Here is a 144179-nt window from a genome sequence, read left to right as displayed (position 1 = left end):
TCTCTGGATGAAAGATAGACCAGTTCTAGCGATAAACTTCATGGTGAGTCCCATGTGTCAGGAGCTGAAAGTGGACATGCCAGGCAGGGACATGTTAAGCATTAGGAAAGGATATTTGAGCTTGCTGAAATGGCTTTAAACACTCTTCTTCCATTGCTGTCAACCATTCCTCTGTGGAATGGTTTATCTACCACGAGTCTATGAGTGTTATTAAAACAAAACACTGAAATCATTTAGCTATTCTGTCCAGTTCTTTCCTGTGAGTAGCATTGTCAATCCAATCTAGCATATAAATTACACTTGTTTCATGAAAGCCTTTAAATGCTGATATATTAATATATGTCCTCACGTATATTAGTGTTGGAGCAAACTCCTGGTGTCTGCTCAAAATGTATATGTAGGTGCTCAATGTGGGGACTTGCTGACTCCATAATTTTTGGTTTAGTTATGAGTGTGAAATGACAAAAAGTTATGACTATAATAATGATTATGCTCATTATGTCTATGAACAATTTCAATGAATAATATGCACAGATTTTGTTCTTTTCTTGTGTTCAGATTGTGTTTAGTGATGAATTGATTTATTTATCAATACATAATTTTATACCTGCTGAGTCTAATAATAAAACTTAGACTTATATTTGTATATATAGATTTTCATTTTATTTTTATAGTAATTCATTTTTGTTATGTTTCATAAAACTGAAGTCTGTGATGGATTGGCACATAAAGAAAAAGTGGTTCTTCACCACACGTATGTAAAGAAGCAATTGTATAGTAGTATTTCTCAAAAGTTTATGGGAAGTCTATGGGAACACATATACAAATAACTTTGGGGGGATTTATACAGAATCTTTGGGGACAAGCTGGAAAATCAGCATTTAAAAAAGCAGTGAAGGGTATGCTGAGTCTTACTTAAATTTGAGGAAGACCCAGCTATAACACTAGCATTTACTATATGAAAAGCACTGCATTAGGTACTTTTGTATTTTAGGATTCTTGGAAGGTCTGCATAGAAAGCAAAGTGGAAATATCTCATGAAGTACTACATCCACCCCTCGAACTCTAGACAAGAACAGAATCCATTGTCCCAAACCATAATCCTTCATTTATTTCTGTGACGGTGGACAATTCTAGATGCCCATACAGTGGCCTGTTGTCAGGTGATTGACAAGTAATAGATGAGAATGCACAAGATGATGATTTGTATTTTCATGTTTTGCATGGTAGTTGAGAATGGATGCCATGGTCACATATAAAACAAACTGCCTCTTTCTGGGAGGTCTGGGAGGACCAGGTAATCCAGGCAGAGAGGGTCAGGTTGTGATTGGTGATCTCATTGAAAACTGAATGGACCTAAAAAGCAAGTAAAGCCTTTGTCCCAGAAAGAGCAACAAAGTCCAAATGGGAGCAACTGAAGGTCTTAGACCTACAGTGTTTCCCAAACTTTTGACATATGTGTACCCTTTCTATAATTTTCATAACGCTGAGTACCCCTCGTACTCATGAGAATGTAGAATTAGGCGCAGCTAAGCACAGTGCCGTGCATATCCCCACCAAACTCCGGTGCAACGCGTACCCCCACCAAACTCTTCCCGTACTCCTGGGGGTACGTGTACCACACCTTGGGAAACACTGTTCTAGGAGGTGAGCACTAATCTGGAAATGGGAGGTAAGCCAGCAAGCCAGGAGCCAGGCCGAGCACGGATGGAGCTGGGCAAGGATGGCGGTGATGCATGAGGGAGGGTGTGCTGCCTCCTTGTAGGTGTGTGGTTCTACTAATGGAGAAGAGCCAGGGAGGGGAGCAGGGGACAAGCACCTGATCCAGTGATATCTTTCACATTTTAATTCTGAAAATGGTCTTAACAATATTTGTTCCAAGTTCATGCTTCTAAATGGATAAAAACAAGTGCACAAGCATTGCAGCTTGCACGGTACCTATTGAATGGAACACCTGGAGGTTAGCTGTCTTCTTTAAGGAGTGAAAATAAAGCTGTTTCTGGCAAGGTTGCTTATACCAATTGCTACCCATGGTGTAGTTAGAGCTTAAAATAGTACAAGGCACTATAGGAGGCAGGAGGGAGTGTTGTATTGACATTTATTTTTCTTGGAATTACCTTTAGGGCCACAATAAAACATGGGAGAACGTTTTCCAAAAACCAGGAAGGTATAAAGCATTTTTATTTCCAAACAATTCAGTTGTGCTAAAATGTCAATTAAATCAGCAGATGGTTAGCTGTTCTTCTTTACAAGTTAAGTGTATAATTTCAGAATTAAAAAGACTGACATATCCTCTGTACATTATTTCTGTTTTTTCATTTAAAGATATGAGACATGTCCCTCAAGTTAATTTTATAAACATTTCCTTACGCTCCCTCCCCCAGAAGGCTGGCAATGAAATAGCCATGGGGTGTAGGGCCCTGGTGTGACTTCATATACGAAGTGTCCCTAAAATGTATACACACTGTAACAGCTGATGGCTTAATTTTGAAAACAAACTGTATTTTAATAAGCACTGCCTTTATCATTATTCAAAGTGTGTGTATACATTTTTGGGGACTCCCCTGTAGTTTCTTTTGGTTCATCTGGATTATCATCTCAGCCTTTTCGAACTGACACATGCTGTATTTTTTAAGAGCATTGAAGAGGAAAGATGTGAGAAGCATAAACTTGCCTAAAGACACTCAGGTAGGTATAGGCAGAGCCAGAACTGGGATACAGGCATTCCTGTAGCCACTGAGGGCTTCTTCACGGATAGGGTAGACACGGGGTCTTGCCCCAATACACTTGCTTAGCGCTTAAATCATAAAATCACAGAAAATCATTTAATAGTCACTGGGCAAGTCAGGTAATGACAGGGTGCACAGACAGGAGCCAGTGTGACTTCTTTATTGGTGTTTAGACCTAATCTGGAGATAGTAAGAAAGCAATAGGAACCCTTATCTCTGGCAGAGGCAGGGCAGGGCAGGCCAGGTCAGGCCAATGCATTATGATAGAGATAGAAAGAACCAGGGGCACTGGCCTGTCAGGATCTCTTTGTATTTATTCTTGACAAATGTGATTTATGGGTCCCGCTGCTTTTGTCCCATTAGACAATGAAGCGATTGGCTTTGTGCCTGACACCATAATTTTGTTCTAAGCTGCTCTGTCTATCCATATGCATTTCCTGGCCACACTGGTGCACCTGCTTGTCAGTTCCATAAATCATTATAGATAAGCAAATCCTTCTCTTAACCTTTGGGAAAGATAACGTGACCAATATTTTCTGAACATATTCTTGCCAAGCTTGCTTTGGGGAGATAGATAGCGCGCGCCTTGACAGTGCATCATTGAACATCGCGTGATTTATGAGGGGGCATGGGGCTTGTTGCCTGTAATTTACCCAAAAAGACTTTTCAGATGCCTTCTTCTTGGGAGAACCATGGTGAGTTGTGAAAAGACATAGTAAAGATTTTGGAAAAAACTGATTTCTGCCCCATTTTCTATATATCAAGGCAAAGCCCAGTCACTTGAATTATCTAGAATATTCTAGATATTCTTTTTTGAAGCATGTGGATCTTCCTTACATTTTTTTCTGGATGTGTACACAGATTCCACCAAGAAAGTCTCAACCAAAAAGCTCCCTCTCAGCTCCCTAAGGCACATCTCTGCAGTCTGCCTCTAGAACAAAGGAGATTTACTAGTAAGATACAGAGAGAAACAAAGTCCCGACCTCATTCTGCCAACTCTGAAGTATATAATCCGGGAATTCTGTAGATTCTGGAGATTGAATATAAAAGCCAGCCCTGGGAGCTGAGGCTCAGCCCCCGCTCCAGTCCCCTCTCCCCACCAGCCCAGCTCATGGGCAGTGGGTCAGAGGATTTGAATACTGTGAGGCAGATCCCTCCAATTTTCCTCTCCAGTGGGTGCATGTTAGGAACAGGAATAAGAATTGGAAATGGGCCCTGGCCGGTTTGGCTCAGTGGATAGAGCGTCGGCCTGCGGACTGAAAGATCCCAGGTTCGATTCCGGTCAAGGGCATATATCTTGGTTGTGGGCATGTCCCCAGTTTGAGGTGTGCAGGAGGCAGCTGATGGATGTTTCTCTCTCATCAATGTTTCTAACTCTCTTTCCCTCTCCCTTCCTCTCTGTAAAAAAAAAAAAAAAAAAAAGAAAAAAGATCAATAAAAAAAATTAAAAAAAGAATGGGAAATAAAAGGGATAATAAGTAAAGTAATAAAGAAAAGACATGCAGGAAGTATGGGTAATCATGTTCTAGATGCTGAGGAGTAGGTCTGATCATTCCAATCCTCCATACCAAAGGGGAAACAAAAGCTTCATTGAAAACTTTGTCCGTCCTGTCTCTCTGTGTGTTGTCATCCTGGTCTCCCCCCTCCTTGTCAGGAATTCTTTCCTGTGTATGAACATTTAGCAATTGAAACAAGCAACCTCTCTTCTCTGTGTTACCATGCTTTTCTCCCACTGTAGATGGGGTCAGATCCCATCTGTGAGTCAATAACTGGTGGCCAGGGGAGCCCACAGTTACAAACATGGCAATCCCCAGTGGAATTATGGGGACAGAGTGGTGGGTGGTGGGTGGTGGGAGAGAGGGAGTTTGATGAAGAAGAAGTGGTCCTTGGTTCATCATCCCTTATTGATATTACAGAAGGGATACTTAGGTAGATAAAAGAACACATGCTAGCAAGGTATTATCAGCTTTAGCTGCAGTAATAACCCAGTTCTCAACAGAATAAAGCCAAATGCTTGTTTTCTTCTGACATTAAATGAAGGCTGAGATTGGCTGTGATTCTGGAGGGCTTTCCTGGGTTCAAGGCATCTTCTCATTCCAGGACTCAGGCTGAAGGAAAAGTCCTATTTCCCATACTTTTCTCAGGGAAGAAAGCAAGAGGGCAAGAGACTGCAATGAAGGGAGTGAGCACATTTAAAGTTTCTGCTCACGAGTGGAAAATATGTGTGTCCGCATTCTACTGATTCATTTCAGTCATCTGGTCAGCATGTCAGTGGGGTAGCCTGGGAAACACTCAAAGTCTCACAGCAAAGACTGTTGATGGGTGACTCTCATCACTTACTGTGGGGGAGGGAGCAAGGAAGTGAGTGAATGGGAGTGAGGGCAGGACCACACATGCAGATTTCTCTGTCAAGGAGCTTGGCATTTAAGGAAATGGAGGTGTGGTCAATTGTAAGGATGAGTGGTAGATCATGTTTTTCTTTCTTTCTCCACGTGCCCCCTTCCCACACCCCCCTTCTTCTTTAATGGAGTAGACTTTTCTGTATTGAAGCCAAAAAGAAAATACAGGGAAAATATGATGAAATGATTTAATACTTTAAGCCTACATTCTTTGAGAGATTATTCTGTGTGGCCACTTTACATTTATCATCTTATCAGTCTTCAACAATTAATGAGTCAGGCACTATTAATTATTCTTTCTTTATTTATTAATAAATTTATTTATTTCATTAACCAATGAGGCAGTGAGGCTGATGTTATATAACTTGCTAAGTCACAGGACAAACGGAGTTGCCACTGCAGCCAGGTATAGGGATTACAAAGTGCTGGCTGTTTCTTGTTTAATAAATGGAGATGAAAGAAGCACTAATCCCCCTCCCGCTGGCACCATCCAAGAAATCCGATATGCATGTAGATGGTTCTTCTCGTCTTGGAGCAGATGGCAAATGTGTGAGGTCACTGAGGGGTTCAGAGTGAGATTGTTCTGCTTATATGAACATGTCACTCTTCTAACGGACTCCAGGTGGGCTACATGCATTGGGCAATGTTGCAGTGAAAACACTGGGTCTTTGGTAAGGCTTTCTGTCTCTCTGTGAGATGTGACCAAGACAAGACAGAGCTCTTGGCGATTGTATCCAGATGTTGCCTTTAGCTGGAAAACAGTCTCCCTCAGCCTCCATCTGGATCCAACGGTTTAGTGTCCTTGTTGGTGGATTGGCTAACACATTCCTTTTTCTTTAGGGCCAAATGCTCGGAAAGCAGAGCCTGCATTGTGTTTGCCAAATATGCATATGAACACAAACAACATTCATGTTCACAAGCTCAAGTAAGTGCTTCTTATGCCTTAAGTGCCTTTTGGAAACCATCCAGTACCCCAGTATGTAAGCTCTCTAAACAGTTTTCCAGAATTGTGTATGCAAAGGATGTATATTCACAATTGGGTGAATGTCTTTAATTGCCTTTGATTACATGGCACACTCTGTTCTACCCTCTTGCAATGACGTTTCTTTATATACCAACGGCTTTCTAAATTTGATATAGGTTCCCGTGGAGTGGGATTTTGTACAGTGAAAATTTCTTATTGGAGCTAGGGTGAAAAGAGAGGGAGGAGAAATGGAAGGGGACACCAAATTCTGAACAAATAAAAGAAAAATCGAAGTGTAAATTGTTACATCCCACCGCTTATTTCCCAAAAAAACCTCTGTAGGCAGAATAGCATTGGCACCTTAGCCACGTTCCCTCTGAGTGGTGGGTAGCCATAAACAACATCTGATGCTTCTTAGAGTCTTGTTGGGTAAATGTAAAGTTCAGAAGGGCAAACCATAGGCAAGACAGAAGAATGTGTGGGAGAAGTGTATTTTATACTTCCATTCATGCCCCCATGCTCCCCAATATTCATCTATGCTCAAGATGAAGGTGAAGAAGACTTATGAGGAACCCAGTCACCAGATGGTGATTGTCCACATGGGATTATTTGGAGGGAGGCTGAGAGAATCTCCAGGATCAGACAAGGGTCAGTCTACATTAGATGCCAAGGAGGTGGGTTGGCTGTTGGCAATTTGTGGTCCTTATCTGAAGATAATGAGAAGGACAACTTAGTACCTTTTTGGTTTACTCAAAACTCTTCATTCAATGCTGGCATTACAAGGCTGATTCTCCATTTTACCCTTTCTATTCCATCAGGATTGGCCCCCTTCACTGCTTTCTCCAGTGCTTGGTGTCTTTTATTTTAATATTTAAAAATTTTCAATTACAGTTTAAGTTCATTTCAGGTGTACAATGCAGTAATTAGATATTTATTTAATGTACAGAGTAGTCACCCCGATAAATCTAGTACCTATCTGACACCATACATAGTTATTACAATATTATTGACTATATTCCATTTGCTGTACTTAACATTTCTGTGACGATTCTGTAACTAACAATTTGTACTTCTTACTCCCTTCACCTTTTCTCCCCATTCCCCAACCTTCCTCCTATCTGGCAACCATCAAAATATTCTTTGTATGTATTAGTCTGTTTCTGTTCTGCATGTTCATTTATTTATTTTTGTTTTTAGATTCCACACATAAGTGAAATCATATGACATTTGTCTTTCTCTGTCTGACTTATTTCACTTGGCACAATACCCTCTAGGTTCACTCATATTTTTGCAGATGGCAAAATTTCATTCTTTTTTATGGCTGAGTCATATTCCATTGTATGTATACACCACTTCTTTATCCATTCATCTATTGATGTACACTTAGGTTGCTTCATATCTTGGCTATTGTAAATAACATTGCAATGAACATATGCATATATCTTTTCAAAATGGGGTTTTGGAGGCTAGTTCCAGAGGAGCTGTTTCCAAAGGGTCTTACAAAAGTCTGGAGGTGCTGGAGTAAGGTTTGCCTGCATTGCTAATTACAGAATTTGTTTAGATAAAAATAAGGCTAAGCAGGGCAATACTCTGCAAAAGGACTGTAGCACTCCACCAAGATCCCCTGTATTGGGCTGGTGCGCCCTTCTTCACAGCTTCTGTGAACGTTAGCTGCTACTGTTTCACAGCTGGAAAACTGTCCTGGGCTGAGGGAAGCTAGTTGGCCTGAAGAACTATGGAAGTGACTAATATCCTACATAATAAAGATGTAATATGCAAATGGTCTTTATGCCATGAAGCATAACAACCAACCGTATAATGACTGGATAATGGGTCAGCAGGAGGGTGGGGCAGTGAGCTACAAGTGGGCAGTGGAGAGCTAAAGGAGGGGGCAGGGCAGCAAGCTATGTGGGGGAGAGTGAGCAGAGCTACAGGAGGGCAGGGCAGTGGACAGAGAGCTACTGTAGGGCGGTAGTGAGCTACTGGCACACGGATTCATGTGCAGGGCTACTAGTGGGAATATAAGCTCCTAAGTCTTCCAGGGTGTGGACTTAACTCTATACCATTGGCTCTGCTTCAAGGAACATTGACCTAAATAGGTTGCTTACTTGTTTGGTTCACTCTGAGCACAGAATTTCGAATGCAATACCCCAGCAAGGTCTATCTTAGTCAACTAGCCATCCATAATTGTATCTCAAGGGGTCATTTAATGATTTTTTGAAAATATTATAAAGACTATTTGAGCACAATTGAAACCACTATGGACTAACAACCATATAAACATTTCAAAAAATTCATTTATACTTAAGTCCATACAACAACACTGGATACTTTGTAAAGAGGCTCATATACTAATTTCTTACTCTATTTTCACTTAAAGTTTGGTTAGAATCCTCGACAAGATAGGTTTTTTTCAAAGACAAATAGCATATGACCTCATTTATATGTGGGATCTAAAAAAACAAAAGGGAATATTCTCTCTTGTCATCCAGTCTGGACTTACTTTTCTTCTTTGTCCATGTTCTGCCGAGTGTAGATTGCTCCTCTTAGCCCACACCATTTTTACCTTTTGCAGGTATGTAGGAGATGCAGTTTCTTTGTATATACTTGTTTGGAGTTTACTTTAAATATTGTCAAATGAAGGGAAACATGCTTTAGTGCTACATCTTTATTGTTGGGAAAATGTTTCTTTCTTTGCTTTGGGGGCCTTTGCTCTCTGTCAGGAGCCTGCAGCCAGTTTGTCCTGCATTACACAAGTCTTTCCCCCCTAAAATGATCCTGATTGGAATCTGAGCTGAAAACCATTCCCTTTTGGGTTGAATCAGGGCACCAGGAACATTCCTGTATAACATCACTAAACATCATTCTTGTTGCAGATTAGAGGGTCCAACTGGTGACCTACTTCATGTCTGATATACTTAAATCATCTCATCTGGTGTATATATATTTTTGAAGTTTGAAGGTTTCTGAGAATGTTGTCCTTTTATGTTTTAAGTCATTTTTTCCTTCTGTATGCTTCTTTTGAATTCCTAAAATCCTTAAAGGAGGGGAAGAAAGGAAGATAGGAAATGAACATCTCTATGTTTTCTATCTAACTTTCCTGATATAGGAAAGCAATCACTGAGGTTGGCCATGGGTTGGTAAAGTTTTTCTTCTTAAATATATTTTTATTGATTTCAGAGAGGAAGGGAGAAGGGAGAGAAAGAAACAATAGTGATGATAAAGAATCATTGATCGGCTACTTCCTGCATGCCCCACACAGGGGATTGAGCCTGCAACCTGAGCATGTGCCATGACTGGGAATCCAACTATGACCTTCTGGTTTATAGATTGATGTTCAACCACTAAGCCATGCTGGCTGGGTGGTAAAGTTTTTCTTCTTATATGGAAGGTATTTTCATCATCCCAAACCCACTGAGCCAATTCCCACCAATGTGTCTTTGTTCCCACCAATCCCTCTGCTTGAATGCTTTCCACTAAGCTGCCTGTCATCCATTTTTCAAGCACACGTCTCACTCTCCTCAAGAAGTATTTTCTAAGCATTCCATTCTTTTTTAAATTCTTTGGCCATTATCTTTATAAAAAATATCAAACAGATGTCATTACATACACCTATTCTGACTGATTGGCATGGCTCTTAGGTCCACTGGATTGAGAAGATGCTTCATGCAGGCTCACTGAGTTCAGTGATGGGAGTGGCCCTATGTATACCACACTTGTTCTATACCAGGAATAGGACAATTTTATACTTCCTACTTTGTTTTTTAGTTACCCTTTTAGAAACATTATATTTCCTCCAGCTCTTATGCTCACAAGGAGATGACCATGTACTTGTCTGTAGCCACAGAGTTGGGCTTCTGGCACATAGAAGATTTTAATGATAATGAGCCATTAATGACCTGTGCCAGACAAGTAATATCTAGACTCCTAAAGCTCCACTGTTCTCTACTCTTAGAACTTCTCTTGGCTGTTTAAGCCACACCAAGCAGGAAGTCTCAACATGGTTTTCTAAAGTTGAGAGAAAGGTGAGATTTCAATTGACCAGAAACATTAGACACATACTCATTGGCCAGTGGAGATGTGAAAAATATTTTCTGTTGCAAATGACAATTTTTTTTTGAAATGAACTTTAAATTCAAACTGGGATCTCTTAGTGGAAAATCAATTATGAATTACATCTTTATTAAATACATGCCCACAAACACTTACCAGATGAGGAACATGTTTTCCCCTTAATGGGCAACATTTAATATGTAAATCATAGGAGATATTGCATCATTGCTTCATTGGAGAGATACAGAATATGTTCAAAATCCAAACTTATTAACTAATATAAGACAAGGGTCAGTAGCTGAATGAACAGTTTTCTTATTTGATATTTTTGTTCCTGAAGTTTATGATGTAGCATATGAGGTGTGTTTTTTGAGGGAGAGAATAAGTAGAGTAGATAATTACCACCAAGACTTGGACATTAAAGCTTGGTTTGATCATCTAGTGGAAAGTTTAGAAATTACCAGGATCATTTTCAAAATCAGCAGTCAAGTAGCTCAAGAAATTACGCTCAGACAGTGTGGCTCAGAGGTTGAGTGTCAACCTATGAACTAGGAGGTCACAGTTCCTTTCCTGGTCAGGGTACATGCCCATATTGCGGGCTCAATCCCCAATGTGGGGCCTGCAGGAGGCAGCAGATTAATGATTCTCTCTTATCACTGATGTTTCTTTCTCTCCCTCTCTAAAAATCAATAAAAATATGTCTATAAGAAAAAAAGAAATTGCATGTTTAAATTTTTAGAATGACACCTTCCTGTGAGGGAACTAACACTAGAGTATGATACAGGCTAAAAGACACACATATTAGGTATCTAATGTTGTTAGTCATCTCATACCTTACAAAGATGAATCAATGCAAAGTAATTAGAAATGGGATGTATTTCACACTTACATAATTATGTATGCACAGCTGTCACTGTAATAGACTAATTTTAGGAGCCTGAGGAGGCTGCTAACCTTTCCTGAGCTTCAACTTCATCATCTAACGATGCTGTCTTCAAGTGCTGTTGTGTGAACTAGGTTAGATGAGATGACTTAGATCTAAAGATAACTGAGAGAGAAAGAGAAGCTGCCTGAATAAGCCTTGGATGGAGGAGGCTATTCACTGTAGGAAGATAAAGGACTATAAGTTATGGTATGGATATTCTTCTTAATATTAGTCAGGAATCTTCAGGGAAAACAAACCAATGGGAGATCTATCTATCTATCTATCTATCTATCTATCTATCTATCTAATCTATCTGTCTCACATCCATATGCCAGCATATACATACATACTTACATACATACACACTTACCTACATGCAACCTCACTAAAACATTATTTATGGATAGTTTGTTTATGGTATAAATGAAAAGAGAACTTGATCTTTCTGTCCTTTTCTCCTAGTAATCTCCTTCTTCTCCCATAACCCAGGCTATTCTCACTTTTGGCTTGAATATTCCATAATCTTAGCTTCAAGTTGAAGCAAATTTTAAAATGATGCTATATTTCTGTCTATAGTAATATAAAAAAGAAGTAATTTCTACTTTACAAGTCCATCTGAAGGCAAATACAAATAGGATCAGCAGAATGAACTTACATAGATGGATACAGCCATTTTAAAGGCAGGATGAGGGAGATTGTCGGTTATGGCATAGAAAATGTTCTTAAATTGTACATTACAACTTTTAGGAAAGAAAACAGAAATGTGATCTGTTTACTGGATCTCGATTTCTGTATTGCTTTAAACTGCTTTGGAAAAATAAACTTCCAAAGCTAATAGCAGGAAAGGCATTTCTTGGCATTTACTACCTAGGTGGTTATATGACTGTATCTTTTGGAACAAACAGACTACATTACAAATGTGGGCGAGTTTTACCTGAATTGCTGAAAATTGGCATAAAGCTTTATTTTTAAAACACCTATTTAACCATTTCTGAATACATATAATGTTCCATATTAATCACTGACAAAATGCTTATAGAAGACTAATTTTTAATGATTAATAATTATAACATATTATATGTATTGATCTTATACTCTGTCATATATTTTTAGAGTATTTTTGGGAGGATCCAAATGAATAAAAAGAGTTAAGTGTTGTCATGTATTCTCATGTTAGAAATTCATACTTTTCCTTCATTAGCTACATTAGTTATGAAATAGAGGAAATCAGCCAGTTTTTCTAAGCATATGGCATATGTTGTAATTTACCCAAAGGAGCAGGTACTTGATATTTTTTTTTGGAGGATTTAAGGATATTTCAGAAATGTAAGAAGGAAAGAAGGAAGAACCCCTAAAATTTTTGAATTTTCATCTTCACTGGTGGTAAAACTCCCCTATATACATCCATGATGATGAAGTCATTCAGTGTGGGTGCCTACTGATGGAACAATGCCTTAGACCAGGCCATGAGTTATGAGACACTTATTTTTTCCACTACCTATTATTTTTCATAATGATTGATTAATTGTTAATTAAATTCTAGGTCAATCAGATTGAGAAATAGGATTTGGGCAGAGGATAAAAATTATGCCTTGGACCCTGGCCAGTGTGGCTTAGTTGATTGGATCAGCATCTTATACACCAAAAAAGTGTGGGTTTGATTCCTGGTAAGACACATAACCAGGTTTTGGGTTTCATCCCCAGTTGGGGCACATGCAGTAGGCAACCTATCGATGTATTTCTCACATCAATGTTTCTCTCTCTCTCTCTCTCTCTCTCTCTCTCTCTCTCTCTCTCTCTCTCTCTTTCTCTCTCCCCTCCCCCCACTTCCTTCCTCTCTCTAATATCAATTAAAAATAATTTAAAGATTTAAAAAAATCCCTTAGTTGTGGTGATTCAGTAGTTGACAGAGGTGGTCAATGAAGAGTCTATATACAACCCTAGAAGGCTGTGATCCTCTGAGCGATGGAAGTAAAGCCAACAGGGTGTGCTTGCAGTGAGCCATCCACAAGAGTCAGCTTAAATGCTGGCCTTTCTACCACCATTAACAGATTTAAAGGGACAACAGGTGCATAAGAGTGTCTGGAAAGGGGGTCACAAGCATCAGTGGGCTAATCCTCTTGGCTGCCACATTGCTCTTGGGGGAGAGGAGCATCAGGCATTGGGATCTGCCACAAACTCCCCTTTTCCCTGCTTTTCTGTGCTTCTTGCAACCTTAAGATTATAATTTAAAAAATATATATATTTTATTGATTTTTTACAGAGAGGAAGAGAGAAGGACAGAGAGTTAGAAACATTGATGAGAGAGAATCATCAATCAGCTGCCTCTTGCATACCCCCTACTGGGGATGTGCCCACAACCAAGGTACATGCCCTTGACTGGAATCGAACCTGGGACTTTTCAGTCCACAGGCCGACACTGTATCTACTGAGCCAAACCGGTTTCGGCAATATTATAATTTATATCACCATGTGAACTTGCCTGTGTGGGAAAACATGTCTACCTGTGAATATGAGTATTAATTTATAGGATGCTGCCATTGTGCCAGTTTTATGTCAAGCACTTAATATGCATTATTCCTAATTTATTGCACATTAGCCTTACAAGGTATTTAAAAAAATATATTTTTTGTTGTTGATAGTATTACATATATCTCCCATTTCCCTCCCATTTCCCCCCCCCCCCTTCCCAGCCCTTACCCCCTACCTCAGGTCAGTGTACACATTCTTTGCTAAGTATTTTTACTGTCCCTGTTTCACAGATGAGGACATGAAGGCGCAGAGGAGTTAAACCACTGCCCAGGATCACGCTTTTGTTAGGGGCAGAGCTGAGAGTGAAATCCTACACAGAGGAGGGCTGGCAGGCAAGGGAGAAAATCACCCCGGAAGGCTGTTTGGTAGCTCCCCTGGAGTAAGTAAGAAGTGGTCCAAGGGAAGTTATGAGGGAAAAAAGTTATTTGTCCTCAAATCCACAAAAGCTCCAAGTTTGTAGTGAAACTGTTTACTTTTAGAGATTTGGCAATCTACATCACAAAGAATACATTTGTGTGTGTGTGTGTGTGTGTGTGTGTGTGTGTGTGTGTATGTGTGATGTCCAGGAGTGTCCATGAGAGAAGTTCCTGATGTCTCTGTATTTGATATGTATAAACGTAAGTGGTTTATTTTGAGCCAGTAGAGCTCTGGTCTAAGGTTTGGGATTGTCAGCCTTCAAATGCCCTGTTCAGCTGCATGGGAATTCAAATGGCCGCTCCTCTGCCCCGGGCACGCTGCCTCTGTCCTTAGGACGGGACTGCCTGCAGCCTGGGTGTCTGTCCTGCCTCGCTCTTTATCAAGTATTGTGCCCTTGATGGTGAATAATCAGCTCAGCCGGTTGCTTTGTCTGAGGCTAGATCACTTTTCTTTTCACTGAGCAGAATTTGGCACACAGAGGGTACCCGATAAATACTATTTGAAAGAATCAAGGAACCAGAAGTTTCAGAGAAAATGGCGGGAGAGGAAATAAATATAAAAAATGAGAGCAAAGCATTTATCCGGCTCACGAAAGGGACAAGTTTTGGACTATGATTCTCTACCTGGTGCTAAGGAAGATTAATTTAATGCAATCAGCGTCTGGTAAAGTTTTAAACCTTTAAGGGGAAAGAGAAAATTCTAATACCTTTGGGAGAAAGAAAAAAAATACTTCAAAAGGAATTTTAAAAATTAGGCTGACATCAGGCTTGGTACGAAGTGCTAAAGGGCAAATTGCTATAAAAGTCATTATTGTGACAAGGAGGGAAATTTAAATAAGATCTGATGGCTAGGTAATAGGATTATGTCACTGTGAAATGTCTCAGTCTTGATAACAGTACAGTGCTTATGTAAACACATGGCCAAGTGGCCTTGTTTTCAGGAAGTCCATATGGAAATATTTAGGATGAAGAAACATCTTGTCTATAATTTATTCTCAAATGAATTAAAAAAATAGAGGTAAAATAAATAAATGAATTCATAAAAATATGAATTAGTGAAAATGCATAAAACATACTAGTATATAGGAGTTTTGTGTATCATTATTGCAAAGTTTTGGAAGTTTAAAATGTCAAAACTAAAAATTAAATTATGAATAAAAGCAGTTTGAATTCAAAATACTATAATCAAAAACTAATGTTAATTAACTGTGAGAAAAAAAAAATTAAGGTATTGTTGCATTTCCAAAAAGAAATAATAACATTTTCCATCCTATATGAAATGCTTAGTGATACTAGGTCAGTGAAATAAAAAAAAATATCTAAGACAGAGGCTTGAGAACTATACAACACTGGTGAAAGAAATCAAAGGTGATCTAAATCAATGGAGAGACATACCAAGTTCCTGGATTAGAAAAAAAAAAATCAACATAGCAAAAATGTTAATTCTCTTGAAATTGATAGGTAGGTTTAATGAAATTCTTATAAAAATCCTAGAAAGAATTTTTCTAAATATAAATAAGAGTAGTCTTAAAATTTATATAGATAAAAACTAGAACAGTTAAACAATTTTGAAAGGCAGAATAAAGTAAGAAGGATCAGCCTACCTAATTCTATGTTTACTGAATAGCTACAGAATTCAAGACAGTGCAATATTAGTCGAGGGATAGACACACAAATCAATGGAGCAGAAGAAAGAAGTCAGAACTAGAACACAGAAATATGTCCAACTGTTTTTTGACAAAGGTATAAAAACAATTCAAGGGAGGTAAAGTAATCTCCCTCCGAAATAAGGCAGGAGCATTCATATATGTGTAGGCAAAAACAAACTAACAAACCAACCAACCAACCAACCAACCTCAACTTGTCTTACATCTCCTATAAATGTTAACTGAAAATAAAAATTATAAAATTATTTAAAAAATCATAAAAGAAAAGTTTGGGATCTAAGGCTGGATAAAGAGTTCTTAGACTTGATACATCAAAAGCGTGATCTAGAAAAGGAAAAATTGATAAACTGGGCACCATTGAAATTAAAATCATTGTTTTAATTCTTATCTCTTTTTCGGATACCTTCATGAAGTTTCTTTTCAGTTGAATTTTCCTCTGCAAAGTTTACCAGATATACCGAGGCCAAAAAGTTGAGTTTTATTTCTGTATCTGGTTTGAATTTTTGTTGTTTACTTCTCGGTGTTTATGACTGGCATGCATGTGGAAAAATAGACACAAGAGCTTGTCTCATTCTTGGAAAATTGCAGGTTCCCCTTCCCAGGAGAACAAGGGGTAGAAGGGGAGATTTTTTAGTAAAAGGCAGATCCCTGGATCAGTCACCCCAGATTCTAGTTTCAGGAGTTGGTGAGGTCATTCACAGATGCAGGTCATGCCTCTGGACATAGCAAAGCGTCAAAGAACTTAGCAAGTCCTTCCCGGGTGACCACTTCTCTCGCGTTCACAGGTCCAGATGCTGCATCTCTCCCTTGAGTTTCTGGCTCAGCCCGCTCCAGATGCTGTTTTCAGGATGAGCATCGTCATCTCCTTTCTTAGTCTTGTATCTGTCATTAACTTCATATTAAACTTCTTGCTGCTCAGTGCAGTCCACCACCGACAATCCTGCAGGTGATTACCCTTCTGACTCCACTTCTCTGGGAACTCTCTATTCATTCTCCTTTGTCTCCATCGTTTATGACCTATCCCTTTTTAAATAAAAGTATCCTGGACTTTTTATCCCCTTGTTTGTTTCCATCTTAGAAAATTTCACTGGGTTCTGCCCTGCTCTCCTGGTAACTTTCCTTTGGCTGATTTTCTAAGTTTCCCCTCTTCCCTTCTCTGTCCGTCTCTTTCTCATCTGGTCCTGGCCTCCTGTGTGCTTTCTGATTGCTTCTATTTTACTACTAGAAGGAAGCTGGTGTAGGGTTCAGGCAGAGGGAAAGGCCAAGGTTTGGTTTATCAAAAGGGACTGATGGACCAATGTTGGTTAGGCAGTTTGAAGAGATGAGCATGAATTTGGAACCAGAGTGTATGGGCACATCTCTGTGTGTGCACATGTGTGGTAAACAACAGATGGCAGAGAGCTACAGAAAAGGAAATGAATAGTTAAAGGACAGATATAAATAAAAATATAGGGGCTTCAGAGAGGACAAAAAAAAGAAGGAAGGAAGAAAGTTTTCTGAAAATGTTTTAGAAATGTTGAAAATTCTCTTTTTTTTTTCCTTAAAAAAAAAAAAAAAGTGGTGAAGACAGAAGCCAAACTAAATGGAATTAAAGGTGAAATTAGTAAAAAGTTGAAACTCAGGCTCTGGGATCAGACGGTCTCTGTTTGAGTCCTAGCATTACCATCTAAGTGATGGTTGCTTTACTTCCACATTTCAAGGCTCAGGCAAAAATTTCTCTTGTGATCTGCACTGAGTGGATCCATTTGAGGAAGGGAATTCTGGGAGATGTAGTTCCAGTTTAGTTATGCTGTCAGAGTGCAAAGCCTACAAAGCCAGCAAGCCCTGTGAAAGACTGGGGGTAGAGTTAGCTAATGGCATGGTTGAGTTAAGGATCCACTGGAGGTGCGTGGTTGAGATGCAGGTGATTACTCTGCAAGGTGACAGTCATTCTGCTTCTTCCTCTCATAGTTGTCCACACTGTCTCAAGCTGGCGCTCACAGCTCACCCTATGCATGAAGGCTCCCTTTCTTAGCCCCTCTTGAGCAATTTTTTCTTCCTGAGAAGAGGCTTACTACAACCACAGGAACTTAGCTTAAAATGGGAACTTTGTGCTGTTCATAACAGGTGCCATAACCATGCGCCGTTGGAGTTCTAGCTCACCTGCTTGTACCAACATCACTGACTCGGACTCTTTACCCCGTCAAGGCAACCCCATCCTTGGCACCCCTCCCCCATGTCCCATAGCCTGCCTAGCCATGTTAAGAAAATGCTAGTCTTGTTTTCTCATGAGACCACAACCATGCTCTGTGGGGACCCGTGCTGACACTCCGTGCGTACCCATGAAACACTGGTCTTCATATATAAAATAAAAGTGTAGATAAGAAGTTAAGAATCTGTAACAAGCCATCTGATTTATTCCCTCACACCTCAGTTTATTTTTATGAAAGATAACATTGTCAGCCACCTTCCTCAAAAGGATATTCTGAGGTTTCACATTGGAGACTTGACATTTATTAACCAGGATAATCTGAAAGCCCTGATTTAATCTCCGGAAAAATGCTTTGAGTGTTTCAGACATAAGGTCCATATAAGCATAAAGAATTTTGCTCATAGCTCTTGAAGGAGACTGCAACCAGTCAACAGGGGTAGGGGCCAGTCCTCTGGGTGTCCTGTGTACAGTTGTATCTGGACAAGTTGAAGTGGAGGAACAGAGGCGATCGGTATATAATACTCTGGTTTATTAGCTATTAACTATTTGCATATTGAACAAAGATATACTGAAAATATTTATCATATAATAGAATAAACTTTTAGTTAACAGGTTACAATAAGGCAGTAGCCTCTTGATACGATAATGCCACTTTTGGGGCAACAACAAAAACTTTATAGCCAGTCACTACCCTAAATCCTTTCATAAAAATAACGTATCTCCTTTAATTCTCTTAAAAATTCTGCTGGTAGGTATTAATATCTCTGAGGCTCATAAAAGTTAAGTAATTTGTTGAAGGCCACAAGCTAGTAAGGGTTTTCAAACTAGGTTGTTTGTATTAAAAAAAAACAATACAACCATGCTTTCTTTTCTCACTATATTAAAACAAACTAATAGTTGCTTCAATGAACATGGGAGTGCAGATATCTCTTTGATATCCTGTTTTCATTTATATATATATATATATATATATATATATATATATATATATATATATATATATTCTGAGTCACACATTAGTTATATTTATTATTTTTTTGAGCTTCAGAGCTCCATACCGTTTTCTACAGTGGCTTCACCAACTTAAATGGAGCTTTTAGACTTTTTCAGGCCATGAACTAGATAGAGACTCTCAAGTGAGCCTCTCTAGATTTCAAGGGTTGAAAAGACCCCAGACGGTACCTCCGTTTTGGAGAAAATTTCAGTTTAATTCCCAAACCAGTAATTGAACATTCACTATTAGTGGAGAACTGTGTTGGGTACAAGGAAAACAGATTCACTAAACATCCCATCAATGTGTATAAAAAAATCAGTCCGTCCCATTAAGTTGCTCAAAATCGAGAGAGAGAGAGAGAGAGAGTGAGCGCGCGCTATAAAGCAGGATGTGTCCTGAGAGAGAGAGAGAAAGAGAAAGAGAGAGAGAGAGCGCTATAAAGCAGGATGTGTCCTGAGAGAGTGATAGAGTGAGAGAGAGAGAGCTATAAAGCAGGACGAGTCCTGACTGGGCAGTCAGTTATAATGAGAAATAGATCCAAAGAAGTTATTCTTGCCACATTCATGATGTACATTTGTATATGTTTCACTGGGTACTTACTATATACCATAACTATGCTAAGATTTTTCTATTTAATTCTTTAAACAACCCCATGAGATGGGCATCATTTGTTTATTTTATTTTTAAACAAATGTTGTAAATTTTTAATTATAGTAGACATTTAATATTATATTAGTTTCAGGTATACAACACAATGGTTAGGCATTTATATAACTTAGGAGATGATTTCCCAATGAGTCTAGTATTGACATGACCCCGTACATAGTTATTACAATACTATTGACTATATTTCCCAATGCTGTATTTTACATCCCATGACTATTTTGTAACTGCCAATGTGTACTTTTTAATTCCTTTACCTTTTTCATCTAGCCTCCAACCCTGCACCCATTTGTCAGCATTATTTACAATAGCCAAGATATGGAAGCAATCGAGGTGTCCATTGATAGATGGTTGGATAAAGAATATATGGTACATGTATACAGTGGAATATTAGTCATAAAAAAGGAATGAAATCTTACCATGTGCAACAACATAGATGGACCTAGAGGGATTTATGCAAAGTGAAGTAAGTCAAACAGAGAAAGACAAATACCATGTGATTTGTCATATAATTCCACTTATATGTGGTATTTAAAAAATAAAATGAGCCCTAACCGGTTTGGCTCAGTGGCTAGAGGACTCAGCCTGTGGACTCAAGGGTCCCGGGTTTGATTCTGGTCAAGGGCATGTCCTTGGTTGCAGGCACATAACCAGTAGGGAGTGTGCAGGAGACAGCTGATCGACGTTTCTCTCTCATCGATGTTTCTAACTCTCTATCCCTCTCCCTTCCTCTCTGTGAAAAATCAATAAGAATATATTAAAAAAAACCCCACAAAATAAAATGAACAAACAAAGCAGAGATGGACTCAGATAAAGAGAACAGACTGATATTGGCAATTAGTTTACGCCTGAGGAAATGGGGTGTGAGTGCACACACAGTGGGTGGGTGGTGAGCCAGACTGGAACCCAGCCAGTCTGAGTGCAGAGCTCATACCTGTCTCTGCACTGCATGGGGACTGGGACGGTTGGCTGGAACAGCTGAGCAAAGGCTCACAGTCCCTCCTTCTGGATGCTGAGGCAAGACTTACAGTGAATCTAACACTCAGACTTGCTCAATACACTTTACTTTTAACATCATTCATAGCTTGAGACTTAAAAATCATAGAATGCAAACAATTCTTACAATTCTTATCTGTGCCCCCCCCCCCCCCCCCCCCCCCCCCCCAGCTCTCAACCCTCATCTGACCTGAGCCTTAGAGATGCGAGATGCACAAAGGGCCTTTGTGGAGGCAGCCCTGCCACCAGATGCCCTTTAGGGTGTTTTTCTGGAGGTGGTGATGGATCTGTAACATGAAACCCTCACCCTGTGACTGGGGCTGGACCTGCATTCCCTGCCAAGATCACGACAAAAACCCAATTTCTAGTCCAGGTTTCAGCCTTGATCACGATCTTGGTGGGCTTTGCTGACCGATGTAACCTGCTATAGGCAGAGGTCATGGTCATCTGGTGGGAGCTGTTGGACCTGACAGACAGGACTCAGAACTTTTCTGGTGATGCCAGTACTCCGTGGTGCTTTGAACTTATCACAGAAGATGGTGATTTCTTTCTCTAAGGCAATATAGCATTGTGGCCTCAAGGCATTTAGAGGCTGTTCACGGAATTAAATTAAAAAATTCTCTCTGGTCAAACGTGAAGTGGTAGATGCCAGTGGAGTGGTTGTGGTCAGGGCTGAGCAGTTTCCGAGCTGCTGGACTTCTGTGCTACCCCCCAGCAGGGGCTGGGCTGGCTTTTTCTTCTTTTTTTTTTTTTTTAATATATATTTTATTGATTTTTTTACAGAGAGGAAGGAAGAGGGATAGAGAGTTAGAAACATCGATGAGAGAGAAGCATCAATCAGCTGCCTCTTGCACCCCCCCCAGTGGGGATGTGCCCGCAACCAAGGTACATGCCCTTGACCGGAATCAAACCCCGGGGGCCTTTCAGTCTGCAGGCCGACGCTCTGTCCACTGAGCCAAACCAGTTTCGGCTGGGCTGGCTTCTTTATATCTGGGAGCCGCTGAGGGTTCTGAGCAGAGAACCAATGGGAAAAAGCGATGCTTCAGAAATCTGATTCTGGCTTTGAAGTGCTCCAAAGAGCCGCCACCAAAAAAGGCTCTGCAATGATGGGGGAGCTGAGCACTTGGTGCCAGGATGCTGCTGCCAGGCAGACTCGCTGACCTTGCTGTGTGCCTGGGTCCCTTGTTGTTGCCCTATATGGCTTTAGTCTCTGCCCTCAGGCATGGGCCTCCCCCATCTCTACCCTTCTCACTCTGTTCTTAACAGTATCTTTCTTTTAGTGCTGGTTCTCCCAGTAAAGACTCTTTGTCCATCCGACCCTCTACAGAATATTGATTTCACGACATCCCATAAGCCTCCTCTTGGCTTTCCCCCACACCCTCATCCTGAATCACCCCACGCTTGTTATATTCTCTTTACTTCCCATAATCCTCTCTTGATTAGACATCTCTTTCCTCCATGCTTTGGAATTTACTTATGCTGTGTAACCATGGCTCTGTCTTGAAATATAAATAAGTGTATTTCAAAGATAAATAGCACCTGGGGTAGAAATGCTCACCACCTAACCATTTTGCACCAGAGCTCATCTTTGACCCTGCTTCCTTTTCATGCAAAAACAGAGGTCACTGGAACCAACATTCACCCTTCCCCTCTAGGAGAAACAGAAATTGGGAGGAGGAAAAAAAATCATTTACATGCATCTCTTGAGGCTATGAAATTGACAAGATATCAGTATTATTTCCTTAAAGAGGCTGGGTTGTCTCTGTAGGTACTGAGTGGTAGTCTTGGATGGTGGTGGTGGTGATGGGGTCAGTGGAGGAGGGAAGCATTAAAAGGAGATGCAAGAAAAGAGAGGTCTATGGAGACCCCTTCCAGAGGCCTAGGCAATGAGATTTTGCTTCTTGTGTTAAAAAGAAAAGAAAAGAAGACAGGAATAGTTTTGAAATTCAAGAAAAAACCAAAACAAAACCCTGCTTAAATTTCTTTTTTAAAAATATATTTTTTATTGATTTCAGAGAGAGAGAGGGAGGAAGAGAGAGAGAGAGAAACATCAATGGTGAGAATCATTGATTGGCTGCCTCCTGCACACCCCCTACTGGGGAATGGAGTCCACAACCCCAGCATGTGCCCTTGACTAGAATCAAACCTGGGACCCTTCAGTCCAAAGGCTGACACTCTATCCACTGAGCCAAACCAGCAAGACACTGCTTAAATCTTTATCAGGGCCCAGTATAAATTCCATATAAGAAAGCGCGCGCGCGCGCACACACACACACACACACACACACACACACACACACTCTCGCATGCTGCCCTTAGGTGTGACTCTACTGGCCAGACTCAGGGATTTCTCATTCTCATCATCCCCAGATTCTAGCTCAGTCTATTATTTCCCAAGGATGAAATTATAGCTCTCCACACTGGTTACACATTACTGCCATGCGATTGGACTTTTTCCTATTCTCTTTGCTTGCCTTTTCTGAGTTTTGGGAATTGTTTCTTTGGTCCTAATCTGTATTTTCATGCTTTTGTCCTCCTTGGCAATATTCTTAAGGCACACCATGAGGCTCAGTTAGATTTCCCTTATCGTCTCTCCACCTTCTCAGGTGGCAGTGAGACACTGTTTTCTATTGGTGCTGTTACAGATGACCACAAACTCAGAGCCTCCAGCAATAGGAACTTATTATCTTACAGTCATGGAAGCCAGAAGCCCTAAATGAATCTCATTGGGTTAGGGCTCAAGAGTTCTCTTCTAGAGTCAAAGGAGCCTCAGGTGGGGTCCAGCTTGCAGGCTCCATCAGCAAAAACTATAATACTGCAGGAAACAGGACTCATCTTCCCCAACAGTCAGGTTAGCACCAATCTGTTGTTACTTCAGCTGGTCCAGTGGGGGTCTCACCTTCCAAAAGAAGGGATCTTAAAGTATTTTGTTTTTCAGCAGACACCTCCCAAAGAGTTCTGAGAAATACTGCCTGCTCAGTCTTGCTATTGTGCTAGTAATTCTCTAGTGGCAGTAATTCTCTAGTGGCAATAATTCTCTAATTGCTGCTCCAACCCAACCCCAAGATGGCCAGGAATCTCATCTGAGTCCAGCTCTGCTTCCTGCGACTGCCCTCGTGGCTGAGTCCTTGCACGCTCACTATGCCCTTCCCCACAAGATTACATGGAATTCCTCAGATGGCTTTATTTTCTTGTGAGCACAAGTAATATTTCTTGGGCCTTAAAGTCCACAGAGTTTTTTTTTATTTTTATTTCCAGCACTAGCTCAAGATCTGCTTTGGTCTTCTGCCTTGCATTGAATTTTACAGTTTTAGTATCACATGTCTGCAAGAGTTATGGATCTATAAAACTGATTCCTGCCCAGCCAGCCTGGCTCAGTGGTTGAGCATCGACCTGTGAACCTGGAGGTCAGGGTTTGATTCCCAGTGAGGGCACATGTGTCTGTGTGTGTTCCCTTACATGTAGTTCTACTGTCCAAACTCAGCTACTAGTTCTCCTGTGTTTTTTCACACCCCTTGAGAAAACAGACCCCACTTTCTCCTGCTCCACACAGATTCCAGGGTAGATTGTCTCTAGCTGTCATTTGTACAACGATCATACACTTTTGTACTTTTCAACATTTCTAGTGAGATGTAGGAAGAGAGGGAGTATTAGAAAGCATTGGCCCTATTAGGTGATACAATGGTTTGTGGTAATTCTCTATTGCGGCATTTTCCGAACTCTATTCCTTGGAAAGTTAGGACTGGCATCATTTAGGTGTTCCATGGGTCTAAATCCCCCTTTATAGACTCTCTGTGAAAATGAGCAAATGGAAGGCCATGAGAGAAGAAGTCTAGGTTTAAATTGAAGCTTCTATAATATTTGAGCATATGGTCCTAAAGCGCTAAGAGTGTTAAGGAAATTACAAAAGACAGCTGAAAAGCTTCCTGATCATTTCCTGCCTAGTATTGCCTTTTTGGTAGGCGAGAATACTTTTGGCATGAGAGCTTTATGACCTGTTGTAGATGTTGTTCCTAATGAGACCAATCTAGTTCTAATCCTTGTAGTTCACTGTTCCTTCTATATTGAAGCACTGATCATACATTTTCAGTATTACTGATGTGATTCATCTGTCCCAGTAAGTACCATAAATACTTGTTAACTTCAACATAATAACCATCATGATGACCAAAGGAAAATGGAAACCAGCAGCTTGTGATGCACTATGTCCAGATTTAGATTCTGAGGTGTGAATACATTTTATCAATTCTTGTGTGATTTTTCTCCCTTACCACTTAGATAGTACACACTGGAGCTGTAATGTGGTCCCCTTCAAAAAGTGATCCCTGATTTCAATGTGTAGTTTCTCTGTCAAAGCTCCTTGACTCAATATGGGAGTTTTCCAATAATATTTTTGGATTTTCTTGTCTTAAGGAGTGGTTTCTTTAGAGTTTCCTCCAGGGAATTAAAGATACTGTTTATTTAGGAAATGTCCTCGGTGATTCATCCTAAATGTGGAAGGGGAAGCTGTGGTGGAGAGCACTGGCTGGCATTTCCTTCCTCTAAGAGCTAGAACGAAATTAAAGAAGCAATTGGAGGTCCTCGAAAGGTGTCTTTCATTTCAGTTTCACTGTTGTCTGGTCTGACTTCCTTATTTCTGAGAGAGCACATAGGCAGAAATAAGTGAGAACATAGATGACCTGAACACTTTAAGCGTTTATTTAGTAAACACATATTGAACTTTATACATGACAGGCATGACTTTTCTAGCAGCATCCATTGAACAGTTTAAAGATTACTTATATATTAGAACACAAAATAAAAAATGGTAACTCCTCAAAGCAGAAACCAATGTGAACCATAATTTATGACCACAACACATAATAATTATAATCTCTCTCTCTCTCTCTCTCTCTCTCTCTCTCTCTCTCTCTCTCTCTCTCTCACACACACACACACACACACACACACACACACACACACACAGAGTAAAATACCTAAGAGAAAAATCAAAACTGTAATTACAGAGTATTTAGAAAGAAATGAAAAATGGGAACACTTTAATATGGTCAAAGCTGAACTCAGAGGAAAAGTCATAACCTTGGATGACATCTTTACCTTAACAAAGAATGAAAGTAAATGGCAAGTGAACTTAGCTCATACTAGTAATCTTCAAATCTGGTCTGAAAGGAGAAGATGGACAAAGAAAAATATTGCCACGCATAGAAAAAATGGGGTCAAGCAAGTAACCTGAGCATCTGAGTAAATGAGGCTGGTGGAGGAGTTCCAAAGACAATCTCCCATTTTCCTTGGAAATAAGCAAACTTTTCCAGGGTGTCTTTTCAGGTCTTCAGCACATCCTGACTTCCATGAAGACATGGAAGATGCTCAATAGTTTTCTTGAAAATTGATGATGTGATGATAAAATTTTTTAAAAATCTTTTACAATTATAGAAAGAAATTATAAAGTAAATTGCTGCTATCTTGTAAAATTTCAAGGTACAGTTAAAAGTTTCTGAAAGATTGAGGACTATTTAAAACTCTTAGTAAGAAAACTGAGAAAAACAAAACAAAACAAAACATGTTTTAAGGGTCAAAAACATCAGGTGTTGTACAAAACTCACAACACAATGGCAACTGAGCAGAAGCCAAGTGACCTTTACAGGATGTCATTAAGCTAGTTTTATTTTTATTCTTTGTCTGCATTGTTTGTAAGGGTCTTGTTTTAGGATAAATCCGTGGAATACACCTGCTCTCTCCGTTTCCTGAGGATTCTATTTTGAGTAATGCAGAATTTTCTTTTCTTCTCTGGTTTATATCAGCCCATGTCCTATTGGTCAGTACTTGCTAAAATGATCAGAGCAAGATACAGCTACTGGTCCTCCTGTGTTTTTCACTCCCCTTGAGAAAACAGATCCCACTTTCTCCTGCTCCACACACACTCAGATTCAAGGGTAGATTGTCCTTTCGCCTTCATTTGTACAATGATCATACACTTTTGTGCTTTTCAACATTTCTCAGGTATCTTGTGAGATGTAGGAAAAGAGGGAGTATTAGAAAGCATTGGCGCTACTAGGCAATACAATATTATGTGCTAGCTCTCTATGGCAGCATTTTCCAGAATTCCTTGGAATGTTAGGACGGGTGTCATTAGGTGTTCCGTGGTTCTAAATCCCCCTTTATAGACTCTCCATGAAAATGAGCAAATGGAAGGCTCTGAGAAGTCCTGAGTAAAGAAGTCTGGTTCACTTGGTTTAAATTGAAGCTTCTGTTTGAGCTTATGGTACTTTCTTACAGTGGCCTGGGCCTAGCTCTAGGCCAGGGCTGACCAATAGATTTCCTTCCTGGCTCTCTTCTTGGAACAGCCATGACCTGGACCATTTTTGAACTTTCATGGTGTTTCTTTTATTTTGTTACTTTTGGCAGGGCTTAGCACAAGGCTATTTACATATGCTGTGATCTTTTTGTGGATTTTACTTCTCTCTCTTTAATAGCAAAGTGAATTAACTCTAATACGTTTCTACTATGTACCACCCCACTAGCTGCTTTAAATGTTTAGCCCAGCTGCTGGACTCTTCCTCTTGATGGTGTGTGTGTGTGTGTGTGTGTGTGTGTGTGTGTGTGTGTGTTTGGTGTGGAGAGTTAGGCAGTTACAGTGCTCTGTGCAATCAACCCTACTGGTAGCTAGCTGGACACCTATCCTTGGAACCCATCCAACTCTATACACCTATCCATGGGTTCTCTTTGCAGCCCCACTGCCCACACTGAGGAGGTCTCAGCCTGCTAGTGATGAATAAAAGAAGTTCAATTCTTCACCTTCTGGAGGCCTGAGGAAGGTTCAACCAGTTCTTTATTTCAGACCCACCATGATTGAATGCACATCCTCCAGCATTGGTGGTGAAGTGTCAGGCACAGCTCCACTGCGTGAGGTACATATGCACCATTCCTCAGCTGGAGGCAAGGCCAGGAGATGAGCGGGTACAAACCTGTTCCCTCATATTGTGAAGAATACTCCCCAGGACCTTTATTCTTCTATATTTTAGCATTTTCCTCTCCTTCCCTAACCCCTCCCTAGAGACAGAATCCTGAGGCCCTCGTTTCATCCCCTTTCTGAGACCGTGGCCCTTCTTCCATCCTTTTCTTTGGTCTTGGTATGTCACAGCTATCCTTGTTCTAGCTATTGTATTTCTGCAGACAAGTAGGAGAAAAAAAATGCTGTGGCTCCTAAAGTCAATTTCTCTCTTCCTTCCTCCCTCCTTGCCTTCCTCCTTCCTTCCTTCCTTCCTTCCTCCTTCCTTCCTTCCTTCCTTTCTTCCTTTCTCTCTCTCTCTCTCTCTCTCTCTCTCTCTCTCTCTCTCTCTCCCTCCCTCCCTCCCTCCCTCCCTCCCTCCCTCCCTTCCTTCCTTCCTTCCTTCCCTTCATTCCTTCCTTCCCTTCCTTCCTTCCTTCCTTCCTCTCTTCCCTCTCTCTCTCTCTCTCTCTCTCTCTCTCTCTCTCTCTCTCTCTCTCTCATTAAGCATCTGTTGCAGTCTATGCTGTGAGAAACACTGTCTTTTTTCTCTAATACAATATATGGATGACCACATCTCCAAGGCACACTAGATATCTTGCATTTGGAGGGTTACTTAATGTTTGCAAAAACTTTTGGGCCTCATATTGCAGAAACTATGTTTTCTCCTTTCTAGCATTGGCCCAAATTTCCAAGTCCCTGTATTTTTGTATTTAAAAAAATCATTCAAAAATTGAGTGACCTACTGCAGAAGTGTGGTCTCTCTACTGGCCCCTCCTGCCTGGTAGCCTCAGAATAGACAAACATACATGGTGGCTCAGGATTCCCAGGGTGAATGTTCCACGAGGTCAAGGCAGAAGCTGCAAGGACTTTTGGACCCAGCCCCACAGGTGCTGCAATATCACTTCTGCTGTGTTCTGTTGGCCACATAAGACCAGCCCTGATTCAATGTGACCATTGGCTACACAAAGGCAACATTACCAGGAGGTAGGGATAATTCATCAGGGTACCACTTTGGAGGCTGCCCATCACAGCCTCCTATTCAACTTCAAAAGACAAAATGACTTTTTATTTTAAATATATTTTTATTGACTTTAAAGAGGAAGGGAGAGGAAGAGAGAGATAGAAACCTCAATGATGAGAGAGAATCATTGATAGACTCTTCCTGCATGTTCCACAATGAAGATCAAGCCTGCCACCCAGGCATATGCCCTGTTTGGAAATCGAACCGTGACCTCCTGGATCATAAGTCAATGCTCAACCACTGAGCCATGCTGGCTGGGCCACAGTGACTTTTAAATGCAAATTTGCATAGGATGGGACACCACCTTCCCAAAGGGCTTCAGTGGATATTTTACCAGAAAGAAGAGATCAGGACACACGATTTCTATGCTCCTTCCAGCCAATGTGTTGTTTTTATTAAGTGGAATATTGAATTAGAGGCAAAGAGCATTGGTACCTGGCATTCCATGTTACAGAATGGCAGTCATCTTACCCAACCTGGCTCTCAAAGAACCCCTCCAACTCTATACACTGAGTTTTACATGTTGTATCAGAGAGGGAGGCTGGCTTAAAAACAAGAGTAAGGCATCCAAAGTGCTGTGAAACCAGCAGCCATCCCATTTCAGCTCCCCACTTCATGCTGAGCAGTAACAAAAGACGTACATGGAGACGGATGAAGCTTTGGTTTCCCAATGATGCTTACATGCACAGGATGCAGCCACTTACGTCTTTTAAAAACCAATTGTTCTAATGCTTTATTGCTTTGGACCAAAATACATCAAACTGACATTGATTCCAAGGTCATGGTGAAGCGAAGTTTGACCATATTAAAGAGTCATCAGATGCACATTGGAATGAGGAGGAAGGCATCACAGTATATTGCATTCTTGTAAACATTAGTATAAGTACAGAGTAACAGAGACTCCCCTCGTTGATGCTAAATAGGCCCCACCTTCCTCTGTGTTCAGAGGCTGAAGCACTGGGGATTCTTTTCCATTTGCCATCTGCTAGGGTAGAATATACTGCCCTAAAGAAGAATGGATTCCAATTTGGCTAATTTTCTTCTAAGATGCTATTGGATCTCTCCCATGTTTCTGGTCCTTTGCAAGGTGGACTCAGCCCTCCAAGAGGGAATCCTACAAAATGGCATGATGGGAAATGTTCCCCGAACACAGAAGACATAAAATGAAAGTGAAGCTCCGCATGGAGGCTTTTTGCCACATTCTCCTCCCCAGCTCCATCTCCTTGGGGAAAGGACTTCATTACTGAAAGGGCTGTAAATCTTCAATAAATAAGGGCCCCGTACGCTACTTTATCCCCCCTTCGCCCTTTGAATTCATAGTCTCCTGTCCTGCTCTGTCACCTGTCGGTCCCTAGAGCAGCAGGGGAGACTGCCTGTCAGCCTTCTTTGAGCAGGTCAGGTCTTTATAATTGGTGACACATCCGCTTGGCTCTCACGTGTTATGCATACTGCTAGGACTCAGGACAGAAGAGACAGCACAATCACAAAGTGAGGGGTCCTGGGGAACCCTGGAATGTTGGGAGCTAGGAAGTAGGACTTCCTGATGCTCTGCAGAGAGATTGCTTGGGGTCTCAACTGTGATGATGCTCATTGGTTGGTACTGAGGACAAAGGTCTGGAATCTGAATCACACTTGACTACAGGGACCTGAACCTCACACTGGGGCCATACTTCAGACCGAGTACACTTCAGTGGGTTAACTTATACCACAGGGACAGGGAAGGAGTTGAGTCCTGGGGAACAGCTGTGGTTTCTGTCCTTCTACTGCCACCAGGTAGGGACCTCAGCTCTGCCAGTGACTCTCTCAGCCTCATCCCCACCTTGGGCAGCCAGGATATGCTGTGCCATGGACCCTCTCTCTGGTGGCTCATACTCCACAGTCTCAGATCCTTGAGTCTATTCTCACTGTTTCCTGGGTGGCCGGGCCATTGTGACAGCTCCTCTGGGTTGACACAGTGTGAGATGAGGCATCGCAGGAGGGCTTGCCTACTGCAAAAGGAGGAGGGGCCCGCAATCAGACATTTTCTAGGACATCCAGGGGGACAAGGCCTCTCTTCTTTCCGCTGAGGACTCTGATGAAGCCGTCCTGTTCTTCTTCAGAAGTCAGGCAGATCTGAATGCCAAGGAAAGAAAAAACAAATGTCAACAAGAAAGGAGCTAGAACCTACACCGGAATCACTGTTCACTGAGGTCATCGGGGCATTGGATTGGAAAAGAGAGAGCAGTGTTAGTGTGGGAAGTTGTGGCCCTGTGAGAAAAAGTTTGATAACAAATTAGGCTGCCCTCGCCAGGCAGCTTAGTTGGTTAGAGCATTGTTCTAATACACCAAGGTTGCAGGTTCACATCCCTGGTCAGGACATATGTAAAATCAACCAATGAATGCATACATAGGTGGAACAACAAATAGTTTCTCTCTCTCTCATTATTTTTTTTTTCTCTCTCTTTTTCTACTTCTCTTTCTCAAAACAGTATATATATTTTAAATTGGGCAGAACCCTGGGTTTGGAACTAGTCCAGGGATTGAATGTTTTCTGAGATTCAGCTTGATGAATGAGGATCAAGAAAAGCTTGAGAGTCTACCATTTTAGGAAGCAGTGACAGAGCTGGGAACGTTTCCTTTCACTTAAAGGTGGAATGGAAAGACCAGCTCAGAAGATTAATTGTGAGTAGAAAAGGATGGGAGCTGAGGGAGAACCAGAGGAGCTCCTTTGGGTTGAAGGGTCACAAATAAGGTGACAAACTTTTTTCGGTTTGCCTGGGACTTTCTCAATTTTAGCACTGGACCTCCCATATCCTGGGAAATTCCTCGGTCCCAGACAAGCAGGGTTGCTTATTATCCTAGCAAATATTTAACTCATTAGGCTACACCAGAGACACCTCAAGTGTCTAAGTAACCTGAAATTCCCTGCTTTCTGCATTCATTCATTCATTCATTCATTCAACAAATTTTTATTGGGAACCTACTATGTGCTAGATACCATTCCAGAAGCTTGAAAACTAGTGAAAACAGACAGACTCCTGCTCTCATATTGTTTATTGAGCAGACCTGGGGAGAAAGACATTTCATTCAATAATTTCGTGCATGTTGAGTGCAAGGACCATGCCCATGTTAGTCACTGATCATCCAGTGAACACTTAGTAAAACTGACTGACAGCTTAAGTAACTAATATTTTTGAATGATTAATGAGTAAAGAAAAAGGTGCTGAAGTGAAAATATATGGTAATCTGATCTCACCTAGCAGGTAACTTTGTGGCACTTTGGAATGACTAGCTAGAACAATGCAGCCAGAGATGGAGGTGGTGAATGGTGTGAGATAAAGCCAGAAAGGCTGCCAGGGCCAGGAATGTGTAGACATGCAGCCATGCTAAGCCTGCTAAGTCCTTTAGCTGACCTGACCAATCTCACTGACTGGACCTGGGTCACAAGACAACCACCAAAATAATCACCAGGAAGGAGAATAAGACCCATTCAATCAGTTCAGTTAGGATTTACCTGAGTCATAGAAGATACAGATGGACAAGAAAACAAAAATCAGGACTCTGCAGCATGGGAAAAAGGCAAAAATGAATGTTGGCATCAGTCAACAGTTGGGTGTTAAAGGATTTTAAGTGGAGAAAGGAGAGGGTCAGGTTGATTTAAAGCGGTTCTTTTTTCCATTCCTCCCCTCCCCCTCTTTTTCTTTTGCTACCTGTTGTAATCCTTCTGTCTCTCCTTTTTTTATTCTCTTCCTTCCTTCCTCTCTACATCCCCTCTCTCTTTACAGCCAAGACTTCTAAAGGCTGAACCAACCAATCTTCCTCCCACTGCTGACCGATCCTGACCTGTCCACTTGGCTCATTGACAATGGTGTAGACTTGACTTTGACAATCATGTGTAGCTGTGGTAAGTGGGGCATCTCAGTACCAAGGTGGGTGCAGCATATGCAGAGCAGAGGCACCTCACATACTCAGTATACCATCTTTAGCCAGTCCAGTGCTTAGCTAACTATCAAGCCCAGCTATAGACAGCCCCGCAGCATCACTTGGTGACTTTGCCTTTCTAATATGAAACAGATACATGTTATTATTTTCTATCTTAAAAGATTTACCTCATTTATTCCCTGATCTCATGCCCCAGAGCCTAAACTTTTTGCTCGGTTGCAAATTCAGCTTTGTAGTTAATCTTTAACACTTAGCATTCAATCTTTGGTCTCTTAGTCTATATTATTACTAATATTTTAACATCAGTCATCCATGTTTCTGCTCCAGTTTGTACATTTGTAGCTCTATCACTCACCTGTTCTCACTCCTCCTAGTTCTTAAAGACAATGAAGTGGGCTGGATTTTCCACACTCTTGTCTCAACTTGATACCTGCTTGCTGACTCACTCCTGCCTGGCCCTCTGTTTCTTCTCTTCTGTTGCCTCAAATTCTATTGCATAATGGTCAAGTGCCCTATTGGCTCAGTCCCACTTGGCCCTGTCTGGTTAAAATCCCGAAGTCGTCTGGGATCACATATACTTAATACCATTTAAGGTTGTCCCCTGCATGTCCTCCAAACTCATTAACATTAAAATGGTTGCCACTCATAGATGAGCAATCATTTTATTAAAGAAAAATATTCTTTTGCCTAGCACTCTTGGATTGAGTCCTCCTCCCCTCAAAATACCTATGAAAAGATACAGAGCTGGAGGTAGAGAAGAATAGTCATAAACACTAAATGCCAAGACTGATGGCCATTCAGAAGCTGATTAGAATTTCCTTAAGACCTTTGGTGCTGAACTCAGTTGACAACTGAAGCAAGTTGTGCTGCTGTGTCAAGGATAGATCTACCAGCCTAAAAGAAATTTCCTCCTCCAAGGTCTGTCTCAGGCTCAGAGCTTCAGCAGCTGCCCAGAGCTGAAAACTGGATAGCCATTTCTCTTATTAAGGGCTCTACTCCCCCCAATCAATGCTTTCCTTTCTACATTTGTTAGAAGACGTGGTCCTCCAAGAAAAGGAAATGACAGGAAGTAGGGCAAATTAGAGGTAGCACGAGTGTCTCCTGGGGGTTGACGTCCCAACAAATAAAACACAGTGCGTGGAATGGAGACAGAAAGACTATGGGGGTTTCATACAAAGCCGAAAGTAGTTTTTTATGTACTCCAGGAGTTCAGAATGTTGGGGGGAGGGGAGGGGGAAAGTAATGGTGAAAGAAGCAAATCCTAACCCAACCTAGGAGACCAGCATTAGATAAATGCTTCTTTGCTGCCAGAAGTTAGTATGAGTCATCCATAATTACCTGCTCCTCCAACTGAGTAGACCTGAATACACCCGAGTGGACCCTGAGCTGGATCCACACTGATCCTGGCCATTCAGAAGCTGATTGGCTCATCTTTTCAGCTGGAGAACTTCCGCTCTGCACTAATTACTCCTTGTTCTAGGTTCAGTAAATGGCTGAAGGCTGTTGGTTGACATCCACAGTAATTTTTGTTATTTTCCCACATAGCAGAGTTCTGCTTCTGTTGTCTTTATCTCTGCAGCACGATTCAAGTAAATCCTAATTGGGGCAAGTCTGCTTCTATTCCCCTTTCTAGTGATTCTCTTATTGGTTCTAGCCAAGGAACCAGGGTGAGAAAGTGTGTTTTCCTCTTAAAAGAGATGGATTAGGAAGAAAATCTCTCTCCTCATCTGGAAGGGATTCTTGGAGTGGCTGCAGCCATCTATGGCCATGAGGGGAGATGGCTAATATTGCGAGATGGTGGCAGAGCATAAAGGTAGAAAAATCTGAAGCCCTGACCATGGAATCCAATAACTTTCTTAAATCCAGATCTCTTACATGAGTAAAATGTACCGTCTGAGCTTGACTCAGTTTTGAGCTTTGTAACTTGAGATGTGTATTAGTTTGCTATTGTTGTAACAAATTACTAAACATAGTGGCTTTACATGGCACAATTTATTATCTCACAGGTCTGTAGGTCTGATGTCTGGTGGGCGAGGCTACTTTTCTCTGCTCTGAGTTTCACAAGGCCAAAATAGAGACGTCAATGGGGCCATATTCTTTTCTTTCCTTTCTATTTCTCTAGGAGAGAATCCAATTTTAGGCTCACTTAGATTGTTGCCAAATTCAGTTCCGTGTGGTTGTAGGACTGAGGTGCCTGCTTTCTTGCTGATTGTCAACTTAAAATGCCACCTATATTCCCTGGCTTGTGGCTCAGTCCTACATCTTCAAATCCAGTATTGGTGGGTTGAGTCCTTTTTACACTTAATCTCTGATCTCATGTCTTTGGCCCTCTTTTTTGGCATCTCTGCCTCTAGTCATATACATTTCACTGCCATTAAGGGTGCAAGCGATTAGATTTGGCCAACCAAAACAATCTAAGATAGCTCCCATCACAGGTCTATAACCTTAGTCTATCTGCAAGCCCCCTTTTGCATTAGTTTCCTATGGCTGCTGTAATAAATTTGGCGACTTGATAGAACACAGATTTATTTTCGTGCGGTTCTGGAGATCAGAAGTCCTAAAATCAAGGTGTCAATAGGGCTGCATTTCTTTTGGAGGCTGTAAGAAAGAATCTGTTTCCTTGCCCTCAGCTATTTGAGACCACCCATATTCCTTGGCTCCTGGCCCCTTCTTCCATCTTCAAGGCCAGCAGCATAACTTCTTCCAATTTCTCTCTCTGACCTCTGCTTCCATTGTCATGGTCATGTCTACTTATCTGACTTTGACCTTTCTGTCCTCCTCTCATAAGAACTCCTGTGATTACACTGGGCTCATCTAGATAATACAGGACAATCTTCCAGCTCAAGGTCCTAAACTTAATCATATCTGTAAGTCCTTCTTTCCATGCTAAGGCAACATGCTCAAAGTTTTTAAGATTAGGACATGAGGCTGTTGGTCTGCTTACCACAAAATAAATGGATAAAGGCTATTACTACAAAACATGAAAAAATATTGCAGAAAATGTGTGCATATGTCTGAAAGAATAAGGGGATAGAGTAGGTTGAAGGGAGATTTAGCCTCGATGCTTTAAGGAAAGACTCTCTTGAGGTTAAGTGTGATGTAATGAGATGTAAAGAGAACATGTTGCAGAAGAAAGGGGGGCTAATTGAGAAGAAAACACTATAAGGAAATGGTCACTAAATTAAAATCTGTGTGAGAAGCCATGAAGGATTGAAGTGAAACTTCAGAAAATCGAAGGGAAGGAGGTCTTCTTGAAATATTCTCTTAGGAAGAAGTGGAGAGTGATACATAAAGTAGAAAGTGATACAGAGATGAACACTTGAAGGTAAATATGATAAAATGGAGATGGTTCAATCAAAGAATTACTAAGTTTCTGAAGGGAGAAGCTTTAAGATTCAAGGCCAAATGATAGATCAGAAAATGCTGGCCACATGTGGTAAACCAGTTGTAAATATTCTTAAAAGACAGGAAACTTTTTCAATAGTGTAAGAAAATAGATAAAGTACTCAAATCGATTATTTTGTAAAAGAAATATAGTGCCTAATACATAGATGATAATATTCCAACCTCTCTAACTATCCTGGAAATGCAGATTAATATGAAATATTATTCACCTACCAAGTGACATAAAAATATTAATGTTCAATTCTGGCAAGGATGTGGTGACTGGAATATTCTCATAAACAGTCGATGTGGGTATAAATCAGCCCAACCTTTTTAGAGGCAATTTTGTAGAATATCAAGAATTGTAAAAATCTTTTATATGTTTTCCTATAAGCTCTAAAGTCTATCCTTAGGTGCTGAACTCTGAGTTATGGAGAAAGATTTGGGTTTAGAGATGTTTATTGTAGTTATCAATAACAGGTAAACAAATAAAAACTCTAAATATCCAACAATAGAATACTTAAATACTTATACATCTGGATCAGGGGTTGGCTAACTTTTTCTGTAAAGGAAAAAAAGAGTAAATATTTTAGGCTTTTGAGGCCATATTGTCTTTGTTGCAATGACCCAACTCAACCACTGTAGTGTGAAAGCAGTAACAGATTATATATGTGCACGAGTCTATGTTTTAATAAACTTTGTCCTAATAAACTTTAAAAGCTGGCCAGATTTGATTAATGGGTTTATCAACCTCTGATTTATATGACATGTTTGTTATACAACTGTAAAAAAACCGTGTTTACATAAACATATAGTGACTAAGTTTAGAAAATTAGTTGGGAACTAAGCAGAATATAATAACAAAATATAAATTAGAAGAGAAGTTTGGTAAGGAAATATACCAAAGTGTTTATGTTAATAATAGTTGATGGGTGAATTACGTGTGATCTTTATTTTCTTCTTTGTACTTTTCCAAATTTTCTCCACAATAAATGAGCCTAGTTTTATAATCTAAAATATTTTTTTATTTATTTAAAGCTTTACAGAACACAAAGAATCAATGAAACAGTTTTATAGGGATGGCAGAACTGTGGCCTGAACTAAAAATACTTTCATTAAAGTTGATTTAATAAGGATACTTTTAAAATTTCCAAAATGAAGAAGACATACTCATGTCATGGCAGACTAGTTGTGTTCACAACGAAAGGGTAACTTAATTCTATTTGGAAACAGAGGCTCTGTGAAAAAAATAATATAATGACTGTGAGACAAATTTACCCAAGAGGCAGGAGCATGATTTAATCAGAGATGCATTTATTTTCAGAATCAAATTTCTTCTATTTCTCTGCTAATGAGTTTTTGTCTCTTCATATTTTTAGGGTTATAAATATCATACTGGCTAATTTTGGATGCTTAGTAGGTAATTTTAGGTGGCATTAGCCACTGCAGAGGAATACCCCATTTAGGCTTAACTCTGAGTGATGTTGGCAGCAAAGGAAATGACCTTACTAAGCTTCCATCCTGGCCAGGCATTGTGCTGGGTCTTTATACAGGTGATAACATTGAACTCTCACTGCAAGTCAAGAGGGAGATGCTACTATACCCATTTTACAGATAGGAATGTTGATATTCACAGGTGACTCTGCCAAAACCACGTAGGATATGGATCCATTTCGGTGTGGCACTGGAATCCATGTTCTTGTTACTACATTGTACTCCCCTCCATTAATAAGCATGCTTTGAAATTTAACAGCTAAAATAATTTAGGATACTAAAGTGGAGACAAATTTATTTATTTTTTCTCAATAAAAGATTTGTAAAATGTAAATTTTTGCCCGGTCAATGTGGCTCAGTGGTTAAGTGTCAACCCTGGAACCAAGAGGTTGCAGTTCCATTCCCAGCACATATCTGGGCTGCTGGATCCATCCCTGGTAGGGATCATGCAAGATGATGTTTCTTTCTCATGGATGTTTCTATCTCTCTATTACTCTCTTTTCCTCTCTCTCTAAAAATCAATAAAAACATTTTTTGAAATATAAATTTTCTTTCAAGAAGATGACACTGAAATTGGTTGCCACATTGACAAAGATAGAAAATAGAGAATCTGTGTCTCAATAAAGAGACCTCAGAGGCTTTTGTTGATCAATATGTAATTGGAAATAAAAATGCCTTCAGTTCTCACAGAGCTATAATAGGACTTAAAGTGAGGCAATGAAAATGAAGATCATTCTCAACCATTAACTTTGATCAGAACACTTAGGGAGTCTGTAAAAGAGACTGATTCTTTGCCTTTTATCCTGAAAGGTTCTGCTTCAACGGGTCTAGGGTGGAGTCAGGAATTCTGCATATTCAGCAAGCTCCCAGGTGATTCTGATTCAGGTGGTCGGAAGACCACACCTAAGAAACACCAGACTGGGCACCTATCAGGGGCTATGTCACTTTCCTACAGAGTTACAGGCAGATCTATGTGGTTCCAGGTTCAGGCTGAAAGCTGTGTTGTGTCTTAAACATCTACAATAATAGAAGCATAATATGCTAATTAGACCGGGCATCCTTCTGAATGTCCTTCCAGACGAAGCTGGGGCTGTGAGGGAAGCCCGGGTCCTGGGTGCTGGAGGGAAGCGGGACGTCTGGTCACCTTAATGGGGGTTCCTGCCTTACTTCTCAGGAAATCAGTGTGATCACAATGAAGCCCACATTCATCTCTACCTTATATGTAGGGAGATATCCAGGGCCTGGGCCAGAGGCAGTCCCAGGTTAGGGAGTGTCATGGTTTCCAGGGAGCAGACCGAAGCTTGGAATCTGCACAAGAAGACTTAAGAGGGGTCTTTGTGACTGAAAGTAAATGCAATGAATTATGTAATCCAGCAGCAGGTAACGGCACACTATCCCCAAAAGACCATGAAAAGTGAACCACACGTTCATGGAGACCTGCATGGAGCCCAGCCTGGAGTAGCTGCCCACATCCGAGACCAGTGATCCTCAGAGAAAAGCACAGAGACCAGATGTCCTCATCCTGTTGCCATGACGTTATGTACATTTCCTCTCGTGGACAGATACCACCAAGTCAGCTTCCTAACATTTTGGTTTTGCATGTTTAGATCCTACTGCGCTCATATGGTTGGAGCGAGAATATCTTTTCTCAAGGCGATGACCCTGCTCATTCAGATTTGTAGATGGCTGTTACTCTGTTTTGGTCAGACTCAACATTACTCACCTGATTCTCTTTCAGTGTTATCTGCCCCTGTTCCTTACACCCAATGAAGGTTCTAACACATCTAAAAATCTTCTCATTCTGCTGTACTCTCTGAACAAAGTTGGCTGGGAAGAAGCCAATCCTGTCTTGAATTTTCCCCTGAAAGGAAAAAGGAGACATGCATCCACAATTCATTGTAATTATACCATTCATTGTAATGACAGCCACCAAATGATTCTTTTTTTTATATCGATATATGTAAAAAAGAAAGAAAAATACTTACTTTCCACCAATCTTCATTGGAATCTTCTAGAAGAGTGATCATGTCTCCTGGTCTAGAATGAAAAGTGAATGAGTTGGGTGAGAAAGCAGAAGGGGATAAAACAACAACAACAAAAAATACTACTTAAGAGCTGGAAGCAACAGTTTTTTATTTATACAAATGATCCTAAAACACATATTAGTAGAAATAAAGTAAACATGACTTTTACCAGTTCTTCCCACTCATGAAAATAGCTTTGCTACATATTGAAGCAAGTAAAATTTGGATAGCTATATTAAAAAAATAATTCTCAGCTTTACTTTTATACAAAAATAATCATATTTGCATGGTTAAAAACTCCAAAATTTGGATGTTGATAAAGTTTCAAGGTGCAAGTTGACCTTCATATGCTGCCCTACAATCTCCTCTCATTGCCCAGAGGCGACCACTTTCCATGGTTTCCCTGTTTCCTCCTAGACCCTTCCCATACACTTACATTTTTATGTGAGTATGTATATGTATTTTGATTTTTTTGTTTACTATTGACATCTAAAATTAGTCATTATCTACGTTTTCTCAGTACCTTATACTATGGCTTAGCTCTACTTTCCTGACTTGCCACCTTGCATGTTGGCATAATTTGGAATTTTATTCCAGACGTGTGTCTGTGCGTGCACACATGTATACCATGTCATTCATCAAGAATTACTTGAGTTTAACTGAGAATGTACATGTTTTTGTTGATATGGTGGTGGTTTGCCACTTCTTGTTTGATTTTCACATCCGCATGTGTGTTTGAGCGTGTGGATGTATGTTTTAATTCCTTCTATACATTGTCATTTCTATTGGGCGAAGCAAGTCATGAGGCCATTCCAGACTCAAGGGATGGGTAATAGGTACCACTTCTGTGATAAGAGGCATTGCAAAGTCTCATGACAAAGGGGAGGGTAGGGTGGAGAAACAAGCCACCAGAGACAACCCACGCTCTTCAGTAAATTTGCTGAGTTTAGTGTCTCTTTGTGCTCTTACATTTACAGTTGTTTCTCTCTCCCTGAGCATTCTTTGGTCTCTGGCATCTTCATTGTTTTCAACCCAATTCTATTATCCTAGGCTGCCAGGAAAACTCCCAAGATTTTTGGGTCTCTGATAGCGTTATTTCTTTTTTCCTACTATTGGTGTAGATGTCCTCTTTACAAAATATATATTTTCTGACATTTTAAGAGATTGTAGAAAGAGGGGAAGTAGATTTGTGTGCTCCTTTTGCTCTTCTGATTCAATCTCCTCTGCTGTCATTTTCAATTCTCAGTTAATATCTATCTTCGTAGGGGATTCCAAATAGAACAGGCTGTTGCCCCTGAAACATTAAACACAACTGGCATTCTGGTATTTCAAAAGTCACAGTTTCATGCTGATTCCACAGAGCGCAAGATGGCTGAAAATTACTCGTTTCCCAGGTGAGGGATTTAATTAAGCAGCAAGGATGAAAGTCGATGCAGAAAAATCTTTCCAGCTCCAGCAGATTTTATTTAACCCAAGAACCCGAGAAACCATGTGGTAGTATCAACTACAAAGACTTTGCTGATGGTTTGGTAGAAATTCTAAGTAGAAAAATAAAACCGGATGTTGGAGGGGGCACCTTTTCCTAAGGGTGGAAGAGGATACTGTTAAAACCAACCGCTATTTGTCTAGTCTATCTAGAACCACTCTGTGTCCAGAGGTGGACTGTCCCTGCGTGCATGAGCCATGTTAACTAAATATGAATAAGGCACTCCCTGGATTCCAGCTATAATTTTATGAGAAATACCAGACGGACTCCTGACATTGTGATGGGATTTTTTTTTCTTTTCTTCAAAAGAACCCCACCAGGATAAAAAAAATTGCTTGGTGAGTAAGGAGAGTTCCATTCACCCATTTATTGTTTCATTTATATTTATTCACGGACTCGTTGAACAAATATTCTAGAATGCCAACTCTGAAAGAGCCATTTTACTAGGCACGGGCTATATACTCTGGTGAATCAAGTAAGTCCCCACTGGAGCTAATATTCTAGTGAGAAGATGGATACTAAACACGCAAATATATAGTGAAACACTTAATAAGTATATAAATAATAAGAATATAGTGTGCATATATATATATAATTGCAAATGGTCTTAAAGGGCATTGAGGAAAATGAACGGGAAGCAGTCATAAAGAATGATTAACTCCTGCTATCAGTCCCTGCTCTAGTCATCTGGTGAAGACAGCTAATGCCTCCTCCTCACTGTGGGGAGGCTCTTTGCTCTAGGGCAGTGTTTTTCAACCTTTTTTGGGCAAAGGCACACTTGTTTCATGAAAAAAATCACGAGGCACACCACCATTAGAAAATGTTAAAAAATTTAACTCTGTGCCTATATTGACTATATATAAAGTAATTCTCTTGAATAGGAATCAAATAAACACAAAGAAAGTATTTTATAATTACTTTATTATGAAATATTAAGTAAACAAAATAGTGAAAAATTATAAAATTCTTGTCTTGTCTGCACCTACGGCACACCAGGCAACATCTCGCGGCACACTAGTGTGCCTCGGAACAGCAGTTGAAAAACGCTGCTCTAGGGCAGCCTGAAATCCAAGACAGAGCTCTCTGCATCTGGGTCAGCTGTGGGAGCTGTGCTGCCCCATACTCCTACCTTGCCTCACCCATCCATCTCAGGATGCTCCCTGCTGAGCCTGCACTCAGAATCCTTTCCCACTGGGCCCCAGGCGATGGGTCTGAGTAGGCATGCAAGATAAAACCACTCAGTGGAATACAATGTTTTAAGTTTATTTTTTAAATGTGTCTTGACCCAGTTTTGAAACTCTGCATAGAGACTAGAGAGTTTCCCTTAAGAGCCGATTAAGTCAACATCCCAACCACTTCCCTTCAAGCTCTCAAACTCCAGCCACTAGGCACCAGCCCCAGCCTCAGCCCCAGCCCGAATTGCTCCAGGGCCACAGACCAGACAACTAGTTACTGCTTTTGTGCCTGGGAACCTGTGAAATTATTCAAATTAGCTAATACACAGGTAGCCTGGGAAACCTAGCTAACGCCAGGGACCCGCCCTACAGCGCCAGCCTGCTGTTCCCTGACTCTCAAGTGCTAGTCCATGTGACCCTTTAGGCAGCCCTTCTAAAACCAGTTCTCGCCTTGCCATCAAAGAACTAAATCCAGCCCTGGCAAGTGTGGCTCAGTTGGTTAGTTGTCATCCCATGCATCAAGAAGCTGCAGGTTTGATTCCCAGTCAGGGCACACGCCCCAGGTTGAGGGCTTGATCCCCACTAGGAGGCAGCTGATTGATGTTTTGCTCTCACATTGATCTCTCTCTCTCTCTCTCTCTCTCTCTCTCTCTCTCTCTCTCTCTCTCTCTCTCTCTCTCCCCTATCTTCTCTCTCTAAAAACCAATTTAAAAAAATCTTAAAAAAAGAACTGAATCTAAGCATTCTGCCCACCTGCTCTACATAGGGGGAGCCTTGCCATAGTTCCCAAAAGAATGAAAGCCTAATGCCTAAAGTTCTCCTTGTGCTGATTGGTCCTAGGATGGACACTGCCAGTCAGTGCCTGACTCTCTGCCTCCAATTGCTTCCTGCTTCTGTGGCTGACCGAGCCCCACCCCAGGGAACAATTCTTATTTCAGGTTAGCACATTTCAAGCATGTTCGAAGTAAGTCCAGCTCTGATATAACAGCCATTCTCTTTCTTTCAGGTGACCTGATGTTCCTGATCTATTATGTGTATATTTTATAACTCAAATCTATCTTACTTTCCAATTTTTTGAGGATGAACCTGTCAGACCCCAAATACTTAAAAAAATTTACATTTGCTTAATTTAATCAGAACATCTTCAGCTGAGGTACAAATTCTGCCTGTATTCTTAAGCCAGAATTATATACATAGCATGATACAAAGTATAGCACAATTCATATACCATGAAAGCATCCACTTCCTATTTGGTGCAGACAGGTCAGGGCACCATAGCTGGCCTCCCCACTTGGTGTTTGCTCAGTCAAAATTGTCTTAGGCCCAGAGGAAGAGTCTCAGGTTGGTTATATCATGATTTATGGAACGTCTTGAAATGATGAGGGAACTGTGAGCTATCAACAAGAGCAGGAGTAAGATGACAAAAGCTAACTATAGAACTATGGGTCAGTGGTGCAAAGGACAGAGTTTCTTTGTGAGTGTGTCTGTGTGCTCATGTGTATTTGCATGTGAGCTTGATGGTTGTTGCTATCTGGGTTCATTCTCAGTAGTCCTTTGCCACTCCCATTTCTTAGCTTTCCACGTGGACATAGGAACCCATCTCTTCTGTTCCCAGGTAAACTGGTTTCGGGAATGCACAGTATGCACTGATTATATGAATGATGCCTTCTGAGCCCAGCCAGCTAGACGGAACTCTTCTGCAACGTGTTATGAAGAGGGTTTGATCTTCCGTGGGTGGGAGCTCCTGGAGGGTGGAGTGTGAGTTGTCCTGAGCTCCCCTCCCCTGCTCAGCTCTCTCCATTCCCCAGGAGAGCACAGATTCCTAGTGGTGGAGGTGCTGACACCCCCTTGTTGAGGTGCCTGCTTCTGAGAAACACCTTCTCCACGCTCTGGGACAACCTGAGCCCTCTCACTGGCCCTCCTTTGGAAGCACAAGTAGAAGGCAGGCTGCTCTGGGCCTTATGTGCTTTTATAATGTTTTGGATATACTGCATATTTTGGAATGCAAAGGATATTATCTTTCTTTATCCTGCTATCTCTGCCTATTGGGCTGAAGGAAATTATATGACAAGAATTTATTGAATGCTCATGACAGGTTAGGCTTCGGGTGTGCACTCAGTGTACAGAGATGAAAAGATTTGTCTACACATCAGTTTTCTTAAAGTGAAGATAATAATAGTACCTATCTCCTCAATATTTTTGATAATTAAGTGAGGTAATACTTGTAAAGCACATTTAGGTAAGTCTGCAATAGATGGTAGCTATCATTGTTGATAAGACATAGTTACTAACCTTAAGATGTTGGTAATCTTAAAGGGGAAAGACACGTAAATTGGTAATCTTTCTATATAAAACCCTAATATGCAAATAGACTGAACAGCAGAACAACCAAACAACTAAACAACTGGTTGCTATGATGTGCGCTGCAGGCATGGGGCCGCCAGCAGACAGGGGACCAGGGGCCATGGCAGGAGGGGCCAGTCGGAGGCATGGAGGACAGGCTGAGACCTGCCCCTGTGTCCACTGTAGCTTCACAGCACACAGTTCCTTTCAAGATGCACAAATTTGTACACTGAGTTCCTAGTGTGTATATATATGCCTAAGTGACCAAACGACCGAATGATCGAATGATTGGTTGACCAATTGCTATGATGCACACTGACCACAGGGGACAGACGTTCAATGCACAGGATTGGGCTCCCTCCTGTCTGGATTGGGCCTGTGGATATAGGGCTGAAACCAGCTAACTAACATCCCCCAAGGGGTCCCAGATTGTGAGAGGGTACAGGCCAGGCTGAGGGACCTCACTGGCACTCAAACCCATGCACTGGGCCTCTAGTTTATAATAAGTGTGAAAGAGAACTATGCTGGGGGCAGAAACAAATGTGAAACTGACCCTCTAAACAAAACAAAATATGCCTTTAAAAGACTCAGCTACCTCCATTATGTTTATATAATTACATACTATGCACAACAAATAGATAATGAGCTATATTTACTTTGCAAAGTCATTGTGTGGGTTAAATGGAAGTCTTTAGCACTGTGACTGATATACAATAAGGATTTACAAATTCTAATTTCTTCCTAAAATGCAATTTTTCACTTGGAAATGAGAAGATGTACTGATTACTGCTTTTTAATTGCGTTTCCTCTTAGGTTTTGACAGGGACATTTGGCTAACAAACTAGCCTTTGGACTCTCTTGTCTTAAGTGGCTTTGGACACTAATCTTTGGGCTGATTCAGAGCTTCAGAAAGGCGTCTTCCTCTCTTTACATCCCCCTGACCCCTTACCCCTTTGCTTTAGGGCACATGTGTCAAACACAAGGCCCGCGGGCCAAATCCGTCCCGCCAGGCCTTGCAATGTGGCCCGCACCGCGCTGTCATCACTGCACTCCGCTGCGTTTCCATCACAATGACAGTTTATGACTGTTCAGTAAACCATTCGGCCCGCGATTTAGGCTGGATTTTAGATTTTGGCCCCTTCTCTGATTGAGTTCGACACCCCTACTTTAGGGAGCGACCACAGAGGTATGGGAAGGCCTGGGGCCCACTCCCCGGGGACTGATTGCAGTGAAGAGGCTGAACAGATTGAGGAGGACAGCTAAAGAGCCTGGAGGGGGTCAGCGATGTTCCCTGAGTGAAGTGGGCATGACATGTTGCGTTGCCACATGGGAAAGGAGGTTTAGGGAGACGTCACCATTAGTACACTTCACCACTAGCTCCCCGAGGGCAAGCTGCCTCTTGTTCTACTCAAGCCTATCGAGAACTCATCAGAACCGCCCATTTTCCCTCGGCAGGCACTTGGAGATTTCTTTAATATTTCTCACCCCTTTCCATTCATTAAGCAAAAAAGAACCCCAAATAAAACTTACAGCAGCCATAGTCACTCAGCCAAAACAGATGTCCTGGAAAGACCAGGCTAAGGGAATCAGAAAAGGCAGCCAAAAGGCTCCATTCATTTCAGATCTACTGCTCAAGTTTTTTTTGCTAGACCCATTTCTCATTTTCCATCATCCTGGTCCAGAGCCTCTTACAGTCTGAGAACACGGGTACGTAACAAGGAACTCCAGAACGATGCAATTTGATTTTGTCTGAAGCCTGGTATCCCTAAGACTGCCTGCACTTTCCCAAGTTCATGGGCCAGCTCAGAGAAAAAGCTTTCAGCGAGAGAGCCGTTCATATGGGATTTGGCGAATGTTCCTGAACTGTCATGGATCACGCTCCCCAGAACCTAATGGGAAGAGGCATTTGAGTGAGAGGGAGGCTGCTAAGCACATTAGTGACATTCGGGAAGATCTGGGTTTCTTGACACAGTGCAGCATCAGAGCATAAAATGCATCAGAGCCTTTCCTCAAATAGCCCTAATTGCATTTTGATGACCTGGTGACTGTGAAGATTATTTTTAAATCAAATTGGTGCATTAGAAATTACATTTAGTTTTAATTACGTTGATGCATTTGCCAAGCAGTAATGTACTTAGAGAATGGAAATGAGACACCAAGGGAGTCTTATACTGTTTTACTCTGTCTTAAGCGGTCTCATCTTCTTGTTCTATGGCAGGTGTATGAGGCCTTCCACAAGGAAGGACATCATCACGTGAGTTACAAGCCCACAATCCAAAGGGTGTACTGAACCTCAGGCCTGAGACTCAGGACACTTGCATTCTGGTGTTGGATCTGCCACTGGCCCACTGTGTATTTTTGGATCAGTCATTCTCCAATCTGGAGGATAATCAGAATCTAGAGAAACAGTTAACACACATATTTCCAAATGGGACTTGACTCTCTAGGCTTGGATGGAGCCCAGGAATCCCTATTTTAATAATACTCTCCAGCAGGCTCGATGGCTTGTTAACAAGTATGAGCCATCCCAACCATAGTTTTCTCCTCTGTAAAATTCTTCTTTCTTGGGTAACCCAACAGAGGGGCCATCAGAAAAAATTGTGAAAGTCTTCAAAATGGGTGAAAAAGATTGCTGATCTGGGTGTCTACTCACCCTCCCAAGTCATCCTCCTCCCCACTAACCCTTTCAATGTCTTTGAGCTATTATTTCTCATTCCTGCAAGTTGTACAAAACTGATGATGATGCCAATGACCCTTGTCTGTCCATAGACATGCATGTGAATGGTGTCTGGTGGAGTGCAATCAGTGATTATCCTGTAAATACTGACCAGCGCTGCATGTCTTTACATATTCACATCAGCATCCTGGGTCACCTGCATATGTGTGATGTTTAAATTCTCCTTTGAACCAGATGTGACATATTACTGGTTCTTTATTAATGAAGGAATCTAAGAACAACTTTGACATGTATTCATTTTATATTTGTATAAGAGTCACAATTTCATCTTAATTAAAAAAGTTATCCTTGAATAGGAGTGACTTTTTGTGAACACATTCTATAGATAACTAACTTCCTGGTCTTATAAACAAGCATAACAATCCCAATAGACTTGTAAGAAAACACAGGGTACATTAATACATTGTCTGAATCTGCTGACTGAAATATAATTGGCACCCTCATCACAGAGGAATCTTACCACAGCAATGGAGGATGGATAGCTCGGGATAAGATAGACAAGTTGGACCCCAAGTCTGCCTCCCTGGGTTGCAGCCCTGACTCTACTTTCTATCTGTGAGTTCTGGGTTCTAGTTCTCCCTCCTTACACCCCGCCCCCCCTAATATGTAAAGACCTATAAATCATCTTATTTAAATCTGAACTAAACAGCTAAGTGTGCATTCACTAAGCTTCACTGAATTTTAAGACAATCTTTTTAGAATGAAGACCGGAATGGATGTAATTATCTAAATAAATACGCCCCTGAACCGGCAATGATTGCACACCACCTCTTTTTGTAATGGACTTTGCATTTGCACACTCCTCTCCCCACCTTTGGTGACTTTTACAGTAATTCTCTTGCACTGTTATTTGAGCTATTTTCCCCTTACCCTTTCCTTGCGGTAAAGAGAGAATGACTGAGCACTGACGAGCTGAAGCACTAGCATGGCTGTGATGCCACCTCCTTGCAGTCTTCCTTGATTTCCCAAGGCTGCCTCCCCACCCACAAGATCCCCACACTGAAGTGCACTGTCTTATCTACTCTTTTGCCACCTATCCCAGCCCTTGCCCGCTTGAGCTTTCTGAGCACAGGGCCTGTGAACTGTTCCTCCAGCTGAGGGTAAGGGTACGCTCACTCACGATGTGACGAGCCGAGGATAGATGAAGCAGGTCCTGGAAACAGTCACGCACGGGGTAAAGTCAGTTTTAAGGTGCTTTGGAAAAATCGGAATGAGATGAATTCAGGCCATCCCATCTCCAAAGCTTCTGACGAATATTAGCTAACGAGACACATAGCTGCCTGGTTTCATTCAGACGCGCCCATGGAAAAATCTGAGGTCCAGGCTGCCAGGAAAGAGTCTGGTGACTCCAGGCTCTCAGTCCTTATTTGGGGTTACAGAAGAAGACAGGTTTCTCTTTGAAGTGCCCTCTCTCCCCCCCGATTTAGGTGTTCTGACACACTGAAGTGGCAATTAATTTGTGTCTGTCTTAGAATTTAATCAACTTGGAAAAGCAGTTCCTGCTTTCCCTCTCTTGGTTCCTAAGCTTTTTTTCCTTCTCTCTTTCTGTCTCATTCCCTGCTCCCTTCCTCCCTCCCCCCATGAAACATGGTCATTATCATATAAATCTGTTTGGGGAGAACTAATAAAAATGAAAATGACTTAGATGTGGGAAGCCAAAATGGGTTCTATGGGACAGGCATTATATGGCCACTGAAATATGCATTGGAATCTTTCAGTCTTTTATTTACTCTTGATCCTTTATTTCAGAGTTCTTAAGACGTGTAGGGGTTTGTGTTAACTTGGAGTTATTTACATCTGCTGATTGCTTATGTGATATATCAGCTCAGCAAAGCCATAGAAGTAATTCTTATTGGTTTTTCAAAGGTGTGCTGGTGCGAATAACAAGCAATGGCTCTAAGGCTCTGTTGGCAGACTTCTGACCCCAAAAGCAGTGAGGATAATGGGACTGGTTACTTTACATATGGAGGGCAACACTTTCTTATTTTTTTATTAAAAATTATATTTATTGATCTCAGGAAGGGAGAGAGAGAGAGAGAGATAGAAACATAAATGGTGAGAGAATCATTGATTGGCCGCCACCTGCACGCCCCACACTGGGGATTGAGGCCTGCAACCCAGGCATGCACCCTTGACCAGGAATTGAATGATGACTTCCTAGTTCATAGGTTGATGCTCAACCACTGAGCAACATTGGCTGGGCAGGATTTAATTTTTTAAAAAAGCTAAGCATGTATTATCAAGCTTGTGCTCATGATGTGTGTGTATGAATGTGTGCACATGAATGTATGTGTGTTCATGCAGATCTGACTGTGAGTGTGTGGGAATGGATGTTCATAGGTAAGTATATCACACACATACACTCATTATAAAAGGCATCTAAAATATAGTGTGCACCTTGCTTTGTATTGGGAATAAAATCCTAGCCAAGAGGATGATTCAGCACGAGGCAGTGTGGGATGATAATGATGTCAACACTGATGAGAACGGGGTTCTCCAGTTTGTATTTCAAGTAGCATTTTAAAGGATTTTGCTCATGAATTAGGTTGGCAGTCCATAAAGTGCCATTTCCTCTTTCCTCAGCCCTTTATAAAGCTTGGTAATAAGGGTTATTGGTGGACATTGTCTAAGACCCTGAATTACAGAAGGTTATGTACTTACTACACAAGCTCCTTCCACTCAGAGGAACCTGGGTGGCTCGTTAATGCTAGGGGACCACAAATCCTCAGCATCAAACTGGAGGTCTCACACACGATGGTATTGTCTCTTTCATGTCAGGGGTAAAATCCCATACATGTGACATGTCACACCAGCAACTGCAAAACCTGCTCAGAAGATGAGGGTCAGGGTGTCACAGTCTCCTTATCACTGGGCCAGTGAGATAGTCTCACTGGATGTGCTCCATGGCCAGCCAGAGTCTTTGACTGTGTTAGGGTTGTGTTAGTGAGGTTGTTCAGAGAACTAGGAAATGAAACTTATTGTGAAAAGATGCAAATTATAAACAGAAGGTATCTAAACTATAGTGTGCACCTGGCTTTGTCTTGGGAATGAAATCCCAGCTTTTATTTGAAATTGTCTCATTAACTACTCAGTCACTCTAGGAAGGATAGAACAGAGAAGAAACAGTTTACTCAACTGAATGCAGGGAGAGAGAGAGGTCTCTAGTGGCTGGAAGCCTGGGCAGATGGTGATGTCAATTACCCTAAGGTTTGTGGGAGTAGGGTAAAGAGGAAGGAGCTCCAGGGTCGGCAAGAAAGGATATGCAACTGGAAGTCGGTAGGGAGATCTGGACTGCTAGCTGTTGGCAGAAAAGGCTTTCCTTACTATTGAGCAGGCATATGACAAATGCATGCGGAAGTGATCTATGACTGTTGGACCTTCTTTGCCGTCAAGCTCACACTCCTGATGTTCCCTGTACTCTCGCTTCTTTTATTCTCTTTCCCGGGGACAATACCCAGCATGCCCCCTGGATCAGAATGCAGGTGAATGAGAATGGTTATTTTGTTCAACAGAATTTGTTTTTCTACTTTATGGCTCAAGGAGAAAACGATAATTTACAAAGCTCCAGTTCATTCATGGAATTACATGAAATTCCCAAAGTATGGCCTTACCCATTCTAAATCAAGCGCCTGGCTTTTAAAATGGGAACCTGGAGTCTCTTGGCAAAAGAAGAAAAATGTAAGTCTGATTTATCACTCCATTCTTATAGTCGGTGTCATGCAGACATTTCCCTCCTGGGAATGAACAGTCCTGTGTGCCTTGCAGAGGGCTGTAAACGTTTGATTCCTGACCAGACAACCTGGCTGTGAGAGGCCTGCAACCCACTAAAATACGCTCGGAAAGTTATGACGTCACATCAGCATCTGCCTGACCACCACCGGGAAGCTAGATGACATTCCTCAGTAACATTGTATATTTATCAGGATTTTTTTTTTTTTATTATCTGATGGCTTCAGATAATTTTCTAATATAAACCGGTGGGACCGACACAGTTAAGAAGCTGTTAAATTTAAAATTTTAGATATACAAAACGACAATCTCAAGAAGAACAAAATATATTGTATTTATTGCAAAATAAATACATGTCATCCTTGTCTTCATCAGCAGGTAGTTCATTGCGGACCATTTGCTGAAGGGCAGGTACCACCCCAGTGACAAATCCTAGAGGGTCTCTAACCTCTAATGTTCCCACTAGAATAGGGCTAAACTTGACAAATGCCATCTCTCCTCCTGCACTGATGCCAGACAGTTCAGGTAGTGTTCACAACTCCAGCTGGTGGCTTCAGTGTGGCAAATCCTACCCAAATGGTGGAGAAAACTCAGAGCCTAAACGTCTGCAGGAATCTAAGGAGCCAAGATCCAGGCTCTGAACTGTGCTCTGCAAAGGCCCAAGAATGACTGGGTGCAGACCAGGGAGGACACTGACCACAGCTGCCCTCAGGGTGAGCCAGGAGGTACCAGACTCCGGCGGGATACTCCCATCTGCTGTGGAGTCTTGCTGAATGCTGCTGGAGTTGACCCAATGGCCTATGGAATCAGGGAGACAGGATCTAACTGGAGCCTTTTAGGCAGCTCTGTTCTTTGGAGGGGCTTTGGGGAAGAGGAAGAAAAGCGACTGATTCCCACTGAGGTGGGAAACCACATTCAGGCAAGGGTACATGGACTATTCCTGGGACATGACACAAGCCAAGGATAGAGAGAAGCACACATAGCCCAGGGCGGAGGCACAGGGCCCTCTGGACACCATCTGAGGGGAATGACATGACTGTGACCTGGCCTGCATGGCATTCAGGCAAGGGAAGTCCACCCCAAATGGAGTCAATTTCACTAAGACTGACATTTCAGTTTTTAGTGTCAACATCTCTCCATTCTCTTCGGACTTGGAAAGAACCAACGTGCAAGGGCCCATTGGACGAGAAAAGCAGCCCTGTCTCCCTTGCTCTGGGATTGGGGAACACCAAAGCCTTCTCTACAGATGACTTACGTTTTAGGGTCATGAATGGAGGAGGGGAGCAAAGCCTTTCCTTGGGGACAGGCCAGTGAACACACCACGTTATACAAATTGGAATAACTAGCAGTTACTCAGTGTCCACAATGATCTGGTGCCACGCTATATGCCATCTGCACGACTCACTTCACCCTCATAGGTATGGTAGGGAGAAGAGGTCATTCTTAGTCTTTTATGTCTAAGATGTTTACAAAGAGCGTCAGGTCACACAATAAACTGATGTGAGCAGAGGACTGACTCCACATTGCAACACGAAGGAACAAAATCTGGGGTCAAGAGAAAGATTTCCAAAGCTCACCTGACCATCCCCAAGTGTTAGTTACCAAAGTGGGATGGATCCTGTGAGCCAGGCCAAGGTGCCAGTCTCCAGCAGGAGAAACAAATGACTTTAGTGTGATTCTTCAATCAATGCTAATTTGGGGATGAAACACCGTGTTTTGATTCCCTGGGGACTCCACAGGACACCAAGTGCACCTGATGCACAATTTTCATGAAAACTCCCATTAGCAGTTCTGTTGGCAAGGTGCTAAAACCGTGCTTCTTGAGGTGTGGCCCTGGGTCAGCAGCAGCTTAATCAAGTCACTGGTGGACCAATTAGAAATACAAATTTGCAAGCCCCGCCCCCAACCTGCTGAATCAGAAGCTGCCACTGGCCCAACAATCCGCCGGAACCAGCCCTGCAGGTGGTGGCATGCACACTAAAGTTTGAGAATTGCTCTAAATCTCCCTGAGGTAACACAAATGGAATTATTTATTCTTTCTTTCATTCTGGCTTTTTTCTTTTCTGTAAAAAAAAAAAAAAAAATGCTTTTACCTCATTTCCAAATCTTCATTCTCCTGTGGTACAAATTTGTACAAGGCAACATAGGTGTTCATCTGTAATGGGTCTTTGGAAAGAGGTCCCTGAAAGAGGAAATGAAGACAAATCAGAAAAGGAAGGAGGAAGAAATGGAGAGAAGCAAGGGGGAAAAAAAAAAGAAATGGTGGTGAAGTGAATGCTAAGTAATTCAATGTATGGCTCTTACATGTTAAAATAGCTAGCCTTTATTAAAGACTGTTTCAACCATTGGTTTATTTTTTAATTTCTCAGCTGAGATTTTATTGCAAACCATTTAAAAACAATTATGTGGAGGTCTTTGTCAGAAATACTATATTTTTTCCCCGCTGGTGAGACTAAGTGGTTGAACCAAGAGGTCACTGGTTCAACTCCCAGTCTGGGCACATGTTTGGGTTGTGGGCTCAATCCCCAGGAGAGGGTATGCAGGTCACAGCTGATCCATGATGTATCTCTGTCATCGATATTTGTATCTCTCTCTCCCTCTTCCTCTATTTCTCTCTAAAAATTATTATTAAAAAAATATATTTTATTGATTTTTTTACAGAGAGGAATTGAGAGGAATAGAGAGTTAGAAACATCGATAAGAGAGAAACATTGGTCAGCTGCCTCCTGCACACCTCCCACAGGGGATATGCTTGCAACCAAGGTACGTACCCTTGACTGGAATCAAACCTGGGACCTTTCAGTCCACAGGTCGACGCTCTATCCACTGAGCCAAACCAGTTTTGGCTCTTTCTAAAAATTAATAAAAAATGTTTTTTTTTAAAAAGAGAAATACTACAATTTTCTTTAAATAATATCTTTTATATAGTTGTTCATGAAAAGTGATACAGGATTGGCCATAGGAACAAGAATATTCTCTCTATAGAAAGAGGGAATAAAAAACTTTCACTTCCTAAAATTCAGTTTAAAAAAATATATATTTTTCAATTACAGTTAACATTCAATATTATATTAGTTTCAGGTATACAGCATAGTAGTTAGACATTTATATAATTTATGAAGTGATCCATAAAATTGACTTCTTTTCAGTAAGCCTACAATTTGGTCTCTCAAGTATCCAAGGGGACCAGGTATATATATATATATATATATATATATATATATATATATATATATATATATATATCAATTAGTTCATTCAGTCTGTGAAGAAAGCACAGATTTTGCCATTAGACAGTTTTTGGTTATGTCATGGGATCACCATCTTACTGGCTGGAAAGCCTTGCAATCTACACTAATAAAAGAGAAAGTTGCAAATTGACCATAGCTTCATGACACCCACCAGCCAATCAGGAGTGAGTATGCAAATTAACACAACAAAGATGGCAGGTTAATTTGCATCTACAGGCACCAAGTGGCTGGGAGTGGGGTGAGACGCAGGCATTCTGCACTGCCTCAGGTGCTCAGGGCCTCTGGGCAGCATGGAAAGGTGGGGCCAGAGTGGAAAGAGGCGGCACCGGGGCTGGAGTTGAAAGGTGGTGCTGGCAGCCAGGGAAAGAAAGGCCCATTCTTGCATGAATCTTCATGCATCGGGCTTCTAGTAATGATAATAAGAACTACTGTTTTGATAGCGTGTTGTGTGTCAGGTAGTTTGGCTACATGCATTAGCATACTGGATCCTCACAACAGCCCTGTGAGGTAGATTTTATTGTTAGCCCCAATTTGTAGACTATAAAGAGTATTGTGTTATATAAATATTAGCTACTTTTATTAACCAGTTAAATATGAATGCTATATGAATGCTTATACTTTATAATACATATAATAAATTAAAAATTACACAATATAATATATAACATAACTATATAACATATACACATATGTATATACAACATATGTACTATATAATATATAACTCTATACTATATTTAAATACGTTATGTAATAAATATATGCTATCTATAAAAAAAAACAAAAGTTGTGCACAGCTATATCCTTTTTATTTGATTCACTCTGCTATCTGAAGCTCAAGTACCTTTTATTTTATTCTATTGATTCTGTCGATTTATTCTATTCTATGGATTCTATGTTAATTCTATACAAATGAATATGAAAATAAAATAAATAGATACTTATGTACTATAAAATACAGCCACTATATTATGCAGTTGTATAATTTACACACTGTAGAGTCTGTATTTACTTGTGTGTAACATATATGTGGAAACAGAAACTGCCTTGGTGACGTCCATACATACCTGGTGGTTTATGTTCTTCGCTTGGTCTCTGAAGTCGTCCATGCCGTTTTCTGGGTACGTAAACACTGCGGAGACAAGGGAAAGTGGAGCTTTATGGATCCGGGCACCATGTTTTGGAAACATGATTGGAAATTGGTTTCTTACCTATGTCATTGCTGCCTTTTCCTTGTTCCTGGGGCCCAGCTTGCCCGTCGCCTGTAGGATACCACCCTGCCTCCCTGGGCGGGCTGGGCACCGCCTGCTCTGCGCACTCACACCCTAGCACATGCCTCCAGCTGGCACACCTTTCCACTTGCCTGGCAGTTGCGTGCTTACAACTGGGTTTCCCTCGGCAGTGCTCTTCCCATGAACAGAAACTGCACCCTGCGTCTCTGTTACATATGTCAACTCACTTGTTAGGGGATGGAGGGTGACGGTAGAGCCCGGTTTAATTGTATCCAAATTGCCTTTTTTAAATACCGGGGTTTTTCTGATCTATTGTCAATAGCTTGTTTCTGGTTTGGGAATGATAGCTATATTCTATTTTTTCAGATTAAAGTGTTTTAAATTTCAAAATAGTTCCTTGATCTCTTATTGTCAATGCACCGAGGCAATTATTCGGATTAAAGAATAAAAGGGTGGTGTCTCATTTGGTTTGTTCTTGGAATGCAGAATTCTCTTCCTTTCGCATTTAAGCAGCCACATTGTGGCCTTTGATGAGAACAAGGCTCCCAACAGGGGCAGGAGTGTCCGCTGCCCACTGCACAGCCGTGGGAGGGCCCTGGGGGCTGTGAGGGCTCTGCCATGGCCCGTTTCATGAGCCGAGTCTACCCTGGTGACCAACGGCACGGCCTTATCCTCACTGCGTGTCTCCTCCTTAAACACAAATGTGGCGAACGTGTCCAAGTTTACAGAATACAGTTACGGTGTCTAAATTAACCCACCACCGAGAAGACTCCACATTGAAACGTAGCACATGGCTGCTCTATTCTCCCCTTTGATCACCTTCACATTACTGAGGCCATCTCAGGGGAGGAAGAGAGACAAGCCAGAGAACTCTGCCCCTGCTTCAGTCAGTGCATCCCACTGTCCTTCAGAGGGACTCGGTAACTGGTGTAGCAAACGCGTCAGGACAGGAGCCTCTGTACATGTGCTGATCCTTAGTAAACATCTCTTCTCCAATTCAGCGTTCCAGAGCCTGAGGATGCGGTCCCATCATCCCTAGGGAGGAGCTTGCATTTGTCGGTAAGTGGAAAAGGAAGGCTCAAACCTAGGGGCCTTGTCTGCCTCAATATTTGGCCACTCAACAGTTAAAAATGAGTAGAGGCCAGTTGATAGAATGTGATTGCCTAAATTCCTGGTGTAAATATTTGATTCCCTAAGTAGGAAATGGGAAACTTCTAAAAGAATATTCAATTATGGAATGAAAACACACAAAAAGAATCTTCCCAGGTAATTCTTGATTGGAGCTAACAAGGGGAAGTATTGTACATAAGGTGCATATGCAATGAACAGTTAATTGGTTAATAACATTATAAAAGTTTCAATTGTACATTTCTATATTACATCATCTGTATATTGCACTGTATACTCACCATCCAAAGTCTAGTCTCCTCTGTCACCATATATTTGACCTTTTTAACCTTCTTCATCCTCTCCCCACTCCCCACACACTTCCCTTCAGGTCACCACCATACTGTTATCTGTGTTTCTGAGTTTGTTGCTTTCTGTTTTATAGCCTACATTAGAGGCCCAGTGCATGATATTCATGCACAGGGTGTGTGTGGTAGGGGGAGGCCCTCAGCCCCGCCTGCACCCTCTCCAATTCGGAACCTCTTGGGGGATGTCCGACTACAGGTATAGGCCCCATCCTGCAGCGCAGAAGCAGTTGGACATCCCTCTTGCAATCTGGGACTGCTAGCTCCTAACTGCTTGCCTGCCTGCCGGCCTGATTGCCACCTAACTGCTCCCCTGCTGGCCTGATCACTCTCAACTGCCCTCCCCTGCCAGCCTGATCACCCCTAACTGCCTCTGCCTTGACTCCCCCTTGACTGGCTTTGTCTGGAAGGAAGTCGGACATCCAGAAGATGTCCGGTCACCCAGTCTAATTAGCATATTACCCTTTTATTATTGTAGTATAGATATGAGTGTACTCATATGGTTCTTACTCTTTTCCATATGATTTATTTCATCTAGCAATATTTTCTGGTGTTATAGATGCAAAATAAATCTTTATTTTTGCCACATCCCAAAGGACTTTCTTCTGTTCCTTTTCCACATCCTGTCTTTCTTTTTTGCTTTTCAGTCCTGTGAGGTCCATGTTCATTACAGTGTTTTCTAATGAGATGATTATTTTTTATCTTTAAGTTGATAATGTAGCCAGTTACATTATTGGCTTATCTGACATTGACCCAAATTTGCATCCCTGGAATAAGTAATTATGCATTGTCTTTTAAAAATACATGATTGGGCTGAAACCGGTTTGGCTCAATGGATAGAGCATCGGCCTACAGACTGAAGGGTCCTGGGTTCGATTCCGGTCAAGGGCATGTACCTTGGTTGGGGGCATATCCCCAGTAGGTGGTGTGCAAGAGGCAGCTGACTGATGACTCTCTCTCATCGATGTTTCTAACTCTCTATCTCTCTTCCTTCCTCTCTGTACAAAATCAATAAAATATATTAAAAAATATATATATGATTGGGATTCAGTTAACTAAGATTTTGTTTCAGGTTTCTGCTTCCATGTTCAAGAGGGAAACTAGCCTGTGATTCTCCTTTCTCCTACTGTCTTTATTGATTTCAAGGCCAGATTTTTATTAGTCTCATAAACTAAGTTAGACAATGCTGCTGTCCTTCCTCCTTGCCACTTTTTGTTGTCCAGAATGAGCTTATGTAATATGGAAACTCTCTTTTCCTTAAATGTTTGGTAGCATTTACTTACAAAGTTGACTGGGCCTGGTGTTTTCGTAGTGCAAACATTTGAAATATTGATTCCATTTCTATCATGATTAGAAGCAAATCCAAGGTTTCTACTTCTATTCCTTTTTGAGTCAGACTTTGCTCAATGGCATTTCTCTTGGTATTTTCCTATTTAAAAATAGTTTTAAAATGTATTGGCATGAAGTTGGCCATGAGATTCTTGTATTTTCCTTTTGATCTCTGTTGTATTAATTCTTTTTATTATTGCCTTTTGTTTTATATCTCTATTCTTAAAAATTGTTAAATTTTATGTATTTAAGTTTTTAAGAACCACTCACTGGATTTATGATCTATCTTTGTCATTTAATCATTTCTTCTCTAATCTTTATTTGCAGAATAAAGATTTTGTGGGCTCTATTCTATTTCTTTTTTTCTGGCTTCTTAAATATAATGCTTAGATGATTATTTTTTTAGCATTTCTTATTTTTTAATTGATGAGTTTCAAAGGCAAATAGTTACAACTTTAGCTACATTCCACAGTTTTGATATGTAGTGTTTTCCCTATTACTTAGTTTTAAATATATTCCAATTTTAATTTTTTTTAATACATGAGCTTTTAAAAAGTTTAATTTCTCAAATTATAGGTTTTTCCTTCTTATCTTTTGACTATTGATTTTTTGGTTGTCAGAAGGATGTGCTCTATATAATATTAATTTATGAAGCTTTCTTGTGGCCTACCAGGTGATCAATTTTTATAATTGTTCCGAGTGTTCTTAAAAAGAATGTGAATTGTCCATTTGTGAGATGGAGTGTCTTTTTTAAGTCAATTAGAATTGTCAAATGTGTCCTCATTTCCTCTATGCCTATACTAAATTTTTTGTCTATCCAACTTGCCAATGATTGAAAAGTGTGTGAAAATCCCTCACTATGAATGGGAATGCCAATTTTCCTAATAGTTCTATCAATCCCTCTTTGAGTTTCTGTAATTTAAAGGCTACACATTAGATGGATGGAAGTTTAGAATTTATATCTTCTGGTGAAGTGCACTTGACCATTTAATGATACTATTCTCTAGTGATGCTTCTTTTTTGTGGGGTGTTAAGGTCCACCCCTAATTCATATAGCTATATAATCTTTCTGTTACTTAATATTTGCCTACAGTAACTTAAAATTAAATTTTTTTTCAATTACAGTTGACATACAATATTATATTATTTCAGGAGTATAGCACAGTGATTAGACATTTATATAACTTTTGAAATGATCACCCTGATAAGTCTAGCACCCATCTGACATCATACACAGTTATTACACTATTATTGACTATATTCCCTCTGCTGTACTTTATATCCTTGTGACTGTTTTTATAACTACTATTTTGTTAATCCCCTCACCTTAGCAACCATCAATTTGTTCTCTGTATCTATGAGTTTGTTTCTGTTTTGTTTTGTGTGTTTTATAGATTCCACGATGGCATTGTCTTTCTGTGTCTGATTTATTTCACTTAGGATAATACTCTCCAGGTCCATTCATGTTATTGCAAATGATCTGGATGCTAATTATGTGTTGCAAAAACACACTATCATATTTGCATTTGTAATTTGGGAATTGTCCACTGGAGGAGACCAGAACCAGGGGCATCTGCCAACAGAGCCATTAAAAGATTTGCTTCTTCTTCTTTTTTTTTTTTTTTAACAACTCAAAATTTGAGAGAAAGAACCAGTGCATACTAAAGGCGAGCATCCATTTCACAAACCTGAGCTTGCCATTTTTCTTCCTGGGCAGAATTTCTTTGCTTTAGTGCAACGCAAGGTACTATTCAGCTTTGTAATGTCCTCAAGTTAATGTGATCGCCCAACCCTTTTAAAAGAATAGTTCTAGGAATCTGTCTTGCTTGTGTTCTTTTTCTCTGCTTCTCTTCCAGGAAAGTTATGATCACATCTAGTAAGATTGAAATGCAATTATCGAAGGCAGCCAGGAACATCATTATTTGGCACTTCATGCTGAAATATTCCTAGTCTTTTCTTCTCACTTTGCTCATTACCTTGCTTCCAGTAGAGTCGCTGGCAGTTAAAGCAAAGGTGAAGAGCAACAATGCTCCCCATCTACATTTCAGCAGTGGTGCTGAAAACAACAACCAGAAACGCTCAGATCTGCCCAAGATCTTCTCTAAAGAAAATACAGACTGCACTATTATCAATAAAGAAATGAGCATGAATTGTACCTTCTTCTTCTTCTTTTTAAAAAAATACATTTTATTGATTTTTTTTACAGAGAGGAAGGGAGAGGGAGAGAGAGTTAGAAACATCGATGAGAGAGAAACATTAACCAGCTGCCTCCTGCACACCCCGTACTGGGGATATGCCCTTGACCGGAATCGAACCTGGGACCTTTCAGTCTGCAGGCTGATGCTCTATCCACTGAGCCAAACCTGTTAGGGCATGCACCCTCTTCTAAGGTGTCTTTAGAAACATTCCCCCAGGCCTGACTGGTGTGGTTTAGTGAGCTATGAGCCAGGAGGTCACAGTTCGATTCCTGGACAGGGCACCTACCCTGGTTGTGGGCTTGATCCCCAATAGAGGGCGTGCAAGAGGCAATCAATCAATGATTCTCTCTCATGATTGATGTTTGTATCTCTCCCTTCCTCTCTGAAATCATTAAAAATATATCTTAAAAAATAGTCCTCTAGGATTTGACATGCTGCCTGGCTTGGCAGAAATAATATCTGTGTGCACTGTGCATGTTTTGGAACATAAAGGAAACATGTGATGCAGAACTGCTTGTGACTGGAAGCCACAAATCCAGCACCATCCTCATCATGGTGGTGAGAAGACTGGGGGGAGGGGGACCCTGGGACCCCAGAAGCAGGGTGTTTTCTCTATGTTGTTTCTCAAACTGCATGGACAGGGGATTAAATCAAATCAAAGAAAATGTTCTGAAGCCAACTGCTGCATAATTAATCTCTCCTGCTTCCTAGGGTGCATTGTAAAGAAAGCTACTGCTGATCAAAGGAATGGCTAATAGATCTCCAAAGCTCTTTAGAGGTTTATTGCTTGCTAAATCCTTTTAACAGATTTATTTGAATAAGGCGGTAAAAATGCCCCTTCACATAAAAGAGATGGCCAATAATCAACTTTGAGTCTTTTGAGTGTGTTACTCAGTGCCTTAGTTTCTTTCTATAACAGGATGTGTTGTGTGTATTGGGAGGGAGGGGGGAAGGGTGGTTTGTTCCATGATTTCTAATCCTGCTTCTCAAACTTTAACAAGATTCATATCACAGATTCACATATAGATTCTGGTTCTGGTCCTAGCTGGTTTGGCTCAGTGGATAGCGTGTCGGACTGTGGGTCAAAGGTTCCTTGGTTTGGTTCCAGTCAAGGGCACATGCCTTGGTTGCAGGCTCCTCCCAGGCTCAGGCCCTGGTCAGGGCATGTATAGGAGTCAACCAATCAATGTGTTCCTCTCACATTGATACTTTGCTCTGTCTTCTCCTATCTCTTCTACTCTCTCTAAACAATCAACTGAAAAATATCCTTGAGGATTAAAAAAAAAAAAAAAAATTCTGATTCTGCAGGTGTTCTGGAACAGAGATTCTGCATTTCTAACAGGCTCTCAAGTGCTGTCCAGGCTGCCGGCCCATGGGCCACACGTGGAGTAGTGAGGCTCTAGGCCTGCATCTCTGACACTTGATGACCTTGTGATGACTTAGTTAAGAGCAATACTACTTCATACTGAGGATTCTATATTAATGATAAACTCCATTATGTTAAGCCCATAAAGCACAAGAATGCAGGCGACAGAACTGTATAGTCAAATCACGGAAATCCACCAGCAACGATGCCCTGTTTCTCCCCAGAGTGCTGAGAACTTGCCCAGGCTGCATCCCAGGGTGAGCAGAGAAACGAGGGGTCTGGACATCGACTTTCCCCGCCCCCTGAAGCCATTCACTTTTGCGCAGGGGCCAGGTGTCCCGTTCCCTCACTTACCGCTGTTGCTGCGTTTCCGTAGGTCGTACCCATCTCCTGGCCCATCGACTTCTTCAGGAACCTCCACCAGGTCCGAAGTCTTGGAGAAAAGAGGGGAGAGAATAGGATGAACAATGTCACACCACTGGGCCAACGGAACAGAGATTTCCATGACTGAACATCGAAGGTAGAATTTGCAGGCCACTGTCCTCAGAATCCAATCGCACTGTCTTGTCTGTCTTGCTGATTTCATAGGGTGTGTTCTCCCTCTTGGGCACTGCCCCTTTTTCAGATTGTCCCTTTCATAGAGCCCGACGCCCTCACTTTTCTCTGTCTAGCTCCATAAGACAGAATCTAAGGGGCCCTCATGGAGAGTCACACTTTCCCAACATTTTATGTGTATCTTATCAGAGGAGGGCAAAGCTCCCTTCCTGCCTCTCCCAGGCTGCTCTAGAGCACTCTAGCACCAGCCTCCAGAGACTAACTTTTATTACCAAGAACTTAGCTCTAAGATTTTCCTCAGCCAATCTTACTTTCAGGACACATCAGAAATAAGAAATGTCACAGGGTCTCCCAGTCACCTGCTCCTGCTCCTCTGAGGCTCACTATTTCTGAACCAAAGTTGCTACTGTGTTAATTTAATTTTATGAAACTGAAGGCTCTTCATAAGCTAGTCAGCCACCTCCCAGACAGTGTTTTGAATTTGGTTTCAGCACGGCCTTCCCCAAGCCATCAAACCTTTTATATGCTGGAGCAGTTGAAAGCCATTAAAGGAGACATTACGATTTAGAAAGAAGCCAGGCAGCAACTTCCCGACAATGTAAAGCAAATGGCTCCATAGCCCTGGGAGAAAATCAACCTGTGGGCCCAGCTTTGCAATGTGGGAATGTGTTAGCTCGAGGGCATAACACCGCAAACATGGCAAGAGGCCGAAATGCATTGTGATTTGCCAGGCAGCAACTTCCCGACAATGTAAAGCAAATGGCTCCATAGCCCTGGGAGAAAATCAACCTGTGGGCCCAGCTTTGCAATGTGGGAATGTGTTAGCTTGAGGGCATAACACCGCAAACATGGCAAGAGGCCGAAATGCATTGTGATTCCATTTTAAGGTACCAATCAATCGTTTCTGTTTTCTTCTATGAGGCCAGTTGGGCTCCGGGGAAAGAGTGGAGTGACAGATACTTAAGCATACTTGGATTTATCTTGGTCTCCCTGCAGGTCTCAGAGCAATGCTGTCACAGAGCAAACTTCCAAGAAATCCTCACTGATGGAACCGGTACCAGGAAGCGTAAGTGGACTGTGATAAATGGACACCTTGTTGGCATTCAGAAAACGATGCTCTTTGCTCCTAAGACCAGCCTGTAGGGTCCAGACATTGCTAGAAACAAGGCTATTTTAGACATGAAAGAGAACTGGGCAAATGGTCTCTGTGATGGGCTTGCTATTGCTTAGCTTGAGCCCAGAATGTGGAGGTCGAAATGGCCATTGCCTGCTGGGAGTGTATCTGAGGTTGTCCCCTCTCACAGGAGCTGCAGGCCACCTCTGGGGAAGCCTGTCTGCTCTTCCTTCCCAGCTGGCTTTGCGTCTGTCTTCCACACAGGCTAGCCTCAGGCGGGCATGGGGGATGCATGAGCTGAGGGGATGAGGATGTCGTGGCTCTCACCAGGGATGTGAGAAAGGCCTGTTCGGGATTCAGGTCAAGGTGGATGGACAGAGGTCTCCCTGCTCTAGCCAGCGCTGTCTGTGCTTTCCTTTTGGATTGCTGGGTGGTGGCCACAAGAAGTCTTGACATGCACAAAGCACTCCTTTCTGGTGAGGTAAAACATAAGAAAGGTGCTTGGGAGGGGTGACTGTCCCTTAGAGAGAAGCTCCACTGTCACAGGTCAAGTACCTCTGGAGAAGGTGTTTTTTTTGGTGTGAATCCAAGGGTATACCTTGCCTTAGATGCAGTGGTCCTCAACCTTTCTAATGTCTTGATCCTTTAATACAGGTCCTCATGTTGTGGTGACCCCCAACCATAACATTATTTCCATTGCTACTTCATAACTGTAATTTTGCTAGTTAACAAATCATAATGTAAATATCTGTGTTTTCCAGCGGTCTTAGGAGATCCTGCTAGGTTGTAGAGCCTAAGACCATCGGAAAACACAGATATTTACATTCCGATTCATTAACAGTAGCAAAATTACAGTTATGAAGTAGCAACGAAAGTAATTTTATGGTTGGGGGTCACCACAATGTGAGGAACTGTATTAAAGGGTCGTGGCATTAGAAAGGTTGAGAACCACTGCCTTAGAGAGAAAGGATTGAGGAAATGTGAGAAATGGCTGTATTGTTGTACTGGGATAGAGCTGGAGGGAGAAATGGGCACAGCTGGGACCCCCTGCTTCTGCCCATTGATTGAGTCAAACTTTTCTGTGTTGTTCACATGTTATCTAACATTGTGTGTGAGTGGGGGAAGTCGGAGTATACAGAAGTGAAAGTCAAGGAACATGAAGCCGAAAGCAAGGTCTTTGAGGGGAAAAGTTCAATGATTCCTGGGTGTTGGCAACAGAAAATGAACCTTTAGTGGCCCAAAGCCCTTGGGTTTCCATTTGGAGGCTGCCTGACTGACACCAGCCCCGCCCTTATGATGCATTAGGTGGAACCCACAGACTGCAGTGCCTGAGCGCCACCCTGTCCAAGGACAATTACATAGGACAATTACAGAGGTTCTGTGGGGGGAGTCCGAGCCACTGCCAGAGCTGCTCTTCTTGGTCCTCTGAGCCAGGGAGGTGCCGAAGCGGAGGGCCTCGTAGACTGGGTCCACTTTATTGCCACAGGCTGCCATGGGAGAGAAAGAAAGGTTTCTTCAACTCACTGTCAGGAATGGAGCCAATCACCGTTCACATACCCTGGGCCGCACCAAAGAAGCAGGGTTTGAGAAGCAGACCCACTGCCCCCTGGAAAATGGGGCTTTGTGGTCAAGCTTTCCTCACATGTGTGTCCCCCATGACATGTGCCCATTTGCTAGGGACCCCTACTACACCTGGTACCCTCTGCTCCCAAGTGCTTCCTGATGGATTGATTTTCTTCTTTTTTTATCCATCCCCCAGACTCCAATTTCAAGGTTCTTTCCAAAGATCAGCTTTACTTCCTGGAGTGCCAATGAGGCTTTCCCAAGTATGAAGCCTTTTGAGACCCAAAGTTTGCAGGAGGAAGCAAGTGTTTTTGAAAGAATTGGGACATTCCCAGGATTCATGAATTGTAATGCACAAACATTTCAGTGTGTAAATGTTTAGTTTACAACTTGCCCCTCTGCTCCCCGAAAGACAAACATACATGTAGGGTTTTGTTAGGGAGAGAAAAAAAGAAGTACACTGAATGATATTGTTAAAGAATAAATTAAATGTCTATAAATATAAGACATTTTTTTGGGTCTCAATTGAAGAATAGTTGATATTCACTGAGTTCCTTTCCGGCATTGGTCTATAATTTACACTTATTTATTTATTTATTTATTTATTTATTTATTTTTAAAATATATTTTTATTGATTTTACACAGAGAGGAATTGAGAGGGATAAAGAGTTAGAAACGTCAATGAGAGAGAAACATCGACCAGCTGCCTCTTGCACACCTCCTACTGGGGATGTGCCCGCAACCAAGGTACATGCCCTTGGCCAGAATCGAACCCGGGACCTTTCAGTCCGCAGACGATACTCTATCCACTGAGCCAAACTGGTTTCGGCTATATTTATTTTTTATAACAATGATAAAACACACACACATACACAGCCATTACTGTCCTCATTTTATAGAGTTTGACAGGTTGGGTAGCTTGTGCAGACACACATTTGTCAGTGGGGAAGCTGGAATTTGAACCAGGTCTGTGGAATGCCATACCCCATGCTCTTTCCACTCCATCATGCTGCTGATGGGTGGGGTAGCATATCAGCAGCCTTTGGAATTTGGGTGTTGTTTGAGCTCCATTAAGGAGATGATGCATATTCCTGCAGAATTGAGCCCACCTTATCTTTCCCTTCCAGCAAAATACACAGACAATCATAACCCAATCAGCCACCAAACAAACACACAAACACACCCCATGGGTTTTGCTGTCCTGGGAGAACAGCAGCCATCAATGCTGATGTTGCTGCTCAAAACCCAGCTCAGCCCATCAATGTCCCAACTCACCAATGGGCATAACTTCTTTAATGCATCCAAATTGTTCATGAATGAGCAAGGGGGAGCTGTAGTAACGCCGAAACCCCTTTGGCTGGGGAGAGAATGAGAAAGAGAAGGGCTTACTGTCACTGATGAGAGGAAGAGAACCACATAAGAACTCTAAAAATCAAACCAGTTGGTTTTTCTAGGGGCACCTCCTTCTCTCCCTTCAAGATGTTGACTTGTGCTATTGTATACCCTTGGAGGGTGGCAATAAGCAAGCCACGCTCCATCCAGAAAGCGAGCCTCAGCCCTGTCCTTCCCTGTCCTGCTTCTTCCCTCTCTGAGGCCCACTGAAGTCTCCCTTGTGTCTGGGATCCTCATTATCTCCCAGGTTACAAAGGACCATTATATCTTGTTTCACTACAGCTCATTATCGTGGCTGATTTACAGCTCATTATTGTGGTTGGTTAAAATCAGCCTTGGAATGGGAAAGCAGACATCAGGGGTTAGCTTAAAGGCCTTTGTCTGTCTGATGAGCTCTACCAAGAACCATCTGCTTTGTGTTCTAGATTCCATTCTGTTTTCTGACTTCTCATCCATGGTCTTTGCCTTGACTTGTGGAAATAGCCTGTGGAGGAGGAGGTAGGGCTTTAAAGAAGAGGGAATTGCCAATCAGAGTAAGTTGGCGAACTCTCTAAGAACCTTGACTTTCAATTCCAGTACTAAAAGAAAATGTAGTGGCCAAGCCTCTACTAGAATTCCACTGTCCTCTCCAAAGTTCCTGGCAGAGGAACAAACAAAGTTCCTTTGTTTGGACATTGCCAGTAATGGAGAATGGATGGGGGAGCTCTCACTAACCCTGGAGGTAGGTCTTTGGTGACTTCATCTCTGACTGTTAAGACTTGGTACATAACGATCCTAGGTCTTTTTTTCCTGGAGCCATCAAGGACAATAGAATCCCTCTTCTGTGTGATATGTCTTATTATAAATATTTTTTGATGATAGCTGTCATGCCCTAAGTATCCCAGGATAGACATTCTTGGTTCCTTCTACAATTCTTTGGCCATCCTGATTTTGAAATTTCTGGGTTGCCTTTTAGTGATGTGTGCGCACTAGTGCTGAATGAAGCCCATACTCTTGAGATGGTATGATCAGTCTAAAATGGGCCAGGGTTACCCAACCTCCCTTGGTTGGGCCACCATGAGTCTATTGAAGTGCTATAAGTTTTTATTGCTCTCTCTGTTTTTGGGAGGGTGGTTAATCTCTATCCTATTTGTGACTCCCACTGAGCTGTCAGCCAATTAAGTACTAGAATGACCAGCCACCCTAGTTTTCCTGGAGCTGGGATTTGGTTCCTGGGGTGCTTAATGTTCACTTTATAAACCTGGAGAGTTCTACAGTAGGATGTGGGACTTTCAGTGCTAAAGCTAGGACAAGTTGGTCACTATGTGGAGCATTCACCCCTTGGGCTGACATTGCTCCTCCTCTGCTCTGTCACTTTGCCAACCAGGAAGCCAAGTTGGCAGACCAGGGTTTCTAGGGCTGCCTTCCTGGTGTCCAGTTCTCACAGGTGCTGCAGAGAGGAGTTGGAATGGAGTGATCTCAGGGGCAGGCCCTTACCAGCTTGCCCATGCACCGCTGGGGTGCTAGGCCATCCATGCACTTGTGGTGGATGCTCATCTTACAGGCTTTGCAGCGTAGTCCATGCTTAGCATTTGTTCCTGTCAGACATACAGTGAGCTTTGGTTAGGATACAACCTGCCTTTTGCTGGTGACTAGTATGAAATCCCTGGGAAAGTGATTACTTCCATAACCCAGGGAATTCTTTTTTATGACTTTTTCATGAACCTTTCAAAAAGGGCAAACAATTGTGGTAGATTCTTTTACCTTCTCCCCCACAGGTGTCTGCTTGGGTTACTCCCCTCCCCCCACTTTTCTATTCATTACTCATCCTAGCTGCTTCCACTTTCATTGTTCTCTCAATCAAAGACAGAAAATTCCACTTTCTTTGCTCTTTATATAGGTCACCTGTTCCTGCTCTTCTGTATGTGCTGTTGAGTTGTGTGAGTCCTGAATGATTTGGTGGGAACCCACTTCTAACTTTATCTCAGGCCAACCCCTTCTTGTTCACTTTGCTCTAACCACATGATCCTCTTCAGGTTCCTTGAGAGCACCAGCTCTTTAATGCCTCGGGGTCTTTGCACATGTTGCCCTATAAGCCTGGAATGCTGATTCTATCACTCTTCACTTGTCTTGTTACTCCTCATCCTTCAAATCACTTGTCATTTCTTCAATGAGGCTTTCTTGGAAACATTCCCCTTCCATTGTCTAAATGATCTTTTCCCTATTATTCTTTTTTCACAGCACTCTGTCACAGTATTTCTAAAATCACATTTATTTATTTGAGAGTTTGTTTTTGTCTGCCTTTTCCTCTGGACTATGAATGCAATGAGGCTAAGTTTGTCACTATAACCAGTTCTGAGTATGATGGTCGATGTATTACATAAATTATCAAACAAATCCTTCCATAGTCACATATGTATTAAAACAATGGTGCCTGATTTAGATAATGAATTGAGGTTGATTCATTGATGGCTTAGAGATGACATTCAAGAGCTGAAAGAGGACTTGAAGATCATTTATATGTATGAGATTACTTTTAAAATATACATTTTCTTGATTTCAGAGAGGAAAGGAGAGAGATAGAAACATTAACGATGAGAGAGAGCCACTGAGTGGCTGCCTCCTACATGCCCCACACTGGGGATCAAGCCAGCAACTTTGGCATGAATCCTGACTGGGAATTGAACTGTGACCCTCTGGTTCATAGTTTAACGCTCAACTGTTAAGCCTTGCTGGCTGGGCTGTATGAGATTATTTTGTAGATATGTAGCCTGGGTGTCTAAGCAGTGGAATGATTTGCCTCAGGTCAGAAAAGGTTTGCCTGATTTCACTCTTTAATTGCTTGACCCAAATATTTTCTCCTTTTATTTGGGTTGCTTAACCTACAGGAAGATGTAGTTGGTGATAATAAGGTAATAAAATCTGACATTCAGTGGAAAAAAACCAATGGGTGAATTTTTCATTGGGAAAGTACCTGGAAACCCTTCATGAGGTAATACCTGAAAAATCCTTTCACAGGGACTCATTTAACACAAAGCATGTCTGTTGTTATAACCACAGAAAGTCAAAGCGATGTGTAAACACATCATAAATTACTGGCTACGTGTGCTTGTTCATAAACAGTAGTTGGAAAGTCTTTTTTCAATTTTGGAGAACAACTTAGCTGAAAGACTGCAATGCCTTCAAAAGACCGGACTTCGAAAGAAATCACTTATTTTTTGTTTTTGAATTAGGGAAAGCTATTTGTGCCCTTTGTGAAAATGTAAGTAAAAGCATCAAAGAAGAGAGTTATTTCATTGTGTGCTGGACTCTGAAATAGCACCATTATATATTAAAGAATGTTTTCCTTCAGACTTGAACACCATAATTTCAGTTTTCCTTATCTGTTCTAACACAATCTGTTTTGTACAAATCAGACCATCAGCAATTCTTTGGTTTTAGGTATTCGAATTCCTACTCTGGAATAACAAGAATGATTGAAGAGGAAAGCTTGTATGCTGTGGCTCAGAGAATAGTTCAAAAGAATAACTCACATTTGAAGCAAGATATAGGAAATCTATGGTCTAACATGTGCTATTAATAGTTACCACCATCACAAAGACATCACTGAATGTAACTCTGATGCCTCAATAGATTGAGAAAAACATGAATTTAAATTCAAATCTGTCTTACGCTGGCTCTTTAAACTTAAAGAAAACTACTAACATTCCTAGAACCTCAGCTGTCTCCTCATAAAAATGGTAATAGTATTAACTACTCTCAGGGTTTCTAATATTTATAGTGTCAAAATATAAGCAAAGAGGATTGTATGGGTTGAAATATTTGGAAACACAAAGCATGTTTATTGGACACTGAGTAAACATGATAGACTGGCCACATAGTTTTCAACTCTTATTCTTACCAAAAATCCATTAAAATCACAGCCCACAATTAAAAATTGTATATATCACAAATAACAAGGTTACTGGGAAGAGTAGCAAAAATAGAAGAGAGTTCAACATATATTTGGAAGACTGGCAAAAGATCGGAGGACTGGCAAAAAATTTAACAGAACAAAGGAAGATTGGATTTTCCAACAGCAATTTGAAAAATAGAAGACCATGGGCCTTCAGAATCTGTGGATTTTCAAAATTCTGAGAGAAAATAATTTTCAACCTAGAATTTTATATCTAGCCCAATTACCAACAAATATGAAAGCAGAGTAAACACCTATTGATATCAGATCTTCAGTGATACAAAATATTAACTTTCTATTTACCATTTCTCAGAAAACTAATGAAGGATGTGTCTTAGAAAGACGAGGGAATGAGTCAAGGAAGAGGAAATTGCACATCCTGTACACAACAGAATATCTGACACAGAGAATAAACTGTGATAGTGTATAAACTGACTATCTAGTAAACACAAAATTGTCATAAAACTACTTGGGAAGATGAGAGCAAGGGAGCCAAGACTGTTTTTGGGAAGGTGAGAGTGAGGAAGAGGGAACAAAGAAAAAGGTGTTGGAGGGGTGAGAGCTGAATTCTCATCTATTGCAGAAAACCAATAAGTAGTTGGTTAATCGATAAACAGTAGTAGAGCCCTAGCTGGTTTGGCTCAGTGTATAGAGTTTCAGCCTGCGGACCGAAGGGTCCCTTGTTTGATTCCAGGAAAGGGCACATGCCTGGGTTGTGGGCTCAATCCCCAGTAGGGGCTGTGCAGGAGGCAGCAGATCAATGATTCTCTCTCATTGTTGATGTGTCTTTCTCTCGTTCCTTCCTCTCTGAAGTCAATAAAAATATATTTTAAAAATAGTAGTAGAAGCACAGCATTTAGAAATATTGAAATAAATGTTAGAAAAAAACCAATGAGGTTGACTGTGGTTGCTCATTGGAAGTTAGTCTGGGTCCTTGGTCAGCAAACTGCAGCTCATGAGCCACATGCGGCTCTTTGGCCCCTTAAGTGTGGCTCTTCCACAAAATACCATGGCCTGGGCTAGTCTATTTTGAGAAGTGGTTTTAGGAGAAGTTTAAGTTTAAAAAATGTGGCTCTCAAAAGAAATTTCAATTGTTGTCCTGTTGATATTTGGCTCTGTTGACTAATGAGTTTGCCGACCACCGGTCTGGGTTATAGGATAAGATAGTTTTTATTGTAGAATTTTCAGTACCATTAGTACCTTATTTAAACTAGTCTCATGTACTACCATGACAAGAAGAAAATAAATGAAGTTGCTGGAAATTGGGTAGATTTCAATCCCTTGGAATAATGTGGCCCTTGGTATATGAAGGTCAGATTACAGGCTCCACTGCTGTAGAGCCCTGTACAGACCCTTGAAAACATGCAGAAGGGAAGTGCAGGAAACAGAGAGTTCTTCCCACAGCTAACTCTATTTCCAAGCCCTCTAAGCTGGGGATTACTCACACAATCAATAATGCATTAGGAGTCAAGGCCACAAATGCATTAGCCGATAAACGTGTACACTGCTGTGCCTCGTTCTGATATGCTCTTATTTATGGGGTTATTGTTTTGTTTTGAAAATGACATTGATGTCATAAGTGCCTTTCATAAAAAATAATTTTTCTTTTAAAAGGAAGAGTGGAGCTGGAGCGAAGAAGCACATATGGTAGAATACAAAAGTACAAAGGCAGCGTTGGTGGTATAGTGGTGAGCATAGCTGCCTTCCAAAAGTACAAAGGCAGGGCAATTGTTCTACAACTTACTACAACTTCCATGCATAAACTCTATTACATGTGTATGTTAATAGCTGGATATGTGTGTTTTTGCATACATGATATATAAAGAGATTATGGCAGGCTGGAAGACGTCATCAAAATGTTTAGATATTAGTCCTTAGCTCTGAGACGTTGGATAAGGCATTTGATCATCTGAGCCTGAGTCTCCTCATCTGAGAAAGAGTGTCATGATCACCAAGTGGGAAACACAAGGGGCGTATCTCACTATGCAAAAGGAAGCAGTGATTTGGCTGGGAGGTATAAGTATTATCTGAATAGTGGCTTTCTCAGAGAACATGATTCCCAGTTCCTTAAGGCTTAACTGGATGTTTTAAACTCATGACTGGATCAGGCATGACCCACATAGAGCACAGTCTACATTCTACTCTCCTGTGTGTACCAAATCCAAATCCATCCCTTATAGTCCAATTTATAGACAAGAAAAAGTAATGTGATAAGTTAACTGTTTGGCCTCTAACAACCTGAGGTAGAACAAAATCAGTTTAATTTTTTTTTCATATTTATTGATTTTAGGGAGAGAGGAAAGGAGAGAGAGAGAGAGAGAGAGAGAGAGAGAGAGAGAGAGAGAGAGAGAGAGAGAGAGAGAGAGAGACCCCTCCCAATTTCTTCTCTGAAAAGAAGAAGTCTTGTAGTTAATTCACAGTGTAAAAGCCAAAGTCCTTACAATGACACAGGATCTCTGTCCTCCTTTTCTCTTTGCTCTTCATCAATTCTGCTATACCCCATGCTGGCTACTTGGCTGGTACTTATACACAGCACACTCCTGCCTTAGGCTTTGCTCTACTTGTTTCCTTCACTTGGATGCTCTTTCCTCAGAGTTGTCTCATTTTCAAGTCATGCTCAGATCTGATCTTACCCTGACCATCTCACTGATACAGCAACCTGCCCCTTGTCTAGGGACTTCTGATCTTTCCCACCCTGCTTAACATTGTTCTTCTTTCCACATTACCCATCACCATAGAAAACTCCATCCATCTGTTCGTCCGTCCGTCCGTCCATCCATCCATCCATCCATCCATCCATCCATCCATCCACCCACCCATCCTCTCCCCAACTAAAATGTCAAGTCTACAAGGGCAAAGATTTTCCCCTGGTTTGTTCACTGATGCAGCCTAAGTGCTTAGAGCAAAACCTGGCCCAGAGGACATACCCTATAAATATTTGTTGAATGAATTCCTATTTAAGTTGGAAAGGAGACCAAGATGCCTGATGTTACTAGTACTCAACATGCTATCTATATTAATAAAAGGGTAACATGCTAATTAGGCCAGGAGACCTTCTGGGGGTACGTTCTGGATATTCTTCTGGACAAAGCCATGCTGGCGGCTCCAAGCAAATGTGATTAGGGGTGATCAGGCCAGGAGGGGAGGTCAGTTGGGGATGATCAGGCGGGTGGGAGGTGTGGGGGGCAATTGGGGTGAGTGGGCTGGCAGGGGGACTAATGGGGGTGAGCAGGTTGGCAGGCAGTTGAGCAGTAAGGAGCCAGCAGTCTTGGATTGTGAGAGGGATCCCAGATTGGAGAGGGTGCAGGCCAGGCTGAGGGACACTCCTCCCCACCCCTTATGCACAAATTTTGTGCACTGGGCCACTAGTTATTAAATAAGAAAAGAAAAAAATATCCATTGAAGAGATGCCAATTTTCTCCAAGTAGTTCTGTAAATATACTAGAATTCTAGCTGAAATCTCAATGGGATGTGGGTGGGGGACTTCAAAAAATGATTCTAAAATTAATTTTGAAGAGTAAATATTTGAGAATAGCAAAATATTTATGAAAAACAATCTATTGTATACCACAATAATAATTAAACCAGAGAGATATTGGTGCCGAACTAAAAAAATAACCAGTAAAATAAACTGAAAATCTAAAAAATATGCTTAAGTATCTTTAAGAATTTAATGTTTGATAAAATGACTATCAAATCAGCAGTGAAAAGAGGAATTATTTAATAGATTTTGATGAGTCACCTGATAAATTATTTTGGGAAAACACTAATTCATAGCATATTCTGAACAAAAGTGTGGATGGGTTAAGAAATTTACATAAAAGTTAAAACTATTAATTGAAGAAAATATAAACACCAGCTTATTTATTCTTGAGAAAATCTTTCTAAGTAAGGTTTTTATGAGAGAAAACAATATACCAAAAGGTTGGTAAATTTGATTACATAAAAATATACTCACTAATACAGATAAATTGGGGAAATATTTACCTTGTAAAATTAAGGGTATTATACTGTAATATATGAGATTTATGAGCATTTCTTTCAACTTAAAAGGAAAAGATAAATATGGCAAAAATATATTGCCTAAGACCTAAACTGAGGGCTTATCAAAGAAATTGTAGTGCAGCAATTTTTAATCTTTTTCATCTCATGGCACATATAAACTAATCACTAAGATTCTGTGGCACACACAAAATATATTTTTTGCTGACCCGACAAAAACAGTAGGTATAAGTTTGATTTATTCACCCAAAATGGCTATTGTTATGTTGGCTATTGTGATTTTTTAAATTTTTTTTATTTGAGAATCTAGGGAAAAGAGGTCAGTGCCCCTCACTAAACAGTCAGGTATTGCATATTTAAAAAATTCTTGCGGTGCACCGGTTGAAAATCGCTGATTTAATGAATGGCAAATTTAATTAGTAATCAAAGAACTAGAAATGAAAATAGCAAGATATCCATTTTTTTCTATCAAATGTATGAAGATGAAAAGTAATGAAAAAATAATTATAAGTAGTTGGGTGTGGGGTATGGGAGCTCCCAGACACTGCTAGGATTAGAAAATGGTACCATTGTTTTCAGGTCACTTTGGGAACATGCATCAAAAGCTTGAGACATGTGCACAATTCTTTGATACAGCAATTTCAATTTCAGAATTGGGTCTTAGGAAAATTAAATATGTTTGCAAAGGCTTAACTACAAAGATACTGTAGCTTTGTAAGTAATATTAGGAAATGGAAAATGACTAAAATATCACAGAGTAAGGAAAGCATGAATTAATGAAAGTTTGGTGCATCTATAAACAAAATACTTTTTGGCTGCTGAGATAACTTTTTATTTAATAATAACTGACATAATATGATATTTATAATAAAATATTAAAGTGTCAAAATCAGGGTAAATACAAAACATTTGGAAAACTCTCATTTAAAATGAGCATATACATGCTTGTAAAAAGGTCTGGCAGGGCACATCTACACTAATAAAAGAGAAAAATGCTAATTGGCCGTTCCTTCGCTATGTCCACAGCCCATCAGAATGAGTATGCAAATTAATCCAACAACTTGGAGGTTAATTTGCATATGCAGGCAGGAGCGGTGTGAAGCCAGCTATGAAGGGAAGGGGGTGGAGGAGGAAGCTACTGGAGTAGTGCTCCAGACAAAAGCGAGGACTTGCTGGCTCAGGGCAGCTCAGGCGCAGGGACCTGCCTGCTCCTAGGCAGCTGTGAGTGAAGCCAGGGGCCTATTCTTGCAAGATTATCTTGCAATAGACCTCTACTTAATAATATTTCTATCTGGGTTGGTGGGGTTATAAAAGCTTTTTAGTTCTTTTTTTTATTTGTGTCTTCTCATTTTCTAGAAAGAACACATTTTCTCTTCGTAATGGACACATGTAATACCTTAACCAATAACAAAGAAATTGAAAAAAAAGAAATAAGAGACTACATAGTTTCGAAAGGAAGTGTTTTCACTTTTGAAGAATCACCAAGTCATGTTGAGATGTTGAGAGGAGTCACTTTGGTGTGTTGATTTTGGAGCGCGCATTGTTGGGAATTTGTGGGTGGGTCTGGAGTCCAGCAGCTTAGGAAACAAAAGGTAGCAGCGACTGTCCTCATCTCCACTTGTCATGACCTAGGACTTGGGGAGAGCACTGTCCTGGATGCCATGTCCTGCCATCATTCAGCGTGGCCCAGCTCCCCCTCCCTCACCCCCTGCAGGCCTGTGCCCTGTGTGTGCTGACATGCTCAGCAGGCTTTGTTTTCCTTTCCTGGAACTATGTCCTTCAAGGCTGGCCTTCCTCTGAGTTACCCAGGGAACATTCTGTAGCAGAATGGCAAGCTGCAGACTTCACAGACGAGGCCTCCACCATTGCCTCTGATTGGCAAGGGGAAAGTGCCCATTTCTCGTTAGTTTTGCTTCAAAATGTAACAGACAGCTTTGAATGCTTTATCGTTTTCAGAGAACTTTTATTTTTTAAATCCAAGTTTTCAGAGCAGTTTTTCAGCTTCTACACTATGGACATTTGGGGCCTGCTAATTTTTTGAGTGTGTGTGTGTGTGTGTGTGTGTGTGTGTGTGTGTGTGTGTATGGAGGGGCAGGCTGTCCTGTGCCTTGAGGGATGATGGTTGGCAGCAGTTCTGGTCTCACACTTGATGCAGAAGTACCTCCTCCTGAACTGTGACTACCCAAAACATCTCCAGATATTGTCAGATGTCCCCAGGGCCAGGGTTGCTAAGTAAATAAAGAAAAGTCTAGTTAGCCTAGCCAGTATGGTTCAGTGGTTGAGCATTGACCTATGAACCAGGAGGTCACAGTTCTATTCCTGGTCTATTTTGGGCTCGATTCCTAGTGTGGGGTGTGCAGGAGGCAGCTGATCAATGATTATCTCTCATCATTGAAGTTTCTATCTCTCTTCCCATCTCCCTCTCCCTTCCTCTCTGAAATCAATAAACTATATTTAAAACAGAAGACAAGTCCAGTTAAATTTTTAGATAACAAATTATTTTTTATTCTAAGAATATCTCAAATATTGCATGAAACAATTGTATCCCAAATACAACCTGTGACACACTTATACTAAAATGTTATAGGTTGTTTCCCTGCAATACAAATTTAATTATTAGTTGTCCTATCTTTTTATTTGCTAAGTCTCGAACCCCTGTGTGTGAGGCAAAATTGCCCCTGGTAGAGAAACGGATGTAAAACAACAATTATTTTTGGCACTCTTTCATAGCTGGGGGAACTGAGGCTTGGGGAGGGAAGTCCGTGGTTAAGGCCACTGGAGAAAGTGTGCAGGGATGAGATCTGAGCACAGAAATCCTGATTACAAATTCCCTCTTCTTTCTTGTACAGGAAAGAACTGCCCTTTTTTATTCCCGAAAAGATGAAAAATGAGAGACTGTCATAATTAGGGCCACTTGATATGGGGATTGTGCTTAGGATCACCAAGAATGAAGAACCTTCCACAAGTCCTAACACAATGATTCCTTCAAGTTAGTGTCATTCCACATTTAATAGATGGAAAATTGAGCATCGGAGAGTTTAAATAATTTGTCCAGGCTTATTTAGCTAGTACATGGGTAGAGCTGGATTTCTAAAGCAGATCTGACTTAATCCACACCTGACATTGCATTTCTGTTTGGTGTTCTTTCCTGATTGTTTACCCCTTAATCAACTGGGTTTGACTGAAACTTTTTCTGATAGCATCAAGGTACCAGATCTTTGAACATCAGAGATAAAAGAATGAATTGGTCCAGAACTCTTTATAAATGCTATTTCAGAACAAAGCCAAGTAGTGTACATATCTGATTTGCATTTTGGAAGTGGTGCCTTCCACATGATGGGTCTACCAAAAGAACAGGGAGGCGGTGGTTAACGGGGATAGATTTGTAGGCTATATCACCGGCTTTTGAGAAATTAAGAGCTGACTCTGTTACATTTTTCTTTCAAGAATATATGGCATGTTTCCATTCTTTGTACTCAATGGGAAGGTACTTCTAAGAATGATAATGAGTTTGGTAGAGAGCGGGCATTAGAGGATCAATAGAACAAATAGGAAAGATCAACAGAGGCATTTATAAACAATGAATGCCATTAATTTTTTTATAGCTAAGAAGGGCTTGGTCCTCTATTGATTCGTTAATGCCCCACTGAAATGCCACATTTATTATGGAACTTTCATTGACATCTTTGTCCTCAGATAGAACAACTGTTCCCTCATTGAGGCTTCCCAAGCATTTTGCATAGACCTTGGTTCAGATATTTACATGTATGAACCCATATATTTGTTAAATATTCCATATTTATTTTCTGAAAAAAGTAAGAATAAAATGAATATCTACACAAGAAACAAAATTAGAAGTCTTATAAAAATTTAGAATTAGCTATTTTCTCTGTTAATTCTGTACTTCATTTTCTCTTTCTTAGGTACCTACCACCTTCTACACAATTCTTAGGGACTTTGTGACTTAAAAGTGTAACAGAATTGATTAGGAAGATACCTTAGTGCCTTGCAACTCAAAGTGGGGCCCATAGTCCAGCATCATTGACATCACCTGAGACCTTGTAAGGAATGCAGAATCTTAGGACCCAAGCTGGACCCACTAAGTCAGGATATACATTTCACCAAGCTGTGCAGGGTGATTTGCATGCATATTCAATTTCCTACCTTAGAGATTAGTAGCCTAGGAGTGGCAAACACATAGCATAGGTGTTGAAGACCCTTTCATTTGTGTACATGGCAGACATCACTAATCAATCACAATAATTTTCTCACTGGGTATGTTGCTACTTCAGAAGCTTCTCTGGGCAATCAGTGTCAACCAGTTAGTATGGGAACCAATTTGTCTTCCCAGATATAGCTTCTCATTTTGCAGATAAAGAAAATGAGGCTCCAAGAAGCAAAGTGCTTTGACAAACATTGCACTGCTCCTCTGTGACAGAAATTAAAATACTAGTGTCCAGCCTCTTGGGCTAATGGTCTTCCCATTGCAGCATGCTGGGAAGGTAAGCAAAGCCCAAACCAGGGTTTACAATGACCAGTTTCTCACCACCCCAAAAAGACCCTAGATGACTTGTCCTCATAGTGGCATACTGCAAAGAGCTGGGGCTTTGGAGTTAAAGCAATACAGCTTAGACTGCTCCTGAGTTTTAGATATCACTCAATAGAAAGTTTTCTGCTAAAGGGGAAAAAGGGGGAACATATTTTCCATCACACTTGAACTCTAGTCATGAGACCTTGATTAAAAATAACCCATCCTATCTCTCCCCTGCTATGAGTTAAATTGAACAAGACGGTTTCCAAGTTTTCTGGGAAAATTAATAATATAGTCATTCGCCAGTGACTTGAAATGCTACTTAAGCAAGCAGAAAGGATCATTAAAAATTGTGTGAAGACCCCTAGGCCACCTTCCCTGCCTATATTACTCACTCCTTGCTACATTACAACTTTTCCAACCCTATCTTAGCTATAAAAAATTAATGGCATTCATTGTTTATAAATGCCTCTGTTGATCTTTCCTATTTCGGTTCTTGACTACTCGTGGAAAAACTCTCTCTACCTCCCCCGCCCCTCACCAGCACTGATCGTTAAAAATAGTAACAGGAGTTGGGTTGGCTCAGAGCTTTGAATTTGGAGTCCATAGCCTTTCCCCCTGGGTCATCAGTTCACATTGAATATCATGGCCACCAAGCTGAACTTCTGTTAAGTGTGTTTGGCTTAAAATTCTGAGAGGAGACGTCCTCCATGATAATCACTTTCTCATGACCATCTGGGAAACGTCTGGGCTTGACACCCTTGACCCCGGTATTAATAATCTCTGCTGTCTGCCTCCTCTTCTCTGAGGTCTGCGGTTTTCACAGCCTCATTTGCTTTCTTCACAACTATTCTTCCAGCTGAAGGCTCAAGAATTTATATTTATCCTCAGGTCTCCCAAGAATGGATTGGCCAACTGATGTGCTATACCCTCCTCGTCCACCCTCCCCCCCCCCCCCCCGCCCAACTGTTTTTCTAGGAATTAGGCGTAGTACTAGTGTCAACCTTTCATGCATAGAGATAGCTTTAATAATAGTGAACAGTTTTTAAATTTTATAGTTCACAAAGAACATTCATTTATCTCTTTTAATTTGTCAGGGATTCCATGAATTTGGTATTTTCAATGCCATTTGAAAGACACTGCGTTGAGAGAAGGTACATTAGTGGTCCAAGGTCAGCTGAGCTACTAAGTGCAGAGCCAGAATGCAAATACCCACCTGTGACCTCTGCATCATTCTGCCTCTCTCCTGGATCCCCTCTTGCAGGTGTGTATTGTGACTTTGTAATGATACACTTGCTTATAGATGCTCATCTATTGATGACTGCTATTGATGATGACTGTCAAGAGAAGTGTACAAAGTTTCACCTTGTGCAAATCAGATGGGACAAAGTCCTTATCTCTTCACCTTTGTCAGCTCTCAGAGGTTATAGAATAAACACTAAGCAATTCTTTAGGCAAGGAGGCAGTACAAACATTCCTGAGAAAATCAGCAATTCCATATCTGTCTGCCTTCAGAAGAGGTTTGGCAGCATTTGTAGAGAGGGATGGAAAGAACCTCATTTAGGAAGTTGTTGAAACAGCTCATGGGAGATGTGTTGAAGACTGGACTGGGGCAGGAGCAGAGAGGAAGGGAGGAGGGGCCTGACCATAGAGAAAGCACAAAAGTAGAATAGACAGTTGGTTCATGGATGGGCTTTCTGGAGACCGGGAGAAGGGAGGAGTCCAAGATGGCCTTGAGATTCTGGCCAGGTAGTTGAGAGCGCACAGGTGCCATCTGGCCAGCAGGAGAGGACCTCAATGAAGTGGCAGATTGCATGGGAGAAGAAGATGCGTTGTTCCACTGTGGACACATTTAAGTGTTTTGGCATCAACAAGGAATCTGAGCAAAGTTCTGGCAGTTGAAGTGAGAAACTAGACCTCGGGAGAGAGGGCAGGTCAGCAGCAGAGCAGGAAGACAGGGAGAAGCCTGTCTTATTACTAACTGAGCCTTACCACTTTTGGGAACCATCTCATTCTTTATATCACCTCTAGCAGATAGTTTTTTATTTCTCTTTTTAAAATCAGAAAACAGATGCTCAGAAAATGTTCCTTGAAATCTCTTTTTCAAACAGGGATACCAGGGAGATCTCATGCAAAGTGATCTAGGCCTTCTGGGTGAGAGTCAGGCTGGTTCATTGTCCCTCCTCACTTTTAATGACATGTAACTCTTGCCACTTCTCTTTGTGGCATTATGAACAGAGTGAAGAAGGTGCTTGGGTGTCAGGCTGAAGTGGTTGTGAATTCTTTAAAACACGGTTCTGCTGTGTCAAGGGAAACACATTTCCTCTGTGGTTAAGGTGAGAGTATGTGTGTATGGTGCGTACATCTACACATATGTATAAGTATGTGTACACATGAACTTGTTTGTTGCCATGTTATTGGGGTGGGGAGTGCAGCAGAGCTATAGTCTTTTGGGTTTTCTTTCCAGATAAGCTTAGCATGTGAAAAAACAATCTATTTTTTGTTTGTCTGCTGTGCAACCAGGCAGCATTGATAAGCTACAAAGAAGAAATGCCTTAATAGAATTTAACCACATATTTCTATTGCCAGTTCCTTTTTCTTTAACGGCTGGGTCACAATGTAGAGGTGTCTCCCATAGACACGCACAGAGGGCTTCCCATTTTTTACTACTGGCCCAGTTCTGTCCTTTTATGACTTGGTATCCACCGTGGCTGCACAACCAAAGAGACCATTCTAAAGTAGGTCAGTGGGGCATTCCCTGTATGGCAGCTGAGTGGAGGAGCAGGGTCCACATTTTCCAACACGTCTATATCTCCCTATGTTTATAGCAGGAGATGGCCTTTTTCCACAGGTCCCTTGCTTTCACCATGGCACTGCTCCTGGGTCTAGAGGCAGGTGGCCAATCTACACTTGTCATGCTTGGTCTGAACCTCAAGCAGGAAAAGAGATTGTCTCTCTTAAATTATAGATCATGATGTTTGCAAGGAAGGAAAGGCGTTCCAGATGTTCCAGAAGCAAAATGCCAGGACATAGAAAATGAGCTCAGGAAATAATATCAGGACCTTCCACAGGGAAGACGTCTGAGGGAGAATGATGCGCAATAAATGGTACCAAGGCTAGTCCTCTCCACCTCCCTTGTCCTGCCTTCTCTGTTGGTGGCAGGTCATCGGTTTTTACCTTTTCAAAGCAATGACCTGCAGGTCCCATGGATGCCCCAGACCATCCCATTGTCCCCCAACAGGTGTCACTTCCATTTCTGTGTGAGACCCTAAGAGACCTCCTTCCTTAAGGCCATCCCATCTCCATGTCTGCTCCATCTTTGCTGGATGGAATATGGTTTACTTTCTCATCTAGGTAATTTTCAGTGAGAGATTTCTTAAAATAAACAGTTCTTGGCAGCAGGCATACAATTTCAGGAAACTAATAGAAGATGCCAGCTTAAAAGTATTTTGCGTCCCTGTAGTACCCTGAACAGTGCTGGGTACAATGTTTTTTGAGAACACTGGGCCTGAACTGAAGTCTTAATAAGTCTTTAATGAATTTGCTTTTGCAGGCATCAGAAAGGCTCTCTGCATTGGTCACAGTGCAGAGATACAGGCCGAATAATGGGCAGTAGCAGTCAAGATGAATTAGGGAAGAGTAGATGTTAGGAGAAAGAATTCTTCCGTTACAATCCATTTGCTCCACCACTGAGCACACTTGGTAGTTTTCAGGATAGGAGGACTTTGAAATGCTAGTGTGCTATGAATAGCCAAGGGGAGGATAGTGTACAGCATTTTCTAACCACATTTCACCATGCAAAATCTCCTCTCCCCAAATCTACAGTGTCTATTTCATTGTTAATCCTCACAGGAGGATATTTTTCCATTGATATTTAGAGAGAGTGGAAGAGAGGAAAGACAGAGAGAAACACATCGATTGGTTGCCTCCTGCATGCACCCTGACCAGGGCCAGGTCTGGGGAGGAGCTTGCAACCATGGTACATGCCTTTGCCCGGAATTGAGCCTAGGACCCTTCAGGGCGATGCTATCCAGTGAGCCTTCCTGGCTAGGACTATCGTGTCTATTTCTGAAATTTCCTTTAGGAGCTCTTCCTTTTGGTCTTGAACTCTGCCTCACTGTATCATCCAAGGGTCCACCCGGGGCCCTGGGGGAGTTTAATCCCTCTGCCAGACAAGGTCTCCTCAGCTATTTGAAGACAGTGACCAGGCTCCCCCGAGTCTTCTCCAGGCCAATCATGGCCAGCTCTGCAAACATTTCTCATCTGCTTAGGTCTCTGTCTCCTTAGCCTGACCGGGCCCCAGTTTCTCTTACTCTCACATTCAGTTGCCAGAATCAACATGAGTCTCTTGAGGGAACCAGATGAGCAAAAAATACAAAGCAATTACTTCTGTTGAACTGGGGATTCCATGGCATTTTTGTCCCCTAGTGGAAAAGTAAGTTAAGTTACGGCTACTTTTAAGCAATTAAAACATCAGAGATTATTAATCCCATTGGATAAACACTGAGGTCTGGGTACTGTATTTTAGGAGGGACCCATTCCAGGCTCAAAGGAAAGTATCTACTGGAAATTAAAGAAAATGTTTCTAGAGAGCATTTATATTTTCTTCTTTAGGTTGTACAGCTCCTAAATGATTGATGGCACCACAGAGTTTTAATTCCATTCTGAGAATACACAGATTTGATATTTGCTTTAAATTTTTTTAAAAAAATATGTTTTTATTGATTTCAGAGAGGAAGGGAGAGGGAGAGAGAGAGAGAGATAGAAACATCAGTGATGAGAGAGAATCATTAATGGGCTGCCTCCTGCATGACCCTACTGGGGATGGAGCCCAAAGCCTGGGCATGTGCCCTGACCTGAAACTGAACTTCAACCTCCTGGTTCATAGGTCAATGCTCTAATACTGAATCACACAGGCTGGGTGACATTTGATTTTTAATATTCCTCTTGATTTCTGTTTGGCCTTTCCTGTCAAGAAACAACTTAATTGATAGCTTTGTCTTTTTAGGTGTGTGTGTGTGTGTGTGTGTGTGTGTGTGTGTGTGTGTGTTGCAGTCAAGTTTGGTTGATCTGGCTTTTTCTGAGCAATTGGAAGGGGTCAGAATAGGTCAGGAAACAACTAAACTAATAGTCAAACAAAAGCAGAACAGAAAGGTCCTGGACTCAGAGTGATATAATATTTCCTCATGTAATATTATCCTATCGATATATAATAAAAGGCTAATATGCAAATACAGTGCACTCCCACTGGGGGCATGCTGTTCAGCCAGAAGCAAGGCTCATGGCTGGCAAATGCATCAGCAGAGCAGGAGCCTCTCCCACCTCCACTCCACTGCAGGTACGCAGTAAGGAGTGAGGGGTCCTGGACTGCAAGAGATCAGGACTGTGGGAGGGATGTCTGATTTACATGCATCAGGCCTCTAGTTTATTATATTAGTAACACCGTGTTATAGGCACAACAGTGCCAAGGTTCCAACTGTATTTTAAATTCATTCCCAATGGATGAATTTAAAATACTTTTATATTGCATCTTGTAGAATTAATATGTTTACAAAGGTTGTGATGCTGTTGGTGCCTTGTCCAGATCTTATTTATCATGCTGATGCTGTGAATGATGGCTGCTAAGTCTCACAGATGCCCTTTTTTCAGAGAATTGTTCTCAGCCTAATGGGTCCTCCTTGCATGGAATGTCACATCCTCACTGCCTCTTGGGGGCAGCCATGGCCAATGACTGTGTGATAGGAATATATTACCTTTGTCTCAAGCTGGTACCACCAGGTGATAGAATCTATGTTCCAGAGCTCCCCACGAGTGGGCCTAATCTGAAGCCAATTCCGGCTGAGACCACATCCTTGCTCCTTCCCCTGACCCTCCATTTTCTGACTCCCCTTCTCCTGAGGGCACTCCCCACAACAAACCACATTCACAAGAACCTCTATCTCAGGCCCTGCTTTAGGGATTTTTTCTTAAGACAAAGCCATTGTTATTTCCCCCCTCATGGTTGCTACTGGGAAGATTGAAAGTGAATGATTATCATAGACTATGCATTGAATGTATAAGGAAACTTGAAGTTTTAGGCAGTGAAATTCAGCCATTTTGTGAAATATTTGTATAGAAAACATGAATTCATTTAATATGCTGTGCCTTATAATTGAATGCCAACTAAAAACATATTGTTAACTTAAAAATACTTCTTATCTATTTGTAGATAGAAGAATGGAGTTCCTTGGAAAAACTTCCTTGATTTATGGAGTAGTGCATGTTGACTTATTCAAGTCTTGAAACTTCAATAAGATGAAAGAAAATCCAAAACTCTCTTGAAATGAGTCTTTGCAGATAGTTAATTTAATGTAAAGACAGAGTGTCATAGATGGAATATGTTAAGTTGATGCACAATGAAGATGAGCCCCCACCCTCAACTCCCCTTTCCAAGGCCTAAGGAGGGCAAGAGTGGATGTGCTTGGTGGAGGGAGTATGTTCATCTAACCAAGTACAAGAAGATTCTCCTAATCCTTTTGACTCAGCCTGGGACATCCAGCATTGGGGTAGACAGACACACCTGACTATTTCTCTGGTGTTTCCAAGAAAGCTTGGGTTGAACACCTTTGGTCTGTATAGGAGACCAGAATTTCTGGAAAGGGATAGTTTAAGGAGGATCAGAAAGGGTATCAATGTCCTAGGCTTCTTAACCCAAGTGGCATGGGAGCCAGATCATTTGGGGAGGAACAGCCTCAGGTATCAAGTCCAAGGGCAAGGGCAAAGCTGAAAATAGGGAATGAGCTACGAATGAAGAAGCTAAGGAAATGATAATCAGATGGGCAGGGACTGAGGCTGGGGTCCAGGTGTAGTTTTACTGGTCACTTTCTTGTGGCAAATATGTAGCCTTTCCAGCTTTCAGGCACAGCAGTCAGGTGAAGCCCAATGTGAGGCTTTGTAAGCCCAACTCTGCGTGTCCATTCCAACTTAGAAATCTTAGACAGCGAGAATGCCAGATCCCTTTTATTTTTAAAGAAATATCCATCAGCTGGAAATGCTAAAATGAGATTTGATTGTTCTTGGCCATCATTATATAGCCCCTTGGTTCTCCTTGAAAGGAAAAAGTATATGCTTTAATATATTCTCTGAAATGTCACTCTAAGAGGGTATCAGCAGGTGGTCTTTCCCTCGAATTCAGACTATAAAGATGACTTGTGGCTTGAAAAAGCAAACCTTCCAGTGATGTATGGAGAGAAAAGAGATTAGATTTCAGGAACAAAGAGAAAAGGGGCAGAGCATATGCTCTTCTATCACAGATGACAAAGGCAGGCATGATAAAACATTGTTTCAGGAAGTTGAAACATGTGGCAGCCTTTACTTCACCTCTCTTCTCTTCCTCTCCTCACCTCCTTCCACTTCTCCCTCCCTGTTCCTTCTTGCCTCTATAAACTCTTTTCTCATTTCCTAGAAGGAGCCTACTAGTTGGTTTGCTTCCTCATCTTTGAAAAGAACAGCGTGCCTTGCTGACTGTATTTTTTCCCTCTTTCTTTCTTAAGAAAAAAAAAAAAAAGGCAGCTACAATGTACATTTAATTCTGATAAGAGAAAAGTAGAGTGCAATTCTCTTCACAGGGTATTTTTGTGTGTGATTTTCTTTTCAAAATAAAGTCTCGCAATTGCTGCTGTGCTTGAGGTGTACCTAGAATCCTCTTTAGGGTAATGATGGTGGCATTCCTCAGAGGTGAATTCATTTCCCTTACTCATTTTAAAAACACGTGTTCTGTTTGTCTTTTCACACTGGTCACAATGAGCTTTAAAACAGAGACTCTTCATCACCTGCTTCAGGGTTATGAATAGCACTGCCTTGAAAAGGCCTGGTGGAAATCTGTGTGGAAATTGGAAGTGATGCGTCAGACTCAGAAGCTAAGGAGGCACACACAAAACCTAAGTTGGAGGCCAAATTGCCTAAGTACCCTGAGCTCGGAACATGGTGAGACACCTTCCCCGCCATGCTCACAGTCAGATGCCAGTGAAATGGATGAATGCTATGGATCCATGACTTAGCAAAATCTGCCAAACAAAATAGTTTAATGATCCAAAGGCCTTCCTCAGCACTGTAGTAGACTGAATGATTGATTCCATTCTTCACGCATCCCTCTACCTATGTCCTTTGCCAGGTGGCTTTAAAGTCCCTGATATCAAGTCAGAGTGAGTGCACTTCTCCATCCCTTGACATGGGCTTGGCCGCCATTCTCCTGGAGCAGTGGTTGGCAAACTCATTGGTCAACAGAGCCAAATATCAACAGTACAAGAATTGAAATTTCTTTTGAGAGTCAAATTTTTTAAACTTAAACTTCTTCTAACGCCACTTCTTCAAAATAGACTTGCCCAGGTCCTGGTATTTTGTGGAAGAGCCACACTCAAGGGGCCAAAAAGCCACATGTGACTCACGAGCTGCAGTTTGCCGACCATGGTCCTGGAGGAGTGCCAATAGAAGGGCCATGTCACCTCCAATCCAAAGCCTTAGAAGAGCTTCCAATTGTCCTTGCCATGAGAAGAACATGATATGGTTACCCCACTGGTCCAAGGAAAGAGTGAGAAATAAGAAACAGAGAGAAGACAAAGTAACTGAGCTGAATCTGGATCAGCTAAACCCCAAATGATCTAAAGATGCCTGAGTGAGAGTAAAAGTAAACTGTGTTAATTGCAAGAGTATTTTTTAACCAGCATTACTGTGGAAATCCTTGACTGACACAAGCACTGATCCTCAGTGGGTCCGTTTGAAGGAAGTACATGAATAATAGTGATGAGAAAATGAGAATGTGAGTAGATAATGGTTTTCAGTGAGGATGCCCCTGGGTGTACAGTCACAAGAGGGACTGACATTGCTCTCATTCTGAATATTATACTCCTTAACTGGGTCTTGGTCAAAGGTGAAGGGAGTTGCAGAATTCTGCCTTCCTGACCATATTGGAAACCACAAGTTCAAGTTCAGTGATGACAGCTATTGGCTTCTTTGGGAAGCAACAAACACGCCATGTTTCATTTGAAAGAATATCAGGTATTTAAGTAAAAAAAAACAAAACAAAAAAAACAAAACAAAACCTTTGAGATTATCTATGCCTGACAGAAGTTAAATCACATGCTACTTACAAGGTAAACCATTCAATGACAGGTCAAATGCATCAGTTAAAAGTTTAGATTCTTGCTCAGCCAGCATGATTCAACCTATGAACCAGGAGGTCACGGTTCGATTCCCTGTCAGTGCAAATGCCCAGGTTACAAGAGGCAGTTGATCAATGATTCTCTCTCCTCATTTATATTTCTATCTCTCTTCCCTCTCTGAAATCGTTAAAAATATCTTTAGAAAAAGGTTAGATGCCCATTGAAATTTGCCTTTTTAACTTTATCCCTTATTCCCAACCCTTTCCTTTAAAGGCACATAAAATGGGCTTCTTGACTTTTCCAATGCAGTATTTTAAAGCACAGCTGCACATCTTATAATACATTTTTTCCACACCACACTCCCAGGGTATCTCCACACTTTCATGTTGACATATCGGGCGGAAGTGGCAGGGGAAGGACTTACCCACGATCATGTGGTTGCAGACATCACAGAAAGTGGGCTTCTTGAAGATGTGCTCCTGGAAGGCATGGGCCTTGCTGCTGCCGGGGTGCAGGCCCACCCTGGTGGGCGTGGATGTCAGGCTTCCTGGGGCGGGGAGGGGGCTGGAGCTGGGGCTGACCTCAGCCAGCGTGTCCCCTTGCAGCTTCACGTCGCTGTTGGTTCGCTGGAAGAAGTTGTCAGCACTTTTGCTCCGTAGACTCTTGGTCTTGAAAGAAAGTGATCGTTTTAGTTTCTGGAGCTGCAATGCAATGACAGAACAGACGCTCTTATGATCGATCATGCAGACTCATGCTGGGGGGAGGCGGCTGCTCCGTGCACTGCCCTGTTCCCACCGACACCCTCAGCCCCTGGAGACTCATAGAGGTCCCTGTGTGGGTGGGCTGATGTCAGTGCCAGAGAGAACGCAGCAGCCAGACTACAGAAGGAGGTTCCTTGTTGCCTTAGCTTTTGCCACTGCTCCTCCTCCCTGCCTCCTTGAGTTCCCTCCAATGTGCTGTCAAAATTGGATTTTGATACTACTTGCCTTTAGAATTTGAATTGTGGATTGCCTTTAGAATTTGAATTACAGTACAAACTCTTGGACTCAGAGGCTGGGTCTGTAATGCTGGGCCTCTGCTGGCCTTTCTCACGGCCACTTAGCTACTCTTTGTCTCGTTACACAGCAAAGCAGGCAAGGCCACTGTCAAACCCAGAATCAATCTGGCTTTACCATCCAGAGAACACAAACCAGAACTCTCAGGCATACCTCGGTGTAAAGCAAATGGATAAGTAACGTGTGTGTGTGTGTGTGTGTGTGTGTGTGTGCGTGTGTGTGTGAGAAAGAGAGAGAGAGAGAGAGAGAGAGAGAGAGAGAGAGAGAGAGAGAGAGAGAGAGAGAGAGAGTGTGGGATTATCTATTTTATATTCTTTGCTCTTTCCCTTGCCCTTCTGCTCATTTTTGGCCATTTGGCAAACTAGACTATTTCTTCTTTGCCTTTGGGACTCATGAAAAAGCTTGGAAAAGTTCTAACTTCCCAAAGTCTGCGGTTGGTCTAGTCTGAACCTCTAGTCCAGTCCTCACATTGGAGCGAGAAGGATCTTTTGGAAACAGAGATGCAAGCACGTGTTTAAAATTCTTTACTAAGTTTCATTTCTTCTTAAATTTAAAGAGAAGCTCATTGTCACAGGCTCCAGTGACTGGCAAATTCTGGATCCCAAGGACAGTGAGCACCACTGTCCACCTTGCTCTGTCCAGCCCAGCCACAGTGAACTTTTAAAAGTCTCTGGTATTTACTATGCATTCTTATCACAAACAATTTTCTCTGTGTCCAGATAAAAGAAATGAGCCACTTAGTAGCTATCTGACCTACATGCTATAGGTCACTTTGCTTTTAAGATAGTTCACATACGGTGGTTGATTTGGCTCTGCATCAAACCCCCAACTTCTCTCTAAAATCAGAAAGATTTGATGATTTTAGTGCTGGGCACAAAACACCATAATTCTCTACCTTTCCTCTTACCCATTCCCCTTTGCAACGTGACTATATGGCTCCTCCCATCAAAGGGGGAGTATGTTTCCCCATTTCTTGAATCTTGTTGGCTTGGGGAACTTGATCAATGGAAAGTGGCAGAAGTGACCTGAAGCAAGTTCCAAGCCCAGACCTCGAGGTGTCTTCTATGCTGCTGCCATCCCTTTTGGAACTGTGCCAAACTGCCATATGAACAAACCTCATTCAGCCTGAAGGGAAGATATGGGACACATGGTCCAGTCACTTTCCATCACTCAAGTGAGACCCCAGAGGCAGAGCCACCTGCTTCCCTGCAAGGAATAAAGGAGTCTAAATGAGAACACAACTGTCCAGCTGAGTCCGCTCAAATTGTCAACCCATAGAACCATCAACTAAAGAGATGGCTAGTCTTTTTAAACCAAGTTGGGTGTCTATTGTGTGTACTCGACACAATACTGTTCTCACTTTCCTAGTATGTGGTAGTATGTGGTAGGAATGTACTTTGTTGCTCATTTGAAGTTGACTGTGGCCATGTGAGACCAACTTTGAACTTCATGTTCAGAGGAGAGGCCCTGCAGGGTCCTCTAGAGAAACCCCACTGGGCATTACCAGCCAGAAAGGGCTAGCCAAAAAAACCAGCAACATCATTCATAGGTCAGAAACAGTGGGCCAGCCAAGACTTCCCTTGTCTTGTTCCCTCTGCCCTACAGTCCAAACCCACCAGAGGAGTTGGGGCTGTTGAGGAAGCAGGAGGAAGAAGGCGCTCCTGAGTTATTTTGGAGTTTGTTGCTGTACCATAACCTAGCACCGTGGTCGGCAAACTGCGGCTCTCGAGCCACATGTGGCTCTTTGGCCCCTTTAATCTGGCTTTTCCACAAAATACCACAGCCTGGGCAAGGAATGTCACTGTCTGGTCTTCTGCTGCTAATACAGGGAAGGGAGAGGTGACACTTGCATGTGTGCAGTCTGATTTCCCTTCTGTGCTCTTGTGCTTCTTTTCTCCTTTCAAACCCATCCATCACCTGCTGTTCTGTGTTCTCCAGAAGTTTAGTACGATGCCAAGAAACCTGTTGCATTATCCTTGCTCTGAGAGATGTAGCTGGTAATTGTCAGACCTTCAGAACCTGCCTGCTTCAAAAGCTGGAGAATTTGCCTTGGAAGCCAATGTGACATTTCTTATTCAAGTGGACAGCATAAGAGAAATACCTACAAGTTAAATAAAGTCTGAGCAGCAAGCTCAAAGGAACCTGCTTTCTTCAATTACCCCTACAAGAGCAGAGGCCAGATGGGAACAAACAAAATCAGAAATAGAAGAAAACTCTGATAATAGCAGATGTCACAAAATGATTAGCTTCCACACACCATTGCCACCTCCCATCCATTCTATTTATAATAACAATGGTAAAAGAAACAGATAGCTTGGAGTCCTTTACCATGTGCTAGAAATTGCTCTAAATACCTTACTCCCTGCAATCACCCCAGGAAATCTATGACTAGAGAATCATTCATTCATTTATTAAAACAGTTCATTTAATGCATGGGCTACTACTATGAGTCAGACATAGTCCTTGGCTTTGGGGATATAGCAGTAAAAGAAGTCAATTTTTTCTCCGTAAGGTTTTAATGTCTAGAGATAGAAAAGAAATAAATAAATAAATAATAAAGATATAGAATAATATGGGTAGGGGTAACAGCCAGAGCCAGGCTTTAGAAAGTAACAAGTAGGGCTTCTGGGACAGGGGATATTGGAGCAGAGACATGAAGGAAGTGAAGGTATGAGCTACTTTGGAGAAGAGCATTCTGGGTAGTGGGAAAACTACCAAGGGCAAAAGCCCCTACAAGAGAGCAAGATGGTGTGTTTGAGGAACTCGAAGAGGGCAACATGTCTGGAACAGAGTAATTAGGGAGAGAAAGCACAGAGAGGTCAAGGGCCGGCTTCATGCTGGAATTTGCAGGCCATGCCAACGGCTTTGGAATTTATCCTAAGGGTGATGGCTTTGAGCAGGGAAGTGACAGGTTCTGACCCTTATTTTAAAAGGGTTACTCTGGCTACTGTGTGGAAAATCGACTAGAGAAGGACATGGTGGAAGTAGGGAGACCAGTTCGGAGACTCTTGCAATTATCCTGGTGAGAAGTAATTTTGGCTTGGCCTAATATAGTAACACATGGTTGAATTTGGGGCACAATTTGAAGGTAGAACCAACTGGATTTATTGAGGGACTGGATGTAAATATGAGGGAAAGAGAAGAGTCAATAATGATTTCAAGAATTTGGGCTTGAGCAACTAGGTAAATGGGGGCCACTTCCTGAAAGAGGGGGCACTGGACAAGAAGTAAGTGGTGTAGGGAGTGGGGTGGGGATCAGAGTTGAGTTTTGGGTAAGTTTGAAATGCTTGCTTTGAATTCAAGTGTTGCTGCCAAGTAGGTAGTTAAATACATGGTTCTGGGATTCAGAGGACAGGTCCAAGCTGCAGTAATATATTATACTTGGGAGTCACAAGCAAATAGATGGTATTTGAAGACATGAGACTACTAGATTAGCTCACTGCATAGGGAGTGCAGACACCGAAGAAAAGTGATCTGAGGACAGAGCCCTGGATGTCAAAAAGATTAAGAACAAAGAGTTAGATGCCAAGAAGATGAAGGACAAACCAAGAAATCTGAGGAGGGCCTCGTGAGAAAGGAGGACAAAGGAGAGGGATGTTTTAGAATCTAAGAGAAGAAAATGATTCAAGAAAGAGAATAACCAGCAGCTTCCAATGGAGCTTGGATGTCAAGTCATTGGAGGTGGAGGGGTTGGCCATTGCATTTGGCAAAAGGAATGTCTCTGGGAGATCTTGCTAGTAGCCTTAACAGGAACTTAACATATTTGGTGAAGTGGTGGGACGAAAATCTAACTGACCCGATTTTAAGACAGAATGGTTGAAGGGGAAGTGTGTGCCCATATGATTTATGGGCAGTTTTGCTGTAAAGGGGATTAGCAAAAAGAGGCAGTCATGGAGAGGTTTTCTGGTTTGCACTGTTTAAGTAAAGAAGATTATTTTAGCGTGATTTTAAGGACTCAGGAGAGAAGTGATGACATTGAGCAGACGAGAGCTGATGAAGTGCAGTGCATGGGAGGAAAGGTTGACTTTAAATTGGAATGAGGCAGGTTGTCCATTAGAAGAGATGCGTAAGGAGATAGCTGGAGCTGGGTGGATCTTCTCTTTTTTTATTTTTATTTATTTATTTATTTATTTATTTATTTATTTATTTATTTTTACATATTTTATTGATTTTTCCCCCTCCCTCCCTCCCACACATCCCCTCCCTCCCCAGAGCTTTATGTCCATTGGTTGTACTTATATACATGTATACAAGTCCTTCAGTTGATCTATTATCTCCCCCAGTTCCTCCTCCCCTCCCCGCTGAAATTTGACAATCTGCTTGTTGCTTTACTGTCTCTGTATCTATCTTTTGGTTCATCAGTTTATAATGATCTTTATTATCCACAAATGAGTGAGGTCATGTGGTGTTTCTCTTTCATTGATTGGCTTATTTCACTCAGCATGATGTTCTCCAATTCCATCCAGGTTGCTGTAAATGATGAGAATTCCTTCTTTTTTATGGCAGCATAGTATTTCATTGTGTAGATGTACCATAGTTTTTGGATCCAATCATCTGCTGACGGGCACCTAGGCTGTTTCCAAATTCTGGCTATTGTAGATTGTGCTGCTATGAACATAGGGGTGCATATATCCTTTCTGATTGGTGTTTCTAGTTTCTTGGGATATATTCCTAGGAGTGGGATTACTGGATCAAATGGGAGTTCCATTTTCAGTTTTTTGAGGAAATTCCACACTGTTCTCCACAGTGGTTGCAAAGTCACTAATTATCCGAGAGATGCAAATCAAAACAACAATGCGGTACCATCTCACACCTGTCAGAATGGCCAACATCAACAAATTAACAAACGACAAGTGTTGGCGAGGTTGCGGAGAAAAAGGAACCCTCGTGCACTGCTGGTGGGAATGCAGACTGGATCTTCTCTTTTGATTGTCTCTGTTTTTATCAATGACAATGGAAACAAATCTATCTCCCAAGTGAGCAGAAAGGGGAAGCAGAAGGAGGAGATGTTGGAAGTTGGAAGGGAGAGAAGATACAGAAGGGCTATTTCAGAGAGTAGAGAGCACAGACGAGAGCAATGCCCAGTAGAAGGATGGGAGGGTGGCACAGAAGGTCCATTTCAGGTTATGACCTCATTTTACTGAGTCAAATGGCTAGTAAGTTGCAGAATGAAAATCCACATACGGGTCTCTCTAACTCCAAAGCCCTTTAAGCCCAAACAGACTTTCAGGAAAAGGTTTTCCACCCTGACCTCTTTTGGGTAAAATTCCTTTGCTTCATGTGCTTTAGGGCCAGCTGGAATTTCAGCAACAATCCATGTGGTTGCCATGCTGAGAAGGCAATTAATTGGGGGAGAGCAGAAATCAGGCGTCATTAGAGCAATGGAACACAGAATCACAGCCTGAAGGTGACTGTAGTGGCATGCCTATTGATTTACCAATCTGTTCTGCAGTGCCCCATAAAGTTAATTACCCAGCATGTGCTTGATCATTACAGTCAGGATCTGAGGTCTGCACTCTATGGGGGAGGGGGAGGGGGAGGTTTGAGAGCAAACAAGTCTCTGCCCACACAGGCATAAACCAGGAGACACAGTCACCCTGTCAGTTCAGCTTCCTGTCGGTTGACATTTAACCATGAAGTTGCCTCTGTGGACATTTCCTTTGCCATTGAAGACCACACCAATAATGCACTGGCTTTTGCTCCAGAACGGAAATGAGGTCATCAGAGAACCTCCCCTAAGCAAATGTCCCAATGCCTTGTCCTGGATGCTCACGTGTGATATACATCTTTGATTTTAGGATGAACGTGCTTTTCCTTTTCACAGTTTAGATTTTTAAAAAAATGAAACATGGCTGTGCCTTTGGTCTAAATGCTCACTCTTCTTTTTGTTTTCCTGAAAAGTTATTATTAAATCAATTGATGACAAGGAAATAGGTTATTTGTCATGCTGCAGCAAGCTGAACAGTCCCTGTAAATTGCCTCTGAAACCCAGCTCCCTTCACACTCCATCAGCCACGCACATTCACTTCTTCTCTTCCTAGTTAGGCTGTGGTTTGTCAGAGCTCTTCCCACACTCGCCCTAAATATTTCACCCAAGGCTCTACTGGGGGGGGAGTGAATATTGGGGTCTTCAGACATGTCATGCCTGTGATGAGGACCAACTTTCTTGCCAATATTTTTACCACCAACAGCCTCATTTCCTTGGAGTCAGGCACAATATATTCCAGCTCCTGATTTGATTGAGTTTAGTTAGAGATGTCAAGTCAGAAACCATCTTCTTGCATCTAACTGGCTCTGTCACAGCCACAAAAGCCAGTGGCTAATGAATATATCAGTAAAGCAACAGCTCTGCCACCAATCAGTGGTGTGGCTTGAGCAGGTCCTGGAAGCTCCTTGACTTGGGTTCCACCAGTTAACTGAGAGGATGAGTTCAGAGGCTGCTAAATTCCCTTCAGCTCTGGCAATTGAGCACAATGAGTACACACAAAATACTTTCAACAGTCTCTATGTATAGGAAGTTGACACAAGTAGCAATGCTTAAAACTATCTGAGAATGACATGAGGCCCTATATTTGCATTATCAAGTGATGAGTAGAGTGTTTTGATGGTGTCTGCTCTAATATGTCAGAAAATGAGACGATCAATGGGGGCTGGAATAATCAGAGACATTCTTTCAAACCTTGAAGGATGAGCCAACTTTAAAACATGTAACTCAACTGTTTACTAGTAAGTGCTTTGATGGTCCCCTCATTTCTAGGTTATAACCATGTTCCTTCTGTGGGCTATAAATGAGGCACCCACCTGCCCATCATTTTCTAGTCACCCCTCCTTTATCCCAGTCACACAGATAGTAGTCATTATCACCCTTTATTTCTAAATACTTCACTGGTATCTCCCCAAAACAAAAGTATTTTGTTATGTAAATACAATAAAATAAATTAGTGTTTCAACACTATTATCTAATATGCAACTCATTCAAATTTTAAAAATTATACATATTTTGAAAAAGTATTCTTGCCAGGAAAAAAGGTCTGCTTCTAATATTCAATATGCATTACTTTTAATTTTCATGTATTTTAAAGTCTCATTTAATTTGGAATAGTGTCTCAGCTATTTTTTTCTCTTTTGTGACTTTTTTATTTTAAAGAGTACAGAATAATTGTCTTGTACTATGTCCCCCAATCTGGGCTTATCTGATGTTTCTTCATAATTAGATTCAGGTTACATGTTTTTGGTAGAAATATCAAAACAAAAGTGATGCTTTGGCCTCGGTATTTCATGTCAGAAGGCATATGATATTTATTCCTGACATTATATTTTATATCATATACTCATTTACTTGCCTCCCAAGCCAGAATGCAGGCTCCATGAGGACTGAGGAGTTTCACAGGCTCACAACTTCTCAGCACAGTCACGTTAGTCCTGGGAGCACTGGGAAGCTTCTGCTCTACTCATCACCCCTCCAAGGTGGGACATGATTGAGTCCTAGAGCTCTTGTTTGTAAAATTCCCCATTCATTCAGAAGTGGGAGTGGTGTGTGTGATAGGTGGAGAGGAAAAGCAAGGTGGAGGCAGAGTGCAAGGACAGACCACTGCTCACGTTCCCAATGCAGGTTCTCAGCCCAAGGGTTGGCCTGAGCTGGGGGTTTGTGGATCGAAGGAGACAGTTTGGTGGTAGGGATGAGGGGAACAGCAGCGAATTAACTGTCAGACTAACATTTTGCTTCAGATAAACTAAACTCTTTATTGATTTCAGAGAAGAAGGGAGAGGGATAGAGAGAGAGAAACATCAACGATGAGAGAGAATCATTGATTGGCTGCCTCCTGCACTCCCCACCTGGGGAATCAAGCCTACAACCTGGACATGTCCCTGACTGGGAATCGAACCATGACGTCCTGGTTCATAGGTTAACCCTCAACCACTGAGCCACACCAGCCGTGCTGGACTACACTTTTAATACCTGACAATGAGATTCTTATGATCAACAGCTATGACATATGCCCAAACGTTGTTAAGATGCAACAGACAAAATTCTAACCAACCGTGTTAGAAGAGTGTGAGAGGAGAAAAATAAGGCTGATAACTGAGCGCACCACACCGAGTTCAGGCCTTTAATAAACTGGTTTTCCTACCTCTATGGAAGAGTGATATTAGGGGCAGGAGCAGAACTTGAACCCACGCTTCTGAGTTGACATCTGGAGACCTTGCCATAGCCCGATTCGGATATTTTGTATGATAGTAACTCAAATATTTATGTCTTAAAAAAATTGACTTTATGGCTAATAAAGCCAACTTCTATGCCAAATCCTCTGTGTGTCTCCTACACTGTGCATGATCCTTGACTGTTCCTTTTCAAAGCACTGTGGAATGCTTAGATTACAGGAATCTAGTGAATGGGTTTCGATTAGACAGCTTGTAGCTTTAAAGACTGCCTGGAGAACCAGTTTATTTTGCCTGGTATACTAGTAAGTATTACTACAAGTGTTTTTTTGTTTCTTCTTTTTCCCCCCCATTTTAATGAAACACCTTTTTTCATCCCGTTACTTTGATTCTCTGTGTGGTCTTTTTTTAATCTAAAATAGACAGCATATGTAAAAGTCTTGTTTTGTAATTTATTCAGCAACCGTAAGTCTCTTGATTAGAGCATTTAATCCTGGCTGGGGCCACTTAGCAAGATGCACGGGGCATGCCGAGGCCAGGTGCGGCTCATTTGGGATTTGTGAACCTTTGCGTGATTTTAGAAAAGTCAAAAGCATGAGCCAAGATTGGCTGTTTCTATGAAAAAGCCACTGTAAACTGCTTGGGTTTGGCTGGCCAGTTGGATGGGGGCGGGGTCTCAGGCACTAGGGCGGGGCTAACGGTGTTGTCCATCCATGTTGTTGGAGTCTCAGTACATGGTTCCCCCGGGCTTTGCTGGGGACAAGCTCAGCAAGGGAATTACAGCCGCTGCCAGGACTATGTGGGAGGAAACTGCCCCTCCAGCCTGATGCTAGACAACTCAGCTCCTGCCCGGATGTCCCTGGTGCCTTTTGAGCTGCTGCCCCATTGTTGGAGCTTTGAGGGAGTGAGTTTGGGTAAGTTTGGGAGTGAGCACAGACCCATTAAGAGGAATGCCTGGCCCTCCAGCAGCCCTCCCTTCCGCTGCTTTTCCGTCAAACGTTATGGGGACTTTTACTTCCCAGCCCTAGAACCCTGGGCTTGGGGCCTGCTGTGGGGCTGGAACCCTGGCTCTTCAGGGGAGAACCTCCACAGCTGAGATATCCCTCCTGATTTTTATCTGCCACACCTGGGTGTGGGACCAGCCTGTATTGCCCAATGATGATGTTCTATTTCCATTAGCCCTTCTATATTTGTTTATTTTTGTTTATCTTGCCATTGAAGTCAAATCCAAGAAAACATCTCTGAGACCAATATCCAGAAGGTTGGTACTTCTGTTTTCTTCTGTGTATTCCATCTGCCTCTTTGCCCCTCCCACCAGTCTCTATGTGGCTTCTTTAGATCCTTCGTTGGCAAACTGTGGCTCGCGAGTCACCTGCGGCTCTTTGGCCCCGTGAGTGTGGCTCTTCCACAAAATACCACGGCCTGGGCGAGTCTATTTTGAAGTGGTGTTAGAAGAAGTTTAAGTTTAAAAAAATTGGCTCTCAAAAGAAATGTCAATCGTTGTACTGTTGATATTTGGCTCTGTTGACTAATAAGTTTGCCAAGCACTGAACTAGGTTGTTTTAAATGATGGCTGTTCTATAGCAAGCATGTCAAACTCAAAGGCTAATACGGGACAAATAAACAAGGTTTAAGTTTATGTGGGCCATCAAAGAAACAAAAGCTTTAATTTTCATAGAAACGTAGGTTTATTTCAATAGAGGCATGCTGAATACAAAGCACTGAAATGAATGAGTAATTGTTAACATAAAATAATAGAACATTTTAATAAAAATTAATATTTTTTTCTTCAACATAATCTGACCAGACACTGAATAACTGCACAAATCAATAAGCGTAACACAAATAAACCTATTTTTCTAGTTCTCCAAAAGTGAAATATTTCCTGTTGTGCACACCAAACAAGTCAGTCCAAAACTAATGACATAGCAATTGGCTGCTAAAATATTCACTGCTGGTATTAGTGGAGAGAAATGGTGCACCTGTGCATAAGGCATGTAAGGAAATGAATGCAACACCATTATGGTAATCAGTCATTAGCGAACGTTGTAGTTCATTATTAATAATTATGTATAGCAGGATATTGTAAAAATTAAGTTATGAAATTTTTTAAAAAAACATTTCTTACATACCATTATATGAGCTGGGCCATAAAAAAATATTCCTTGTGGGCCACATGCGGCCCGAGGGCCGTGAGTTTGACATGCTTGTTCTATGGCTTAGCTGTAATTTTGATGTAGCTGTGGAAGGTTCTGAGAACTGTCTTTACCTATGCTGCCATCTTGACCAGATCGACTAGCCTTGTGGTCAGCAAACTGTGTCTTACGAGCCACATGTAGCTCTTTGGCCCCATTGAGTATGGCTCTTCCACAAAATAGCATGGCCTGTGCAAGTCTATTTTAAAGAAGTGGTGTTAGAAGTTAAAGTTTAAAAAATTTGGCTCTCAAAAGAAATTTCAATCATTTGTACTGTTGATATTTGGCTCTATTGACTAATGAGTTTGCTGACCACTGGACTAGCCAGTGTTTTGTAGAATGTAATTTGCTTTTTTCTGATGTTTTCTCACAATTAGATTGAAGTTATACATTTCTGGTAAGAATAGGACAAAAGTGATGCATTCTTCTCAGTGCAGCAATCTGGTGGCAGTATGTCCATTACATGTGATGTTAACTCTGGTCTCTGGGTTGAGGTAATCTTTGCCAGGCTGATCCACTGTAAAGTGACTAGTATTCTCTTTGTAATGAACACATTTCATGGAGGGGAAATACTTTGAGACTATGCAAATATCCTGTTTATCATCAAACATTTGCCTCCTAATTTTAACATCCATTAATGATTCTTGCCTAAAAAACTTACTACCTGGTGTTTGCCCAATGGTGAGGTTCTATTTCCATTAGTCCTTCTAAATTTATTTTTGTTTATCTTGCCATTGAAGACAAATCCACAAAAACATCTCTGAGACCAGAAGCTTAGTACTTAATGTTTTCTTCTTTGTATTCCATGTGGCTGACATGGGAAGAAACTAAATGTTCAAAACGTAATTTTTCTAGCAAGTTATCGATCTTTTCATTGATATGTAAATGTTTTGTAGATTTAGGAAAACTCTGGCATTTGTGTGATATTTTTCTCAGTTTGTCACTCATCTTTGACTTTATTCACTGACTGTGTTTATAGTGGATGGATTTAAAAGTTTTGCAGTCAAATTTATCAATGGTGCTGCTGCTGCTAATACAGTAACGACCAACATTTATTGGGAATTTACTATTTGCTTGTTCTAGGTCAGCGGTAGGCAAACCTCAGATAGTGAGCCATATGCAGCTCTTTGGCTCCTTGAGTGTGGCTCTTCCACAAAATACCACAGCCTGGGCAAGTCTATTTTGAAGAAGTGGTGTTAGCAGAAGTTTAAGTTTAAAAAATTTGGCTCTCAAAAGAAATTTCAATCATTGTGCTGTTGATATTTGGCTCTGTTGACTACTAATGAGTTTGCCGACCACTGTTCTAGGTGATCCCTGAGGCTGTGGTATCACTCAACTAATGCTGTACACTCACTCTGACTTCCTGTCTAGCTTAAGATTTAATACAAGAACTCTACCAACATCCACATAAATACTAAAGTGATCATAGGAAGCCTCCCTCACTATATTTAGGCACAAATTTCAGATCTTGGAGACCTCTTTTCATTTATAAATGAAGCAACATAAAACACACACCAATAATATGGGGCCTGAGAAAACTCCTAAAACAGAAAATGAGTAAGGATTAGAATACTCCAGTAGAAAAGGAAGAACTTAATTATAAATATACTGACAATATTGGAATAAAAAGTAGATTTTACATATTCTCTACTTTGTGCTCTCTATAAATTTTGAAGAAATATAATTTTATTATGCAAATATATAAATATAAAGTGAGATATGAAAGCTGAGATGATTAAAGTAGGTTAGAAAGGAAGGAGTTTGGGAGAGAAGAATCTGTAGCAACTGTAATAGCCCAGTAACATTTAACCAAAGAACTTATATGCATACTAGAGGCCTGATGCATGAAATTTGTGCAAGGGGCTTGGCCCTCCCAGTCTTGGTGGCTGCCTTGGCCCTCTCAGCCCTGGCTTCATCCTGAAGGCCGTTCTGTTGTTCAGCCATCCTGTCTATTTAGCATATTATGCTTTTATTATTATAGATATGCATAACTCATGGACACAGACATTAATGTGGTGAAGGTATGGTTGGGAGTAGTTGGGTGTGAACTGGAAGGGGTCAATGGGGGAAAAAAGGGGATATTTGTAATACTTTTAACAATAAAGGTAAATTAAAAAATAGGGAAATGTAAAAGTGAGAAAGATTATTCAGTGATATGGAGGCATGTTTGAGAAGCTCTCATGGAATACCAAGTAAGTTGAAAAATCATTAGAGAAGATACTATTAGAGAAGATACATAGAAAAAATTGGGACCTGAAGACTTCAGAATGACTGGACTAGAGCAGAAACATTCATAGATAAGCGAGTTCCTGGGCTGAAGGAGGAACGAAGATCAGATCTGTCAGGAGGGAACCACACTGTGTTGGGTCAGCCCAGTGAAAAGAACATCTCTTTTCCTGCCAGCGGGTTAGAGTGCCTGTCAGAACCTTCACGTGCCAGTGTGGAGCGGGAAGATGGGTCATCCACGGAGAAAGAAACCCGAGCTTCACTTCACACTTCTCTTCCATCACATGAAACAATGTAAGATGAAGCTATGACCCAAGTGTTCTTAGCCCAGACAAATTACCATTCATGAGCAACGAAAACAAAGGGTTGGAAACTATGGAAAACATGAAGCATGAAAGGACTTGTGCTTGGAATAATTTAAACATGGTTGGATTAAAAATGACTGCTATAAACAGTTCACGAAGAAAATTCACCTGTTATAAATACCCAATGAAACAGATGACACATAATTTAGAAGCGTCTTAACAGTAATAAAAATACCATGACTTGTAGTTCAAAACACAAGTGGTGGAGGCAGGTGGGGAAGGGGGAATCAGAATAAGGGTGGGGTTGGGGGATATGGAGAAGAAAGTCAGGTTGTGAAGTAACAAGACAACAACAACAATGGCACCTGTATTAGATATAACTGACATTGGAGTCCTTACTATGCGTTACATACAGTTTAGAACCTTAGCTGTATCATCTCTTTTAGGCCTGCAATCCACCCTATCAGATAGGTCCTATTTTTATTACCCTCACTTAGGATACAGGAGGAGACAGATATGTTATTTCATTCCTAATATTAATAATTAGGAGCACAATATTAATAATTAGGAGCATAGAGTTGCAACATGTTAGTCAAATTTTACAAATAGACAATAGTATATTTAAAAAATTGGATTGTTTTCAATTTATTGGGGAAAAAAGTTCACTTAGAAAAGAGTAATTTTTTTTTAAAGAAAATAAGAGTAAGAGCACGAAAGCCCCCAGAAGCAGAAAATAAAATGACAGAGATAAAATCGAACATGACAGGAAATGTTAAGTTATGCCCCTCATTAAATAAATTGAACATGTAGATTCGAAGGTCCCTACTAAAACCAAAAGAACTCCTGGGGATTAAATAAGAGAATGAGCACAGAGTGACAAATGCTGGCGAAGGAGATAATATTGCACAGAATAGAATTTAAAAGAGCTCGTGGGGCGGAGTGGGAAGCTAGTCAATGGTGAATGGTGCAATCATAATGTAGTTTAAACTGTTATGCACCAGACCACAGAACATTAAGAATATGTAAGAGGAAACTTTTAAACTGAATAAATGAATCAGCAATGAGACACTTTTACTGGTTTCCTTCAATCCATGACAAATCTAACATCGTAAAAGAAAGTATAAAATATCTGAACAGTTGAATTTATAGCGTATTTTTAATCATGAGTATCAAGCTCTTTATACTTCAGTAAGTACAGATTCTTTTCAGGGCCTATAAGACACCCACCAAAAATTATCTGATAAGCAACCACAAAGGAATCCTCAATGAGTTCCACAAAACAGATGATTAGACAGGCTACATACAATGAGCATAGAGCTATAAAATAAGAATTTAATAACTAAAAAGCAAATAACATAAAAAAACCATCAAACTAATTGGAAATTAACCCTCATCTTCTCTCTAGCTTGCATGCACACACACACACACACACACACACACACACACACACACCCCTACTTCTGTTTTACAGTGCTCAGAAAATAATGATGGGAATAATAATCATAAAAATTGAAGAGATATAATCATGGTTGTATTCAGGAATGATTGCAAAGCCATAAAAGCTTTCAATCATAAATGACAGAATGAAATTTAATGAACTATGAGTGCAACTAAAATAATTATAAAAAGAACAAAGCAAGTACAAGTAAATCAGGGGACAGTGCTGGATAAATAAACACAGAAATTAAAGAAAATCATAGATAAATCCAAGAACTAGTTTTTTGAAAAAAAAAAAAAGAAAGAAATCTAATCAAGAATGAAAAAACATCTCCACTAAAATATGCAAAATCTTGAATGATAAAGGAAGTATAATCACAAATGCAAGTGATTTGAAATCCTTTACTGATATACTTGAAAATTTGGATTGAAAGGATGCCTTTCTAAGAAAATATACCTTGCTAAGATTAATTTAGAAATGTCAGTATAGCTGATTAGCTCAATTACTATAAAAATGAGAAATTCTTTTAAAATAATTATCTGCCAAAAGGTGGCTGGACCCAACGGTCAATGGGCAAATTCCCCCAAAATTTAAAGGACACATAAACTCAATGCATAGATACAAATGGGTGATGTTCCAAATGCATGCTGTTGTTCAGTCTAAAATAAACACCAATGCTAGAAGTCAATGAAGAGAAGGTGCCTAAAAGTATAAAACATCCACATTCTACAAACCTCTTCCATTTTGAAAATGGAGAAAAACATTCTAAATACAAAAGTAGAAAATCAAATAAATCTGTGTATTGAAATAATGATATTATATGGCCAAAGGTTTTTTCCTAGGAACAAATATTACTGTTTACATTGTTCTGTTTTTCTTTCCCCATGGTAGACTCTGTTAGCTGTATAGCCAACTTCCTTTTTCTTTACTTCTCTTTTTCTTACAAAACCTCCATTATGTTAAGAATAGCACGGTGTCTAGCTTTCCTTTCAGCTGAAAACGACCCTATGACACAGTTCTGGCCAGTGAAAGGGACATGCAATGTAGATTTTAGGAATCAAAATTCAGGTCTTTAAAATTTATGTTTGTGCCTCATCACAGAATGTGCATGCTGCTTGCTGTCACATCCCTTGGCCTACTGGAGATTCAGATACCTCTCACTTCTGTCCCTCAGAGATGATACCCGAGGAACACCCTTTCCTAGGCTTAGCGCCCATGGCCTCACTTCCTATGATGGGGGTGCAACTTTGCTATAAAAATATTGCCTATGTTATTTGCATACTTCTATAAGAGCCACTTTATAACATTCCCTACCAGCACCCTTCAATCTTGGTCACTCTCAACCAGAGATGGGAATGTATTCTGTGTGTTTGAGGAATAATAAGGAGCTTGGCTGTTCAATGACTGGAACAGACTGAGAGAGGAGGAGGCAAAGGATAAAGATAGTTACAATGCAGAGGCAGAACCTGAGGGACCTCAGAAGCCTTGGTAAGGATTTTGGGTTTATTCTCAGTGTGATGTAAAGTCATTGTCTGGCTTTGAGTGAGCTGTATATTAATACAGGATTGCACTGGCTTATGTGTGGAGAAAGGACCACCATTCAATGGACAGATGGTGGCTTGAGCAGAGCCATGGCAATGCAAATGGTAAGAAATGGTATGTTTTGGACATATTTTGAAGTACAGTCAACAAGATTTTATAGTGGGTTGGATGTAGGGTATGAGAAGTGAGTGACCAAGGATGAGTCCAAGGCTTTTGGTCTGAGCAGTTGCCACTGGAGAAGTGGCTACTCTCTGAGACAATGGATAGTGGGAAGAAGCATGTTTGAGGGAAAGAGGGGATGGATATCAGGCAATTGTTTTTGATGGGTAAACCTTGTGATGACTTTAGACATCCGTGTGAAGATGTGGTGTAAAGACATTTTAAATCCTCTACATGTACAGTCCTAAACACTGCACCAAACTGTTTTGATAAGCCAGAGGCCAGATAGCAAGGCACCAGAGTGAATCTTATGAATTATGAGATATGTTTGAAGATGAAGATAAAGATCAATCAGGAATTACAAACCGCCTGAATGTCTAGCTTTTCAATCTCAGTTTGTGCTGAACCCATCACTATGTTACCAAGAAGATGGGTATGTTTATTTGTTTGGTTAATTATCTCAGCCTGAGATATGTACCAATTCTATTTTAATGCAGATACTAGAAAGAATTGCTTCCCTTAAAGATTTTCTCCAAAACAAACAAAAATATATAAACATGGTTGTTATACAGCCATATATATACAAAAAATATATAAATATGGTTATGCAATCAACGACAAAGGGCTCTGAGGAACTGATTGCCCAAAGTGGTCAAGCTGCCTGGGTTTGAATCCTGGTTTTGATTCCAAGTAACTCTATTAACTTCCTCATGAATGAAAAACATCCGCTGTTGAGATCATTCAAACAGACAATCTCCATAAAGTTCTTAACACAGAGTCTGGGACATAGTTGCAACCCAATAAATATTAACTGTTATTTTTTAAATTCACAGAAGCATGTAATACAGACACTCAATCCACCGACCCCGTACCTTTACACCCAGGCACTGATAAACACACAGTAGTAAATCTACATCTATGGTACATGCACGCCTAGGCTGTAGAAAAATGCCTTAAGTCTTCTCATTCCCTCACTGCCTGTCTTTCCCTGCCTTCGACTTGATAACATTTCCTTTTCATGCTTTTCAAGAATGGAAAGATTATTTCCTTTTTCTTCCAAGAGCTGGCTGTTACTACGGATGCCTGCCATGGCTCATGGCTGTCTGACCTTCGGAATGAATGACAAATACTCTCAGTAAGTCACTTTTCTCTAAAAATAGACCACCATGATGATCTTTAGCTTTAATTTTCAATCCCATACACCTTGGAAAGAAAAAAATTTCATTCTTCATAGGGATTTACTGCTAATCTATCCCACGCAATGTGATTTGGTGAAGATGAACAAATATCCTCTCCAATTTTGCAAAAGCCCTAGTTTTGCATCATCTGTTTATTGGATTTATACAAAACAGAATTGTGGCAGATTTCTTCTGTCAGTTGGATATCCATTCTGTTTGGCTTTGAGGAGCTTTTTACCTGGAGGACTCTATCTGGATAATGTAATGCATGACTTTCCTGCTCTGTGTCTTCCTCCAAATGCATATGAATGAACTGAGTGGGTACAGGATACCTTCAAAGTCAAAGTCCTGTGTAGAAGGAGCCAGATTACTATTAGCCCTATGCGCCAACTAAACCTTTGATGGACACTACTCCCCAAAAGTTCACTTGGCTTTCTGGGGCAAGGCCCACTCAGTTCACATCATCTATACTGCTGCAATGCATGTTTTTGGCATTAAAAAAAAATACAACACTTAGAACCCTGCATATTGGAAAAATGAGCACTGTTGGCACAGTGCTAATGGAGCCCAAGCATGAATTCTATTGATCTCCTTACAACCTTAATATCCACAAGCCAATTAAATCTGGAGTTGGACCACCCTGCTCCCCTGATTTGGGTTGGAAAGAGGCAATCAATCAAAATCTTAGGAGCATCTGAGATCTTGCTCTACAGCCTATTTTGCCAGTTTGGCTCAAACAAAGTAATAAAAAAAGAGATCTTAACACCAAATCATTAACAGCTCCTCTAAAGCTGTCTTGGCACACTTCCTCTGGAACTTCCCACTGGGGAACCCAAAATCTGGAAGGCTACTGGAAATATGTCAAATTTATATTTATAGCCTAGATATCACTCAGTAAAATCAGGGTCAATTTTATAAATTTCATGCTGGTGACTTTGATATCTTTCTCTGGACAGAGATAGGTTCTCTCTAACATTACTTCTGTTTTTATCTTTGTAGTAGTCATCATCATCATCATCATTATTATTAATTTTGCCAACCATAGTATGTGAATAAAGGAAGAAATGAAACTACTATTTTGCACTGATACATACATACATACACACACACACACACACACAATCATTTAGGTACCTACAATGGCAAGTATTAAAACACACACACACACACACACACACACACACACACACACACAGTGTTTTAATACTCAGAGTCAACCTGGCTTAAGCAATAGGATATTACCTCAGAAAACATGGGATGTAATGCAGGGAGACACTGGAGAGGGATAAGTCAGTAGCAGAAGGACATCTTGAGGGACTCAAGTACTTTTGATCAATTCACTTTGCCTTCCTCATGCCAGCCTTGCAGCTGGCTTCCTTCATGCTCTGAAAGGCTTCCTGATTGCAAATATTCAGTAGCAGAAGGCTGATGGCACCTTCCCTTTGTTTGTTCTTATCAGTCTGGAGACCCTTTCCCAGACTTTCTCATCAGAATTTCCTTCTCTCATTGGCCAAAATTGTAACACATGTTCTTCCTCAACCAATCATTGGTGAGGTAAATGAAACCACCATGAGGATTTACATCTTTGGTACAGAAGTTGGGAACAGTGTTTCCTAAAGAACATGGCTATATAGAGAAGGATGGAAACCCCAAAGCAGTGTTAGCATTCTATGAGAAAGAGGAAAGGAGTAAATGACCATGGGATTGGCAACCAACAGTGTCTCCTAAATATACAGAGACCCTGGTGGAGAATGACTGGAATGGTGGTAGGCGAAGGAGGAGTTGCAGGAGGTACAAGGGGAGGCAAAGTGGAAGAAGAAGGTAAGAAGGACGTAGGGAGCAAGAGTATGTAATTCTCTCCCCTGGAGTATGGGCAGGGCCAATGAATGTGATGGGACAGCAACTCCCTTGGTTCGGTCCTTTGACAGGAGAAAGGTGTGGGAAAATCACTCTTGTGATTACTATGTTATATTAAATTCTATCCTAGTAGACTGTAGTGAGACCATCCTGTTGGCCTTTAAGAAGTATGTATTCATATCATGAGAGGAGGGTGCCTTGTGGCAAGGACCTGAGGTAGCCTCTAGTTACTGAGAGCTTCCTTGGCCTGCAGTTGGCAAGAAAATGGGGACCTCAGCTATACCGATGCAAAGAACTGAATTTTTCCAACAACCCGTGAGCTTGGAAAAGGACCCCAAGCCTCAGAAGAGATAGCAGGGCTGGCTGACACCCCAGTGTCATTCTGGTAAAATTCTAACCAAATGGGCCCTCTGGCTTGTACCTAGTTTTTTTGACCCATAGAAACAGTGAGATAATAAGTATGTGTAGTTCTAAGGTAGTGAATTCGTGGTATTTTGTTATGCAGCAGTAGAAACGAATATACCCACCATAGTCTATCGGATGAGTGAGAAACCAACATATCCTTTGTGTCAAGCCATTAAACTTTGGCGGTTCCTAGCAGTTAGTGTTACCTTAACTAAATACAGTGGCGTTAGTAAGGATTCTCATGGAAAGACAGTAAATGCCCATCAATTGTGCAGGGACTGTCTCCTCTGGAAATCTTGTTCTAGAGAGGGTCTCCTGGGGCTGGCCCACAGCATTGCTGCACCTGATAATGAAATGGAATTCCGAACAGCAATGACATATTAGTTGTCACCTCCAAATTACAGCACTTTTCATTTATGGGATCTGGCTTGCTCCAATTAATTAGAATCTGGGCCAGATACATAAAGCATGATACCTCTGAGAACCATCAGGACTGTCTGTCACATTTATGCATTAGAAAAGGCATTGTATTTCTGGCAGGATCTAAGGTGTTTTTTTTTTTTTTTTTTTTGTGTGTGTGTGTGTATGTATGTGTGTGTGTTTTAATAAAGCAAGCATGTTAACATCTAGTCTACTCAAATAGGGGACTAGGATTCTAGCCTTTTTCAGCTTTAAAATGTCATGTAACTTTTAGGATAGACCCCCTGGCTCTCATGTAAGTGAACATATAGTTAATACCAGGTACTGTGATGGTAATTCATATATACCTTCTCATTTAATGCTTACTATACCTGAAAAGAAAGTATGAATGAAAAAGGGGCTATGTACAAGTTTATTGACCCAGAGTGACCCTTCCTCCCTTCCCCCCTCCTTCCTAATATATTTTCATAGATGGTACTATCGATAGAATATTATGAAGCTTAAACTGGCAGGTGGCACTTTAATCTCACCATTGGAAATGAGGTCAAAGCTTAAACTCTCTTCATGGGCCTCTGTCTGTCTCCCAGCTGCTGTCCAGAGCCTAGGAACCAGGTACACGAGCCGTGAGGACTAGATTCAGGTGCTCCACGCAGCTGCCCGACCAGGCTATGGACAAACTTGTGAATGAAGTGCCAGTGAAGAACCAGAAGGGGTCCTGCCATGAAGCTAGATGGCTTGGCATTTTGCCCTTGGGTCCTGACAGACAAGTTTAAAATACCTCCCATCTTCAACCCCATGATTTATTACAAATCAGAGGATCAGTTTTTTGATTTCTTGCTGTCTGCAAAGGTCACCTTATGGGTAGTCTATGATGGGAATGTTGCCAAAAGAATTCTAATAATAAGGACAAACAAACAGATCACATAGGAAAGAATGTGTATTGCTTTCTGAGACAAATTCATAAAATTAATAAAATTCTAGAGTACGGGCATCATCAGAACCAGACTGATGTTATTCCTTCTGGAAGAAAGACCACCCACAATGATTAAGAAGCAGCATCTTTGAGGGGCTGCAGTGAACTGGGTTGTGGTTTGACATGAAGCCTCTTGCCTTTTACTCATGTTCTTTCTTCTAGTCATCAGAAGAGCCATAAATTGCATGTTCAGTCCGCACCTAGGAGTATGTTTTTATTGGTTTTTAGAGAGAGAGGAATATCGATGTGAGAAACATCAATTGGTTGCCTCCCGTATGCACCCCTACCAGGGATCGAACCCACAACTTATTGGTATATGGGATGAAGCTCCAACCAAGTGAACCACCTAGCCAAAGCAACTGCACACTTTAATTTGGTAAGGCGCATTTTTTTCCCCTTTGCCACCATATATATATTTGCTTTGTGCAATTTATTCATAAAATGCTTATTTTGATAATTTCACTTACAGACTATCTACCTGAGTAGAAGAGATAAAGTCCAATCAATAAAGCAGTTAGAAAAAAATTCACCATAGAAACCAATAATAATGAAACCTCATATCTAGGAATTTATCTTTATTTAGAATGTTATTTGGAAGGTCATTGTCTGCTGGGGATGATCACTAGCAAACTGATCAACATATTAAGCATCCGGTAGAAATGTATTAATGAAACAAATGAAACCAGCAACTTCAGCTTACTCACATTGCCTTTTGAATAAGAATCAAGGAATATCTAACCTAGCAGGGAAACACAGCAACTGACTTCTAGAAAATGCAACCAAGAACTAGGAATGTAAGCATAACTTCTGAGAAATCACTACCAGACGGATCATTAAGTAAAAATTAAACAACAATACTATATTTCCCCACACCCTTCAAATCCTCTATTTCATTGCCTGATATTAGATTCAGTTTCTATTTAGCTTTAAGGAACACGAGATTCCAACTAGTAGGATGATTTATTTTCCAATACAAAAGCAAATTGCAAGGAGCAAATTAGAAGCCTCAAAGAAGCCTGCAGAGAGAGAGGGCCTTTGTGTAGGGAGAGTTAGAAAAATGTTGGGATCACACAGCAGTATGGAGTCATTAGTACAAGGGGAAAAACTGTACCACACAAAAGTTCAATAACCGGTGTTTAAAAGGGCGATTCTGAGTAATCAGGAAAAGGAAATTACAAAAACAATTATCATTGCTTTGAAACTTACAAAGCATTTGCAGTTCTGTTGTATAGGAATGAAATTCCATGCGGCATATCCTGCCTTTGACAATAAGGAAATAAAGACCAGGTTATAGAACAATTTGCAAGCAAAATTCCCAACAGGGAAATGCTTGGAACTTAAGATGGCATGTTCTCTCCTATCAGGAAGGCTGGCCTCTCCAAGATGCTTCCTCTCTTGAGCACCCTTGCCCTATGAGGTTTCTCTGGTCTTCTTTGCGGTGGAAAGAACTAATTTCCCCCAAAAAAATGGAGCTCTAAGAAAATGTTTCAGGAAGAAAAGTAGCAACTAACTTTCTAAAGTAGCGATAATGGGTCTCAGAAAATTATTTTAGTGATTTCCAATCATGAATCTCATTGAAAAGATTCATTGCATTTGTGCCATGTGATTTTTGTCATTTTCCCAAGAAACTTCTCAAATTTCTTAAGGAGGCTTGGTAGGAAAATATTGTTCCCTGAAAAGAGGTCCAATTTGCAATTGACTTTTCATAGGTTCACCCAAGTCCATAGCTGCTGAAAAGATATAGTTAAAGAAACCAGTCTAAAAATCTCTTTAAGCTTATTAAACTCCAGGGTGGGCACTTCCATTGTGCTTCTAGAAAAAGATTAATCCAGGGAGGAGGAAACAGACCTCTGTCAAAAAGATGACCAGGGAGGTTTTTCTATTATAGAAATAACTAGTAGTCCTGCTCACAAATCCATGCGCCCATAGGTCCCTGCCAAACCCTGTTGCTCCCCCAACCCTCATAGCTTGCTACCCTGCTTCCTCCTGTAGCTCTCCACTGCCCATTTGTAGTTTGCTGCCCCACCCTCCTGTAGATCTGTGATCATGTCATTACACGGTTGGTCGTTATGCCTCACAGCATAACGGATAATTAGCATATTCCTCTATTATTATGTAGGATAACTATCATTTACCAGCAAGACCCCTGACTGAAGGAAATTATTTCAATCCAACGCCTTACTCGTTGATCCGCACCTCGTTTTACATTTTGTGGAGAGATGAACCCCAAAATCAAAGTCTTTTCTTGTTGGTCAATTCTGATCTTTGTTGCCATCTTCTTGCCACATGAGATTACTGTGACTTACAACCAATCTTTCCAACTAAGGGTTGTCTGACAACCTACATGGACCAAACAACATTGCAGAGAAGAGCTTTAGCAAAACACGATGTTCACAGTCTGAATTCTTGATGACTCTGTTTCTACCTCATTCCATCCTGCTTCTTATTTTCTCTACTGCTAACATTGGCTCTTAATGCTCTCTTGACTTCCTTCCCTCACCCTTTGAGATTTTCCTGTCTCTGTGGTTTTCTCTTCTTCCTATTCAATTATTCTTGTCGCTGACTCTAATTGTAGTCTCTGGCCAGATAAGAGCCCTCTTGGTTGAACCCAGCGTCCACCCCCAATCAATCTCTTGAAGTGACTCTCTGAGGAGGAACCAGGCAATTTTACTTGTCTTTGAAAGTTCTTTCCTTTGTGCTCCTTTCCTTCCTATTTTCCCTCAGTCATTTTCTTAAGACTGAATTCCTCACCTCCCTGGCTTTAGGCTCTCTATGACAATCCATCCTTTACTTCAATATTACACCATTAATGGTTCCTCTTATCCTCCCCCTTCAAAGTGCAAATGTGAGCACTGCTATTTAACTCTCCTGACTCCCAATCCACATCTAAGAAACTAATGTTATACAAACAGAGAACTACAAACAGGTGTGTTTGCAGGATAGGGGCACCTAGAGAAAGTGATGAGGAGACGAAGTTGAAGGAATGTCTCTGGCTGTCCTACAATAACGCATCCAGACAGGTGAGATATATTTAAATGAAATGGATAATTTTCTGGCAAAATAGAAGCTAACCAATCTGACTTGAGCAAACTGAGGAAAAAAATAGAATGCAAAAGTGAAAGATTTTCTAAGTTAAAAAAAATGGGTGCTAAGTTCAGGTATTATTGACAGTTTTTCCTCCCCACAAACATGCAAAGAGGAGATGGGTTCTATAAACTGTTCCACAGAAAAAACAGAAATGGAATCTTCACAAATCATTTTTAAAACTTGGCATATTCTTAAAAATAAAATCTGACCAAGGACAAAAAGTTACAGTCAGAGAACAATCTCCCTTATGTATATAGATGTAAAAATAATAAAGCATTGGCCATCAAAACCCAGCAGTTTATTAAAAGAAAATCCCCATGGCCAAGTAGGACCTTTTCCAGGAATGTAAGAAGAGTTTAATATTAGGCTATCTATTAATATAATCCATCACATAAAGAGGCCAAAGGCTCCCCAAATCACATGATTACCTTGATACTTGCCAAGAAGTCATTTGAAACAATTCCACTTCCATTCCTGATGGAAATTCTTAGTAAGCTAAGGAACATTATCCTTCTGGCACACAAGAAGGACAGTCTTAATTTAATTGCCACATGAATGGGAAATTTGGACTTTGTGTAGAAGGGTGGGGGGAGTTTGAGGAATGATTTGGTTGGAAATGGATTTGTCTTGAAGTGAAATTTGCAAAGCACTGCCTTATATTTCTCAGGCTATATGTCTAAATTTGAAGTGGTTTCCATAGTGGCTTGAAATATAATAGAGCTGAGACCACGCCTTAGCACTAAAACTGCACAATGTACACTTATAGACAATGTACACTTACTGCAAAACATCAGTCCTACCCTACTCCCCCGAAAAAGGGGGAGGATGAGAAAAGCAAAATTGTTATTGGAGATATTATGGCAATCTCATATAATAGGTAACATTTACTTTCTCTGTGCCAGGTGCTATGGTAAGCACTGAGCACACACTAATTAACTTAACCCAAGTGACAGTGCTTCAGAGGCATTATTGTGCTCACTTTGCAGAAAGAACAGTGATGCTCAGGAGAGTCAAGGACAGAGAAGCTTAAGTGGCACCCCAAAGTGGCACAATGGGATTTCAAGATGGCTGCATCTGTTTCCAGAGCCCATGCACTGAGCCAGTAAGCAACACTGTATTTCTTTACTACTGAATAAGAAATATAATCTAAAGTTAGACTATAAGATTAATGTAAATCAAATGTCCTAAGTCAGCTATAACCAGTTAAGAAAATATAAGAGATGGTTCTTAAGAGTAACCCAGAACAAGAGCTAACAGATGTAGGCAGGCAATTGTTTGAAGAACATTACCAAGCATATATGAATGGCATAAAAGAAATCTTAGTCACTAAAGATATATACTGTACTCGGGTGAGAAATCTCATTGTTTGTAAAGATTTCACTAAAGTTATCTTAAAAGTATGCAATGACTTTCAAAATATAATTTTCATAACTTGATGGAAAAACAAAAAGGTGAGTGCAGCTAAATAAATAATAAAACTCCCAGGAGGTTACTTATATTATCAATTGTCAGTCTATTATAAAGCTACAATAATTATCCCTGGCCAGTTTGGCTCAGTGGATAGAGCATTGGCCCATAGACAGAAGGGTCATAGGTTCGATTCTGGTCAAAGGCATGTACTTTGGTTGCAGGCTCAATCCTCGGCCTGTTTGGGCTGGTGTGCATGGGTGACAACAAATCAATGTGTCTCTCTCACATCCATGTTTCTCTCTCTGTCTCCCCCTCTCCCTTCTACTCTATCTGAAAAGTAATAGAGAAAATATCCTTAGGTGAGGATTAATAGCAACAACAAAAAGTTATAATAATTAAAACATTTAAATAGTAATAGCAAAAGTACAGTATAGTAATAAATGCAAGTAGAAATAATAAAAATCATTAGAATATAACAGATGAGTCTAAAAGGGAACCCAATACATATTGTCATTTAATACATAATAAATGTAACATTTCAAAAATAATATATTATTTAACATATGGTTATAGAAATACTTATTAATCATTTAGGGAAAAATTGTATTTCTTCTGTACTCCATATCAACATAAATTCCAGATGGATTAAAGTGATAAAAGTAAAAAAATGTATATTTTAAGGATCTAGAAAAACATATGGGTTAATATTTAATCTGTAACCAGGGTGGGGAAGACTTTTCTAAATATAAACGGAAAGAAGGAACTGTAGATGAATTTGTGACATTTAGCAACATTAAAAAAAAAAGAAATCTATGTTGAAAATGTAATAAAATTGAAAACTAATTATAAGTTGGAAAAATGTTAGCAACATATATGGAAGATCATGGTTTAAATATTTATAAAGAATTCTAAAAAAACAATAAAAATGGATGAATACTTTATTAAAATGTACAAGGACATGAATAAAGAATTCATGAAAGAAAAAAGACAAATAATTTGAAAAATATGTAAAACAATCCTCTCTAGTGAATAAATGCAATTCAAACAATAAGAAAATTAAATGCATCTTTGTCCTTCAAATTTACTGACTCAGCAGGAAAACAACCCAATTTAAAAATGGGCAAAGGCCTTGAATGGATAGTTCTTCAAAGTATACAAATGGCACATGAAAGGATGCTCAACTTCACTAATATTAGGGAAAAATCAAGTCAAAATCAAAATGAGATAATTTCACACACATTAAGATCTAAAAAATAGAAAAAAAAAGTGTTGGTGAGGACGTGGAGAAATTGGAACCCTTTGCAGTGCTGGTAGGAATCTAAAATGGGGCTGCCATTGTGGCAAACAGTATGATGATTCCTCAAAAAGTTAAACAGAATTACCATGTAATCCAGCAATCCCACTTTCTGCTATATATTCAAGCAGGGACTTGAACAGATTTTTGTGCACCTAAATTCATAGCAGCATTATTCATATAGCCCAGTCGTCGGCAAACTCATTAGTCAACAGATCCAAATATTCACATTGGTCGGCAAACTCAGTCAACAGAGCCAAGTATCAACAGTACAACTATTGAAATTTCTTTTGAGAGCCAAATTTTTAAAACTTAAACTATATAGGTAGGTACATTGTTATTAACTTAATTAGGGTACTCCTGAGCTGGCCTTTGCTAAAAACTCAAGGGGCCAAAGAGCCACATGTGGCTCTGGAGCTGCAGTTTGCTGACCAGGGACATAGCCAAAAGGTGGAAGCAACCCAAATGCCTATCGACAGATGAGGGGATAAATCAAAATGGATAGACAATTGTGGTATAGACACACAATTGAATATTATTCAGCCTTAAGAAAGAAGGAAATTCTGACACTTAACACAACATAGAGGGACCTTGAAGATTTATGTTAAGTGAAATAAGCTGGTCACAAAGGAACAAATATTATATGATTTCTCTCTCATGAAGAATCTTTTAAAAAATATATGTTTTATTGATTTTTTTACAGAGAGGAAGAAGAGATGAGAGAGAATCATCAATCAGCTGCCTCTTGCACACCCCATGTGCCCACAACCAAGGTACATGCCCTTGACCGGAATCGAACCTGGGACTTTTCAGTCTAGGCTGACGCTCTATTCACTGAGCCAAACCGGTTTCGGCTCACATGAAGAATCTTGAGTGGTCATATTCATAGAGACAAACAATAGACCATGGTGGCCAGGGATTTGAGTGAGAGGATGGAGAATTAATACTTAATGGGTACAGAGTTTCAGTTTGGCAAGTAGTTCTAGAGACAGATGGTGGTGACCATTGCACACAGTGTGAATGTGTTTCATGCCACAGAACTGTACACCAAAGAAATGGTTAAAATGGCATGCTGTATGTCATGCATATTTTACCACAAACAGAAATAAATGTAGGGGGTTGGAACTGGATGCCTACATGAATTGGAGATCTTAAAAAGAGAAAGGAATGAACTAAAAACAACTCACCAACTCAGGTAGATGATAAATCTAAGCATAGCTAGAAAATGAATGAATGAATGAATGAATACTTTCCTTGGGAATTCATAATCACACACTTGGGGCTTAAATTTTTTATTTTATTAAAAAATATTTTATTGTTTTTTACAGAGATGAAGGGAGAGGGATAGAAAGTTAGAAACATTGATGAGAGAATCATTGATCAGTTGCCTCCTGCACCCCCCCACACTGGGGAAGAGCCCGCAACCAAGATACATGCCCTTGATCGGAATTGAACCTGGGACCCTTCAGTTGGCAGGCCGATGCTCTATCCACTGAGCCAAACCAGTTTTGGTATGGGGCTTAAATTTGGATCAGGGAAGTCCCCACATGCAAAAGTAATGCAATTATGTTCTCAGTTATCGAGACCCCAAATGCAAAAGTAATGAAATCCTGTTTTCAGCTAATGGCAGAAGAAAACACACTCATGTGGAATATATTATTGGAAGAAGTTGTTGTATAAAGATGTCTTTTCACTCCAAATGGATTTCTAGATTTATTGCAATACCAATCAAAATCCTAGCAGGTGTTTTTGTGGAAATTGATTGGCTGATGCTAAAATGCACACAGAAATGCCAAAGGCCCAAAGAAACCAAAACCATTTTTTGAAAAAACAGAGCAAAGCTGGAAGACCTAATCTGCTGGATATCGAAACTTTTTCATAAAGCTTTTACATTAAGACAGGGCTGCCTTGGTACAAGGATAGACAAATAGACCAATTGGGCATTATAGAAACCTCCACAAAAACTGGGTATGTAGTCACCTGACTTACGGCAAAGTTGGTGGTGCAGTGCAATAATGAATCTTGACCCCTACTTAACACCATACCAAGAAACCAATTCTAAGTGGATTAGAGAGCTTTGTTGTTAGAATTCTGTCAATAAGTTGGAAGGAGAAAAGACATTCATTGAAATAAGGGACGCTGAAATGTGAAAATTTCCTTCGTATTCCATGTCCTCTGTCAAGCGCTTAGAAAATAAATTAGGTTGTGGTTTTTCTGGAATAGTTAGTGGAAAGATAGATGGGTGAGGTTCATGGATTTCAAACTCTTTTAACTCAACTAATTTGATGAAAAAGAAAACCATCTGAACTACATTGCCACTCGTGCTTACAGGAATCTGCTCTGAGGAAACTGCATTGGGGTATCCAAAGTTCAAGACAGGGTTTTCAGACATAAAGACAAGGAAATTGTATTGCCAGTAACTAGCTGTGTGATCTTAGGTAAAACACCATCTCCCTCTAGGCCTATTCAAGAGACAGAATAAAGGGGGATATTTAAATAAGCTTTGAAGGTATAGACGACTTACTGACCTGGTATAAGCTAACAGTCTACTCCTCGGACGATGTCCATGTCCATGTACTTGCACAATTTTGTATGTACTGGTTGTTTATGGATCTTCAAAAGTTCATTCATGAACCTCCAAAGAATACATTGACCTTTGAACACCTGGAATTTGTGATAATGGGTTTATAAAATGGGCATTGCCTTTTAGAGGTGTGACCTGAAATAGTTATGGATGAAATAATTTGATGTCTGGAATTTGCTTTAAAATTATCCAGTGTGTATGTGTGGGAAGGGTTAATAGATGAAACGAGATGACAAATTGATAATTTATGAAGCCAGGTGATCAGGTACATGATGTTTCTTCATACTGTTTTCTCTACGTTTGTGTATGTTGAAATTCTCCACCATAGAATAAATTTACATAATGAAATTATCCATCATTTTAAAATTCCCCGGAATAGAGGATCTTTAGTGTTTCCAATTGTGACACCCCATGATTTAGCAAAGATATGCGCTTCTGGAAACATTTTATGTGCTCAGGGCATTGAATCATCATCATTTTTCTTCTATTGGACCCTCTGGACTCAAGGGTTTGTTGAATATCCAGATAATTCTGTGATATTCCACTTAGTTACTTCCACAAACATACTTTCAGGGAAAGGGCAGCAAAACCAAAATCTAGAACCTGGACAAGAATTGGTTTGTAGTCATGTCATGTGATACTGTAGCTCATTTCATTTTCAAGTATTAAGATGAGAAGGCCAAAATAACTGCTGTTATTGACTTTCAGTGGCATGTAAAAGACTTGGTTAGGATGATAGGTGAACTGGGAGATATTGTACTGTGGATGAGAATTCACACTCCAGACCAATGCCACCTGGGTCCCTGTCCTTGCTGTGTCGCTCAACTACGAGCTCTTGAGAGTAAGTCACCTTGCTGAGCCTCCACTTCCCTATCTATAAAATGGAAATACCAGTGCCATTGCCCTCAGAGGGTAATCCTGAACAGTCAGGTGGTGCCCAACATGTAGCAAGCATCGAGTAGATGCGCACCATTGTTCTCTCAATTGTGCAGATATAAAAGAGATGAAAAGGACATACGACATAGGTCAAATATTACCAGTAGCTGCCTGTGGGTTGTCACCAATAGGCGATCTTATTTTTTTCTTTATTTTTGCTTGGACTTTGCAAATTTCTACAAAAAGTGTATGTTACTCTTACCACCAGTGAGAAAAGTTTCCTTAAAAAGTTATTTTCAAAATGTTTCTTGAGAAAGTTGAATGCCCATGTTTGTCTCACTCAGTGCTTAGACAAAGCACTTCAGAAGAGTAAGGTGGAATGATTACTACTGTCTGGCTCACATTTTCCTCACCAGGCTCTCGTCTGGAAGGTTCTTGCAAATGCCAGTGAGCCTTCAGACATGGCATTCCTGGTGCAGAATGAACGGAGGCTTCCTCTGCCCCCGTTTCTCGCCATCCTACCTCCTTACCGCACAGTCCTCCACACCAGGAGTTAGCTTTTCAGAGAGGAATGGGATTCTCTAAGGGTGAAGAATTCATTCAGGCACTGTTTTATATTCAGTTTTCCGGGGTTCATGTCCCTCCCCCACCCACCACCTAATGCATAGCCCTTCTCTGATTAAGAGCACCTAAGCCGTGACAGCAGATTTCGGAATGTATAAACAGACTTCAGGCGTGTTTGAGAAAAATGGACGCGTACAAATCTGAAACCATAAGCCAGATAAATTGATGGTTAATTATGGGTGTTACATAGGGTAGTTTTTGTGTTGCCAAAGAATTTACATTAGGTTATCTATAAATAGCAAACCCATGTGGTGTGTTTGAACCCTGTGTATCCAAAAGCTAAGCACTTTCCAGAACTCACCTACCGCAGAGCAACAGGCCCAATTCAAAAAGTTCAATGCCGTTCTGGCCAGGTGGCTAAGTTGGTTGGAAATGATCCCATGCACCTAAAGGTTTCAGACTTGATTCCCCAGGTCAGGGCACATACCTATCAAAGGTGTGGGTTCGATTCCTAGTTGGGGTGCCTACAGGAAGCAATGGATTATGTTTCTCTCTCCCATCGATGTTTCTCTCTCTCTGCCTCTCCTTTCCTGTCTCTAAAACTCAGTAAATGCCAGCTTCACTCTTGAGGATAGCTACATTCATTTCTAGTACTCTAGATCATTTTTGAAATGGCCGCTAACCCATATCACTTAGGTCCATGGCCGGCAAACCGCGGCTCACGAGCCACATGCAGCTCTTTGGCCCCTTCAGTGTGGCTCTTCCACAAAATTCCACAGCCTGGGAAAGTCCATTTTGAAGAAGTGGCATTAGAAGAAGTTTATGTTTAAAAAATTTGGCTTTCAAAAGAGATTTTAATCTCTTGATATTTGGCTCTGTTGATGAATGAGTTTGCTGACCACTGGCTTAGGTGACTGATGGGGAAGGATGGACAGTGAGACACCCAGACACTTCTGCTTGGAGAAGAGTGGTGCATGTGTGTGGGTGTGAGGCTGCTCTGGAGCGGACCATCTGGGGATGCCATCTCCTTTTCCCAGGTGGGAGTATACCAGGGTGGACCTCAGCTCACCTCCCTGTTCCGCACCATGACTGCAGAGGGAGGCTTTTGCCCTTCTGTCCAAGTGTTTTACAAAAGTTGACACACACACACACACACACACACACATACACACCCCAGGACAGACATCTAGCAGAAAAATTTGCATAAAAATAAGAAGAATGCAGAGCTCTCTGTCTTAGATTACCGGGCCTTGGGGGGCTGGGACCTGCCTGAAAGCCACTTAGCTGGGATTTTGCCCCTTTGATGTGTCAGTGGCTTCCAGGGGTATGTGGGAAGGCAGAGAAGGGGGTGTTCCTTTGCCTTCTCCGACCTGCCCTCCAAACTGATACCCCTCTTTCCTTCACTCTTACACAACGGCCTTCTCCCTCTCTCCCCAATATGCTGGAAGAACTCACTGGCAGAGCTGTATAAAGAGCCAGGAACCTTGCACTTCTAAAAAATCCATCTAACTACCAACTCCATCTGACAATCTTCACTCCAAATGGCATCTCCCTGCCAGCAGCGGCGTTTCCCTGGATCCTCTGGCAAGGTTTCCAAACCTGTGCCTGGCGCCCACCAGAGTGCCAGAGCAGCTGGGACAGAGAGGTGCCGGGTCTGTTGGTTCTGTGCACGCGTTCCTGTAACTCCCAAAAGCAAAGGAAAGTTCCGCGAGTGCTAACTTCCACCGGAGGAGCATCACTTTCCCGCCATCACAGCCTCTCCCACCGCCTAGTTTTTCTGAAACCCTGGGCGTGGGAAGTCAGGGCTGAGCTCTGCTAAGCAGAGGGTCTCGGAGACCCTTGGGGTACGGACTACCCTTTGCCGGCCCTGCAAACACCCCGGCTTTTCTGGAGGAATAGCCCTGGGCTATCTGTCTGTCCCTACAGCCACCTAATTACCTGCGCGCCTTGGAGGCACCAATAGGCAAAGAACAATGAAGCCATCACCACCCAAGAGAGCGATCCCTGACCCCGGAGCCCAGGGGACCTGCGTGCGAGAGCTCGCGGGGTACAAGCCCTGAGAAGCCCGGGGTGCGTGAGGGCGCGGAGGGAGGGTCCACAGGGACGTGGTCCCGCACCCTGAGCAGCCAGCGGAGCCGCACAGCCAAGTCCCCGGGAGGAAGAGCCCTTGAAACCCGGTGGACTTAGGGGCACAGTCTCAGCCCCCCCGCGCCGGCGCCCGTGCAGAGGACACAGAGGCGGACAGACAGAGGGACACAGGGAGAGTTTGGTGCGCTGGGGGCATCTGGCGCGGTACCTTGGATTCCTGGCTGCCGGTGGATGCCGGAGAGGGCGGCTGCTCGGCGCTCGCTGCCTCCGGGGGCAGCCGGTCCACGCTGTCCGGGCGGGCGCCGCTCGGAGGGATCATAGCGGCGGCGGCGGCCGGGAGCGAAGCTGGGCTCCCGGAGGAACCGCGGGGCTCCCTGCCTTCCCCGTGCGCCCTCCCCGCTGGCCGCAAGCTGGGTCGCTCAGCTTGGGGTTCCGGGGACTCCCATCCTCGCCGAGGCTCCGAGGCGCCCTCCACCGGCCTCACCCCGCCTGCCCTGCCCACGTCCCACGCCCCGCCCGCCCCGCCCCGCCGAGCCCACGGCCACCCCGCTGGCCACCCAGTGGTGGTGCCTGCCCGTCGGCAGCGGGTGAGCGGGTGAGCGGGCTCCGATTCAGGCTCGATCACCCCGGGGAGGCGGGAGGCGGGAGCCGGGGGCAGGGCCAGTGGCCAGGGCAGGCAGGGGCGCCCTGGTGGGAGCCAATGCTAGGCGCGCACCCACCAGATCGGGTCGAGTCGGGTCGGTCTGGGTGATGCTTTCGCAGGGATCTGGGAAAATTCAGACCAAACCTGGACTGAATAGGAAACCCGAGAGTGACTCAGCCAGGAGGAACCACCTGCAACAGCCCCTCCCTCCTCACACTGAGAAAGCAGCACTCCAAGGGCGGCAGTGACTTAGCCAAGTTATTTATAAGGTTCGGTGACGGAGATCGGGGACCAAAGCTGGGGTTCCCTGGCTGGAGAGCGCTCGGCTTCCCGCCATTCAGCGTGGATCTGAAGCGGAGAGAGAAGGGAATGCGCTCTCGTGTCCTCACTGGGTTGTGCTTTCTGGAGCTAAAGCCCTTCAGGCTTTTCATTTCACTGAAAGCCCAGAGCCATGCGATTGGGCTAGGTGGGCGCTACCACTTCCATTTTATAAATGAGGCAGCTGGGGTTTTAGGGAGGCCAAGTACTTTGCTTTAAGTCACTGAACTAGAAATAGTGGGGCTAGAATTGGAACCCATTTTGGCTTCAAAATCCATGCTCTTTGGACTATGGAGCTTCCAATCTCGGCCAGATCTTCATCATTGAGAGAGTTCAGGGCCATTCACAGATATGCAGGCCATTCTGACTGAACAGACTTTATGGAAACATAGACATGGACCCTTTGGATAAAGCGGCAGAAGGAGCCAATATTTAAATGTATTTTTACTGATTTTACAAAGAAGGAGGGAGAGAGACAGAGTTAAAAACATCCATCCACTGCCTCCTGCATGACCCTCGTGGGAATGTAGCCCACAACCAAGGTCCTTGCCCTTAGTCTGGATTCAAACCTGAGACCCTTCAGTCTGCAAGCCCATGCTCTACCCACCGAGCCAAACCAGTTAGGGATTTATGTGAAAGAAACACACATGAGCAAAGTCTTGATCAGTTTTGGAAACTACAAGGTTATTCCAGTTTCCTAAGAAAGGTAGCTATTATTCATCAGACCAAGGATTTCTGTTACTAGTTAACATGTCACCTAGTCAAGTTGTCTTCTTCTTAAAAACACCTCTCCAAGCATTTTTCACTCTTGAAATCTCCTTCCTTGACCCCATTAGTCCGATTTAAAGTCCCAAACCATGTTTTCATGGCAACCTCTCCTAAGCAATCAAGGATGAAGCGGCCTGTTCTCCCACTGGGCCGTGAGCTGCATGAGGGCAGGGACCATGTCCTGCGCATCCAGTTTCCTAGGCCTCTGGCACAGTGTTTGTTAATGAGATGTGAAATGAGATTGCCTGGGGAGCCCTCTGAGCCCTACCATAGCCTCAGCCTTAGTGACTCGAAGTGCCCTCAGTGCACTGAATGGAAAAAAAAAACACTGGATGTGTCTACAAAGCAGTGAGATTTACAATGACACAAGTTTCTTGATGGTAAGGATTTGGTCTTGATTGGATTAGGAGGATCTTAAACAGAGAGGCATTGGCTGTGTGTGAAGGTGTGGTTTATTGGTTTGCATAAAGATAAAGGGTCACAGCCTATCTCTGGAAATAGTGGGAGTGGCCAGAGTGCTGCTTTGTCTGAGTCTGGGCGGAGGACCGATGGCAGAAGTGGATGGCGCTCTATTTGAGGAGGATGCCTTGAGGCTTGGGTCACACTCACTGCTGCCATGCTGAATCTAAGTCATGGAGGGATTAGTGTCCTCCCCCGTTGTCATGAAAACCAACCCTGGCCTGGTACTAAGGGAGCATGGATATACTGATAGTAATGCACAGAGGATAGTGGAGAGGACTGATGTCCTTCATGTATAGGGGGTCAGTGGATGGTAGGCCAGCACCCCTTATAATGTTTTTACAGATATATGACTTACACATATAGGGATATTTGTTTGGATCTGTGGAAAATATGTGAACTTCATTAGTGTGTGTGTGTGTTTTAAATTGTATAAAGCATGGTACATTTGATTATGTAGCATATTTCCTCTTCCTAACTTCTTTCAGGAAAACAGAGTTTTTAAACTACATTAAAAGTAAACTATGCAGAGGTCATTTAAAATGGATGAAGACTTATGCTGTTGAATGTATTCTCTTTCATTGCTGTGTAGAATTGGACTGTCTGAATCTGCCGTGATGGATTTAATCCGTGCGTGGTGATGGACTGGCAGCTTGTTTGCATTTTTCGCCTGTCATGCCCAATGCTGCTTTGACTTTTCTCAAACATGACTTTTGGTGCTAATGCAGAAGCATGGGTTATGACTGCTGGTTATTTTTTTTTTCCTACATGGATACTGCATTATTTCCAAATTTATCTCTGTGGCTTTGTTTGCATTTCCCTGCTGACCACCAAAGGTGAGCACCTTCAGGTGATTGAACTCCTATGAAAACAAAAAGCTAACTTTTTAGATGATCTGACTGGGTAATCTATTATACTTCTGAGCACACAAACAATTTTTACTACATTTGCTCTCTTGTAGTCTGGAAAACTCCCAGATCCCTGCATCTATCTTAAAAATCTGTACGAACCTGGAGAAGTCATTCCTGTCTACATAGTTTTTTTTTTTTTTTCTTTCTTTCTATTTTCGACTGTTTCATTTTTCTTCTTGGGACTTACTTTCCCCTGATTCCACATCATGCAGTCCCAAACTTTTGCAGTTTGAAATGATCTTAGAAAGGTAATCTGTCCATGAGAAAATTGAGCAGGTGACACACCTCGCCAAGGTCATCCAATCCTCTAGCCTGGTCATTCCACTCAGGGACATACATCCCTATTTTAGTTTTTTAAACATTCTCTTCTTTATAGCTAGCTTTTACCTCCTCAACCTTTCAGACTTAAAAAAAAAAAAGAAATAAAGGAAAGAAGGACATAAAGCATCTGCTGAGAAGGGGAAAAGTTAAGAAGGGCTACTTTTTGTTTTGTTTTTGGATAAATTAAAAAACAACAACTAGATATGCTTCTTGCTTCAAAAATTTTGACACAGTCCCAGAGTATATATGTATCATATAATAGTGTTTGGTCCCAGACAACTCGATAGGTGATCCCTCAGTGTTGTCAACCTCTGTCTTAGATGAGGGTCCTACTACATTGACTATCATGGCCTGTCCAAAAACAGTGGTCTGAGCCATACTACTTCAATCACAGGACACATTCAACAAGGGCCAAATGCTCTAGCTAACTTCAACAAGCATGTCCTGAGCAATGGTCATGTGCCAGCCACTGTTTTCTGTGCTTTTACGTGCCTTGTCCTGCTTAGGTCTGGGAGGTAATATTATACTTTGTGGATAAGGAACCTGTGGCCCAGAGAGCTGACACATCTTGCCCAAGAGCTATTAAGTGAAGGCATTCTGATTACAGAGCCACACTCTTGTGTGTTACACTGCCTCCAAATTGAACACCTTACTAGGATTCAAAATACAAGTGTGAGATTCAGAAGTATTCTTTTTAAAAAATATTTTTTATTGATTTCAGAGAGGAAGGGGGAGAAAAAAATAGAAACATGGTTTATGAGAGAGAATCATCAATTGGCTGCCTTCTACAAGCTCCACACTGGGATGGAGCCTATAGCCTGGGCATGTGCCTTGATCGGGAATTGAACCGTGACCTTCTGGTTCATAGGTCAACGCTCAACCATTGAGCCATGCCAGCCTGGTATTCAGAAGTATCCTTATCTTTTATTTACGGGTATATATAGTTCAAACTGATGACATACATCAGTTCAAACAAATGGAGGAACTGATGCTCTGAGCATAAATAAGGCTCTTATTGAAAGCTCCCTCATTAATTGTCTTCGTGGTTGGAAATTTGGTTTTGTAGCCCTTTCCTATGTTCTTAGAGACATTCATGTTTCAAGTTTAGATGAAACTTAGACTAAGGATATAACAATGCTTTTGCCCACAAGGAAACTGCTATTTGTAAATGCATTACTAAAGGTTCTTTTGATAATTGTATTTGGAGGATAAATCTGCTATCTTGAGCAAAGTTTTGCGTTTCAGGATTACTACAAGTAAGGGGAGCACTGAGGTTCGGTGGAGCCCAGTTCAAAGCTGTGAGATATTAGCATATAACTAATTTTAAAAGGGGGAAAACATTAAAAATGTAAAGATTGTACAGTAATTGCAGCTACTTTAAGTTTACATCAATTTCTGACTTCAATGGGACTATAAACACTCATGTCTATTAGATATTGCTTGAAGTTACTTAAAATTAAATCTACATCATTGCAAAGGGAACATTCACATAGTTTCATAATTGTGTTCCATTAGGACAGAATTTTAATTTTTAGAAAATGAATTCTGTTAGCCTTGATGTTTCAGATAGAGAAGTGGAAAGAATCAAACCACTTAGCACTTAATTTTTTCAGAAGGCCATTAGCAAACCCACATCTACTTCCTGTGATGTAGTCAAGTCTGATTTTCCTCCCCCTGGGAGATGAGTCAGGAAGATATCATGTTCCACTATAGTCACAGGAAAATTCAGCTGCTCAGACTTTGTTGTGCAGAGGCAATGCTTAAAAAAAAAAAGTTGAATTTAGGAAAAAGAAAATCTATAGAAACATAGCATTTCACCAAATAGCATTTTAATACCTAGTGTCTGATATATGAAATATCCAAATAAACAAATAAATAAACAAACACACCCCACTGTTTACTTTTAGAACATGTCCCAGGAAATTGTATGGCTCTCATAGTTACAGCACATATAGCATCCCATTGGGCCACTTCTGATCTCTGGAAAAATGAAAGTCTGGGCATAAGTATACAATCCTACTATTAGTCACTAGCTGGTGTTGGCACTAGACGTATTTTCCACGCATCATCAACTTAATACTCTTAGCAACCTAGGAGACAATGACTGTTACTATTTCCCTGTTACAGATAAGGAGACCAAAGTTTAAAGAGGTGACATAAATTATCCAGAGCCACAGAATGTTCCTGTTAGATTTTGGTCTATAACAAACCATTTCTATCTCAACTTGCTTAGGACAGCGATCCTAAGCAAGTTGAGATAGAAATCTGTAAGCAATCCGGGTGAGCTCAGCTGGGCAGTTGCACTCCTAGTCTCCCTAGCCTCATTGACATGACTGAGGTCACCTGCTAGCTCTCACAGTCCCAACAACAGGCACATGATGGTGTCAGTGTTCCCTGCACCCAAAGAGAGGACAGGCCACAATGCTCATGTGTTTGTCAAGCTTCTGCTTGTGTCACAAAGCAAATGACATGGCAAAGACAGATGCAGTGAGTAAAGACATGAACTCTACCTACTGACTGAGAAGGGCAGTAAAAGATTTGGGCCAGTTCCCATTGGGAAGGGCAGTAGAAAGATTTGGGCTGCTTTTTAAAATCCACCATAGTAAGTGACAGAGCCAGGCTTTGAACCCTGATTCCAAAGCCCTTATCCCCAATTCTGACCCCACAGTGCCCCTCAAAACTGGATCCCTGTAGTTTTCAAGGAAACGGTCCCAATCTTTGGTGGGACCTTTGCCTTCTCTTTATGTTATAAGCCCATGCTCTCTTCCAGCTCCTAACAAAAATCTCTTCTCTCTGTGCACTCCAGTTATATACATTCATTCATGGAAACATGTTTCCCATTATAATGAAGCATTTATCGTAATACAGTGTTAACTCTCTAGACTAGGCAGGATTATGTCTGATGAGTAGCTATAGCCCTGATGGTTTTCATTTTTTCCATGTCGCCTTTCAGTCCTTATCCATATACATAGGTAGTTTTTTCCTGGTTGCAGTCATTGTCAAGAATGTTTATAACATTTTCACTTCAACTTATACCTTGAAAAAAATATGTCAATCATCTGACTTTCAAAGGTTCAAGTAACAAGAGTGAGGTAGGGTACCAGTGTTTTCATCAACAGTAAGTTACATAGTTCCTTATGTTTCCATAATGGTTGCAAGTTTTCCTATATTCATTTTTTTTGTTAGCACAGTAAGCTTGGGAGATTAAAATAATAAAATATGAATTATTATAAATAACATTTTGAGTGCTTCCTTTGTGCCAAGCCCGTTCCAGGCATCATGATCCCTATTTGACTCTCATGAAAACCAAGTGGCTTACTCAATCTCACAAGTCCAGTAAAATTCTGCAATAAGTCTAAAAATTCCAGATCTTCCAGTGGTCGCTCCTTTCTTTTCTCCACTTTACCACCCCCTTCCAGAAAACCATAATTGGGTTCCGGTCCCTTCGTGGCATACATTTCCACTGGGCATCTGTGTGCTGCCAGGTGATTTTCTGTTTCATTGATTCATGTGCATGCTGTTAAAGCTTGCTCTGGCTTGGCACAGCCTCTTAGGTTGGCAGGATCAGCTGGTATAACCTGTAGGCATTTATTGTAGGCATTTATTGTCTTGAAGCTCCTATATAAGCTTGACCCCAGTTTTTAAACCAAGAGCAGGAAAAAACAAGCAGGTCAGCAGAAAATCCAAGAGGAACTTCTAGCCTTCACTTTAAAGATGAATGCTTTCTCTATCGGTGTCATTTCTATGAGTACATATTTCTTTTTCCTGGAGCACATGGAATCTGAGTATTGCCAGCTCAGATGTCCTTCTTTCACATGCATTCATTTTATCTGGCATTATTAAAACCTCACAAATCCAAGCATTTGTCGATTTTGATTAAAAGGTGCTAGATAGGGATTTAGAGTTGAGCTGGCAATTACCAATAAAGCCAAAGATAATTGCTGTGGCATGGCAAAAATAACGTGGCAGATCTATTCACTGCCTTAGGGCTGTTTCCTTTTGGTCAAATCAGGACCTTCAGTGAGATGCTCTTTATTTTATTATCCTACCTGCATCCTCCTGCATTATGATTCTGTTGCTGTTTCCTGATGCATTCATCCACCTACAACTACCTACTTTGCCAATTTACACGGTTGAAATTTTAAAAATTCTGTATCATCACAAAGGTATTTCCTCGCCAGCATCCTATGTGTCCATTTTCTTGTTAAAACAACCACATCACAGTGCTACTGGAGTTTTAAAAACCTTTTCTGTGTGGGTGCCTGAATTCTGTTATGTGTTCACTGAACACATAAATATTAGCATTGCTAAAATTATAAACATGATGACTAATGCCTAGAGGAAGATATATAAAATAGCCTAAATGCAAAAAGGAGACAGAACTTCTAAAACTGGAACCAAACTCTGACAAGTATTCAGCCTTGTAATTCGCATTTTATGATCCTTGGAGTGTGTCAATTTTAGAATTGATTGTTTGTTTGTAGGACCAGGAGACCAAAAGGGATTGTACTATGAAGTTCATTAGACTTTTTAAGCTTATCAATTTGGAAAAAATACATGTAGCATAATACATGCTAGAACACAATATATTGAGATGACACATTTTTTTAAGGTAAGAATGTCCTTAATATTGTTAATAAGCAATTATTTTATGTTTCAAACATGTTAGCTTTTATATATTCTTTGTGTCTAAACTCACCAGAAATTCTGCAATCCAGGCACTAGGAATTCTAAAGTTTAGGAAGTTGAGATTTAGTGAGCAACTAAAACATTGTTCTCAGAGTTGATATCAAAGAACAACTCAGTTTTCTATTACTAATTAGTATACAGAAAACAACTACTTGCTTAACTGACTGATCATATTTTATTTTATTGAGTATATTTTTCAAGATTTTTCTCCTTCTCTCCCTTTCTCCCTGCTCCCTTCCTTTTATCCTTCCTTCTTGTTTGCATAAGTACAAATAATATATAAAACATTAATTATAAACACTCATGCATAAATGATTCAGTTAAAAATAGAATACTGTCCACACATTCACTGTCTCTCCATCAACCCATAGCTATGGCTTCATGGGGAGTTTCCCAGGATCAATTAACAGAGGAGATAAGTGGTGATGTCTCACTCTATCTATTTGGGATGCTATAAAATACCAGAGATTGGGTAGCTTAAAAGCAGACATTTATTTCTCACAATTCTGGAGGTGGTTTCTGAGAGGGCTTTGACCTAATTGGTTGTTCAGTGATGGTGTGACAGCTCCTGTGATCTCATATTTTCCTGGTGTTGGAATCTGGAACTTTTATAGATAAGAAGAAATGCTGGATGTGTTGGGACAGAAAAGGTGAGCTAATGGGTGTGTCTGAGTCCCTGATGGGTTTAGGTTAGAAAATTAAAGTGTAGTCAGCAATAGCTTTCCTCTTTACTTGTAATAAATGAGAAATATAAAGCAAACAAAGTCTCATTTAAATAAGAATACTTTTTTAAAATCTTAAGAAATAGATTTTATAAAATTATGTAGAACATATACAGTATGTCCCCCCAAAATATGTACACACTTTGAATAATAATTAATTCCAATGGGTTAAATCTGAAAAGAAAGAATCATTAATTGAACTATATTGTTTGGAATACCCTATATATAATAAATGAAATAAAACAAAATAATAACAACAAAAGCTACTACATGGCTGATGCACACACTAGGCTCTTAATCCATAATTGGTGACCCAGTAAATGAAGAGCAAAACTTGAGATTTTTAAATTATATTTTAATGATTTCAGAGAGGAAGGGAGAGGGAGAGAGAAATAGAAACATCAATGATGAGAGAGGATCATTGATTGGCTGCCTTCTGCAGACCCTCTGAGGATTGAACCAGCAACCTGGGTGCCCTGACAGGGAACTGAACTATGACCTTTTGGTGCGTAGGCTGACTCTCAACCACTGAACCACCGCAGCGAAGGCAAAACTTGAGATTTTAATAGATGGTGAGAGGTATCTTGTTTCTGGATGGGAAGACATATTACCAAATAGATATGGAGGGTCACCAAAATAATTATCAATTTTATTTCCCTTAATCTTATGCTTGAGATTTGGGCAAGTTTGAACCCAGACAAGTCAATGAACTCTCCCATGTTTTCATTTCCTCATCTCATTTTATTTTTATTTTTCATCTTTAGAATTTAACTCATCTCATGAAATTGTCAAAATGGCTTAATAGGTTGTCTTTGAAAGATGTTTTTATAATGTGACAGGTTATACGAGAACCCTTTGGAAAGAGAAGTCAGACCTGTCAGTAGACTCATGCTACTGAAAGGGGTCACTTGGGCAGGTCAACACCGACAGCTTAATACTTAATGGTGGGGACCTGGGCACTTCTTGGGCATGGCAGGCAGGCTCCACATCCGAGCAGGCATCCACGAAGCCAGGTTTCAGGCTCAGGCTCTCTGACACTGCTCAGAGTGACCTGAATATGACATGTCACTCAAGTTGAGGACTCAATTTGAGGACTCTAGGATCTTTGTGCTCTGAGGTAAGGACTCTTTCAGCCTCTACAGAGACAACTGCGGACTATTCTCCAGCAGACGTGCTACCCCATAAACGTCAAAAAGGGATTATGATCCCCACCAGGTTACTGGGTTGAGCAGAAAGCTTAGGGGAGTATAATTATGTGGGCAGATATTTTAAACCTGAAACACGAGCAAATGGGCAGGATAATTTGATAGTCTCATGCAGAGCTTCTGATTGGAGTTTACATGGCACCTCAAAGATGCTAACCCCACCTCCTGTCCTAATTTGTGGCCCAAGATTTGAGATTGCTAAGGGGAACACTTCATTGGAATCTGAGGTGAAAAAGCCGCCACCCCTAAACACACACACGCAAACAACCCTGGAGCATGTCAAATGCAGGAGTGTTCCAAATTAGTCTAAGCTCAAAGCTGATCATGTAAATCGCCTTGGGAGGACCACCTAAAGGGAGCTTTCTTTGGAAAGTCTATTTTTAGCTCAGAGCCTGAGAACAACAAAGACCCAGCAAAAACACTGCTCCTGCTTGACAAATGATGGAATGAATGCACATACACTGGAGTGGGCTTGCCTTCCCTTTCCTCCAGTGCCAGCTCAGAAGGATGAAGGTGGAACCTAAGGATTAAAAGTGTCAGGAAAAGACGGTGTCACCTTGTGTCCTTCATGCTTACGATCCTGATTTTTCTTCATTTTCTTGCTGGCAGATTTTTCTATTCGAAGGGATTGAAAAGGAGTAGGGAACTTCTTAGCTGAAGCACTTTCTTTCAAGCACAGCACATCCATCTCGACCTTTATCTGAATTGTGGCTGCCCTGTTCTGTGCCTCAGCTGCTTTCCTCGTCAGCAGGTGAAGGGCAATGGCATCACCTTTGAGTAGCTGTGCTTCTTCAGCCTATTAATCCTTCCCATGACCACCTCTCCTGCCACCTTCTAACCCCATCAAAGGAAAGAAATGGAGAAAAATAAAATAATGTAGCACACCAACTCTTGCTTGCTTCGTTAAAATCAACTCCCAGAGGGGTTCTCTTTCTTTCTTTCTTTCCCCCTTTTAATTTTTTAAATAAATCTTTATTGTTCATATTATTACAAATGTTCCTCATTTTTTTTTCTTCCTCCATTGCTCCCCTCCACCAGGTTCCCACCCCACCCTCTGCCCTTCCCCCACTCCCTATTGTCCTCATCCATAGGTGCACAGTTTGTGTTCAGTCTCTTCCCACACCCCAAACTCCCCTTTTCCCGAGAGAATCTATTGTTCTGCCCATTCTTCTGAAAACTGCTGAAGGGATATTTCCAAAACAGGCTGATCATGAGTCCCTTGCAAGTTTATAGGCTCCTGGAAGGAAGCAATCATTTTTGTGACCTTGGCTCTGGACCCAGTCTCTGGCTCATAGTGGATGCTGAACAAATGTTTGCTTGATTGGTCTGTCATTCATTAACGTGCATGACAAAGCTTTCTCCTGAGAGTAAGTGGAACTCCGTGTGTGAGTACCACCCGCCCCCCCCCCTCCCATAATATCCACAGGCTGTAGGACTTCCAAGTTAGTCCATAAAACGCTTTGTTCTACAAATGTTTCCCTGGCAAGGAGTTTAATTACCTACCAAAGTCTTAAAACAAGTGGGAAGAAGCAAGCTGGGAAAAGGTTGAGTTCTGTGTAAAAGCTTTTCACCAACCCGTGACAGATGTTCTGCTAAACAACCCATTCATCAAAGGTGTGCCTTTAAGAGTTGTTCTTAAGTTGCTATTATTAGACATGTCATGACGCATAAAACAGCAATTTCACATAGTTCAATATAATATTTATTGAGAACCTACTATGTGCCAGGCTTGCAAAGAATATAATGGAGAGTAGGCAGACTCAATCCCTGCCTTTATAGGCTTTATAAGTCTCACATATAACATGTGCATTGGGCTTTGTGAACAATAAATGTCAGGTGCTATAGAAATAAATGATGGAGGGGGTAGAGAAGGGAGCCTTGTGGCTCCCCCCTTTTTATTTATTTATTTTGGCCAAAATCCAAATTCTCCTCCTGGACGTCTGGAACATATTTCCCAGTCTCCCTTGCAGTTAGGCAGGGCCATATGACTGACATTTAGATAATGGAATGTGAGAAGATGTGATATATGTCTATTTTAGGTTTGACCCATAAAATCTTCCATATGAGCTCCTCCATACTTTTATCCTATTTCAGCTGACCAGGAAGAATATAATCATGGTAACCTTAAAAGCCATGTGCTAAAGAGGTTGGATACCACATCAGTCTTTGCCCTTGAATTACCCTGCTTGGTCTGCTACATGAGCGAGACACACCTCTATTATGTTTGAGTTATTTTTGTGTTGCAATCTATTTGTTACGGCAGCTAGCTTTACCCTAACTGACACAGAGGAGGCCTGGTGGAAGCAGCATTTGAAATGAGACCTGAAATCTGAATTAACTTTATCAAGGCAATGCTTGAAAAGGAAAGTTTGACTTAGAAAGGAAAGCTGAGACTTATAGGATCCTTTAATTATGTTAAGTATATGATTGAATAAGATCTGAGGATCTGTATATATAAAAGGCTAATATACAAAGTGTCCCCTTAGGTATTCGACTGGGAGCACAGGAGTTTGATCGTTCTCTATGAGGTGAGCCGACCACCAGGGGGTGGTATGGAACATGGCAGGTGATCAGCAGTGATAGGGTGCTGAGGGAGTGAGGGAAGGAGGAGGAGGTGAGGTGACAGTGAGGCAGGGAACCTGATTGGCCTTGATCACTGGTCAAACTTAGGGACCCTACACATGCATGAATTTCATGCACCGGGCCTCTAGTCTTACATAAAAAAAACAAACAAACCAAAAAACAAAAAACAAAAAATGGACTTTTTCTTTTTTCTGGAAGAAAGCAAGGAATTTTTGGAGAATTAGAACCAGGGAATTATTTAATTACTAGGGCAACATGTAAGCCCTTTGGGTAACATTTCCCTGAGTGGCTGTGGTCCTCTATGCCTGTTCTTGCCCATTTTTTTTTCTAACCCTGGAAAATGAGTTTGCTTTGTGAAAATCAAACACAGTTAAATTACTTTCTCCTCCAGCACCAGATCCTCTTCTCTCAGACCTTGCAGCTTGGGATTTGTGAGGTTTTAGAGCAAAAAATAAGGTCTATAAGCCTTTTGAGTAGGAGTTACTTCTCCAGACAGAGTAGCAAGCCTAAGAAGGTAGAGATGGAAGATTACCTTTGCTGTCTCTCTTGTAGTCTTCCTAGAGCATATTTTCCCACTTTAAATGCCTCGTTCAGGGAGACATTGTTTATTTATTCATCTATTTATATAACATATTTGGTGAGTGTCTACTATGTGCCAAGAATAATTTTAGGCTCCAGAAGTGATATATCAATGAATATGACTGGGAAAGTTTATGCTTTGTGAATCTTAATGTAGGAGATGGACAATAAAAAATAATGCAAATCAGTATAAATTTTGTGGAAAACAATAAAACTAGGAAGTAACCCAAGAAGAACTGCTATTTTATATATATTTGCAGGGAAGATTTTTCTGTGGAAATAACACTTGACCCAGGACTTGAATGAAATGAGAAAGTAAGCCCTAATACTATCTGGAGGGAGAGTTTTACAGGAAGAGGGAGAAGCAAAAGTGAAATTCCCCAGGATTGGAGTGTGTTGGCATACAATGATTAAAGAAGTAAAGGAGGTATGATGATAATGCCTTATTAAATAGAAAATAACAAAATAGAAATCATATTAAAGAACAAATGGACTTTCTTGAGTTGAAAAGGAGACTAAATGAAGTTAAAAATTTACTAGAGGGGCTTCATTGTAGTTTAAACTGGCAGAAGAAAGAATCAGCAGAATTGGAGCTAGTTCAAGAGAATTCATATGATCTGAAGAAAGAGAGATAGAATGAAGAACAATGAACAGATTCTCCAAGAAATGTTTGAGCATTAAGTGTATCAACATTCATGTAATGAAAATACTAGAAAAAGAAGAAAGAGGGGGAGGGAGGGAAGGAGGGAGAGAGGAAGGGAGGGAGGGAGGGAGGGAAAGAGAGAGAGAGAGAGAGAGAGAGAGAGAGAGAGAGAGAGAGAGAGAGAATGAATATCAGAAAAAGTTGACGAAACCATGGATGAAAACATCTCAAATTTATTGACAAGCACTAACCTACACATCCAGAAAGCTCAATAAACTTCAAGTAAAATTAATGTGCAAAGAGATTCACAAATAAACTCATCATAGCAAAAATGCTACAAGGCAAAGACAAGGAGAAAATCTGGAGAAACAGCAGGAGGAAAATGACTGATCTTTGACAAAGGAACCCTGGTAAGATAACATCTTATTTCTCAGCAGAAATAATGGCGGCCAGAAGGCGGAAGAATAACGTATTTAAAATGCTGGAGGAAAAAAACAAAACAAAAACAAAAACAGTCCATCGGGAATCCTACATCCAAAAAAGCTATTTTTGAAAAATAGAGGTGAAATAAAGACATTTTGAGATAAACATAAACTGAGAGAATTTGTTTCTAGCCAACTCATCTTAGAAGTAGTACTGAAGAAAGTTCTGATTGAAAGCAAGTGACTCCAGATAGTAATTTAAAACAATGATCATTGATAAAGGTAACTATGTAGTTGTAAAATATAGTATACATGCATATTTTCTTCTCTAACCTCTTATTAAATTTTTTTTGTAAAACAATATATATATAATGTAGTATATTTACCAATGGCAGCACAAATGAGGTAGGTGGGAGCAAAGCTGTATTAGACTAAAGTAATGGCTCCAGGTGGTAACTCAGATTTACAGAAACAAGTGAAGGGACCCAGAAAAGAAAAGAGCATAATATTTAATCCCCAGTACCATTGCATGTAATTCCCAGGCATCTTTGATATATTTCAGAAGGTTTTCTTTCCCCTCCTTCCCACCTGTGATGGATACTTTTATCTGTCAACTTGGCTGGGCCATGGTACTTGGATATTTGGCCAATTATTATTCTGTTTCTATAAATGTACGTTTATATATGAGATTAACATTTAAATCCGGAAACTCGGAGTAAAGCCGATTACCTTCATAATGGGGGTTGGCCTCATTTAGACATCTGGAGGCTTTAATAGAAAAAGCGTGGCTCTTTTGAGCAAAAGGCAATGCAATTTTTGTAAATCACCTTTGCACTTGAACTGCAACTCTTTTCCTGAGTCTCCAGCCTGCTGGGCTACCCTGAAGATTTTGAACTTTGCAAGTCTCTGCAACTGCGTGAGGCAATCCCTTAAAATAAATCTCTCTGTCTCTGTCTCTGTCTCTGTCTTTGTCTCTCTATGTGTGTGTGTGTGTGTGTGTGTACATATATGTGTATATACATATATACCGTGTTTCCCCGAAAATAAGACATCCTCCGAAAATAAGACCTAGCGCATGGAAAGATAAGACATCCCCTGAAAATAAGATCTAGTACAACTTTGGGAGAAAAAATTAATATAAGACACTGTCTTATTTTTGGGGAAACAGGGTGTGTGTGTGTGTCTGTGTGTATATATATATTCCTAAAAAAATATACACACACACACATATATATATTCCTAAAAAAGTATACACATACTTTGAATGATTATAATAGCAGTGTTTATTAAAATTTATTTTCAAAATTGAGATATCATTTATATATATATATATATATATATATATATATATATCTCCATTTGGTTATGTTTCTCTGGAGAACTCTAATATACTAGTAAAGAACAAAATAATTGAAAGTTAAAAATCAAATTTTAGGGCACTTCAGTTTAATATTCTACAATAATTTTACCTTTAACACATTAATGCCTATAAAAATTGACAAAATGCCCAAAAATATTTCTCCTATTCCAATTTAGAGTATATGATAAAGAATTTCTTAATATTAGCTCTTTATGTTTTACTATACACATTTTACAATACCTTTAAATTTGCTTGTTTCTATGAAAAGACTTCAGCATTAAGATGCCAAATAGAAAAATTCCCAAGTGTATTTGTAAACCATTTTAATTTTTTAAAGTCATCTTTTACTAGAGAAGTTGCAGAATCTGTGACCACTAAAAGACCAAGAGACAGAAAAATTACCACCCAAAATTCAGCTAGTTGACAACCATTGTTCTAAACATAATGCCATTTATTAATGCGTGATCTCTACTCTCTTTCCATCTCTTTTAGCTTTGGTCCAACAAATATTCTCTTTCCAAAACAAATTTATGCCTGAAATACAAGAAATAATGATTGAAAACACACAGAGCTCATAATTTAAAAACTGCAACATGAATAATAGTGATACTCTAGTTCATTCCATTGTGCCCACTGTGATTCAGTACCCTTGAGGACTGTAAACCATCTGGAAATAATAAAATAATCTCATACATCTAGCCCAAATATCGCAACCTATTTATCCAGACAGCTCATATATACACAGTTGTTCCACAAAGAAGTTTCAGAAAAACATAACTTCTAATTAAAAGACGGAAATTGTACATTCTTGCTCAAGTAAACTCTGCTATCTTTAAAAATTATCTGTTTAAATTTAGTTAGCTCCCAATATAATTCATATAATTCTATAGTTTCAAGACCAAGATTTAACTGGTACTGTACCTGATTAGTTGATGATTAAGGTTTTAAGTAAAATAACCTTTTATTATTTCTTAATAGCATATATTTATTGTATAAACTTAAAAAAATTATGGAGGCATAGTTTACATACAATAAAATTCATACATTTGAAGTACACAGATTGATAACTTGTGACAACTTGATCTGTCTGGCATACATTGTGTTTCCTGTCAGCTGGAGCTGAAGCGTATTGTGAATAAGCTGCTGGAAGCAGGTCTGCTCCTTGCTTTTCCATGGTTTCATGGCCTCGGCTACCGGGTGAACTGCTGGAATCCATTTGGGATTCATGCCCCGGGGTCCTCGCTGGGCACCGAGAGAGGAAACTGACATTTTTCAGGTGATTGCTTTGTGGGCTAAAATCATATGAGTCTGATTTTGTAGATAAGGAAATAGAATGAGCATGTTTAGATGGCTTATCCAAAGACAGACAGCTAAGAAAACCAGTTAAGGTTTACATTCAGGCCAAAGCCCTGAGATTTCTACCAAACCATACTGCCTTCTATTATAAATTTAGAAAAGTTAAAAAAAGAACACACACACACACACACACATCAAACTAACTCAGTCATTCCCCAGATGTCTGCTTATTGAAGAAACTATATTTTTTTCAGCCAAAACACATTGTATGCAAAGCCTGAGCATAAGGCAGAAATTGGCAAACGTTTTTGTAAAGGGCCAAATAGTAAATATTTTAGGCTCTGCAAACCTTACGGTCTCTACCCAAACTACTAAGCTCGGCTGTGATAGCATGAAAGCAGCCATATTGCAGAAAATATGCAAACACACGGGATGGCTGTATTCCAATGAAATTTAAGGGGACCGAAATTTGAATTTCCTATAATTTTCACTCGTCACAACATATTTCTTGTTTCACTTCTCACCCATTAAAAAAAAAAAAAAGTAAGAACTATTCTTAGCTCCTGAGCTATATCAAAACAGAAAGGGCAGGATTTGGTTTGGCCTTTGGGCCATAGATGTACACACACACACACACACACACACACACACACACACACAGTGCTTGGTGGTATTTACAACATGAAACTTTTTGAATGTAGAGAGGAAGTTTTCTCACGCTGAATTTTTCATCTGAGTAGACCACATAGTAGTGAAATAGCAGTGTGCTAGACTGTGTAGAGAAGATATAAAACATAACCATAGTAGAAAAAAAAATCACAGGTAACAAGTTCACACATACCCTTGGATAACAGTGAAGGTTGGATAAAATACCTAAACCTTTCTGAGTGCCTGTGTCCTTGCTCTTTAAAAAAAAGAATTCTACTAAGAGCTTTTTCATGCAGGTTCAGTGAGCTGATGCACTTAGCTCAGTGTCTGCTATATGTAATTACTTAATTGTATGTAATTGCTGAATTACACATAATTGTCTCATAGCCACAATATATATCAAACACAGCACTGGCAAAGGCAAGCTCTTCAAAGGTGAAGAAACAGTTCAGGGGAAGGTTCTGATTTTTCTAAAGGTCATGTGTTCAGCAAGAGCGTTGGGACACAGAGCTCTCAGGGTCTTCGAAACCCGAGGGCATAGTTTTATCAGAACAAGAAGAATGAAACCAGGTGTCTATTTTGGTACTAAGGTCTCAGTGAAAACTGGAAGGTCATGGTCCCTTCTTAGATTTTTTTTAAAAGATAAAATAAACATCTGACTATTTGGCGACAGTAGGATGACTGGGTGGTATCTTTTGCTCATCTTCGGTCTGAGGAATGTACTGTCCTCTTTGATGAAATTTATTTGTAACCCGCTGCATGGCTGAACCACAGATCTCAATTGGACTCTATGCCATTTGGGAGAGTTGGAGCAGTTCCATTTTGCCAGGAAACGATTAAGACAAACTCCAAGAATATTGTGAACTTTATCAGGAAAATCAATTCCTCTAACAAGGAAGTGGATCACTATTGATTTTTCCCCTTCTCGTAATTGGACTAGGAGCCCTGACAGCTTTTCATAAGTGGCGACAGTATGCTTTCAGCAAATGCATTTTTCACTTTGCGGTGGCGTCTAACAGGCTCTCACAGGCTGGTGGCACTCTCGTTTTCTCATTTGTCCCCTCTGCTGAAGGGTAACATGGAAACTTTTAGCCATCTGCTGCTCACAGTGGCAAGATGTTCATTAGGCTTTTTGTTGCTCTACATGGGCAATCTCTGTGTTCCTTTAATATGTAGATACTTGGGGGGGGGGGTAGAGAGAGACTTAGACTCACAGGACAGCTGATACACAGGGAGAAAAAGGCCAAGACATAACCAAGGTGATGAGCAACTAACCCATACACTTTCACTCCAAGATGCCTACATGAATGTGCTGCAGAGTCTATGAGGACGATAGAGCCAGCAACCTTCCCAGAGAGAGGAGGGCACCTGAGCATATGACTGAGGCCTCTGGTGTGTGACTTCTCTAACCAGGTGGGCTCCATCATGGCAGGGGCTAAGAGAACTTAGGACACTGCTTATGATTTCTTTTATTCTTTTTTTTTCTTTCTCCTTTATTTTTTATTTTTATTTTTTAAATTAAATTATTATATTTGTACATATCTTACCATTGCCCCCCCCACTCCCATACATGCCTGCACAGCCTCCCCAGAGTTTTGTGTCCATTGGTTATACTTATATGTATGCATAAAAGTCCTTCGGTTGATCTCTCTCTTTTTTTTTGGTAATCAGTATGGCTTTTATTTTATTATTATTATTATTTTATACATTTTTAAATTAAATTATTATCTGTGTACATATTTTAACATTGCCCCCCCTCCCATACATCTCCTCCACCCCAGAGTTTTGTCTCTTATCTCCCTCCCCTTCCCGCTATAATTTGACAGTCTGCTTGTTGCTTTACTGTCTCTATATCTATCTTTTTGTTCATCAGTGTATAACGTTCTTTATTATCCATAAATGAGTGAGGTCATGTGGTGTTTCTCTTTCATTGACTGGCTTATTTCACTCAGCATAATGTTCTCCAATACCATTTAGGTTGCTGCAAATGATAAGAATTCCTTCTTTTTTATGGCAGCATAGTATTCTATTGTGTAGCTGTACCATAGTTTTTTGATTCAATCATCTGCTGATGGGCACTTAGGCTGTTTCCAAATCCTAGCTATTGTAAATTGTGCTGCTATGAACATATGGGTGCGTATTGATTGATGTTTCTAGTTTCTTGGGGTATATTCTTATATTAAAAAAATTAAATCATGACTATATGTTTAATTTAAGAAATGCTTTCCCTGGGGGGGGGGGGTCTGTATTTTTTTAAAATTCTCTAATCCATTGCTAATTGCACCAGTAAAGTTCTAATTTTCATACTTCTTTTCTACAGTGAGATTTCATTCTTAGGTCTATTTCTAACAGAAATACATAATGTATGTATTAGAAACTGTACAAAAATGTCTATAAAAGCACTAAACTAGTAACTACCCAAACACCAATCACCTATTAACAATTGTGATACATTTACATAATGGGGTATTATACAGCAATGAAAACAGAGGATCTGCGACAATATGCAACAACATTAGTAATTCCTACAAACAAAATGTTATAGAAGAAAGTAGACATTAAAAACAGACAAGGCATGGTTCAGTTTTTAAAAGTGCAAAAGCAGCCGATATGAATATGTGCTATTGGAAATTAGGAGAGCGTTACATTGAATAGGTGTGGAGTATTGCCAGGAAAAAACACAGGAGGGGTTCCTGGGTGCTGGCAATATTCTGTTCCTTTGGGTGCTAGCTGGATGGATGTGTTCGTTTATGAAAATTTGATAAGCTGCATACTTGTGATACATACAGACTTTTTTTGGTATTCATGTGCACGTTCAATAGAAAGTTTTAAAATGGTAGAATTTGCAAACCATTTTCCATTTTCAAATTTTCACTGTTGAATTGGATTGTGACTGTATGTTCATTTTTCAAGTGGAAAGCAACAGACTTGATATCTTTCATGCTATACCTATTGTGAGTCTTTCTTTAAAAAGGCCACATTTCCCCTAGAATCTTTGTAATTAGGTGATCTCTCACTCTACAAGCAGCCTACAGGAAATCCTGTAACTTTAATATGATTTTTTTTTATGGCTAGTTTATTTTGTCGCTTAGGCTCTGCAAGAGTTTGCTGCCACACAGCTGTGCTCAGTCAGAGAGAACATGCCTTATCTGCTCTGTAAACACAGACAAAACCAACACAGCTGATGTCCAAATGCGACAGAGGTTGCTGTAAGAAATGTAAATCTAAAAATATGAAAAAAATGGGGCACTGCATGTGAAATTCTTCCTATGGCTGATTGAGGACAAAAAAAAAAAGAAAAAAAGAAAGAAATGATTTTGTGTTTGAACTAACTTTTAAATGAGGCCGTGCATGTTTTGACTAGCTTATTTTGGATTCAGGAGGTGGTTTTGATGGAGAGGTATTCTGGCCCATTGCTGACAGCTGTCCCCAGGGCTTTACCCCAGTTGTCCTATCATGGCTCCCCAGGCCGGTTCCTGTGGTCACAGCCACCTTGCTGACTCCCCAGTCCCAAGTCTCATCTGTTTTCTATTCAACACGGAGAAGACTGAGAAGCTATGCAAGATAAAGCAATAGCAACATGTATGATTATGTGGACTTTCACATTTGGATCTATTTTTCAATATGAATTTCTTTTGAGTGTGGATTGAAGTGTTAGATCAACTTAGGGGACATTTGAAATATTTAAATATAGAGTTTTTTAATACATAAATATAGCATTTATTGGTCTTATTTAAATTGTCTCAATATTGTTTTGTAGTTGAATATAGAGATTTTCCAAACATTTTACTAAATCATATTTGATAGTTTTGGGTCTATTTTAAAAGAAATCAAAATTTAAAATTTTTTATTGGTATATAGTAATACAATTGATTTTTTATAATGACCCATATCCAACAATTATAATAGTTTGTTTTCAGATTCTTTTGGTATTTTAGGTAAATTGTTATGTCATCTATGAATAGTGACAACTTATTTTTATTTTGTAATCCTTATGCTTTTTTCTTGGCTTATTCCAATGCTGGCATCCAAAAATGTTAAAATTAGTGGTCATGTATGCATCCTTTCTTTGTTCCCAATCTGAGGTAGAAAGTTTCAATATTTTGCCATTGAATGCAATACTTGCTATTAATGAGCATCCTGTTGCTCCATATCTCACCCGTGATTGGTTGTGTATTGTTTTTGGATTTTAGCCATTTTAAAGGTATGTGCTGATATGCTGATATTGCCATTATGTTTTTAATTTGAGCTCTCCTAATGATATTATATTGAGTACCATTTTATGTGCTCATTGACCATCTATATATCTTCTTTGGTGAGATGTCTGATAATATTTTCTCAGTTCTTTCTTTTATATATATTTTTTATTGATTTAAGAAAGGAAGGGAGAGGGAGAGAGATAGAAACATCATTGATGAGAGAATCATTGATTGGTTGCCTCTGGCAACTGAAGACTTACTTTTGTTGCTAAATAATATTCCATTCATGTGTAAATGTACTATTGTATGAATGTATTATTTTATCTTTTAATGAGATTGGCAATATTTCCAATTTTTTACTATTACAAACAATGATGTGAAGTACAGTCTTCTCTATGCACACCTCTATGCAGAAGTCCTTAATCCTTGGACTCATGGATAGAATTTAGAGAATCCATGAATTTGAATGGGGAAAATATTACATCTTAATATTCATTAACATCAACCTGAAATGCAGTATTTTATTCCATTGCAAATGTAGACAAAAGAAAAACATCTGTAATATTGTCACCGGTAGCTTTATAATTTTGTCATTGAGAGAAATAACAGATTTTATATCACATATGGTTGTAGATATCTAGAAATATCATCTACATTCATTACTATTTTAAAATTTGGTAGTT

At 40.9% G+C, this 144179-nt stretch overlaps 1 protein-coding gene across 3 annotated transcripts; it reads right to left on the bottom strand.

The window, feature by feature from the left end:
• Positions 1-28901: 28901 nt before the first annotated feature.
• Positions 28902-122234, bottom strand: STAC (SH3 and cysteine rich domain). Of its 3 annotated transcripts, XM_036431783.2 has the most exons (12): positions 121939-122234; positions 88339-88615; positions 67784-67884; positions 66191-66272; positions 64723-64838; positions 62037-62115; positions 55153-55217; positions 52928-53016; positions 39326-39377; positions 39064-39201; positions 32035-32081; positions 30547-30653 (listed from the first exon to the last, which is right to left on the bottom strand). In XM_036431783.2, the coding sequence occupies exons 1-11, from the start codon at positions 122047-122049 to the stop codon at positions 32040-32042; spliced, it is 1152 nt and encodes a 383-aa protein (XP_036287676.1). In that variant the 5' UTR covers positions 122050-122234; the 3' UTR covers positions 30547-30653; positions 32035-32039. The 3 variants fall into 3 exon arrangements, with proteins under 3 accessions (XP_036287674.1, XP_036287675.1, XP_036287676.1); XM_036431781.2 differs by lacking the exon at positions 32035-32081 and having other exon boundaries at positions 28902-30653; positions 121939-122233; XM_036431782.2 differs by lacking the exon at positions 32035-32081 and having other exon boundaries at positions 28902-30653; positions 88339-88582; positions 121939-122233.
• Between the last annotated feature and the right edge of the window lie 21945 nt (positions 122235-144179).

This window comes from Pipistrellus kuhlii, unplaced genomic scaffold (assembly GCF_014108245.1).
Source record: "Pipistrellus kuhlii isolate mPipKuh1 unplaced genomic scaffold, mPipKuh1.p scaffold_m20_p_11, whole genome shotgun sequence".
In the NCBI taxonomy this organism is placed as follows: Eukaryota; Metazoa; Chordata; class Mammalia; order Chiroptera; family Vespertilionidae; genus Pipistrellus; species Pipistrellus kuhlii.
This window is presented reverse-complemented; position numbering and strand designations above follow the sequence as displayed.

Excerpts from the sequence above, each read along its gene's own strand:
- STAC (XM_036431781.2), bottom strand. The coding sequence starts at position 122,049 with ATGATCCCTCCGAGCGGCGCCCGCCCGGACAGCGTGGACCGGCTGCCC. Across the intron at positions 62,116-64,722 it reads ACTCCCCCCACAGAACCTCT|ACTTCGGACCTGGTGGAGGT; the intron begins GTAATTGTCCTA and ends CTTTTCTCCAAG. Across the intron at positions 55,218-62,036 it reads ACGGAAACGCAGCAACAGCG|TGTTTACGTACCCAGAAAAC; the intron begins GTAAGTGAGGGA and ends TTGTCTCCGCAG.